General features: G+C 37.6%; 1 protein-coding gene across 3 annotated transcripts; it reads right to left on the reverse strand.

Annotated features, from left to right (window-relative positions):
• Nucleotides 1-2480: 2480 nt before the first annotated feature.
• PIK3C2A (phosphatidylinositol-4-phosphate 3-kinase catalytic subunit type 2 alpha) lies at nucleotides 2481-111539 on the reverse strand. 3 transcript variants are annotated; one of them, XM_058546049.1, is made up of 33 exons: nucleotides 111428-111539; nucleotides 82020-83159; nucleotides 68784-68887; nucleotides 60696-60853; nucleotides 58607-58727; nucleotides 57747-57858; nucleotides 56459-56538; nucleotides 56262-56325; nucleotides 43060-43203; nucleotides 41672-41720; nucleotides 41381-41591; nucleotides 39202-39324; nucleotides 37463-37630; nucleotides 31784-31895; nucleotides 31232-31377; nucleotides 29470-29658; nucleotides 28891-28984; nucleotides 28304-28398; nucleotides 27758-27938; nucleotides 24453-24557; nucleotides 23169-23261; nucleotides 21525-21654; nucleotides 16807-16943; nucleotides 13557-13726; nucleotides 12839-12995; nucleotides 12035-12144; nucleotides 9388-9595; nucleotides 8069-8193; nucleotides 6939-7056; nucleotides 6777-6849; nucleotides 6328-6437; nucleotides 6115-6240; nucleotides 2481-4386 (listed from the first exon to the last, which is right to left on the reverse strand). In XM_058546049.1, exons 2-33 carry the CDS (start codon nucleotides 83091-83093, stop codon nucleotides 4204-4206), a joined length of 5070 nt encoding a protein of 1689 aa, XP_058402032.1. In that variant the 5' UTR covers nucleotides 83094-83159; nucleotides 111428-111539; the 3' UTR covers nucleotides 2481-4203. The 3 variants fall into 3 exon arrangements, with proteins under 3 accessions (XP_058402032.1, XP_058402033.1, XP_058402034.1); XM_058546050.1 differs by lacking the exon at nucleotides 111428-111539 and adding an exon at nucleotides 83923-83946; XM_058546051.1 differs by lacking the exons at nucleotides 2481-4386; nucleotides 6115-6240; nucleotides 6328-6437; ... (2 more) ...; nucleotides 8069-8193; nucleotides 9388-9595 and adding an exon at nucleotides 10802-11100.
• Nucleotides 111540-144179: the final 32640 nt, after the last annotated feature.

Consider the following 144179-nt stretch of genomic DNA (forward strand, 5'->3'; position numbering starts at 1 on the left):
AAGCTATTTCCCCATTGATCTTGGCAGTCTTGTGAGTGTCTTTGCTGGATCATGATTCAAAGAAACAAAAATAACCAAATAGTTGTTCTAGAAATGAAAAATACAACAACCAAAATTAAAAACTCCATGGATGGGTTAAACAGTTGAAGAGAGAAGTAGTGAATTGGAAAAGAAGTCATAATAAATTATTCAGAACTGAAGAAAGTTACTGATCCATAGATTTAAGAATCCTAAATAGAAAAAAATAAAAAGCTATCTACACCTAGGCATGCCCTAGTTAACATGTCAAACAAGATTAGCCCGAAGGGTTGAAGGTGCATGATGGCTTCCTTCATGGAGTTCATTACATGGTTGTCTAATTTTGTATATGTCTGATAAAGTGTTTCAAAAGAGTAATTAAGGGTGAAGTAAAGTCATTTATTTTCTGATAGAAACTGAGTTGATCATCCCAAGAAACTGGCTCTAATTGTTGAAGCGCCTGCTCTTTCACGGTCTCTGGGCCCTTTTACATGTTATCTCTGGAGCCAGAGAACCACAGCCGCACGCACACCGGTTATCACTCCAGGAGGGAGGGGTGATAGCAGAAGAATTTACATCTCTCTCTTCTGCAGATATGTCTATAACATGGCTGTTACAATACTATAATATGTAAGTAAACTACGAAAGGCCAGAGACCATACGCATCAAAGCATTTCACTTCTATGAAATGGTGATGGGGCTCTAGCAAAGTGGCAATCCAGACCTTCGAAGAACCACACTTAGAAACCAGACACTCTCTGTAGACATTTTTAGGGGCAACTAACAGGCCAGTTCTGAAATTCAGGATTATTTGAACCTAATAAACTCCTGGGTGAGATGCAAAGAACAGCAACAGTGAGTTCATATCCAAGTTTGGAACCAAAAATCTTAATATGTTGATGAGAAAAGAAATGATGGCAGAGTTCCTTTATTCCAGAAATATTTTAATATAATCATAGTACAGTTATGAAGTCACATTCAATCCACTGAATATATTCAAGGTATTAATAAAAATATTATACATCTTTACTCACTACCTTAATATAATTAAAGTATTTGGTTCTTATAGTTGAGACTAATTGCCATATTCATTCATATTTGCACTGCTAGTCAAAAAGCATTTAAGTAAATCTATGAATTATGGTAGTGGGGGTTCAGTCCTTTTTCATCTGAAATCTAAGTATCAAAATTGAATGTTTCCTTTTTTTAAATGCCACAATACTTGAATCCTAGAAAGAACAGTCAACCAATTTAAGGCAAGGTATTGGAACTTTTATACAACTTTAATTTGAAAAGATAAAAGAATACTTTATCAATCATACATGCCTTAACATTTAGATACCTATAGATTCTTATAAAGGCAGTAATAAAAATGTCAGTGCAAGTTCTACATTGGGTTCCTCAGTAGAGAAAATAACAGGTTCTTAGAGTAAACCATTTTCAAATCCCAAAACACTGCAAGAGGAAAGAATTCTTTGGGTGCAGGACTTACATGTAGCATAATTATTTTTACTGAATAAAGATAGGTATAAAACATTGTGATTATACATAAAAATTAGTGTCTTGGCCAGTTTGTTTAAACTTTTGTTTCAAATTTACTTTAATGCAAACTTTAAAAAAACAGTTGATTAGGCCCAGCCCTGTGGCATAGCAGTTAAGTGCACGTGCTCCACTACTGGCGGCCTGGGTTCGGATCCTGGGTGCTCACCGATGCACCGCTTGTCAGGCCATGCTGTGGCAGCGTCCCATATAAAGCAGAGGAAGATGGGCACGGATGTTAGCCCAGGGCCAGTCTTCCTCAGCAAAAAAAAGAAAAAAAAAAGAAAAAAAGAAAAGAGGAGTATTGGCATGGATGTTAGCTCAGGGCTGATCTTCCTCACACACACACACACACACACACACACAAAAACAGTTGATTTAAAATCTATTGATAGTAGTAGTGCAAAGAGGTGCCTCTGTCCCTTTTTTTGGTAAGGGCTGAAGATTAGCGTTTCACAAAGAAATAAGTTATTAAAATATATGTAAAGTGTGTGTGTGTGTGTGTGTGTTTTTAATGACCGAAGAAGGCACAAAATGAATTAAATTAAGAGAAAATATTACCACTTGTTCTGAACTCTGGTTAACTGTACAGTATTAATCATAATATACACTTTTAGATAAGAATCCAGATTTCTTGTAATTGAAAAGTGACATCACATTTTCTAACTCTATTATTTGTGCTAAAAGACACTGCTGTAACAGACTGAAATAGGCAGTATACACTGAGTCCAAGTAACAATGATGTTTTACCAAGACAGTACTTTTTTTTTTTTTTTTTTACAGTGGCTAAGTGACAACTCATGGAATGGAATTAGATCTCAAAAGCTTAAGTGAAAGTATCTAGTACTTCTTCATATTTGCAAAGCTACTCACACACTTTAAGGAAATGTTAACTGTAAGTGGAAAAAGCAAATAAACGGTGGTGCTTTGATCTGCATTTTAATTAACTTATTAAATAGACAACACATTTAAACATTAAAAAAAGAAAAAGACATTAGTATATCGTACTCACGGGCTTTCCTACAAATGGACCATTAGTGTTAGGCACCAAAAATTTCAAGTTTTTTTTTTTTTTAACCTGTCACACTGATACATCCTTAACTCTTCTATTTCTGCTCCACAAGTATCACCATTTACCTTAAACATTTGCAAAGTCCATAAAAATTCTGTTCTGGGCAAGTGAATTGGAGATTGTCCTTTCTTTCTTGGTATTCTTCATTGCATATTTTGTCAGTTATCTTACAGCAACTAGATTACTACAATCTCTATTACCATTTAAAAAGTGTCTGAATTTCTCTTCTAGCCATGAGAATGAATATATGTACATATTTATCCAAACTAAACACAAAATTATGTGTGAAGTTGAATGAATAAAAATGAATCTTATTCTTAATAGTTACTGTAGAATAATTTTAGTCATGTCCCTTATGATTCTGAATTCCATTATATTAAGGAAAGTAATTCATATGAATGTACAATGTTTACATATGTAAGTAGACAGCTTTCAAAACAAACTTTGCCATAAAAGTCTACGTTAAAATTCAGTCTGGACCCTTGTCCTTGGCCTCTTGTGAAGAGTCTGCCCTACTCATGGAGTTCTTCTACCAAAGAGGAATGGGCACATGGGTGAACAATTTTCACTTGTTTAATGAGGGAGTCAAGTATAGATATATGGAGGTGAAATTACCAAATTTCAACTCACACTTGGGAGTAAATGTAGGATTATAATGGAATGATGGAATTTAGTGTGTGCTATATCGATGAATCTCCTTCAATTACTAGGCAACAAAAACATAAATCGAATGGCTGACTATTTAAATAACTAAGTCACACATCAGAAGTGGAGAAAATGATCTTTCTATGGGAAAACAGTTAGTAAGAGTACATAATTTCTTGTCTTTAGTAAGTTGAAAGTGAGTGAAAACTACCTACTAAATATTTATCAAGTCAGGAAAAAAATCAGAATGAAGTGCCATGGAAGCATATGAAGTTAAGGCACCATTATTTACAACTTCAGTGATTGGCACTTATTCTGAAAAAGGCTTTGAAGACATGAATTTAAAAAAGCAATATTATTTTCCCCTACTTCTGTAAACTACTTAGTAGTTCTTAACATAACTGTCTATTATTTGTGCTTTGCTTTTCGGCCCTGTGGATAGCAGCTGCATTTTATGGTAACATCCTGCACCTTTCCTTTCCTTTGGTGTTTGTGAACATACACAGTGGTAAAGGCTGTAAAAGGTGCAAAACAGGCAAACAAACATGCCATGTCTGTGTAAGAAATAATGTAAAACAGGTGGCTGACCTGACACAGTACCATCAGACCACACGAAAGCTATTCTGAATTACTCAAGAAAGGGTTAAATCCTTCAACTCACTCTTTCTCAGGACTTATTATATATTAAGTTTAGGGTTTATAGTATTCTATGTGACTTTAAAACGGCAATGGCTTCAACAAATTCATAAAAGTTAGTTATATGACTCTTGGTCCAACAGATGTGTTGAAATGCAACAAGTACATTTACTTTATAATTTCTGTCCAAGTATAAAAATACTATACAAAGTCCATAAGTGCATGTGTGTGCGTGCGCGCGCGTGCACAAGTCTATAACTGCTCTTGCCTCCAAAGCTCAGAAATTCACTAGCTTACAAATAGGTTGCTGCAGTCAGCTGATACCACTTAACCGTCTCTTTGCTCAAGTTGAAATCTTTCAAAGGCAGGGTTATTCCACCCAAGAAAAAATTCTCCCGCAGAGATTCTGCACTGAGTACACTTAGTTGAAGTTCTCTCTGTCTTAGGGTTTCTTTGCTATATCCACTGTACACAAGCTACAGCAAAGGCAAAAAAGAAACAGTAAGTTACAAATGATTTATTTGTTTGGTTTCTTGGGTTATTTTAAGTAAAAATATGAGTGAGATTATTAGAGTGACTACAATTACTGACATTGATCATGACACATCTGGTGGAATCTGTTTCATACTTTGGATGCACATTCTGTATTTCAGTCTTGGATTGTATTATCATTCCTCTGAGAGTCTGACATAGGAATGCACAAAGTAGAAAATTACTATTGCTAAAAACTAAAAGCATGTTTTTTCTGAGACAGAGGTATGGGTAAGGGAAGAGAAATTACATGGAAGCATGACTTAAGATGATCTAATAGCTAGGAAAAAGATAATGGAAGGAAGCAAGTTGGGATAGTATAATTATAATTATTGTACAAAAAATGAGAAATTAAATTTCCTTTTGTCTTTTTCCTGTTGGATTTTATATACCATGAAATGATAATTTCTGACTATCCAGTGCAAACTCACCAACTATAAATGCAGTTTACAGCAAATCTGAAGTGTTGAAAACTATTCTCTTTCAAACACTCACCACATTCAATACTGAGAATTTTTTTTTCAAGAAAGCCTCACTGTAACTTCTGAGAAACATCTCCTTAACCTAGTCCTTCTCACTGTTTGACTATAAGAACTAAAAAACTGACATTTCGTTTTCTTGAAAGTACAACACTAACTAGAAAAAAGCCAATATACTACTTCTTGAGAATAATACCAATTGGTCTTCACCAAACATTTTATATGTTTTTAAAGGGCTGAAAGGACATTGTACGATTTTAATACATTTATAACCTTGATGAAAATTCAGAATTATCTGCTTCCAAATCTCTACCCAGACATGTGGATGTAATGTTAATGTACACAAATAAGTTAATGTACATATAAGTGTACATTAACATTACATGTAGTTAATGTAGTGTTATATTACATTGAGTACTGTACTTAAGGTGTTATACTTAATGGTACTGTACTTATGGTGTTGGGGTGGTGTTTATCCTAAAGAAGCAGTTGACTAAGGGTTAGCAGGTTTTAATAGATTAGTAAGTTTGCAAGTGGACTATCAGTGGCTCAGCAAAGTCACAGTTCTGCTCCACACTGTTCAGCTGATGGTTTGCTTACTGCTTTCCATTAGGTGCACTCTATTTTAAGAGCGTTGCTGACAGACTACAACAAATTAGGAGGATGATTTTGAAACTACATCCTATCAAACAAAGGTAAAGGTACTGAAGATGTTTTAAAAGAATAAGCAGGAAGGGCATCTGAACTTCAATTATCTGACGGGCTGCCACACAGGAGGAGGAAGAGTAGTGCTGTGTGCTTCCAAGAGGTACAACTGAGACTTATAGGTGCAAACTACAGGGAGTGAAGATTTCAGCTCATTATAAAAATAATCTAAGAGTTGGAGCTGCCCAAAACCAACTAGATGGGCTGGAAGTATTTCAACACAGATTGACATCCCCTTTTGTAGAGGGGGTTCAAGCAATGGAAAAGGAGCTGAATAATGGCCCCTAAGATCTTTCTAAAACCTAAGGGTCTATGATTGAGGGTTTAATTCTGCACCATTTTATTAAATACCATTGGACTGCTACTGATTTGCTTTACTAGTACATTAAATAGTTCAGCAACTGATACCTAAAAAATTTAAATTTCAAGTGTTTAAAATTTAAAATCTCAAACAAATCTAAGAAATTTTTAGAAATGATTTTAACTTACCATTTCATTGAATGTGGGATTCCTAGTTTTTCGTGAAATTTTTGTTTTACGTTTGGATGTTTTGTGGGTATCTGGAAGTAGGTATGTTTTGACATATGGATTTGGGTCAGCCCCATCTTCAGTAACCTACAAAGAAAAGCATTCCCTTAACAGTAGTGCTTCCTACTAAGGTATAGGTTCCCTCTACAACCCTCATGATTCGCAACCACTCACAAGATCTTTGATGTGCATCACCATGATGAAGAGAGTGCCATTTCGGTAAGAGAGGGATAATTTCACTGCTCCTCCTATTTGGCCTGGAGTAGGACTGAAGGGACCGGCATCTGAAAATATAAATATGTTCATCTTTATTTTATCTTGCTTGCAGTGGTTCAAGCTGCAACAAAAAAATTTTACTTTAATTCCAGGACCATCACATGTAGGGGGAAGAAAAGGTAAAGAACCTAGTAGGCACTGATAAATGTTTGTTTAGTAATCACACTCCTTCAGGAAAATTAAGTTTATCCAGAAATAGACTGGCTTAGAGAAAACACCCTCCTCTCATTTTCACTGGACTACAGCCAGTAACCCCATTGTCACTCAGCCACATCCACTGAGAAGTTATAGACTTGCAGGTCAGAGGGAAGCCATGAATCATCAATAAAGAGAAAAAATAATCTCACCTGCAGACCTAGCTATTCCTTCAGCTTTCTCATCACGAAGTAAAGGGTGGAAAAAAGTACAAACCAGATCACACTAAGATAGAAGAGGAAAAAGATTTATTAATTTAAATATTATGTAGCACAAAAAATAGTATGTTATTACTTTTCAGGTAGGACAGTCACCTCTGCTACATCCGTTGAAGCACTCATCAAACTCTGTAAATAACTGTTTAACTCAATTTTTCTTTTGGCTGCTACATCTTTTATGTGTGTTCTTCCTAGAACCATCCTATTAGGAAAGCTATGAAAGAAAAACAAATGGGATTTAAAATTATTTCATCTGGAAGTATTTATAGAAATGAGTGTAATATTCACTTAGAAATACACTTTTTATATATTTAAATACAAAGTGGAGTCTTAATCTACTGTAAATTTTTGTGATTTCTCTTCAGAGTACTGGAGATGAAATAGTTCAAGTATCCATTATCCTTTTATGAACCTTGGTACAAAAGGTACTGTTTTGCTAATTTGCTATATTTATTATTTATTTTCTACCTATTTCTTCTCAAGATTAATCATTCACAAATATTTTATGCAGATCTTATCCTCCAAAATGATCATTACTCAATCAGCCATACCTATTGTAGATACCAGTAAAATCCACAAACTACATAGGGCTCATATCAAGATAATCTTAATTCTGCTTATTTTGGTGGTAGTGGAAAAATGAGACTGCAAATGGAAATAAACTCTGATACCCACTTTGCTTCCTCCTTACTTTTGAAATCTAGTCTGATAAGAATATGAGCAACTTGATACAGGAAATCTACTGGTCATTAGCTACATTAAAACTGAGCGTTTCCAAAGGGTATCAGATACAAAACTAAGCACTAAGATTTTAACAGTCTCAATGCCTCAGCTTATTATTTTTCAGAGGAGCTCAGTACGGCCATAATAGATTATTTCTGCAGTAATTTAAAAATCTGACTTTTTAAAACCAAGATTCCAAATTATTATCTTGTGTTGCTTACTGTGGTAGAGACTACAAATTTAAAGCTTCAGCTAAAATCAGAAGGCTGGAAAATCCTATATTTTAAGTTTAAGATCTTGATCATTTATTCATTCAACAAAAACTTACAGTTCCTTGTCTGTATCTGGTACTGTATTAGGTCCTTGTGATACAAAGAAAAATAAGTCACACATGGTCCATAGTATCTTACTAAGTGTTTAACACAAAGCTTTTGACCTACACTTGATGATAATGAAATTGTTTCCTATTAAAAAAAGATGAATGTACAAGGATGGGAACATACCCTGGTAACTTCCAAAGTGGAAAAATAATACTGAGCTTATTGTGAAGTTCCTGAAACTCATCAAATGTCCGGAATACAAATGATGGTTCAAGCTGTCCTTCCCTTAAAATTCGGACTACATAAATCTGAAAAGAAATCACACCCCAAACACATTAGATTTATAATAAAACCTTTCCTGACAGAAAATTTACAGCTTGACCATTATACGTAGTCCAAATGCTTTTAACTTGGTAATATATACGTCACCAATAGGAAACAGCAAATATAAAAGTCCTCATAAATATAGCACATCTAACTACATTCTAAGAGTGATCTTAACCATTGTAAGATATATAAACAAGAACGGGAAAATGCAAGTTATTTTATTTCCAGGATTAAATATAATAAATGTATTTCCCAAATTTATAAATTGAGTGCATTTCCAATGAAAATAATACATAAAAGTTCATTTAAGAGAGTGAGAAAAAAGTCAAAATTTATGGCAGCAAGGGGATGAGTGAAAACTTATCTTACTGGATGTTTAACAATTATAGAGTCACAGTACTTTAAAGAGTAAAATACTGGTGCAGAGTCAGATATATCTACAGAAGACCAGAAATAAATTCAAGGATATATATGAACTTAGTATATTTAAAGATGGCATTATAAATCATTGAGGGAAAGAACAGACTACTGAATAAAATGGTGTTAGGATAAAATACTCAATAAACATACAAAAATTTACTACTAATAAAAAATAGGTGAAAATTAAAACGGTGAAGTCGTTTTCTAAAATCTATCAATTTGTCAAAAATTTAAAGACTGACAGTACTACAAAGTATTATCCAACAAAAATATTAGCACAAAGGTGAAAAATATATTGAGGGGAGAAAAAAAGCACGCTGAAGATCCCGTTTTTGTTCAAAAACAAACTTTATTTGTGTGTGTGTTTTAAAATATTTCATCCCTGGAGAGTGGAATGACAACTTAGACTTATACTTTATATGCTTCCATATTGGTTGAATTTGCTACAATGAGCAAGCTTTACCTTTGAAATTAAGAACAAATTGAAGATAAGGAAAGAGAAAAGCAAAATAGCACCACCCTTTTAGTCCTGTCTGTGAAAGGAAGAATATCATTTGTCCCTCATGGGTTTAGAGCAAATTTACCAAGAAATAAATACCAAAGAACAATTAGGGATGCTCCAAGTACAATTATTTATTTTTGGACCATCCATGGAAGAAAGAAGTTTGAAAAGAATGAATGCTTGGAACTTTAGCAGAGTCAATGCAGGAAGAAGGAAAGGACAATAATGCACCCATGAGTCTCTACAAACTTACGTAATGTTTATCTGGGTTGTATTTCTTATGATAAGTGAAAACAGAGACTTCCTTGATTCGACCATCTTGTCTAAAGGAGTATGTTTTGGGTGAAAATGAAAGGATGGGTTCATCATTGGAAGGAAGACCAGAAAAACGCAACTGAGCAAGGTTGTGAATGAAGAAGTTAAACTTTGTGGCAATGCTTCCCAAACTTGATTCAATCAGCCTACAAAATAATCAGAAAATGTGTTAACAGTAAATGTTCATGAGAATACACGCTCAATTCTTTTAACATAATAAAAGATAAAAAACATTCATATTTCATCCATATTAACAGATTCTCACTTTGCCAAGGACCCCCTTTGTTCTATAGGACAAAAACCCATTAAAATATATCTCACCCCAACAAAAAATTTTAGCACAAGAAAGTCTCCATTCCATCCCATCCCACTGTCTCCAAGAAATGATGCTTGGATTCCTTGAGCTCTGTGGGGCCCAATACTAATTAAAAAGCTATTAGGGGGCTGGCCCGGTGGCGTAGTGGTTAAGTTCGCACACTCCACTTTGGTGGCCTGGGGTTCACAGGTTCAGATCCCAGGCGCAGACTCCTGCACTGCTCATCAAGCCATGCTGTGGCAGGCGTCCCACATATATAAAGTAGAGGAAGATGGGCATGGATGTTAGCCCAGGGCCAATCTTCCTCAGCAAAAAAGAAGAGGATTGGCAACAGATGTTAGCTCACGGCTAATCCTCCTCACCAAAAAAAAAAAAAAAAAAAAGAAAAGCTATTAGGGATAGAAGATGATTGGTATAATGCCAGAAAGATGATTCATTATTTTCTTCCCTGTAATAAATGGGGAAGGTGACAATTAAACAGGTATAGAAGGAAGCATCCAAAGTAATCCAAATTTTTAAAAAATCTCTTCTATCAAAGAGTAGAATAGTAGAATCTGGTATTAGATACCATCTTCAGATAATCATAATTTCCCTCAGTTGGAAAAAGAAGTTTTGACAGGATGGGGAGTTTGGATGGTATAAATTTGGAAGGCAGGCCTGGATAATACATTTTAGGCAAGCAAAGGAAATAAGAAGTCTCAAAAACAGGATAAAGGAATACAGAAAGAGGAAAGAGATTAAAAAAGAAAGGTCAGATAACCTCACACAAAGGTTTTTACCTTCCTCTGTACTGAATATTTGCGTCCCCCAAAATTCATATGTTGAAGCCCCAATCCCATAGAGCCTTTATGAAGTTAGTAACTATGGTTCAACAAGGCCATGAGGGTAGAGCCCCGATCCAATAGGATTAGGTCCTTATACGAAGAGACAAGAAACCACAGGCTTTCTTGCTCTATCTCCTTCCTTCATGTGGGGAAAGAGCAAAAAGTCCGTCACCTGTAACCTAGAGCCCTCACCTTAGGAAGCAAATCAGCCAGCACCTTGATCTTGGACTTCCCAGCCTCCAGAACTATGAGAAAATAAATTTGTGTGTTTAAGCCACCTCATCTCTGGTATTTTGTTATGGCAGCCCAAGCAGACTAATAAGTGCCTGCTCTATAGTTGTGCCCAGGGGAGCCAACAAATCTCTTTTAAAAAACAAAACAAAACCCATCAATACCTAAATTATCAGGATTAGTTTGGAAGGCTATACAAAAGTCAGCTTCCTTCAATTCAATTCAGCTCAGACTCTTGAGACTAGGGAAGTCCAGTCCAGTGTTTTCTACCTCTTCTCCACTGAGAGGAAGAAGGCAAGAGAAAAAGGAGAGAAAAGAACATGAGCTCACGTACCCCTCCCTAATATGGCATTATAATGAGGTGGTACCACTAGCCAGTGACCAGCCTGGTCACCAGACCTTTAGAACATATTTTCCAGGAAGATCTGCTTTTAAAGCAATAACGACAAGTTCAAATGCCAGTCACTGGTCTATGTGTTTCAAGTACTACGTCATATAATAACAATTTACTACAGCAATGTCCCAGAGTTCGCTGTTTTAAGTACCTATGCTATCCATAAAAATTGTTATGGTAGAATCCTGAAAAATCGATTAGTGTAGATATCATTTTAGGAAAAAACCTTGTATTCAGCACTGTAGAAAATATGTTTCACAGAAACAGTTCATAAATAGGATGTTTATAACTGAAATCATATACTAAATAAATCTTGAGATCACATTTTGAGATAAATAAATGTACTTATTAAAGTGCTATTGCGGGCCGGCCCAGTGGCGTAGCGGTTAAGCCGGCACACTCCACTTCGGCGGCCCAAGGTTCGTGGATTTGGATCCCAGGGGCGCATCAACGCACGGCTTGTCAAGCCTTGCCGTGATGGAGTCCCATGTAGAGTAGAGGAAGATGGGCGTGGATGTTAGCCCAGGGCCAATCTTCCTCAGCAAAGAGGATTGGCATCGGACGTTAGCTCAGGGCTAATCATCCTCACAAAATAAATAAATAAATAAATAAAGTGCTATTGCAAATCCTTTATATTTATTCAGTAAATAAACTTTTGACATAAGATAAACTTTTGACAAATCTACTATTTGTTAATCCTGTGAATCACAATTTTTTCCTGTAAATCAGTATTTTGATATACAGCATTTGTTTAAACTAAGGAAAACAAATCAAAGCTAAACTGTATGTGCCTTCTCCAATATACTTAAATATGTCTTACCTAGTAAAGAAAATTGTAGCTTCTGCATCTGTAGTTTGGGGTTGAAGTGCATCTCTAACATATTTTAAATCTTGAATACTTGTAAGTTCTGGTAACCCTGAAGGAATCATCTACAGGAAGGGGAAAAAAAGTTTGTGAGTTAAATTTTTTAAAAGTCTGTTCCCCACTCCTCCCTAAAAGGTGGCCAAGTAATCAGAACTAAAGCAAACAAAAACAATCTGAGGTTTAAGGAGTCTGTTAGTGTTTTAGGGACCTAAGTGATTCTCTTATAAATGAGAAAAATTGAGGCCAAGGAAGTCAATTGTTAGAAGTCACAAAGCCAATTTATGGACTAAAAGCTGTGAAATCCAGATCTTTTGTCTAGTCATCTGTTTCTACATCAATTTCAGTCACAATAAAAAAATCACAGTGGCTTTTTTTGTTTGTTTTTACTTTTCACTTAATATACATCCAGAAAAGTACAGAAATCTTAAGTGTACAGCTTAATGAATGTTCACAATCAGAACACATCCAGATGAAGACACCAATTATTTACCAGCATCACAGATGACCCTCTCAGGGTCCCTTTCAGTTACTAATACCCCTCATCCCCAGGGTAACTGCTCTAGTGACTTATTTTTTATATAAATGGTGTCTGGCATATTTCACATAACAGTAATTTTCAAATATTTTGGTAATAATATATCTGACATTTGAAACTACAGTAAATTTTATTCCAAAAATCACAAAGTATCCTTTTTTAGATATTGATACACAGAAGCATTAATATAAAATTAATCAAATGCTTGTAAAGAACAGAGTTACCAGTGAAAGGAGGTTAAGAAAGAGGTTTGTTTGCTTTCTTATCAAGTTGTAGGCCTGACAGCAGAGGTCCACAAACAACTGGAAACGAATGGTGGGCTTTTCACCTCCATTAATGACATATGCCATATCAGAGGTCAGCACAAAAGGAGCCCGATCTCTATGTAAAAGAAAGTACATACAAAGTATTATTTATAGAAGTTATTCAAATAGTGCTATTTCTATACATGGTTATTGAACTAAGCTATCTGAGCCAAAGCAATTTGCAACTGGGAAACTTAGTATCAGGCAGTTTTCAATTTGCATAATTTTTAAAAATTCACATTTTCAGGAAAGCCATCAGATAATCTCATTATTTAGATAGAGCTTATATATGAAATTGTTTCCAAGGTGATATTTGAGATCAAACAGTAGTGATAAACACAGAGAGAAAAATTTTGTACTCATTGCTATTATGCAAATAGAAACATTTTTAATAGGTACCACTAACTAGATAAAATAAAATAAAATACACCTTAATTCATTTCAACAAAGGTTACACACACATACTCATTCTTGTCTACTACATGGTAAAGTCATCTCTTAGGGCCTTTTTCATCCCCAGTTATGCTCAAAGGGAGCTACAAAGCAAACAGCAAGAAAAAAGGCAAGATTTGGGACGTTAATTTGTGAAATAGGAAGCACCTCTTTTCTTTAGCAACAACAGTAACAGTATTAGTACCTTTTGAAGCTACCAAACATCTGTGCGTGGCCCAAAAACTTTCCAAAGTCAATGTGAAACATGTGTCCTGTGCTTCGAAGCATTATATTGTCATTGTGACGATCACAGATGCCTAAAACATAGGTGGCTACGCAGCATCCAGCACAAGAATAGATAAAATTCTCAGAAGCCTATAATAAAGATATAAAATTATTTTAGGAAAAAAATTATTTTTAAAACAGGCAGGGTTACAAGATTACAGTAATTCATCACTCTTTGAAAACACTACTATAATCCACTTTCTCAACAATTTGTAAGCTGGGTTATGGTAACAACAGCTAGCCTTTTCGTGTCTCAAAAACAAAAACACTCTTCTAAAGGTGGTTATTGTCCCTTCTCTCTAGCTTTTGTCTTTTAACAGGCGGAGATCCCACCAGTCCCTACTTAGGGTACTTGCTGCGTTTGAACATCCTTTAGGCATCTTGTTTGTGGAACCCTGCTCCTCACAGGCTCTGCTGCTTACCACAAGAGGTAACACTGGGCCAAAGATTAATCTGATTAAAAAATATTCTTCATTTTTTTTGGCTTATAGGGAGGGCATGTGTAAAGAAAGCCAGCTTATATCTTTAAACATCCAATAATATATTTAATGTGTTGTTTTGCCCATTTGGTGACTCCCTATGTGTCATCTGCAAGTTTCTCAAAGCTGGAGAGCTTCTTTCACTTTAGTCCTGCTATCTTGGGGATTAAATTACTAACATAATATCATACAGAAGGATCCAGCAAGATCCATACAATGAATATTTTTATCTAAAGCTTCTGCATTTAGTTTATTCTCAAGATACTACATTTCTGAATGGAGAAGTCATATAGCTCTACATGTCCATGTGGTTAATTTTATTCTATAATCCCCGAGAAATCATTACTGATGATGATGATGATGATGATGATAACAGCAAATGTTTACACAGCACTTATCCCAAACCAGGCACTGCACTACTCTTTCTCCACACACACAGTACATGTGTATGCATGTATGTATACATTAACTCATTTAAAATCTCACAACAAACCAATGACATAGGTACTGTTATTATCGCCATTTTATATATGAGGGAAACTGAAACACAGAGAGGTTATTTGCCTGAGATCACATAAGTGTTAGGTGGCAGAGCCAATATTTAAACCCAGGCAATGTGACTCTACAATATTATATATCCTCCTACTTAGTAAAGCACATAAAAAAGCCAAATGCATTAAAGGCATTCAATGTATGTTATTTGACAATTGTTTTGTGTCAAATAACTTACCCAAAATCACAAAAGAGCCACCATTACTATAAACAAGTATTGACTTCTGCTACACTGCTTTCCCCAAACCACAAAGAAGTAAGAAAAGGGAGTGATCTTAAACAGTTTAAAAGACCAACAAAGGACAAAATTCTTCTACTTCATTTTCTTAGGTCAACAGATAGCATTTGAATGTATCTATCTGTAAACGTGATGCATTAATGATTTGACATAAACTGGGCAGGCAAATGACATTAAAACTCAGATCTTCTGGGAGAAAGTCAAATATCGTGTGATTTCACTCATATGTTGAAGATAAAAACAACAACAACAAACAAGCACATAGATACAGAGATTAGATTGGTGGTTACCGGAGGGGAAGCAGGGAGGAAGGAAGGCAAAAGGGCTAATAGGGCACATGTGTCGGTGATGGATGGTAATTACTCTTTGGGTGGTCAACACGATGTAGTCTATATACAGAAATCAAAATATAATGGGCCGGCCCCGTGGCTTAGAGGTTGGGTGCGCGCGCTCCACTGCTGGTGGCCCAGGTTCGGATCCCGGGTGAGCACCGACACACCGCTTCTCTGGCCACGCTGAGGCTGCGTCCCACATACAGCAACTAGAAGGATGTGCAACTATGACATACAACTATCTACTGGGGCTTTGGGGGGAAAAAAAAATAAACGTTAAAAAAAATATATATATAATGATGTACTCCTTAAATTTACATAATGTAAGAAAATAATTTAAAAAAAAAACTGGGATCTTCTTACATCACCACTGAAAGTGTTCCTGAGTCTTCCTTAGGCCAATTTAGGATCATTAGAGGCCTTACGTCCTAAGAAATTTCCCTTTCCTATTATGTAATTCAAAAGTCTACTAAAACAAAAAATTGATGCCTCCAATAATAAGAATAGCTATCAATTATAGAATTTACACTATGTAGTACTTTATATATATTCATTTAATTCTCACAAAACCTTACAGTACTATTATTTTTTACCACCATAATATATACTACAATACTATAATATGTACTATAATGTGTTATAGCAGAGGTCACTGAGGCACAGAGAGGTTAATAATCTGCACAAGGCTCTATAGCTGGTGAGTGACTTGGGACCTGAATTCAAGCCCAGAGAGTCTGGCCCATAATCTTGCTCTTAACTACCATATGATGCAGCCACTCTTATTCATTTCCGTAACTTTTCCCAAGATCTTTGTGAAATACAACTTTCTGAGTTATAAAAATACCTGTTTTGCTGGCCTCTAAACACGTTTCAAATGTTTTTTGGGTCATTTAGCATTGGTTTCAGTCAGATTCCTGCCATTAAATGCTTTCTGTTTTTATATTCTTTTCTTTAGTTGGAGAAAGATGCTGTTTTCACAACTTAGACTAAATGGCTAGTCACTAGAGCTGGAAAATGAAAGCACTTAAGACTTATGTAATATATTTTTGACAAAGTTATTTAGAATGAGTGAAGTCGGGTACCTGAGGGTTACTATAAATATTCAATAAGACTACCTTTCGACCTTATTATGAAAAGAAGTTAATCTTGTCAATTTGCTATTTTCCTGTTTAACCTGAGGGGTAACTCAAGGGTCACAAGGATTTATTAGTTTGTTTTACAGAATAAAGAGAATGCCCTCAAGGATCACCAAATAACCAGCCCCCAGCTGCCACTGACCCCAGAAGTCAGATTGGCCAGGGGCTTATCGGAGTGAAAGAAATGCGATAACCCTTTTGTTTCTCTGAAACTCCTCCTGCTACACCCCTTAGCTCTATAAAACATCCTGCCTTCTTCTCTTGTTAAGGCGGATTTGAGAGATCCCATGCTCTTGCTTTCTCATCTTGGCCAACTTGAATAAACCTTTCTCCATCTCCCAGAACAGATGTCTCAGTGTTTGGCTTACTGCGCATTGGGCATACGAACTTGAGAATTAAGAGGTTCGGTAACATAAGAAGACATGCTAATCACCTTTTCATATTCCTCTTCAGAGGGATTGTATTTCCTCAGCCACTCTGCAAGTGGTTTGTCTTTAAAGGATCCGGTCACACCATATTCCACTTGAATTTTCCGGAGGGTATCTGAGGCAGGAACTAGCTCCACCATGCCTTTAACAACAAAACATCAAGCTATGTGAAAATGTCTCCCCAAAGTAAGCCTTAAAAAATTTATAGCTTTCGGGGCCGACCCCATGGTGTGGCGGTTAAGTGTGTGCACTCCGCTGCTGGCGGCCTGGGTTCGAATCCCAGGCACGCACCGACACCATTTGTCAGGCCATGCTGTGGTGGCGTCCCATATAAAGTGGAGGAAGATGGGCACAGATGTTAGCCCAGGGCCAGTCTTCCTCAGCAAAAAGAGGAGGATTGGCATGGATGCTAGCTCAGGGCTGATATTCCTCACAAAAAAAAAAAAAAAAAAATTATAGCTTTCAATTTTTGATGTAAGACACCAGTTAGCAATTATCATTTTTAAAAAATCAAGTCTGGCAGCCCATGCTAGAAAATGTGCCCCATCAAAATTATTTTTATTTTCAGAATTTCCCAAGATATAAAGTTGAATTTGACTGTTTGAGACTCTATAGTCTGTACATCCATGTGGTACCCAGCCAGGCAATAACAATTTTAATTACAAACTAAATGATACTGACCTCACTAATAAAGTTACTCAGAAGATACATGATGTCCCATTTCAGTACAAAAAACTTCCTTTAATCATGTATTTGGGCAACATAAGTGTTTCAGAGTACATTAAGCCCTTTCAAAGGGAAGAACGGATTAAGATTGTCCTTGTGATATGCTTAAGTCTCAAATATGTGTTTTGTCTTCCTAACTGAAATGTAAATGCATGGCTGGGTAAATCTTTTTTTTTTCTCTATAACTCCGTTAAAACAAGTATCAAACAAATAAATTATGGGACATCTACACAATGGAATACAACGAGGTAGATCTCTACGTGCTTACATAGAAAGATCTCAAAAACATCTTTTTAAGGACAAAATCCAGATGGAGAACTGTACCTTTTGTTTTTAAAAGAAAGACTATTAGGTATGATGAAATATTCACAAAATATTCCTAGAAGTCTATGTAAGTGGTTATATTTCGGGAGTAAGATGCCTAGGATTGAGGATGGAGGTGTGAGAGAAAACCAAGATTTACTTTTCAATTTATTCTATTACATGTTATATGGATATGTTACTATGTGCATATATTATTTATATAATTTAAAAATTAGTTTTATATATTTAAAAAAATCAAAGAGATGCACTGGTGTCAAAATAAAAGATATAAATACAGAGACCTGCTTCCAAGAAAGGACTGGAAAAAACCAAGTCAACAAGGCTTCTAGGCCACCCCAAAAGCAAGTATGCAGGGCCAGGTTATAATCCTAGTACTCTGGGCACACATGGCAGAAGGAATTCATTTGGATCTTTTACGTTGTTTTGGTTGCATCATCTAGTTTATAGTTCACAGTGACATCCTTTTTCAATGAGTACCTGTATCTTTTTTTTGGGGGGCGGGGGGGGGTTAGGAAGATTGGCCCTGAGCCAACAGCTATCACCAATCTTCCTCTTTTTGCTTAAGGAAGATTCTCCCTGATCTAACATCTGTGCCAATCCTCCTCCATTTTTTGTATGTGGGACACCGCAACAGCATGGCTTGATGAGCACTGTCTAGGTCCATGCCCAGCACCCAAACCCGCAAACCCTGGAACCCCGAAGTGGAGCATGCAAACTTAACCACTATGCCACTGGGCTGGCCCCAGTACCTGCATCTTGATCCTATGATTATGTTTAATCAAATTTTTAACATACACACAAATTTCTAATTTCATAATCAAATATACATATGCACAAATTACTAGGTACAAAACAATGGACCAAAGGTCCATAGATAGACGAAGTACTACATCTATGTAAGACATGGTCCCTGCCCTGTGACGTTTTTAACAAGCACCTCAGTCTATAGTAATCCCTCCCTTCTCCAGATTCAGCAATTGTCTTTAATACTCACCAGACATTTACTGCATGTTTTGTATCTTCCCCACTGGATTGATTTTAAGTTCCCTTAGGGCAGAGACCATATCTTACATTGCAGTACTTTGTCTATCTTATGACCTTTGCTCCATTGTTTTGTACCCATTAATTTGTACATATGAGGTGCTGGTAAAAACTTCACAGAGGGGGCCAGCCTTGTGTAGTGGTTAAGTTTGTGTACTCCGCTTTGGCAGCCTGGGGTTCACGGGTTCAGATCCCAGGCGCGGACCTACACACCACACATCAAGCCATGCTGTGGCGGCGTCCCAGATACAAAATAGAGGAAGATGGGCACAGATGTTAGCTCAGGGCCAATCTTCCTCAGAGCAAAAAAAAAAAAAAAAAAAAAAACCCACAAAAACTTCACAGAGGATGTGGATGTGATTTCTTCATTTGAAAAATAAGGACACAGTGAGATAACACAAGTGGAAAATTTAGCACAGAGCAAGGCACAAAGTAAGCACTCAACCGTTAGTTAGAAACAACATAAAACACAAGATGAATTTGATTGTCTCCAAAGTTACATAGAATTCCCTAAGAAGGAAGAGTAAATTCAACTATATGAAATATGTGTGGTGAGAGAAAAACTAATCTAATGAAATGGTAGGCTCTCATTGACGAATCTTGCTTGATAAAACAACTTCCATCTTACAAGTTATACGAAAAACAACCAGCAAGAATTCTTAAATTGACCTGATTTCCTTTTTGAGAAAATAAAGTTTGTATATCCTAACCCGAGAAAAGAAAGTAATAAGCCTCTCATGCTGTCCTGATGGATAAAATGGAGAAATGTGGAGTGGTTGATAACATAATGAAATAGATGAGTAACCAAGTAAAATACAGTACTCCAAAATTTGGCAATCACCCAAAGGGAGCTCTCGTGCGAGATGGCACAAGGGTTTGTCCTTGGCCCTCTCTTAGTAAACATTTTTTTTCCAATGACTTAGCAGAAACTACAGAATATACGTTCTTCACATCAGTTCATGACAAACTGAGAGGTTCAATGACAGATAACAAAACTCAGATTTTAAAAAGAACTCAGAGGCTGAAAAGTAATGGATCAAATGTAAGAAGAAAGTTAATAATTAAGTTACATTTGTGTCTAAGACATAAAATGTACAAGTATAGAATGTTCAAGACGTGGTTTAGCAGGAGCTAGTATGATGGTTTTATTTGTGAATAAGCTCCACACATGTGACACTTTGCCCATTCTTCTGCATTCTACAAAATCCAGATGCCATTCTTAGAGACTATGGATCACTTGACACCTTTACAATGAGAACAATCAGATGATAAGGTAATTTAAAGTCACATATGACAAATGGCTAAAGAACATGGAACTCAGGATCTGAGGCCACGATACTGGTCATCATGAAGAAGGATTTGACTTAATTATACGATAGTCTGTGAACAGAACTAGAACTGATGGGTAGAAGACACCAGGAGTCAGTTCCCATTCAGCTGAATATAATAAAGAACTCTACAGCTATCAGAGCTATCCAGGATAGGATGGACTACCTTGAAATGCAGTGAATTCCCTTCGCTATGGGCATTTAAGCATAAATTGAATGGCAAATATTAGAAGGATAATTAGATAAGATAATCTTTCAGGTGACTTCCTAGGGTCTATGATTAGAATCTGTGAAGTACTTCTTTTTTTGTTTTGTTTTGTTTTGTGAGGAGGACCAGCCCTGAGATAACATCCAATGCCAATCCTCCTCTTTTTTGCTGAGGAAGACTGGCCCTGGGCTAACATCCATGCCCATCTTCCTCTACTTTATATGGGACGCCACCACAGCATGGCTTAACAAGCGGTGCGTTGGTGCACACCCGGGGTCCGAACTGGCGAACCCTGGGCTGCTGCAGCGGAGCACACGCACTTAACTGCTTGCGCCACCGGGCCGGCCCCTGTGAAGTAGTTCTTATTTCCAACAACCATAGGTGATCTTTCCCTCCTTTAAAATCCCATAGCACTGCCTTTGTAATTCTGTTAGAGCTTTCTTCTCATTAAAGTATTTCTAGTTACTTGTATATGTCTTTAACTGCTTCCCTCTAAAATATAGGCACTACACCTTACCAGCATTTTGCAGATAGATGGTAGAAATGCAACAAACATCTGTTGAGTAAGAATGATGATAATGGTTGCAATTTATTGAGCACCTAGTATGCAGCAGATACTGGGGTGTTTTACATTCATTATCTCCTTTAATTATCGCAATATTTCTATGAGTGTAGTACTATTATTATTCACAGTTAACTATTATTATTCGCAGTTAACATATATGAAAAAAACTTATTCAATAAACAATAAGATGAAGTCTGCTCTTAGTAGGGAAAAAACCATTATTTTATTCTGCAGAAATGAAATCAAAATTGGTTTCACTTAGATATGGCCTTACTTTTAAGTTAAAAGATAAAGACCATAAAGTCCCCATTGGGTCACTTAATGGACACCTCTGGTTACTGCAAAGCATTTATTAGGGCTACTCATTGAATTGTTTGATTGTGAGCAAATGAATCAATAAAGTAACACTAAATTAAAATAAGGAACTACTGAGATCATAGTGTACCAGCATCAGGACCCTCAGGGCAGGAACACTGTGCCCTAAGTTCATAGAAAAAAAATAAGACACCAAGACACAGCTAACAGAGTTACCTCGATCTCTGCCAGTTGAGAGACATTTGAAAATCACCATTCTCAGATCTAGTCCTTCTTTAAGCCAGATCTTGTCCATAATCTTTATCATCTGTAAAGCTAACATATCTTGCCGAAGATCTTCACCAACCTTGAAATCAAGGAAATAAAATAAAACTGTACCTTTCCAAAAGACTTAACAGATTACATACTATAAACGGGGGGTAGGGGGGAATTGCAAAAAAGAGTGAAGAATGGAGAAGAAGAAAACTGCCTTTTTATTCTTCTGCAGCATCCTAGAGAAAGTTACTTAACCTCTTGATGTCTCAATTTACTGAACTGTACACTTTAAAAGGTTGGGTTTTATGGTATGTGAATTACATTTAATTTTTTAAAAGGGCAATATGGGGGATCTTTGTGATGATCAAAATATTCCATGTTTTTTTTTTGCTGAGGAAGATTTGCCCTGAGCCAACACCTGTTGCCAATCTTCCCCTTTTTGTTTGAGGAAGATTCGCCCTGAGCTAACATCTGTGCCAATCTTCCTCTGTTTTGTATGTGGGCCCCAGCACGGCTACCGACAAGTGGTGTAGGTCGGTGCCCAGGAACCAAACCTGGGCTGCCAAAGCAGAGCATGCCAAACTTAACCACTAGGCCACAGGGCTAGTCCCAAAATATTCCATATCTTGACTGCATCAATGCCAACATCCTGATTGTGATATTGTACCACAGTTTTGCAAGATGTTTCCATTGAGGGAAACTGAGTAAAGGGTACACAGGGTCACTATATAATTTCTTACAATGGACTATGAATCTATAATTATCTTAAAATAAAGAGTATACTTAAAAAAAAAGTTAATTCTCCCAAAATGAATTAATTCTAACTGGTATCACATCAAGTTTTCATTTTCTTTTTTAAATTGGATACAATAACTTTAAAACACATAATGATGAATACATTTTTAAGACTAGCCAAGAAAATTAAGAAAAAAAAATAAAGGAGGGGATTTGCCTTAACAAATATTAAAACTCAACATATAAAATTTCCATATTCAAACAGATGGTACTGTTTTAGGAAAAGGCAAATACATCAGTAAAATAAAATAAGAGTCCAAAACCAGATCTGAGTATATGGGAACTTGCTATACATATCAAAGGTGGTTCAAGAGAAGCTATCTTTATGAACCACTACTAATCAAACTCATTGAATTAACTAACTCTCCATTCTTTCTTCAAAATATACTAATTATGATCACAACACACAGAATTTTGACTGGTAACAGATTCCTCTGTTAAGTACTCCACTCCTGCTGCTTGCCACAGATAAGTTATGTTTCCAAAAACCAGTGCCACTGCTCACGGTTTGGGGTTTTGCAATGCACAACTCTAGCGGGTACCATTCACATCACAGTCTGCGTGAAAGGCACTGCCTGGAGTTATGATGTGCTCAACCAGCATAGCCATACGCAGCAGTTCTAGCCCAGAGTTGCATTTGTTCCCAAATCTATTTGGAAACAGTTTATGTCAGTGATAATTTTTCACATAATTAATCAATTTAATTAAATATTAAATAAACAAAATTACTTTTGCAATTTTTGGAAAAAGAATTTGAGAACAGACTTTTTAAAGTACCATTTAAAAACAAAGTAACCTTATTTTTCTTACCTTAAACATGACATTAATTTCTTCTCCCATTGGATCAGCATTCACCATTGTGACTTTTAGGGGCACAGCATTAGAACTGAAGAAGGAACATGACTACAAATGCAACAAGTTACGCATTATGAAGATAACACTGGAATAAAAATGGTTTTGAGATTTTTTTTGTCCTAGGCATGTCTCCTTTCACTTGTTCCTCTGAATTATGGCAAATGAAATAACACATGTGAACTGCTTTTTGGATTATCTAGCAGATAAAACGTATATAAAAATACTTTTTGAAAACTTCAACATAGCATATACGAGTAAAATATCATCTACTACTCTCTAGGCAGGGAAACAAAACCTTAAAAATTTGAGACAGAAACAATTAAATGTTTGAGCTTTTGTAATAATTCTTCAACAGAGCACAAAATTTTATATTCTTTTATCTTTCCTCTAAATTGATGAGATCTGGAATGAGATCTCTACTTCTATTTATGGTACTATTATAATTAATAATCAGCCATGGAATCAAATAGTAACACTAAATTTAACAATTTCATTAGCAAAGATCAAATCTTATTTTAAAATGAATCTGGTTAAAAAACTAATTTAAGACAGAGACCAATTTGAGGGAAACAACAAACAAAACCCAAGGGGAAAATTCACCCCCTCAATGACATAATTATACAACTCAGGCACCCACCGTTAAATTTCAGTGAAGAGTAGCCATATGTCAACTTCAAGAAAATCAAATCTGAGACTTCTTTATGGATAGTTCTACCCTAGTCTTTCACAATCATAGACACTAATGGATGAATTAATTGGTGGCTTTTGCTGAAGTGATGTTAGAGAACAATCCACTATTGTATTACTACTAGCCCAGTTCAAAATATAATTACTCAATTTTGATGATTTCTCAACTACTTTCTGATGGCTCTAAAAAGTGCTATAAACCTGGGAAGAGTCTATCTGGCTATTCACAAGGGAAGAAAAAAAAATACCTAACTGTAACTGGGTAGTTTTATCATTGAAATCACAACATATGCCTCTCATGTAGCTATTATACCATAGTAAAAAAAATTTCAAGGTAGTAAATAATTTTACACTATTTTTTTCCCCAAGAATGGTGATTAGGTAAAAATATACTGAGATAAATATGGATCTTACAAACAGACATCCATAAATACTTACAACCAACCTATGCACATTTTATCCTCATTTGCCTTAGGTATACTTGCCCGTTTGCCTTATTTCTACCCATTATTTTGAAATGTAATATGAACTTATAAGTATTTTATGTGTCACCTTAATATTTAATTCTTTTGCCACAAGACTTGGATTGAGAGGGAGACGGCATTTATTTTTCAGAAAAAAGGACTGTACTCGTTCCATACTCCTTTGGAGGACAACCTAGGAAAAGAGATTGATACTGTAAGTACATAATGAAAATGAATACCTATTTTTAAGACAACAAAACTATGATGTGGACCCAATTTTTAAAATGCCCAATTGTCAAACGGTCAAAGTTGTTGTTAAAGAAAGCTAATTTTTACTATAAAAATGAAATTATAATGGGCAAAGGCTATAAACATAGGGGGAAAAGTACATATTGTCATATTTAACATATTAGTTAAAACTCACTAAGATTCAAAGAAATAGAAATTAAACAAAAATAAGATGCAATTTTTCACCTAACATATTAAAAATTTAAGATAACATCTAGTGCTGACAACAGGGGTGGGAAACAGATACTTTCATAACCTATTGGTAGGGAGGGAGGTACATACAGGTATAGGTTTTTTTTTTGGTAGAGCAATCTAACAGAAACTATTATAAATAAAAATGTATATAGCTCTTGAGTCAGCCATTTCACCTGCAGGAATATCCTATAAAGAAATATTTGCCAAAACCTATACACTAAAGTTTATCACAGGACTGTTTGGAAAAAGAAAAATGTGTTAACAACCTACACTGAAGTAACGGTTCATAATTTACGTTACAATACCTTGCACTATTATGTACTCATTAAGAAACATGAAGTATAACTATATTTACTGACATGAATTCTCCAAAATGAAGTAAAAAAAAAGCAATCTGAAAAAAAAAAGTGTAATTGCTGAAAGAAACTAAAGATCTAAACAAATGGAAGACATCCAGTGTTCATGAACTAACTGGAAGATTTAATATTAGTAAGACTGCAATATTTCCCAAATCGATCCAAAGATTCAATATAATTCTTATCAAAATTCCAACTGCCTTTTTGCAGAAATGGAAAGCTGACCCTAAAATTCATACAGAATTGCAAGGGACTTCTGAATAGCCAAAACTATCTTGTAAAAGAACAAAGTTGGAGGACTCATACTTCCTGATTTCAAAACTTACTACAAAGCTGCAGTAATGAAAACAGTATGGCATAAGGAAAGACATATAGATCAACAGAACAGAATCGAGAGTCCAGAAATAAATCCATATTATTTATGGTCAACTGGTTTTCAACAAGGGTGCCGAGATCATTCAATGGGAAAGAATAGTCTCTTCAACAAATGTACTGGGACAACTGGATAACCACATGTAAAAGAATGAAGTTGGACCCTTATCTCATACCATATAAAAAAAATACAAAATGGATCAAAGACTTAAATACAAAAACAACTATAAAACTCTGAGAAGAAAAAATAGGTGTACATCTTTGTGACCTTGGATTTGACAATGAATTCTTAGATCTGATATCAAAAGTATAAGCAACAAGGGGCCGGCCCGGTGGCGCAAGCGGTTAAGTGCGCGCGCTCCGCTGCGGCGGCCCGGGGTTCGCTGGTTCGGATCCCGGGCGCGCACCGACGCACTGCTTGGTAAGCCATGCTGTGGCGGCGTCCCATATAAAGTGGAGGAAGATAGGCACAGATGTTAGCCCAGGGCCGTCTTCCTCAGCAAAAAAAGAGGAGGATTGGCGGATGTTAGCTCAGGGCTGATCTCCTCACACACAAAAAAAAAAAAAAAAAAAAAAGTATAAGCAACAAAAGAAAAAATAAATTAGAATTCATAAAATCAAAAACTTTTGTGCATCAAAGGACACTATCAAGGAAATAAAAAGATAATCCTCAGAATGAGAAAGAATATTTGCAAATAGTATATGTGAGAAGGGTCTGGCATTCAGAATATATAAAGAACTCTGACAATTCAACAACAAAAAGATAAATCAATTAAAAAAGGACTTAGAAAAGAAATTTTTCCAAAGAAGATATACAAATGGCCAACCAAGACATGAAAATGTGCTCAAAATCATTAGTCATTAGGGAAATGCAAATCAAAACCACAATGAGATATCAATTCACACCCACTAAGATGACTATAACAATAAAATAAGAAAAAAACAGAAAATGACAACTGTTGGTAAGGATGTGGAGAAACTGGAACCCTCATACGTTGCTGATAGGAATATAAAATGGTGCAGCTGCTTTGGAAAACAGTTTGATGGTTCCTCAAAAAGTTAAACACAGAATTGCTCTATGACCCAGTAATTCCACTCCAAGGTAAAGTGAAAACAGGTGTTCAAACAAAAACTTATACACGAATATTCACAGCAGTATTATTCATAATAGCCAAATAGTAGAAGCAAGCCAAATGTCCATCAACTGATGAATGAATAAACAAAATGTGGTATTATTCACACAATGGAACATTATTCAGCCATAAAAAGGAATGAAGTACTTACACATGCTACAATATGGATGAACCTTGAAAACATTAGGCTAAGTAAAAGAAACCAGACACAAAAGACCACATATTGTATGACTCCATTTACATGAACTTTCCAGAATAGGCAAATCATAAAGATAGAAAGCAGATTAGTGCTTACCAGAGCCTGGGAGGAAAGGGGGATGAGGAATAAGTAGTTAGTGGGTACAGACTTTCTTTCTGGTGTGATGAAAATATTCTGGAATTAGACAGTGGGGGTGGTTGCACAACAATGTGAATGTACTAAAAGCCAATGAATTGTATACTTTAAAACGGTTAAAGTGGTGAATTTTATGTTATGTGAATTCTACCACCACCACCAACATATTATATATATATATATATATATATATGTTTCTATAAAAAATTTTTTAAAAACTCCAAAAATTTGTATATGTACATAAGTATATATATGTGTAAAGTCATATAAAATGAACAAGAAGGACATATAGCAAATTATAAACAATAGATACCTACAGGGAGAAAATGAAACTGGAAAAGTCTTAATTTTTTATTCTATAAACTTCTTCATTATTTGGATTTTTTAAACATTAGCATCAATTCATACTTTTATTACTTTTACCATTACAAAAAAGTTAAAAAGCAAAATAATGAAAAAGAAACTCAAGAGAACAATTTTGACCAGATAGGAATTAATAAGCATGGGAATTAAAAAGCACTGATTTTCTGAGTTTGGTTATGAAATCTATTCTTACAGATTTTAAATAACCTTTGAATTCATTTGCACAAAACCACAGAGGTGTAGTTAAGAGTTCTATTGAGTGTCTATCGATAAAAAATAACAACTTAACTTGTCAGCAGTGTAAAGGTCCTTTAACATCAAAATATTTATGTTCCCTCTTACGGGTACATACCTGTCTGGCTGATCCACTAGCTTGCCTTACTTTTTCTGCTACTCCTCCTAAAAGCTGTACAAGTTTTGTCTGCTTCAAAAGTTCTTCTCTGAGTCCTTTTCCTCCTACTGAGAGGAGAGCACCCAAAACATGTTCATATCGGGCACCAAACTGTGCATCATGCAGGGCATCCCTGAGGAGCCTAATACAGCAAAATATTTATGTCAGCCACTTCTGAGAACTGGATGAATGTCTCCAAAAATCAATTTAACAAGTTCAATTTTTGGTATCTAGGAATTTATTTTAAGCTATATAAGCAAGTAAAAACTCATTCACTATTATAGAGCTCTAACATGCCAAATATCTTTGCAAGAGAAGGTTTTGTTATTTTTAGTTTTATTTCTAAGGACATAAAAATTCAGCTTCCTTATAATAATGCCTTCAATAAAACATCTGCTATCCACAGTAAGTAAGTAAGTGTGAACATAGCGTTTAGACTTTCAGAGTATGTCCTCTCTATAAATACTAGGACTGGAAGTAAAGTACTTAAGAAAATTTATATCTTACCAATATAAATTGTGTGCTATCTGTATATTTCCCAATGCTCTGGACAAAAGAAAGTGCACCAATGAACTATTCAAGTAAATTTCATATTTCAAAGCCTACACATAAAGGAAAATCAGAATTACTAGTGGTCAAACTCATACTACATTGTTAGGATAAAATTATCAAAAGAGAAACTATACAAGGCAAATATTACTCTTGTTGATTAAAGATGGTATTGATAAAAATGAAACAGATGAATTAACTTGGGCTAAATTAATGAAATCAAGCAGAAAAGTATAGACCTGGGAATAACATTCATTAGCTAAGTTTAAATGGCCAGTAAAGAAAAATCAAAGAAAAGCTCAAGTCTGGTTTGTTCTGAGAATCTAAAAAGTCCGAAAATTAAAAATCCAGGTACATATATATAATAGTCAAGTGAGGCAGCTGACAATAGTGGAAAAAAATTCACACTAAATCCAAATGCAATGCACCTCAACATTCCCACACTACAAAAGTACTTTTAATCAAGAAGGGGGATCCCTTAGCAAGTTTGCTATTCATAAAACCTAGGAGGAGAGTAAGGATAAGTAATCTAGTAAAAAATTCACCTGCACAAACTGTGGAAGAAGATCTGTTAGCTCATCATCACTAATAGCCTTGATCCAGGTCACAGCTAGGGACCTCACTTCCTGATCAGCAAATCTAGAAAAATACCACAAAATCAAGATTTGACGGTGATTTTTTTCTAATGAAGCCATATTTCCTGAAAACACAATTTCAATCTATTTCTGACAAAGAATATTCAAATATCTCTTTATTCAAAAGCAATGTGTTTCTTATGTTTTTTAGGAAGAAAATCTTACTGTGCCATACAAATGCAATTTCAGAATTGTTTAGAAACCTTAAGCTTAAGAAAATTAATTTTGGCCCACATCATAAAAATATAACAAGTTATTCAAAATTTACAACCTAGCTCTCTCTTTTGGTTAGCTTTAAATGATATGACATCCCTTTTTAATAACCTCAATGCAAAAGATATCTTTGTAGAAATGTACATTTATATTTTTATATTGTATTGAATCGCTTTCATGTTAAAACAAAGGGAAGTATTCCTGCAACATAATACCTTACTGGAAAAACTGACAACAATAAAATGGAGCAAATAAATTCAGTCACAGTTGACTTACTTTGAATCAAGAAGCTCTAACGCAGTCAGTGGATGCAATGGAGGCCACTGCCGAAGTAATGAGTAAATTTTGGCAAGATTAACCCATTTCCAGTTTGGGGCACATGCTAATACTTTCGGAAGACAATTTGGGTGTTTGAAGCAGTAATAACGTTTCTCCCACAAAAAGGCTTTATCTTCTTTAGAAAGTCTGCATACATAACGATTAAATTACTTCTCAATGATATCATAATGACAGTTATAGTCTCAATGATTAAAAATACAAAGAAGAAATTTATTCATTTCAGAACAGCCAGTCTTGGAAGAATCATTAATACTAATTTGGAATGGAAAAATGCAAACACAAATACAGCAAACACCACTAATTTACACTAATTTGAGAAATAAAAAGAAATCATTCTGCCTTGATAAAAGAGTCCTAGTTATGAAAATGAAGGATAATTCAGTACAATAAAAATTTATTGAGGTCTAACCAGGTGCCAGGCACTAGGAATCAGAGTCAAATAAGCAGAACCCACCCTACGAGACAGCAAGGATTTCATCCATTTTATACCAATAAAATCAAATGTCATGCAAAAAAACAAATGCTATCACAAAATTTTAGAAGATGATTATACAGCTCAACTGAAGAATATTCAAAATAAAATGGACTTGTTTTGGAGATCCTAATTTAATCTTAATGACAAATGTTTATGTGAATGAAATATTTCACTATTTTACTACCCATCCATCTTACATATTTGTACATACACCTATAACTTCATTCTTAATAGTTACATAATACTCCATTGGATAAATGTACCATAATTTAACCCTTATTGATGAACATTCCCTATCAGTTTTACAATAATCCAAATACTGCAATGAATATTCTTGTCTCCATAAGCAAATATAATATAAAAGGGTTTTCTCTAAGATATATAACTAACTGGAAGTGGAATTGCTAGGTCACAGACTATGCACATTGTACCCTTTATAGATTTTGCCAAATTGTTCCCCAAAAGCTTTTTAGAGCTCCACCAACAGTATAATTCCCATTTTTCCTCATCAACACTTCATATGATGACACATTTTAATTTTCAACAATCTGATGTATGTGAAATGGCATCTTGTATTAATTTACATTTCCTTGATTACTGAGAGGTTAAACACCTTTTCAGATGTTTAAAAGGCATTGTAGGGGCCAGCCCCGTGGTGTAGTGGTTAAGTTTGGCACCCTTCGCTTTGGTGGCCTGGGTTTGCGGATTTGGATCCCAGGCGCAGACCCCTAACACTCGTCAGCCAGGCTGTGGCGGTGACCCACGTATAAAGTAGAGGAAGACTGGCACAGATGTTAGCTCAGGGCTAATCTTCCTCAAGGAAAAAAAAGAAGGCATTGTATTTCTTTTCCAAAGAATTACCAATTCATATTCTTTGTGTACTTTACTACTGAGTTGTCGATTTTCTATTGATATGAAAAGGTTCTTTATATAATAAGGAAATTAATCTACTGATATTTACCGTAAATATAGTTCCCAATCTGTTGTTTGCCTTTTGATCATGTAAAAAGTTTGACTTGTACAAATTGCTAAAATTTGATGCAGTCATATGGTCTATAAAAAGACTTTTTAATTATTTAAAAATAATTAAAAACAGAAATAGAAAACTTTCCATACCAAGAACATTGCTAAACCATGAATTAAATCAGGGCATTTAATAAAACCATTAACTTGAGCTTTACATTGTAAGAGATACCCAGGCAAAACAGAACCAAAGGAGCATACCCAAGTGATGAGTCTCTGTGAAGAATATCAAGAAGTTTCCCTTTTATATCATTCTCCAATGTTTCTAAGTTGTTTTGCTGTATAATGCTTCTATCAACTTGAGGAGTGGTATAAATGATATCAAATGTAGGAGAAGGAAAATCAACCTTAAAAATTTAACAGAAGTTGATCAAATTACAGCTGAACAGTCCACATATTTGCCACATTAACTTCTTTGTCTTTGAGAAAATTGATTTTTCTTAGCCATGAGGGTGACTTTCAGATTGAATATTAAATTAATGCTTCTTGTCCTTTTGTTGAAAGTGATTACCATTGTTGGTAATTATCAATAGCACATATATTGCTGGGATGGGTACAAGTGCATTTTTTTTTTTTTTTTTACTGTTTCTTAGAAACAGGAAATGGTTTATTGACATTTAAATTGAAGACAGATCCTAAGACTGAAACAAGGTAGTTAGGCTTCTTTAGTAACAACCCAAATCATGGTATACATATACTTTTTATAAAGAAATTTAAATTTAAACCTCTCCACATGTCAAGAAGTACCATTACCTGTAACACTATTCTTTCCATCACATATCCTTTTTTGGGGACTGTTCCAGGAATAGGATTTGTATGTGACGAAGTCCAAAGATATAGAAGCTTTGTTCCACATGTTAAAAACCTTCATGAATATAAACAGAATACTGTGGTTTTCATTTTAAAAACTAATTCAAAACTCACAACACACGGTAATGAATTTGAAATGTTAGTATTCAAACATTTATTAAGCATTCCCCATATAAAAAGAATATCATCTTTAAGAACATATCAGGAGTCACTCTCCATAGTGTACAGATACTTTAGGTAAATGTATTTGAAGCTGGAACAAAGGGAGGGAGAATGAAAGAATGTATCTTGGGAGGAATGGGGTTGAGAACAGAACACAAGATAGGTAAAGACCCAAAGTCACCTCTCCCCAAAACAACTTCTACAAATAGGAAGGTGAAGGATAGTCTTTGAACATCATCTACAAAGGCATACATCTCAAGGTGGTGGTTTGGATTACAGAACTACTCCCTGACTTTTACCATAAGAACAAAAACACACGCCAAAAAAACCAGTACCTACTTTGTGACAAAGCACTAATCATCTGAGATGAGAAGTTATATCTGTGCCCTAGGCTAGGGGTCAGCAAACTTTTTTCTATAAAGGGCCGGACAGCAAATATTTTGGGCTTTCTGGGCCATACAATCTCTGTCGCAGACACTCAACTCTGCTGGTATAGTGCAAAAGTAGTCATAAACAATACATAACAAATGTGTTCTAACAAAACTGTATTTACAAAAAAACAGGCAGTGGGCTGGAGTATGCTGACCCTTGCCCTACACTACCAATTTATGGCCTGCCTATGTTAAAAACATTTATCAATAAAGATAACGATATATCTTTATGCAGAAGAAATTTCTAAAAAATAACTGTATAAATAACTGTATAAATAAATGAACTACCTGTATATAAAAGCAGAAAACTATACACTTCATCAAACTTTGCTCATTTTATTCAAACAGCAAACATGCCTTCCAAAACTAGACTCCAATCTCAATGTTTTCTCTTGCAGGTTAACAGCCTTTAAATTTTTGACATATTCTATCCCATCCTTTTTAGAACCACCCTCACCTCCTACTAGATTATTTTAAGGCAAATTCCAATCTTATTATTTCATCTGTAAATACTTTTATATATCTCTAAACAATAAACACTTTTATTTTAAAAGAAGTACAATACCATTACCACTCCTAAAATAATTAACAATAATTACTTAAAATCTTTAGCTAGCTAGTCAGTATTCAAATTTCCCTAATTGTCTCATAATTTTTTTCCTTTTTTAGTTTGTTCAAATAAGAATCCAAGCAAGGTCCAACACTTGTATTTGGTTGATATGTCTTTTTAAGTATCTTTTAATTCAAGGGTCAACAAACTCCAGCCTGTCCATCTGGTTTTGTAAATAAACTTTCATTAGAACAAAGCCACACTCATTCATTTACATACCATCACTGCTTTTGCCTTTGCTTTTGCATTTGTGGCAGAGACTATATGACCTGCAAAGCCTAAACTACTTCTATCTGGTCCCCTTTACAGAAAAAGTTTGTTGACTCTTGTTTTAATATGTACATTCTTTCTCTCTTTTTTATCCCCTGCCACTTGTTGAAGAAATCAGGTCTTTTATTCTGAGAATTTTCTACATCCTGGATTTTACTGACTAGATTCCTCTGCTGTCATTCAGCATGTCCCTTTATCTCCTATATTTTCTGTAAAGTAGTGGGTAGACTGAGAGGCTGGATCTGATTCAGGTTTAGTTATCTGGCAAAAATACTGAACACTTTATAGGTAGTATTGTATACTACTTCCTATTGCATCAAATAAAGAGACACACATTGTTTGGTTTCTCTCTCTGTAATGTTAATGATGTCAGCCCTGATGTCAGTTCCCCTACAGTAAAACCAACATATATGGGTTAAACTCAAAAGCATTCATCCTCTTTCCCTGCTTCTTTAAAGTTGCTAATTACCAGTTCTTGAGGTTTGTTACAGGGAAACTGATAACCAGAAAATACCAAGAAGCTCAAGCTTCTCAGACCTCAACTCCTTGGTTTCCTGGCACCAGAATCCACCATCCACCATGGAGACAGTTACCTGAGATTCTCTTATCTAGCCATCCTCCTCCCTGCCGGCAGCATCACAAGGCCAAACGCAGGCTGATGGGAAAACGCAGACGAGCAAGGCCACAGGCTCCCCCTCCCGACAAGCAGCTACATTCCTCACAACCTTTAAAACCCCATGCCTCCCATCTTTTGAGGAGACAGAACAAATCTGAGAGCTCTTGTCTCCCGGCTGACGTCAGCGGAAATAAAAACTCTTTCCTTGCCATAAGCCTGGTGTTCTAGTTTTATTTGGCCCTCTTGTGTGGCGGGTAAAGAACCTGGGTATGTACCCGGTAACATTAAGATAATCAGTCTGTTCAAGTGCTGTCAGTCTAAACCATACATTATAAAGTTCCAGAAAAGTTAACCACTTAATGGTCTTAAGCAGGCATTGGTAATCACTACTTAAATAAATGGTTCTCGACCAAAAGTGATTTTGCCCCCAGTGGACATTTGGCAATGTCTGGAGACATTTTTGGTTGGCAACTAGGGGGTACTACTGGCATCTAGTAGGCAGAAGCCAAGGATGCTGCCAAACATCCTACAATGCACAGAACAGTCTCCCACAGCAAAGAATTACCCAGCCCAAAATATCAACAGTGCCAAGACTGAGAAATCCTGGCCTAAATCTATTATTTCAGTAGGGCTTGCAAAATTTTGATATTCTAATTCTATCATTCCTTCTACATCTATTAGCTGGAATTTTTCTATTAAAAAACTTTCTCATATCAATTACTTGGTAATCCTGAGATACAACTGTTAAAGAAAGGCAGGTTAAATGCTGGACTCTAATTATTTAAAAATGAGTTAATAACTCATTTGTTATTAACTGAAGTACCTCTAAATCATTTGGCTTCCATGACAGTGACTTCATCAGGTTGTATGCAGGTTGTACTTTAAACATACATTATTTTAAACACAATTTCAAGACCAGGATTTCTGATCACAATAGTACTACAGTACTTTAACTGAACTAAATCATTAACACTTTGTTTCTCTATATGTATTAATGTAAAATCATCTTCCCTTTTAATTTCTGAGTATTTCTTGAATGTTAAATCCTAACATTACCTAGAGTGACTACACTACTTGGCAAAGTCTTAAGCTTAAACCATCTGCTCAGAGTTTTAACAGCAGAGGGTTGGATGCAAACTATTTGTCAAACAGAAGCTGCCCTTCACCTTACTCTCTTGAATTTTCAAAGAATGTTATGTCATTCATCTAAAATGAACATCTATTGGGCCGGCACCGTGGCTTAGTGGTTAAGTGCACGCGCTCCACTGCTGGTGGCCCAGATTTGGATCCCGGTCGCGCACCGATGTACCGCTTCTCCGGCCATGCTGAGGCCGCGTCCCACATACAGCAACTAGAAGGATGTGCAACTATGACATACAACTATCTACTGGGGCTTTGGGGGAAAAAAATAAATAAATAAATAAAATTATAAAATGAACATCTATTACTAGACAACAAAAGTGGCAAAAAGCGATGGTACTTCTCTAATGAAGCAAAGACTCCCGGTGCTTTCAAGAGCAGGAAGGTTTTCAGAACTGACTTATTTAGAAAACATTAATGATAATGATGCAATTATATTTGATTTTCTCATATAACTATTCCCTGACACTAATTTATCAAAGACAATTGAAAACACAATCCCCCTCCTTCATGTGGCCAATATTCTGTTTTAGCATAGTTAATGGATTATATTGAGCAAAAAGTTCTAAATACACATCATTAATAGTCATCTCTTCAATTGCTTTTCTCTAGCCTTTGGCAGTTCAAAATTATATCATGTGTCGAATTTGAGCCCACCAAAAGATAGAGAACAAAAAATCTTATACCGCCTCCTCAAATATGGGGCAAGTGACTAAAAGAAAAAAAACATCCGAATAAATGTTATATTTAAGTATAGGGAAAAAGAATATTTCAAGAACAAAATTTCTGAAGTCAGTGTTTCAAACATCACATGATTTTAATAAACTAATGGAAAATCAAACTGTGTTTGCCATTTAAGATAAAAAAGGAAATAGAACTAGATCAGCAGAATTTTTTCATTCTTAATTTTTGATTGTTTTATTGTAGGTTAAAGAGATCAGTTATTAAATCATTTCACAAACCATCCCGTGGAACACAATGTTTCAAAAGATATATTCTAGAACAAAAAAACTGTACCATGGTATCAAATAAGTTGAGAATGGCAATATAGGATAATAGTTAAGAACATAGATCCTGGGGCAGGACTGCCTAGATTCAAATCCCAATTCCACCACTGATAGCTAAGTGCCCTCGGGCAAGTCACTTAAGTACTTTGATTTCCCGCTCTGTAAAAAGGGATAACACCACCATCTACCTTCACAAGGTTGTTGTGAGGAATGTAAGGATATGTATACAGCACTCAGACTAACACCTAGCACAGAGTAAATGCTATGTGTTTATTACAGTAATATTGTTATTAAACACACTAGGTCTCCTGACTGCAGAACTTTAGAGAAATTTGAATATGCTAATGTGCATTATCACTCTCCAAAATGTTATCATGTACTGTATGAAACACCTCAAACTTATTCAATTGATTTTTTTTCATTTAGAAAGACTCCTGGGCCGGCCCCGTGGCTTAGTGGTTAAGTGTGCGCTCTCTGCTGCTGGCGGCCCAGGTTTGGATCCCGGGCGCGCACCGACGCACCGCTTCTCCGGCCATGCTGAGGCCGTGTCCCACATACAGCAACTAGAAGGATATGCAACTATGACATACAACTATCTACTGGGGCTTTGGGGGAAAAAATAAATAAATAAAATTAAAAAAAAAACAAAAGAAAGACTCCTGATGGTCTCATGGAACATATTATTACTTAAAACATAATTAAAATAGTCATTTGAAAGGCCAGATAGGTCACACTATCCCAATGGCTATTAGTCGACACAAAGCTAAAAAAAAATTCCTTTACCCCTAAAATCCAGATAGGTCACACTATCCCAATGGCTATTAGTCGACACAAAGCTAAAAAAAAAATTCCTTTACCCCTAAGGATCAATAAGTTTTTGTACATATGTGGGACCTTTGGAGATTAAAGGCGAAGGGCCCATAGAGTTAAGAGTAGATCAGCTAGGTAGAGTCAGGTAAAGAGAAGGAAATAATGTGCAAGTGTAGACTCTCTGAAACTGGAAAAGGACGGGAAAGGAATGAGAAGGGGGAAAATGGAGTTACTTTATTACTATCAAGGAAACTTGTAAGACCATGAGTATTATGTCAATAATATAGTGCTATGTATAAATGACACTTAAAGAGTGAACTGCCTGCTGCTTTTCTCCTGGAAAAGTGAGTGGCAAACAGTTCTGTGAATATCCATATAGATAGGTTCAAACTATAGCAGAATAACTTTGGTTTCCTCTGATCTGTGTCTCTGAAATGACCTCCTTTCATCACACTGGAAAAATTGAGGCAGTTCATTATCTCATGTATGTCATTGTTCCCCACCCTGTCCTCTAGCCAATTCTGATGCTGCAGATGTGTCCATAGTAACTCACCATCACAACTCAGTAACACTTACCGTTTAAAGTCAAAAAGAGGTAAAGAAACTTTGCCCAAAGCTTCTGGCCCCTTTCTCTGCTTATTAGAATCAGGGGAACTTCCACTGCTCTGATTTAAAATTCCAAAAAGAGTAAGGTGAAGAAGAGATTCTAATGGCAATTGTGATATCTGGATGGGAAAAATGATTCTATGGGGGAAAAAGTATTAATAGAAAAAACAAATTAGATCAAATAGGAAGTGTAACCCTTTAATGAGACTACAATTTTAGGTATTTTATTTGATTTATCAAATAATCTTTAATTCTGAGTAACCTTTACTTAAGTAGCAAGCTTGGCTAACACGTACTGTAAAAATCTTAAACAAATTTCATTAAAATTTCAAATATACAACATTTCTTTCTTCAAAATTTGGTTAGTGCCTTTACTCAAGACTTGCAAAATGTCAATTTCTACGCAAAATAATAGAGGTCATTTCTATTTCTTTTAGGAAAAACTAGACGGATGTCTATGAGTATTTCTGATTTGGGACGTATGTGTGCACATTATATACACACAGACATATATGTTTAACAATGCTTTTTTTTTTTTAAGTCTGAAAAGACACATAAAGTCAACAGTGGTAACTCTGAGGAGCCATGAGATAGTAAATGTTGAAAATAAAGTAACACTTTTTATCCTATACGCATTTTTGTATTATTTGATTGCTTTCACAGACGTGTTATTTTTATTTATTTATTTATTTATTTATTTATTTTTTGAGGAAGATTAGCCCTGAGCTAACATCTGTTGCCAATCCTACTTTTTGCTGAGGAAGATTGGCCCTGGGCCAACATCCGTGCCCATCTTCCTCTACTTTATATGGGATGGCACCACAGCATGGCTTGATAAGCGGTGCGTAGGTCTGTACCCGGGATCCGAACCTGTGAACCCCGGGCCGCCGAAGCAGAGCGTGCAAACTTAATCCCTACAACACTGGGCCGGCCCCTTATTTCTGTAATTTAAAAAATAAAACATAGAAAACCATTTAATAAATGCAGAATAAAAAGTAAAAAGCTCCAAGGGCCGCCCTGGTGGCACAAGCAGTTGGGTGCGTGTGCTCCACTGCGGCAGCCCGGGGTTCGCCGGTTCAGATCCCAGGCACACACCAATGCATTGCTTGGCAAGCCACGCTGTGGCGGCATCCCATATAAAGTGGAGGAAGATGGGCACGGATGTTAGCCCAGGGCAAGTCTTCCTCAGCAAAAACAAACAAACAAAAAAGTAAAAAGCTCTGCAACTGCCTATCTGCCTAAATAATGAAAGTATTTCCTTAGTTTAAAAACAATATTTTAAAAATATTAACAGTGCAAAATACCATCTTATACATGGATTTAAGATAATTTTTAAAATCTGTTAATCAAAAACTAGGCTTCATATATACAGTGTTATAGAATAAATACTAAACTAAGCAGTGTTATGAAACATCATCTTTCTAGAATCATATGTAAATTTATATTTTTAACTCGACAAAGTCTAGGATGAATTAATGGCATGTTTCTGCAATTTAACAATACGTAGATTTGAAAGAGTATTTCAGATTTTTAAATGAGAATTTCAGTCTGCTCTATAGAATCATACCAAGAAGAGACCTTAAGATGTCAGTAAGTATTTAATGAATTTTAATTGAAAATGTAATAAAAATTAAAGCTAGCATGCACACATGGAAAAAAGTAAAGAACAGGGCATACTGAAAGAATAAAAAGCCAGAAATTTCACTTACAGTTCATCCCATTTAATAAGATAGAAGAAATTCTTATAAGTGCCAACCTTCTTTGATTGAATAGGTTTAAAAAGATCCTTTCCATTGTAAGACAGGGAACATATCAAGTAGTATTTTTCATAACTGAGAAAAGAAATAGTTTAAATTGATTTTTATTTGATAATACAAATTAGTTAACTAATACAAATATATATCATTAGCCATTCTTTCCTAAAAGTGACTGAATTATCTGAAATAATTTGGTCACCATTCATTTGAATTTTTGGAAAAACATCTGAAATTTAACCACTGCAAATTCTATAAAAACAGAAAATAGGTATAGCAAAGGGAGTACAGAAGGAAACATATATCCCCAGGTGCCAGTCTAGGGGGCCATAATGATACCAGCTGGAGAATTTATCTCAATTTCGTGCTCTAGTTTTAGATTTTGTTGAATGACACTGAATAATTATTCATTTCTAGGTAAATTTTAGGAAGAAAAAGTACAAACATTATCTTCCCTAGGTGCCATTTTCCTTTGCTAAGCCAAAGAAATAGAGTTCATCAAGCGTATTAATGGTGTATGGGCCTGACTTGCACTGAGTTAAGTCTTCCTTATCTATTAGGTGGCTTCCATCCATGGGGACAGATGCTGTTGTATTACCTCATTAGACAGCAATGATTTAGCCCCTAATTGCCACAAATACAAAGCTGGTTAGATACAGTCAGTCAATCTTGTAGGGCAGGAGTCTTTGGTTCACTAAAATTGTATTCTACTAGTATTCTAACTTACTGCTTGGCTTACACATCAACCACTTTGTTCACATATACAATCTTTAATCATTCTAAATATATTTCGAATCTAACCTCATTGGTTCACAAAATACCCCTAGCTAACTATTTGATTCCTTTTCTTAGGCTCATTCCATCTGTCCCACTTTACTTCAGCATTTTATTAATTTCATTCCCATCTTAGTTATCACTGCAGTCTTCTGTATTGTCTTCTACTGAGTATTTGTCCTCCTCATTAGTGTCCCTAAATTTATTTGTGTGTGTATGGAGTATCTGGAGGGTATTATCCCTTTATGTATTTAAAAGAATGAAATACTTTCAGACAGCAGTAGTATCCATTAAAATGCAAGTTCCAGGAGGACAGAGATTTTTTTTATGCCTTGTTTACCGCTGAATCCCTAGTACTAAGAACACTGCCCACAAATGGTACTCAGTAAATATTTATTGAATGAATTAATATACCTCTCTCAAGGCATTATATTATTTTTTATATTTATTTATTTCTTTAATCTAAAGCTCAATTTAAGCAGAATTTATGTTTGGTATCTCTTCACTAGGCTTTACCTTATTTTGCAGCATCAAGCTATTATGAAACGATTTCATTAAAAATATTCAGTTCAGGGGCCAGCCCTGTGGCGCAAGTGGTTAAGTGCGCGCACTCCACTGCGGCGGCCTGGGGTTTGCCAGTTTGGATCCCAGGTGCGCACCGACGCACCACGTGTCAAGCCATGCTGTGGCGGCGTCCCATATACAGTGGAGGAAGATGGGCACGGATGTTAGCCCAGGGCCAGTCTTCCTCAGCAAAAAGAGGAGGATTGGCACATGTTAGCTCAGGGCTGATCTTCCTCACAAAAAAAAGAAAAACAAAAAAAAAGAAAAAAAATTCAATTCAGACTTTCCAGTTTATATTAATCATTTCCAAATAAGTTGAAGTTGGCAAACTTTATGGAACTGACAAAAAAATCAAAAAGGAAAAACCCATATTAAAAATTCAATACAAGAAATATGCTCTTGCAAACTTCAAAGCCTAGCAATCAGTAAATTGTAAACTACTAAAGAAGAAAAAAAATGTGCTAAATTCTAGTCCCATTACACTCGGTTTCAAATTACCCTGGTTCTAAAGAAAAGGCAGAAAAAATAGCAGTCACAAATTGACTAATTTATTAAATTAGCATTTGTCCTTCTAAGTTTAAACATATTTTCCTGCCTTTTTTGCATGTAGGGGAGTGATATTTTTTACTGGAACAGCTTCAAACATTTCTTTAATTTTTATGAAAACCACAAAGGTATGTGGTGATTTTTCTATCATCCATTTAAATACCAAGATAACAGTAGATGGTGACATTTTACAAGATTAGAATAGCTTCTAGGTAAAACTGTAAATATTTTCTTTTAAACAGTTACTTACTTTGATACCCAGTTACTTGAAATTCCATGTGCAGCAAAAATTGTAAACTGGAGCTGTTCTGTTGTAGTCCACGCTTCCTTGATGTTCCTGTTACTTTGGGCACAGTCTGTAGGACTCCTACCAGAACTTGTATGGAGTCTGAGAAGATCATAAATTGCTGCAGTTAATTGGTCCATGCTTACCTCAACAGGATTTTCAGAATTCAGTGAGCCTACAATTAAAGAAATTGTTAATATAATTCTCTAAAAAAGCAACAATTATTGCTAAAATTTAAAGAACTTAAAGACATACCACTAGTTGAACTCTGGCTAGTGTCTCTTCCTCCAGACAGTGAAGTCACCTGTACAAACACATACAAATTAGTTAGAAAATTGCCCACGATGTAATATAAAATGTTTACCTTTAATTTCAATACATTTAATTAAATGCTATAACAAAGACACCCTTTGCAGGGGAAATGTCCCAAAAGTGTCTGCAGAATTAATTAAACCATAAAAAAGAATGCAAAAAGAAAGTGAAAACCCCAAACCAAATACACAGATGATTTTAGTATCAAGAAAATCATAGAGTAACTGAAAACCACTGCAAAATACAGAAACTCAACAAAATCTGCCTCATTAAACCAATTTAGTAATTAAGATTTGAAACTCAAAAGTGATAAATACACTAATACAATACTTTATTTTCCATTAGTTGCTCTATTATTAGCATGATAAGAATATCCTTAAAGAAACTAGAACTCTATTTAATACCATTTAGTGTCTCAAAAAAGTTCTTATAATTATTGAAACTGAGCTCCTTTTTCCTGCAAATGAATATAATGAATAGAAGCCTCAGACAACATTAGGACCAGGGTAGTTGATCACCTCCAAGTGATTTTATATATATTTTTTAAGTTCTAAAAACAAGCACATAATAAGAAAGAAAGAAAAAAAAAAAGAGACCCAAATTTCTGTATACTATACAGCTAGGCTGTCTGTGTTGGGAACGAATGGATTGAGCTATCCCTTAGATATCTGTTGAGGGGCATACCATCAATATAACTTTTCCTTCCTTTAAATTTATCAAGTCTTGTGATCAACCGTCTCTTGTCCTTCCAATCAGAGCTACGAACATCCCTATGAACAGAGTTAATTAAATCCCCATGGAAATATCATGGGGAGAGCTTTTACTAAAAGCAACAGAATGACATCAAGAGAGGGCTTCCAACCTGGTTGCTACTGAGTCAGTAAGTCACTATTACTGAGGCTTCTGGGTCTTTTCAACAGGAAGGAAGTATATACCAGAGTAGAACTTCCCCCATTGGCAATCATGGACATTTCCATTCAGAGGGAGAAATGGTAGCTATTACCATCCAGGTCCTTCAAGCTCAGTATCTACCTTAAAACTCCCAACCAACTCATTTATGCCAGAGTTCTTCTTCTACACACAAAAAATTCAGTCTGGCATCCACCTATTCAATGTCTACTCTTACAAAGCTCTTCTAGGGCAGCCCACCCATCTCCTTTTAGGAATTCCCCACCTTACCAAGTAAGTGACCAAATCAACACTCAAAAGTTAAAGTCAAAGTTAAAATGATAACATTCTGTCTAGCAGAAGCAAAAATCTCCAGTTTAAGTGATAGATACTCAAGTACATATTTTCATGTAATAAAATGCTAATTACTAAAAAATACTCACATTAGCACTTTTACTCCTTGGAAGATTAACTGCTCTCTTTAGCCTCTTTATTGATTCTGTAATGGCAAGAGTTTCTACACCATCTAAAGCACTACAGATTTTTCTTACAGCTTTAATTACTTGATCTATGGCTCGGTGCTGGTTCTTTAAAAAGAAAAAGTAAAATAAACATAAGTATGTGGAATTTAAAGAATCAATTTCAGAGATTAAGTCAGAAACTAGACATTTTAGTTGTGCCTAAGAACAGATATCCTTTACTGTTTTGTGATGAAAAAGAAAAGAAATAAGATAGCTTTTTAATTATATAGTTTACTTTAAAGTAGGAAAAAGCAGGCCCGGTTAATTTGCACCTTGCCTGACACAATTATTCATAAGCAAATGCCATTAATTTCATATCAGAATCAGAAGTCAAAGCAATAAATTACCAACAAATTACTAAATCACTAAAAAAATTGGAGTTATCTTTTTCTCATTTGGGAATAATTTCCACCTTAAAAACATCAACCCTTCTCTCGTTGTCTTGTAAAAATATGGCATCAAAAAACAAATTCTTCGGGCCAGCCCCGTGGCTTGGCAGTTAAGTGTGCGCGCTCCGCTGCTGGCAGCCCGGGTTCGGATCCCGGGCTCGCACCGACGCACCGCTTCTCCAGCCATGCTGGGGCCGCGTACAGCGACCGGAAGGATGTACAGCTATGATGTGCAACTATCTACTGGGGCTTTGGGGGAAAAAATAAATAAATAAAATTATTAAAAAAAAAACAAATTCTTCAGAGGTTGGCCATATATTAATAACACTGGGCAACAGTTATCAGGAGGGAGTCAACTTTTAAGCATCATTTGCATGTATACAACCATTTTTCTCTGATGAAAAAACTTCCTTGAGGACAGTCCCTCTGTGCTATTCAACCACAGTTTGATTTCACCATGATTCAAAAGTATACATGTACAAATATATCATAAAATCATTTACCTGAAGAGAATCATTTAAAAATCCTCCACTCCCTCATCATCATTTTTTTTTCCGTGAGGAAGATCAGCCCTGAGCTAACATCCGATGCCAATCCTCCTCTTTTTGCCGAGGAAGATCAGCCCTGGGATAACATCCGTGCCCATCTTCCTCTACTTTATATGGGACGCCACCACAGCATGGCTTGACAAGCTATGCATTGGTGCACACCTGGGATCCAACCCTGCGAAGCCCGGGCCTCCGAAGCGGAGCGTGTGTACTTAACCACTACGCCACTGGGCTGGCCCCCCTCATCATCGTTTTAAAGTACATATCTCATTAAGAAACATTCCTACATAATGAATTAATTCATCAAACATTCATGCCAAACTTATATGCCAAGTACTGTTAAGAGTGGGCTGAAACTCAGTACTGTACAACCCCTTAAAAATTTAAATTTTTCCACTCCTGAGGCTTGGCTACCATAAACCGAAAGTTACCTTCACCTTCATGCTTAAAGGAAAGCACCTCATTTTCTCAAACGCCCAATTACCCTGCAGTTTTCAGGGCCTGAAGGTCTGTTTTCTACTTCCCATTTTTGCTTGACTTATATTTCTGCTTACTTTTACTTCTTTAGCTTTATGCAAAAACCGTTCCAGTTTTGAAGCTCATGCTATTCTCCTATACTGTTCTCCATCATTTTTTATGTGCAGTTATCAATTTATTGTGTATCAGTTCCAAATCCACCCTACTTTGCTCTCCTTTGTGATACTGGAGCTAGACACTACAAACATTTCTCCTTTGCCGGCTAGCACAATGTCAGGTTTTGTCAATAGAGGGCACTGCAGGGACATTCAAAGGCAATAGCAGTATGCAGACACTTCTCACCCAAGTTCCAGTCCTCCATTTTGTAATTCCGTGTGGGAGCCCAGTGGTCCTCAAAGACCAGCTCCAGCTGTACCTTCAGGTCATGCTCTCCCAATCTGAGAGCTCTGGCATGCTTCTTTGCCATAGGCAACCTGTGTGTTCTTGTGATAGCCAGACCCTCGTCAAAGAGGCTGAATTTCAGCTAGGGGTGGGGGAGAGGCTCCACCCCAAATCCTTAGAGTTCCTTCACTATCCATTGTTCTTCAACCTAAAGTTGACAGCTGCTTTTCTGCACCTGTTACTTCTAGACCCCTTAGAGCAGGTTGGCAAACTCTTTTTTTAAAGGCTAGATAGTAAATGTTTTAGGCTTTGTGGGCCACACAGTCTCTGTCACAATTCAACTCTGCTATTAGGGCATGAAAACAGACATGGATAATATAAAAACAAATTAGCACGGCTATGTTCCAATAACACATCATTTACAAAAACAGGCAACAGGCCAGATTTGGCATGTGAGCCATAATATGCCAACTCCTGCGTTAGAGTCCTCTTTTACCCTTTGCAGTAATTAACTACATTTTATTAATTACGTTTTACTAATTCACTAAATTTCTCTGTCCAAATAACTGTTATAGTTCCTGTCTCCTGACTTGGCCCGTGACTAACTAATCTGCCTTGCCACTGACATGTAGGCATTTCCCCCACTGTATGCCATATTTTTGCTCTGGATATTTATCTGACTTTCTACCCTCTATCTTATAAGCCTCTCAGTTACATAAATGTCCATGAGGAAAATTCACAGCGTCTTCAACCCCAAAACTGTACCCTACCATTATCTTAACTACAATATCATACTCATCACAATCTCCTTTGTTTCCAGCCCTCACACTCTTATTCTGACCAAATCTGTTCTTTGAGCTCAGAGACTTCTCTGCTTCTTCTACCAGGCAGCTGAGTACTTCTAAAGAAAATTTCACAACTGTATAGATTCAACAGTCCCCAATTTCAGCAGGAACCTGCATGCCACTTAACATTCCATTTACCTGCTCTTGGTCAGCTCTCTTGCCCATTCCCCTCAGAATATGAAACCAAACCACTAAAACTTGCCACAAAACCCCTACTGCCACCCTAACTTCATTTTAGTAAAATAAATTAACATCTTATCTCTAGAAAACTAAGGCCAAGAGGAATCAAAACTTCTACAACTTCCCGACCTCCCCTAAAACCCACCTAAGAGAAATTAAAACATACATCCACACAAAGACTTATACATGAATGTTTATACTGCATTATTCATAATAACCAAAAAATATAAACAGTCAAATGTCCATTATTTGGTGACTGGATAAACAAAATGTAGTATATCCATACAATGGAAGTATTCAGCAATAAAAAAAGAAACAAAGTATGGATACATACTATAATTTATATACTACAACAGGGACAGAGCTTAAGAACAGTATGGTATTTGAAAGAAATCAGATATAAAAGATTACATAGGGTATGATTCCATTTACATGACATCTCCATTAAAAGCAAATCTATCAAGAAAGGAACAAGATCAGTAGTTGTTTGGGGCTGGGGCTGGGAAAGCGGAATGATTGCAAAGTAGCACATAGAAACTTTTGGGAGTGATGAAAATGTTCTAAAACTGGATTGTGGTGATAATTATACAAGTCTATGCATTTACTAAAAGAATCACTTAACTGTACACATCTAATAGGTAAATTTTATGGTATATAAATTATATCTCAATAAAGCTATAAAAAAATATGAGGAGTAAATATGATAGAGCCAGCCCTGGTGGTCTAGTGGTTAAGATTCGGTGCTCTCACTGCCACAGCCCAGGTTTGCTTCCTACTCAAGAAAACACGCGACCTGTCCATCGGCTGTCATACCGTGGCGGCTGCATGTTGCTGTGATGCTGAAAGCTATGTCACCAGTATTTCAAATACCAGCAGGGTCACCCATGGTGGACAGGTTTTGGTGGAGCTTCCAGACTCAGACAAAGAAGAACCTGGCCATCCAATTCTGAAAAAATTGACCACGAAAACCCTACGAACAGCAGCGGAGTATATGTCTGATATAGCGTCAGAAGATGAGAGGATGGCACAAAAAGACCAGGCAGGGTTCCGCTCTGCTGTACAAAGTGTCGCTAGGCGTCGGAATCGACTTGAAGGCACTAACAACAACGATAGAGTCACTATTCTAGATAAGATGATCAGTGAAGAGCTCTCTGAAAAGACATTTGAGCACAAATGTTAATGAACTAAAAGGGTAAACCACGCAAGTATCTGGGTTAGAGCATTAAAAGTAGAGGGAACAACAAGCACAAGGGTCCCAGCTGGGGAGCATACCTGCAGATCAACTAGAACCAAGGAAGAAAAGGGCAGGAAGCCAGATCAGAGAGGTAGTGGGTCAGAATATATAGGGCCTCGAAGCCACAATTAGGGATCTGAATTTTACTGAGATAATAAACAGAATTTGAATAAAAGACTGGCATAATTTAATTTTTTAAGGGTTTATAAATTTTATTAATCTTTTCAAAGAAGCGTCTTTTGGCTTTGATTTTCTCTTATTTTACATTTGCTTTCTGTGTTTATTTTCATTTTTTTAAATAAACTTCTTATTTTGGAGTAATTTTAGATGTACAGAAAAGTTGTAAAAATAGTACAGAGTTTCCATATAATATTAAAGGAAACTGGGTTAAGTAACCTCTTACATAACTATATTACACTTGTCAAGACACACTGGTACATTACTATTAACTTAATTGCAGGCTTGATTCAGATTTCACCAGTTTTCCACTAATGTCCTTTTCCTCTTCCAGGACACAATCCAGGACACAACATTGCATTTAGTGACATTTTTAAAAGATCATTTTGGTTGCCTGTGGAAGACAGACTGTAGAAGGACAAGAGTAAAAGCTGGGAAATCAGTAAGGAACTATCGTGACTACTGTAATTGACTAGGACTGTAGCTTTGGTAGTGACGAAAAATGGTCACATTCTGAATGTATTTTCAGCGTAGAGCTGACAAGAATTAGACTGAATATGGGATGTGAAAGATCTTTTTCTTGAGAAATCAAATGTGACTCCAAGGTTTTGGCCTAGGAAAACGGAAGAACAGAGTTGTGATTTATTAAGAAGGGGAAGACTGATGAATAGATATAAAAGGTAATATAAAAAATTCAGTTTTGTATATCAAATTTGAGATGTTAGTTAATTAGATATTCATATAAAAATGTCAAGTAACAGATATTTGAATCTGGAGTTGAGAAAAGAGGTTAAGGCTGGGGATATGAATTTCAGAGTCATCAGCATATGTAGGGTATTTAAAAATATGAGATTAGGGGCCTCCCTGGTGGCGTAGTGGTTAAGTTTGCGTGCTCTGCTTCGGCAGCCCGGGGTTCACAGGTTTGGGTCCCAGGCACGGACCGATGCACCACTTGTCAAGCCATGCTCTGGCGGCATCCCATATAAAGTAGAGACAGACAGGCACAGATGTTAGCCCCGGGCCAATCTTCCTCAGCAAAAAGAGGAGGATTGGCATCAGATGTTAGCTGAGGGCTAATCTTCCTCACAAATAAATAAATAAATAAAAATATGAGATTAAGTGAGATCACCTAGGATGGAATATATAGAGAGAAGAGGTCCTAGAACTGAGCCCTCAGGCATTCTAATGTTTAGAGATCAGGAAGATAAGGAGATCATAAAGAGGAAGCCACAAGTGAGAATGAGAATAGAGCAGACAGTAGAAGTAGGAGAACCAAGAATGTGATATCCCAGAGGCCATGTGAGTGTTTCAAGATGGAAGAAATGATAACTGTATCAAACACTATAGAAAAGTTGAGAAAAATAAAGACTAAGACCTTATTACCAGAACATGATCATGGAAGTCCTTGCTGATCTTAATAAGTGTGGTTTCATGGAAGGGCTGAGAATGAAAGCCTGACTGGAGAGGGTTCATAAGAGAATGGGAAGAGAGGAAGTGGAAGCACTAAAAACGGATTAACTTTCAGGAGTTTTGGTGCAAGGAGAACAGAGAAGTGGAGTGGTTGCTGTAGGGGAATGTGGATTTTTCATTTTATTTTAAGATGGGAGACATTCCTAGGGCTCAGTTCTCAAACTTATTTTCTCTACCTGCAATGATTTTCTTAGTGATCTCATCCAGTCTTATGGCTGCAAAATGCCATTTATATTCCGATGATTCTCAAGCTTAATATCTCCAGCCTTGACCTCCTCCATTAAATTTCAGATTCATATCCAACTGCCTACTCAACATCGTTATTTGCATGAATAATAGTCATCTGAAACATAATGTCCAAAATTAATTTCCAGATCTTCCCACCAAACCTGCTCCTCTCAGAGGACTCAGAACTGCACCTCACTAAAACACAACTCCAGATTTCCAAATGCTCAGGTAGAAAATCTTGGAGTTACGCTTAACTCTTCTCTCTATCTCTCTGTCATGCTTCACATCAAATCTATTGGTAAATCCTCCTAGCATTAACTTCAAAACATATCACAGGAGAGTGACGTCAGCGTCATGGCGGAGTGAGCTTTCCCGTAAACTCTTCCCTCAATAAGATACAACAAAAGGAACAGTTACAGACCAACAACGGAATCCTAGACAGTGAAAAGCAAGATCGGAAAGCTCCACACTGCCGCACATCTGAGGGTGGAACATGCTGGGCCCCCAGAGGAAGTGGGGAGAGGTAAGGAGAACTCCTCTCCCTCCCCATCAGATCAGTGATCCCGGTCCACGCAGCTCCCAGAAAGCGGGGAGGAGCAGCCCTCTGCGGGGAAAGCATAGCTCTTCATGCTTTCTCAGCCAGTGGGAAACTCCCACACAGAGGACTCAGAACTGCTAGGGGGTACCATCAACATCTGAGCACCCCAGAGAGTGGATAACGAGGGGCGAATGAGAAGCCCCCCACGCCAGGGACCCAGCAGGCAAAAGAGAGAGCCCCCTCGCCCCCCGCAAACCAGACCCTGCAGCTCAGCCAACCAGACCAGACCAAGAAACCGGCAGATCAAAGTGAACAGCCGCAGCAGAGCGCAGGGGGCTCAGATTACACAGCCCTTTACCCCCACACAGTGATGGCAGGTGGAAATTGCAACCAGATATTTCCAGGATGAGGAACAACAAAGCCAATACAGGAACCACAATGCAAAGATACATGAAATCACCAGACCAGAAGGAAAATGACAAGCACCCAGAAACCAACCCTGAAGACACAGAAATCCATAACCCAAACAACAGAGGTTTCAAAATAGCTATCATAAAAACACTCAACGAAATACGAGACAACACAGACAAACAATTCAATGAGATTAGGAGTTTCTTCACAAAAGAGATTGAAATCATAAAGAAAAACCAATCAGTACTGATGGAGATGAAGAACACAATGGATGAGATAAAGGAGAATCTGGAATCTTTAAAGAACAGAGCTGACAATATGGAGGAAAGAATTAGCATTATAGAGGACAGGAATACAGATATGCTCCAGATGAAAGAGGAGAGAGAACTAAGACTAAAAAGAAATGAAGAAAGTCTCCGAGAAATATCTGACTTTATTAGGAAATGTAACATAAGAATTGTAGGTATTCCTGAAGGAAAAGAGAGGGAAAGAGGAACAGAGAGCCTATTCAAGGAAATAATAGCTGAGAATTTCCCAAATCTGGGGAAGGAGCAGGAAATACCAGTAAGCAAAGCCAACAGATCACCTAAATACATCAACAGGCAAAGGCCCACTCCACGACACCTAGTGGTAGGGCTGGCCAAAGTCAATGACAAAGAAACAATATTAAGGGCAGCTACACAAAAACAAAAAATAACATACAAAGGAACTCCCATCAAGCTCTCAGCGGATTTCTCAAGAGAAACTTTACAGGCTAGGAGCGACTGGAATGATATATCCAAAATACTGAAAGACAAAAACTTTCAGCCAAGAATACTCTATCCAGCAAAAATATCCTTCAAATATGATGGAGAAATAGTAACTTTCCCAGATAAACAAAAGCTAAGGGAGTTCATAGCCACGAGACCCCCACTACAAGAAATACTCAAGAAGGCCCTCAGGCCTGAAAAAAAGAAGAGAAAGGGAATACAAAGCTTGGAGCAAGGAGAAAAATAGGTACACAAACTCAGAAAAATAGTAGATCTTTACCGGAATAGGCTAGCAACCACTTAAATACCAAAATCAAAGATCAAAGGAAGGAATTCACCAAAAATAAATTTAACCTCATCACTGCAAACACAGACCCACAACACAAGACAGAATAAGGTATAACAAGAAAGACTTAGAAGGGGAAGAGGAAAGTGATTGAACTGACTTAGTATAAGAAAATAGGAGGCCATCAGATAATGGACTATCTCATACACAAGATTTTTTATACAAACATCAAGGTAACCACTAAACAAATAATCAAAACAAAATCACATATGATAAACAAAGAGAAAACTAGAAGAGTCATAAGACAGAACAACCAAACTGAACTGGCAGTCCAAAACAAATGGGACAAGAAAGAAAGGAAATGCAAAAGAAGCAGAAAATAAGTGACAAAACAGCAACATTAAGCCTTCCTATATCAATAATTACCCTAAATGTAAATGGATTGAACTCTCCAATCAAAAGATACAGAGTGGCAGGATGGATTAAAAAGCAAGACCCAACAATATGCTGCCTCAAGGAAACACATCTGAGCTCTAAAGACAAGCACAGGCTCAGAGTGAAAGGATGGAAGACAATACTCCAAGCTAATGGCAAACAAAAGAAAGCAGGTGTTGCCATACTCATATCAGACAAAGTAGACTTCAAGATAAAACAGGTTAAGAGAGACAAAGAAGGAAAATATATAATGATAAAAGGGACACGTCACCAAGAAGACATATCACTTATAAATATATATGCACCCAACATAGGAGCACCAATGTACATAAAGCAACTATTAACAAGCCTAAAAGGAGACATTAACAACACAATAGTAGTAGGGGATCTTAATACCCCACTTACATCAATGGATAGATCATCCAGACAAAAAGTCAATAAAGAAATAGTCAACTTAAATGAAAAACTGGATGAGATGGACCTAGTAGACATATACAGAGCACTCCATCCAAAAACAGCTGACTACACATTCTTCTCAAGGGCGCATGGAACATTCACAGGGATAGACCATATGTTGGGAAACAAAGCAAGCCTCAACAAATTTAAGAAGATTGGAATCATAACAAGCATCTTTTCAGACCATAATGCTATGAAACTGGAAATGAACCACAAAAAAAAAACTGGGAAAGTGACAAAAATGTGGAGATTAAACAACATGCTACTGAACAACCAATGGATCATTGATGAAAGTAAAGGAGAAATCAAAAACTATCTGGAAACAAACGAAAATGAAAATATGCCATACCAAACCACATGGGATGCAGCAAAAGCAGTCCTGAGAGGTAAACTCATAGCGATACAAGCCCACCTTAACAAACAAGAAAATGCCCAAATAAGCAACCTTAAATTACACCTAACAGAACTAGAAAAAGAAGAACAAACAAAGCCCAAAGTCAGCAGAAGGAGAGAAATAATAACAATCAGAGCAGAAATAAATGAAATTGAGACCAAAAAAACAGTAGAAAGGATTAATGAAACAAAGAGTTGGTTCTTTGAGAAGATAAACAAAATCGACAAACCCTTAGCCAGGCTTACTAAGAAAAAAAGAGAAAAGGCTCAAGTAAATAAAATTAGAAATGAAAGAGGAGAAATTACAACAGATACCATGGAAATACAGAGGATTATAAGAGAATACTATGAGAAATTATATGCCAACAAATTGGACAATCTAGAAGAAATGGATAAATTCTTAGACTCATACAACCTCCCAAAACTGAACCAAGAAGAAATGGAGACTCTGAATAGACCAATCACAAGTAAAGAGATTGAAATAGTAATCAAAAACCTCCCAAAAAATACAAGTCCAGAACCAGATGGCTTCTCCAGTGAATTTTACCAAACATTCAAAGAATATTTAATACCCATCCTTCTCAAACTATTCCAAAAAATAGAGGAAGATGGAACACTTTCTAAATCATTCTACGAGGCCAACATCAACCTGATACCAAAGCCAGACAAAGACAACATAAAGAAAGAAAATTACAGGCCAATATCGCTGATGAACATACATGCAAAAATCCTCAACAAAATACTGGCAAACCGAATACAGCAATACATTAAAAAGATCATACACCATGATCAAGTGGGATTTATACCAGGGACGCAGGGATGGTTCAACATCCGCAAACCAATCAACGTGATACATCACATCAACAAAACAAAGAATAAAAACCACATGGTCATCTCAATAGACTCAGAGAAGGCATTTGACAAGATAAAACATCGATTTATGACAAAAACTCTCAACAAAATGGGAATAGAAGGAAAGTACCTCAACATAATAAAGGCTATTTATGACAAACCCACAGCCAACATCATACTCCACAGGGAAAGACTGAAAGCCATTCCTCTGAGAACAGGAATGAGGCAGGGCTGCCCACTCTCACCACTCTGTTCAACATAGGCCTGGAGGTTTTGGCCAGAGCAATTAGGCAAGAAAAAGGAATAAAAGGAATCCAAATAGGTAACGAAGAAGTGAAACTCTCACTATTTGCAGATGACATGATTTTATATATAGAAAACCCTAAAGAATCCATTGGAAAACTATTAGAAATAATCAACAACTACAGCAAAGTTGCAGGGTACAAAATCAACCTACAAAAATCAGTTGCATTTCTGTATGCTAATAACGAACTAACAGAAAGAGAGCTCAAAAAGATAATACCATTTACAGTTGCATCAAAAAGAATAAAATACCTAGGAATAAATCTTACCAGGAGGTGAAAGACCTATACAATGAGAACTATAAGACATTATTTAAAGAAATTGATGATGACATAAAGAAATGGAAAGATATCCCATGCACGTGGATTGGAAGAATAAACATAGTTAAAATGTCTATATTACCTAAAGCAATCTACAGATTCAATGCAATCCCAATCAGAATCCCAATGACATTCTTCACGGAAATAGAAAAAAGAATACTAAAATTCATATGGGGCAACAAAAGACCCCGAATAGCTAAAGCAATCCTAAGGAAAAAGAACAAAGCAGGAGGCATCACAATCCCTGACTTCAAAACATACTACAAAGCAATAGTAATCAAAACAGCATGGTACTGGTACAAAAACAGACACACAGATCAATGGAACAGAATTGAAAGCCCAGAAATAAAACCACACATATACGGACAGCTAATTTTCGACAAAGGAGCTAAGAACATACAATGGAGAAAGGAAAGTCTCTTCCATAAACGGTGTTGGGAAAACTGGACAGCCACATGCAAAAGAATGACAGTGGACCATCTGCTATCGCCATTCACAAAAACTAACTCAAAATGGATCAAAGACCTGAAGGTGAGACCTGAAACTATAAAACTCATAGAAGACAATATAGGCAACACACTATTTGACATTGGTCATAAAGGAATCTTTTCGGATGACATGCCTACCCAGACTAGGGAAACTAAAGAAAAAATAAACAAGTGGGACTTTATCAGATTAAAGAGCTTCTATAAGACAAACGAAACCAGAATCAAGATGAACAGACAACCCACAGCTGGGAGAGAATATTTGCAAAACATACATCTGACAAGGGGTTGATCTCCATTATATATAAAGAACTCACACAACTGAACAACAAAAAAACAAACAACCCAGTCAAAAAATGGGCAGAGGAAACGAAGAGACACTTCTCCAAAGAAGATATACAGATGGTCAATAGGCACATGAAAAGATGTTCACATCATTAATCATCAGGGAAATGCAAATAAAAACAACACTAAGATATCACCTCACACCTGTTAGAATGGCTATAATCACCTAGACAAAAAACAACAAATGTTGGAGAGGATGTGGAGAAACAGGAACCCTTATACACAGCTGGTGGGAATGCAAACTGGTGCAGCCTCTATGGAATACGGTATGGAGATTCCTCAAAGAAATAAAAATAGAGATGCCCTATGATCCAGCCATCCCACTACTGGGAATCTATCCAACGAACCTGAAATCAACAACCAAAGAGGCTTATGCACCCCTATGTTCATTGCAGCATTATTCACTATAGCCAAGAAGTTGAAGTCACCTAAGTGTCCCTCGACTGATGACTGAATCAAGAAAATGTGGTATATATATATACAATGGAATACTACTCAGCCATAAAAAAAGACAAAATCGTCCCATTTGCAACAACATGCATGGGCCTGGAGGGTATTATGTTAAGTGAAGTAAGCCAGAAAGAGAAAGACAAACACTGTATGATCTCACTCATATGTGGAATATAAACCAACACATGGACAGAGAGAACTGTACTGTAGTTACCAGGGGCAATGGGGGTAGGGGGCAGGCACAAGGGGTGAAAGGAGACATATACATGGTGATGGACAAACAAAAATGTACAACCCAAAATTTCACAATGTTAAAAACTATTAAAACATCAATTAAAAAAAAACATATCACAGAATTCAACCCCTTCTCACCACTCCTACGATAAGCACACCTTCCTTGAACCCTCAAGTTGGGAGAAGTACCCTTCTTTGATCTCCCAAAGAACCCCAATGCATACCTCTATACTACATTTTCCATACTATACTGAAATTTTGTTTAAATTCCCCATCGCTAGTTTTAAGTTCCTGATAGGCTAGGACTAGGTTATTCACTTTCATAACTCCAGCAGCAAGTATATAGCGAGCATTTGACAAAGGCTTTCCGAATTGAACTAAAGGTTCCTCTTAGTAGTAAGGCTGAATTGAAGTGAGAGTAATCACACTGACTCAAGCGTTATGTATTAAGAATTTTTAGGGCTGGCCCCGTGGCTTAGCCGTTAAGTGTGCGCGCTCCGCTACTGGCGGCCCGGGGTTCGGATCCCAGGTGCGCACCGACGCAGTGCTTCTCTGGCCATGCTGAGGCCACGTCCCACATACAGCAACTAGAAGGATGTGCAACTATGACATACAACTATCTACTGGGGCTTTGGGGAAAAAAAGGAGGAGGATTGGCAATAGATGTTAGCTCAGAGCTGGTCTTCCTCAGCAAAAAGAGGAGGATTAGCATGGATGTTAGCTCAGGGCTGATCTTTCTCACAAAAAAAAAAAAAGAATTTTTATTAATAACTTGGGTCTTATTATATATAAGAAAACAAGTCATCAAACATCAACATCAAGAATACAGTTTAAATAGTCCTTCTAAAACATTTAATCCAATGCCAATACTAGTATTTAAGAGAGAACAGAGACAAAAATTTTTAAGGCATCATGCCAAGACATGAATTAAGACTTACTTCAATTTGAAGAGCCAGTTCCACTTGGTTGTGATAAGAATCTAAAAGTTCTTCAACAGGGTGTCTGAAATAAAGAACAGGTATTGTGGCTGAAGGACACTGTACACAAAAAGGATTGTTTTTATTCACCAAAATAGAAGTATTAACATCCAAAAGCAAAGTTTGAAAACCTGCAATCAATGCTTTAGATGCCACACCTTGTCATGACTTCTTTATAAGGTTTTTCTATTTGATGCAGGTGTTTGTTTAAATCCACAGGTGTTTCATCATCTTCTGCCTAAACAAACATATATACATAAATGTTTACAAAAAAATCAAATCCATTCTTTGGTCCTCCATTGCCAAATTAAATATAGTAAGTGTATGACAAATTCTTAAAATTAAAGTGATTTTCAGAACTGAGGCTAAAATAATGTCAAAATTAAACATTATTTATGATTGACTCAGAAAAAAAGTAAATCAATATTCCAAAAAAAAATTTTGCTTTTTAAATGAAAAAACATAAATGCTTTTAGGTCTAGCTTCTGATATATAAATAGCCCCCAAAGCAAAAACCACTTCTGGTCTATATAGAGAGAATACAGCTAAAAACACTTTTAAAGATGGCTGACAGCCAAACGAAGGTGGGGTAGGGACCAGACTGCAAAGAGATCATCTCAATTTCTGCATTATTTTTTCTAATGATAATCAAGTTCCCCCTACCTTACCCCAATAAGCAAGGTACTGGTCTCTTCTACCATAAGTCCTTTACTATGCAAATATACTCAAGAACATCATTCCTTAAGAAACTGAAAAGAGAAGTTATTGACTGCTAAAATGTACTGAATTTTGTGAAATAGCTTCCACCCAATTGAAATAAATTCTAACACAGGAGCAAAACCTAAGAAAGTAAAGGAAAGAGAAAGTAAAAATGATATTTTTCCATCCAAAATTCTACCAAATGAAGAATAATTCTCTTTAGAGATTAAAATTCATCCAGTGTTTACACACAGTAATAAAAAAGGCCTAATTTCCTGCATTCTATTTTGCTTTAACCTCAAAAAAAGTACTGTATTTTTATAACAGAGAATTAGTTTTTATTTGGTGAAAAACAATGTATTTTTCTCAGTTTGGTGCAAAGGTCACTGTGGATCCTTTTTTCCCCCAAACCATATTTAGTTTTCAAAATCTTTCCTTCTTCCTCATTTCTCTTTGACTGACCCTGATGTTTTCATTCTTGTGTACAATTATTACAAATAAAACTTTTAATTCCTCCACCTTGATTTTCAAATATGCCTCCAGCTCTGAGTAGTATGCTACCCAATCCTCCATGACTGAAATTCTCCCAAGTGCTGAAAAGAATCCCGTTGAGGTTAAAGAGTTTATCATCCCCAGTCCGTCCCAGAAATCTGGGAGAATGTACAAATTGCAAATTGGCTAATTAGCAGAATTATTCAGATTCAACCAAACGACCAAATGTGATTCAGTTATAAGGTACACACTTACGGTTCGGGCCAGAGTTTGGCACATTGAGCTGAAGGTCAAAAGTTGTAGTTTAATCTCTGTGTCCCATTTTCGACAGTTTTGAATATGTTCATGACTTCCAAGGCAGTGATTACTGTTAAAATATATTAACTATTCATCAATGTTATTCTCTTCAAACTAGAAATTATAAAGGTGAATATAAAGGTAGAATATAAATTCTATCTGCATCAGAAATTGAAGAGAATGGTAAAATACAGACATAGTTTGTTAACCAAGTGTGAGCACTTAAATAGAGGAATAATTCCACATGAGAAGAGTCAAAGCAAAGAAGAAAGAAGAAGAAGACAAAGGAGGAAATAAGAAAAATAGGGACAGGGCATTTCTAGTAGCCCGAGAGAATGAAATCTATAAAATAACTAGATTAAAAGCTAGATACAACAATTACCTGGTTCAGAAAAGGATTCATATAATGATTATTTCAGGCAACTAAATGGAAATCAGAGGTGACCACTGTGTATAAATAGTGCATGCTACAAAAGGAAAATGGAGTCTATAATGATGTGTCTATTCACTCTCTGCAGAAAGAAAAAACCTATTAAATTCACTTATCCACCAATTGCCTACCACTCTTCCCATCTAAGACTATAAGCTTCTTAAGGGCAATACCACATCTTAATTATCTCTGAAATCCCTCTACTGTCTTAGACGTGATGTCTTAGACAAAGTATATCTTAACACAAGTTTACTGATCCAATGAATCAATTCAGTAGGATCCAATGTATTTTTGGATTACAAATTTAACTTGAAATTTTTCTAATTTAAGCCTTTAAAAATGAAATTTCCAAAGATGTTGCTCAGTAGTTAAATGAATATAAACTTACTTCTGCAGCACTTCCTCTTGACCACAAACTTTCAGAACATAGCTGCCAACATCTACTTGATTCAAGTCATCATGCACCCAGCAAAGGGCCTGCATTATAATGATTTCTACAGTAGAACTCACTGTAAAAGAGTTAGCCATCATTTTCATTTTGCTCATTTAACTCTAGGTATACACTTATTCAGATAGTATTTCTTATAATCTAAGATCACTATACATTGGAAATACAATGCAGGTCACATATATAATTTAAAATTCTCTAGTAGCCACATTGAAAAAAATAAAAAGAAAGAGGTAAAGCTAATTTTAATATGTTTTACTTAACCAGATATATTCAAATATCATTTCAACAGATAACCAGTGTTTAAAAATTACTAATGAGATATCTTACATTCTCTTTTCGAACTACATCTTTGAAATCCAGTGTGTATTTTCCACTTAGAGCACATCTCAATCTGTATTAGCCACATTTCAAGCGCTCAATAGCCACATGTGGCTCGTGGTTACTGTATTAGGGCAGATCTAAACTAAGACAGCCACCTCCCTATTAGAGAGTCCTCCAAAAAGGACATTTAGCAGTATCTAGCAAACAGTGATTTACACCAAATCATTAGGAAAAAGACCCATCATTTTAAATGCTTGACATTTGCCTGGTGAATTTTCCAATGAAGAATAAAAATCTAGCAAGTAGGAAGTATTGTTCAATTATCGTTCTTGACAATAGCTGGATACTAAGATTACAACACATTAAAAACTAAAGTAACTTTTTAAAGTAACCCATTTCTCTACTTAGACCTCCTAGGTTCAATTTAGAAGACAGCAATTACATCCAAACTTCATCAAAATTAACAGCTTGGCAGAAAAAGCCATAAAACTTCTATCTAATACAATGGCTACATTTCTGAATAGTCAAATGTATGGTAACATTTATCATTTGAACACACAAACCACTTCTAGCATAATATGGTTATATTTCTTAACAGAGATGTACATTATAAATGTACACATTTATAAAAAACCAAACAATAGGCATTTGAAATATTTTTTTAAAAAATTAATCAGCTCTTGATATATCAAGTTGAAATTTGATACAAATTAAAACATTTGCTATCAATGCTTACTCACGCTTATTTTAATCAAGGGGCTTTTTTTATTTTCTTCAATTTTAGTATTAATTCTTACCGTATACTTAGATTTAAACGATTCTCCCAACCAAAATTTAAAGTATATTCAAAAAGAATAACTCTTCCTTTAGAAACTAAAAGAAAATGATTGTTATAGTTGGCTAACATTTTTGTTTCAGATTTATATTTTTTAAAAGGCCTTGAAAAGTACAAAGTTACAAAGTATCCAAATATTGGACATATTCCTAGTCATAACCATTGAAGAAAAAAAAAAGGCATAATTTTTGGGCCAAAGTACTGTCGAAATATAGGACCTTACTCTACTGTTGGAATCCCATTAAAATATTATACATTGTGAAAAGCAATAAACTATGAAAGAAAATAAAAGTAGTTTTTAAAACTATAACAAAAAATTTATAGTTTTAAAACTATAACAAAACTTCCTACAGACTTTGGGGATACATCCCTAGAAAGGATACCCACATCAAGTTTGGAAGGGAGCGTTAGAACCAAAGGAGAATTATCTTCTCCTTAGAGGAGCTTAGCAAGACAACTGGAATTTCAATTTCACTGACAGCTCTTGATAAAAACAAGCATTCTTTTGCTATAAAATGAAAAAAGAAAATAAAAAATTGGACTATAATTAGTCTTTCTATCTAAGGCTTTGGGGCCCTGGCCAAGAGCCACTGATTAACCAAAGTTACTCAGGATTTTCCAGAGAAATACGTCGTTATAAAGGTAAACTATTTTCCCACTAGTCCTAACCAGAAAACTACCCACATGAATGCCAATTTTTTGAACAGGATAACTAATGAAAGTTAAGTATTTTACCACACACACAAAAAATTTTTTTAAAAGGATACCCAATGATAGAGTTGGTTTATTAAAAGAATGATAATATTAACATTTTAAACATTTTCTCCCTAATCAGAGTGAAACAAGATGGCTGGGGAACTACAAACCTACCATCACATGTAAAAGTAACTGGTAGTTGAAATCCTTCGATTTCAATGGAGACCTTCACGCTAGCATTTTCTCCACATGTGTTTCTTTGCACTGTGACTGGACTTAACAAATAGCCTGGATTTGTGCAGTGATTGGTATATGGAAAGTTGGTCTTCAATCTGTTCACAAGAAAGAAGAAATTAAATTCTTTTTTTAAAAGCTGCATTTGAGAGCCCTGAACAAGGCTTTGCATGCTTCCAGCTATTCAATTCTGAGTCTTGGTCCAATTCTAGAGCAGCTCATGAGAATTGCAATGAATGGACCCCTGTCAAAACTCCAAATACCAGCATTTGCCTTTTAAACAAAAGGAATCCAAAGAAAGATTAAGTACTGCCAGGATATCTTTGGTAACACTATCAAGAGTAAGCAAGCACACACTGGATACATGGCATTAAATGAGGTTCTCTGCTTCAGACTCTTTTGCTACACAGTATTATTACACAAAATGGTACATTTTTAATGAATCATAGATAATATAGGCGATGTAAATTGTACTAAATTGTAATTGTTGGAAAAATAAGAAGTTTGTTGTCTTTTTAAAATCTTTTTTCCTAAGGTCCTTTTTCCTAAATATTGTTTTGGGTGTTAGACAACGAAAAAAATCATAGACGATGGGTTTTTATAGTGCTATGAGGCCTTTGTTCCCTCAAAGTGATTTCTAAAACTTAGAAATCACAAGAACTGCCTGTGAAGGTATTCATGGTATTCACAGGAGTAACATAGTTTAAATACAGGAGCACGGTGTATGATAGCACTTCTGTTATGAGAAAACAAAGGAAGATTTGATGCATTCTTGAAACTTGTGGGCTTCCTTTAACTGCCTTTTTTCTGGAGGTTAGAAGGTAAGTTCCAATCCTCCCAACTGCTTTTCATAGGGCCATAAACGGAATGAATGCTGGAAGTACTGTCTTTTTGCTTCTGTAGAGATTAAAATAATCAAGTCAGAGGAATAGAATAACATAGTTGGAGTTGACAGAAAGAAAGGTTCTAAGAGGCAGGAACTGTAACAGGCTCTAGAGCCAGACTACCTGAGTTTAAATGCTGATTTTACTACTTACTAGCTGGGTGACCTTAAACAAGTTATTGAATCCCCTCGTTGCTTCAGTTTCCTCTTCTATAAACTGGGGATAAGACTACTAACTTCATAGGCTTGTTGTGAGAATTATGTGCATTAAGTTTACAAAGCACTCAGAACAGTGCCTAGTACATGGTAAGCACTATAAGAATCTTGTCAAATAAATGAATGAGAGAATGAATAAATTGGCTTCTGCATTGTGATCTTAAGTGCCACAAAGGATTCAATATTAAAAAGAAGAAATGTAATTGAAAAAAAGGCAATATAAGTAATAAACTTAAATTGATATTGGAAATGCACTTTTAGATGTAGACACTATCTTCAGATATTTGATTGCTGCCAAGCTTACCCCTCTGCAACACAATGACAAGATCTTCATAGCTTAGCCTAAAATTCTTACTGTTTCTCACATACTTGGTATTCTCTTGTTTTCTAAAATATTTCTCAAGTATGAAAGAGATGCTCACAGCAAATCATGTAATTAACTAATATATAAAATGGTAGAGAAATTTGTCTACATCCAAGCAAGCCTTCCATTTTCAGAACTCCTTAAGGATGATAAAAGTAAAATCAGAAATTCCTGATGATAGCTCAAAAAACAAGAATTTATTAGACAAAAATTCAGTGATAAAAGTTGCATTCAATGAACTTGACTTTGGGGGAAAAAACATTTCGTTTCCTTTTCTTAAATGAGTCTTTTCTTTTACACAACAATGTGAATGTACTTAGCGTCACAGAACTGTACATGTAAAAATGGTTAAAAAAGTACATTTTGTTATGTATATTTTACCACAATAAAAAAATTTTTTTTTATGTTTTTTGTTTTTTTTAATTGATGTTTTAATGGTTTCTAACATTGTGAAATTTTGGGTTGTACATTTTTGTTTGTCCATCACCACATATATGACACCCTTCACCCCTTGTGCCCATCCCCCACCCCCACTGCCCGGGTAACCACAGTCCAGTTTTCTCTGTCCATGTGTTGGTTTATATTCCACATATGAGTGAGATCATACAGTGTTTGTCTTTCTCTTTCTGGCTTATTTCACTTAACATAATACGCTCCAGGCCCATCCATGTTGTTGTAAATGGGACGATTTTGTCTTTTTTTATGGCTGAGTAGTATTCCATTGTATATATATACCACATTTTCTTAATCCAATCGTCAGTCAAGGGACACTTAGGTTGCTTCCACTTCTTGGCTATGGTGAATAATGCTGCAATGAACATAGGGGTGCATAAGCCTCTTTGGATTGTTGATTTCAGGTGTGTTGGATAGATTCCCAGTAGTGGGATGGCTGGATCATAGAGCATCTCTATTTTTAATTCTTTGAGGAATCTCCATACCGTTTTCCATAGAGGCTGCACCAATTTGCATTCCCACCAGCTGTGTATGAGGGTTCCTGTTTCTCCACATCCTCTCCAACATTTGTTGTTTTTTGTCTTGGTGATTATAGCCATTCTAACGGGCGTGAGGTGGTATCTTAGTGTTGTTTTGATTTGCATTTCCCTGATGATTAGTGATGTTGAGCATCTTTTCATGTGCCTATTGGCCATCTGTATATCTTCCTTGGAGAAGTGTCTGTTCATTTCCTCTGCCCATTTTTTGATCGGGTTATTTGTTTTTTTGTTGTTCAATTGTGTGAGTTCTTTATATATTATGGAGATCAACCCCTTGTCAGATGTATGTTTTGCAAATATTCTCTCCCAGCTGGTTGGTTGGTTGTTCATCTTGATTCTGGTTTCATTTGTCTTATAGAAGCTCTTTAATCTGATAAAGTCCCACTTGTTTATTTTTTCTTTAGTTTCCCTAGTCTGGGTAGGCATGTCATCCGAAAAGATTCCTTTAAAACCAATGTCAAATAGTGTGTTGCCTATATTTTCTTCTATGAGTTTTATAGTTTCAGGTCTCACCTTCAGGTCTTTGATCCATTTTGAGTTAATTTTTGTGAATGGCGATAGCACATGGTCCACTTTCATTCTTTTGCATGTGGCTGTCCAGTTTTCCCAACACCATTTATTGAAGAGACTTTCCTTTCTCCATTGCATGTTCTTAGCACCTTTGTCGAAAATTAGCTGTCCGTATATGTGTGGTTTTATTTCTGGGCTTTCAATTCTGTTCCATTGATCTGTGTGTCTGTTTTTGTACCAGTACCATGCTGTTTTGATTACTATTGCTTTGTAGTATGTTTTGAAGTCAGGAATTGTGATGCCTCCTGCTTTGTTCTTTTTCTTTAGGATTTCTTTAGCTATTCGGGGTCTTTTGTTGCCCCATACAAATTTTAGTATTCTTTTTTCTATTTCTGTGAAGAATGTCATTGGGATTCTGATTGGGATTGCATTGAATCTGTAGATTGCTTTAGGTAATATAGACATTTTAACTATGTTTATTCTTCCAATCCACGTGCATGGGATATCTTTCCATTTCTTTATGTCATCGTGGATTTCCCTCAATAATGTCTTGTAGTTCTCATTGTATAGGTCCTTCACCTCCTTGGTAAGATTTATTCCTAGGTATTTTATTCTTTTTGATGCAATTGTAAATGGTATTATCTTTTGAGCTCTCTTTCTGTTAGTTCATTATTAGCATATAGAAATGCAACTGATTTTTGTAGATTGATTTTGTACCCTGCAACTTTGCTGTAGTTGTTGATTGTTTCTAACAGTTTTCCAACAGATTCTTTAGGGTTTTCTATATATACAATCATGTCATCTGCAAATAGTGAGAGTTTCACTTCTTCCTTACCTATTTGGATTCCTTTTATTCCTTTTTCTTGCCTAATTGCTCTGGCCAAAACCTCCAGTACTATGTTGAACAGGAGTGGTGAGAGTGGGCAGCCCTGCCTCGTTCCTGTTCTCAGAGGAATGGCTTTCAGTCTTTCCCCGTTGAGTATGATGTTAGCTGTGGGTTTGTCATATATGGCCTTTATTATGTTGAGGTACTTTCCTTCTATTCCCATTTTATTGAGAGTTTTTATCATAAATGGATGTTGTATCTTGTCAAATGCCTTCTCTGCGTCTACTGAGATGATCATGTGGTTTTTATTCTTTGTTTTGTTGATGTGATGTATCACGTTGATTGATTTGCGGATGTTGAACCATCCCTGCGTCTCTGGTATAAATCCCACTTGATCATGGTGTATGATCTTTTTAATATATTGTTGTATTCGGTTTGCCAATATTTTGTTGAGGATTTAAAAAAAAAAATTTTAATGACTCCTTCCTGTCTCTGCTTGACACCATGGAAGATAGACAGTCCAGAAAAAAAATTCATGATTTCTTCTATTCTTATGGTTTTGTTTGCTTTATAAAAATTAGGAAAAAACTAAGATGGTAATGAACTCCTTAAAGTTGGGTTGTTTTGTTTGTAACTAAACTTTTAAACATACAAAAGCAAATTAAATTAGTAAATTGATAACTGCTGAGTAAATTATTCACTTTCAATATAATAGACCAGATAAGGTATTTTTACGGACACTTGAAACCATACATTGTAGCTTGATGGTCTTAAGTAATTACCTATAAAGAGTATTTATTTTTAACTCTAATTTTCACTTTCCCTAAAATTTCCATTTCCCTATCACCACAAAAGAAATGGCTTTATTTGTTTGTTTAAAGTTCAGGAAATTTAATATCTCTATGCATACACTCAAATCCTTAAGGTTTATTTTCCTACTGTTTGCTCAATCAAGCTAAAGCTATGTACAGACAGAGCCAAATCATGCAAAATCAGAAGGATAGAAGAAGAGATAAAAATGAGAATTTTTTAAAGGTAAAGATAAAAATGAGGGTTTTTAACTGAATTAACACCAGTTAGTGTTTATATATATAGAGTCAGCATTGTTTAGAATAAAATTAACTAAATGCAGACGTGAAGTCCTTGAAAACATACAGGGAGTCCTTGGGGTCAAGACACTACTGTTAGGATACAAATATTAGATCTGAACCATATATGAAGAAAAGAAAAAGAAGGCTATTCGGAATGACAAGTATAAAGTGTAGTTTCTCATCTTATCCTAGGAGACCACAAATGAAGTAGCAAAGACTTCTACTGGTATATAACATTCCTCTAAGAACTTTCTCTGGACCTATAACTAGTAGATACAGCAAGCTTTGTCAATCACAATCAATGTGGAAGGAAAGAAACAAGAAATAAAAACCAGAAAAATGCAGTAATAATGAAATGTCCTGAATCAAAGTATTACAGAACTTTAAACTGAAAAGACCCTTGAGATCGCGAGTCCAACTCCTTAATTTCACAGATGCAAAAAACTGGGCATAGAACAGGCACTAAATTCTAAGTCTGTTATACAGTAATCTTTAATTGTAAACAAACATCATCCTGATAGTTTTACATTAATTTCACAGCTGAATTAAAATGATTAAATGGATCATTTTAGGAGATTTCAAAAAGTAAAGAATTGGCTCTCTAAGAGTATAAATATTTGTTTTTAAAACCTACTGCAGAAATGAGCATACTGGAAAAAATAGAAAGAGTCATTAATTTCTTCAAGGGACATCTCCTGACCCCAATCTCCAAGGTCACAGGGGAACAAGAGAAGTTCCTAGAACATGGCTTCAAAACCACCTTTACTTCTTACTGCTCTGAAATATTTGCTGCACTCATACTCTACTAACGGAAATAAAATTACCGAAAAAGAAAACCTCATTCTGTCTTTAGTTCACCTGGGGTTTCATATTATATAATCCATTGTGTGTGTGTGTGTGTGTGTGTGTGTGTGTGTGTGTGTGTGTGTGTAAATAAAAATAATCATTTTAGCTTAGTGGCAAAGTTTGTGTAAATAACTCTAAGGTTCAAATGGGCAAAAAAGCAGATCACAGAGAGCCTAATTTCTCAACTTGCAAAGCTTAAAAACAATAGTCACTCAACACAGTCTAATAGAAAGCATACAGGGCTTGTTTGGGGAGAAAATTAAAGGAACTAGATGAAAACATAATAGATTATTTCCAAACTACTAAGGTAAATTATTTCCAAACTGTTAACCACACACACATAATGGTATAATGGCATAAAGGCATAAGTAACTTCTAATACATGCATTTTGCATCCTAAGTCACTTAAATGTCTCTTCTATTTTAAAAGGCTACTGAAAAATATGAGTTTTAAAAACCCAGTTAAGAGTAACCAAGAAAAAGTGGCTCAACTGATATTTTTCTTCTTTTTTTCCTCTAAGGTATTCTGAAGAAAAGAAATGCTGGTTAAAAGATAACATAAAGGAAGACAGAGTTTTAATGAAATACTACCAATAGTCTAGAAAATCTAGTTAAACATTAACAAGTCCCTTAACATTAAAATGATGGGGCCAGATGTTGAGGTCACGTCCCACAGCAACTAGAAGGATGTGCAACTATGACATACAACTATCTACTGGGGCTTTGGGGAAAAAAAAAAAAGGAGGATTGGCAATACATGTTAGCTCAGAGCCGGTCTTCCTCAGCAAAAAAGAGGAGGATTAGCATGGATGTTAGCTCAGGGCTGATCTTCCTCACAAAAAAAAAAAAAAAATGATGGGGCTGGCCCCGTGGTGTAGTGGTTGAGTTCAGCATGCTCCGCTTTGGTGGCCCAGGTTCGCAGGTTCGGATGCCAGGCGTGGACCTATATCACTTGTCAGCCATGCCGTGGCAGCAACCCACATACAAAACAGAGGAAGACTGGCACAGATGTTAGCTCAGGGCTAACCTTCCTCAAAAAGCAAGCAAAAAAAAAAAAAAAAGAGGAAGATTGGCAACAAATGTTGTTAGCTCAGAGCGAATCTTCCTCAGCAAAAATAAATAAATAAATAAAATAAAATAATGTATATACTCAAAAATGATCTGGGAACCCCAAACTCTGCTTTGCTTAAAGCAGACTACACTGGGGAAAGTACTGGATTCAGAATAAATCCCCCAGTGGTGATCTACTTTCCATTTGATAACAGATCTCATCCCCTTGGCCACAATGTTTGTTGTACAACTCTTTCTTTTCACGGGATTTTTCTATCCGGTGCTGGTTGAGAGGATTCCCTTTCCTCTCTGCTAGCAAGAAACCATTAGAACATGAAGTCTAATCTATCAATGGCTATACTCCCTGCCTTCAAAACCCTACCTGCAGTAGAAGAAAATGAAGCCAACATGCATGGAGGAAGGGCAGGGAGAGAAAAGGGAGGAAGAAAGCAAGGATAGGAAGTGGGAAAGAAGAGTACAAAGGGAGGAGGGATCAATTAGTGTGTGAATTCCTGGATCTTGCTGTCACTGAGCTCTGCCCCATCCTTCCTCTCGCTGCTATATGGGTTTGTGAACCAATACTGACCTTTCTTGATTTGAGAGTTTAAAACGGGTTTCTAGCATTTGTAACAGAAGCCCTGGCTAATACAGTGATATAATGGAAAGAAAACACACTGAACCAGAGGCAAAGAAGACCTGGCTCTGTTACTGACTGCTCGAGTAAACTCTGGTAGATAACTTCTCTTAGTCTCAGTTTCCTCATCTATAAAGATTAGACACATTTAAGATTAAAAGAACAATTTAGAAATGCATTTTTCTAACCTTCAGAAAATATATTTGCTCCTCTAATCTTGCTTGTTATAATATCATCTCTTAAATAAGTAGGGCAGTATTTTGAACACTACTATGTTTATGGCAAAATTAAGTCTCCCTAAAACAAAAATAGGCATTTTCTAAGTGTACCAAAACTTATATAGTACGTTTAAACCAAATTTTCACTGGAAGAGTATCAGAAGTCTACCGTCTGACCTCAATTTCTCCTTCTAAATACTCAGAAACCTAACAGATAAGGATACAAGTTCAACTGTAGTTTGTGTTAATGTACCAATTAACTGTCTTGAAATTTTAGCCACAGGGAGAAAATAATTAAAATTTTAGAATTATTAGCACTAAGCTGGTTTTCAAGTTAAATTTTTTAAAACAAGTATTTAATTAAAAAAATCTTTAATTTATAAAGACAAATTCCTTACTTTGAAACGGATTGACAAAAAGCTGCCACTTCCTCGTTCTGTACTTCAAATTCTTGTAGCAGAGAACTTCCTGGTGGCAAACTACTGGTCCCATTTGAGTCTTTCTGTAACCAAACAAGTGTTTTTATTTTAAAAGTAAAAAGTCCTCAAAATGTTAAGTAGCAGTATAGCACAAACACATTTTTACGAAAATATATACGAAGACATGGAGGTAAAAAAAATCATATCAGTAACAAAGTCTTCAATTATGGATTTCTATCTTTGTCAAAGTAATACCAACTAAGCCTTATTTTAAAGTTCATTGGTTTTAGTTGCTCAAAAGTAGAAATAGGCTGCACCTTGTATGGGTCAACAAGAATGGAATGTTAAAGACATTTCTATTCAAAATCTTCCTGAAATGAACACTTTAGAAAGTTAACAGTTAAAGGACTACCCTCTGTTTTAAGAAAATGAAGAGATTAAGACCATTTCGGACTCCTCCAATAAACCAGGAATTCTATATCTTCAACTTAGGACTCAAATTCCAAGAAAGCAGCTGGTTCTTTATGTAAGAAAATGAATTTCAGGAGTTAGTGGGCATTTTCTATGTTAATCAACTTATACAAACATCCTGACAGTCTTTCAAAAGTTAAGTTTACGTCTGATCAAAATTTGTGTGCAACATTTAGGGAGAGAAATTTACCACCCAAGCATAGCCAAACAGCAGAGTCCATTTAGAGATGTTTTGACTTACTACATAAAAATACTTAATTTGGCACAAATTTCAAATGTAAATTTCCTTTAAAGTTAAAATTGGAACATTTTCGGGCCGGCCCCGTGGCTTAGCGGTTAAGTGCGCGCGCTCCACTACTGGCGGCCCGGGTTCGGATCCGGGGCGCACACCGACCCACCGCTTCTCCGGCCATGCTGAGGCCGCATCCCACATACAGCAACTAGAAGGATGTGCAGCTATGACATACAACTATCTACTGGGGCTTTGGGGGAAAAATAAATAAAATTAAATTAAAAAAAAAAATTGGAACATTCTCAATTCAAAATTAAGTGAATGAGAACAGTGTATAAATTTCAAGAGTTGTAATGGATTTCAGTGACCATGGCACACGAGAAGATTTTGTCAGGAAATTAAACTGAAAATTAAGGGCAACAATTCCTTTATAATTTTCTTCTTTTAAAATGTGGCAGAGGGCCAGCCTGGTGGCTTAGCCGTTAGGTGCGCATGCTCTGCTACTTAGGCGGCCCGGGGTTCGGATCCCGGGCACGCACCGACGCACCGCTTGTCCGGTCATGCTGAGGCGGTGTCCCATATACAGCAACTAGAAGGATATGCAACTACGACATACAACTATCTACTGGGGCTTTGCGGGGGGGGGGGGGGAGGAGGAGGATTGGCAATAGATGTTAGCTCAGGGCTGGTCTCCCTCACCAAAAAAAAAAAAAAAAAATGTGGCAGAGCCCTTTCTGCTGGAATGTGACATGCAGATTTGGGGCGGGGGGGCCAATAAGCTTTGAGTTCTAAAAAATCGCAACCAAAAATAACAGAGCTCAGGGGAAAAAAGGGTTAAGAGACACTACTCAAAATCAGTGTAACTTTGTAATCAAAGCCTTCACTAAAACAATAACAAATCCTTATAAAAATATTAGCACAGTTAAATCTCCACTCAAATTTGCACCTAACATTATGGTCTTCGATCTTTTGAAGGCTTAAACAGAGCTCCTGCTTCCTCACTTGTAATATGGATTCTTGAGAGCATTTGCTTCTAGTCAAGACCAATTTCAATGAAGTTAAAAATATAATACAGGTTGTAGACTTCTTCATCCAACAAACAAAGTTCTTAATGCAAAGGGAAATGTCTTCATAGCTTTTTGTCTGCACTCACTGTTTCACGAGAGAGAGCTTACCAGTGTGGAATGTGGAACTGTTCTTGAAGCCACTCATCCAACCACAATTTTTACTAAAACAGAATACTTCCACAGGATTTCCAGTGTTTTCCTTAATATTTTCTTATATTACTAAGGCTTTCTCTTTAATTGTGAGAAAGTTTGTTCTTGATTGCTTTAAAATGTTAATATACTGGGAAAAATTATGTTTGAACTAATGCTACTTCTCCATTATACTGACATCAATCCCATATTTACCAATAACATAAGTTAATTGCGTTACAGAAACAAGCACTGTAGCAAACAGACCATACTACCCTAAAAATGGGATTTGATATTTCTAACAAATCCTCTGGTCTGACACTCCAAGTGTGTTACAATCTAATTCAATCACATTTCCCAGAACTTCCCAAATGATTCCAGTTAGCTTGAATCATATCCTGTTCCTATAAAATACAAACTGAACTATCTTGCCTCTAAATCTTTCTGTCTGTCTTCAATGTCTTCCTCTTAACCTACCCTCACAACACAAGTCAAAAATCTATTAATTTTTTAAGGCCCAACAGAATGCCACTTCATCTACAATGCCTTTTATGACTACTCAGTCTGAAGCAATTCTTGCCTTCTAGCACTTCTAAATACTCAGTCTAAACCAAACACTAGGGCCAGCCCCATGGCTTAGCGGTTAAGTGTGCGCGCTCCGCTGCTGGCGGCCGGGGTTCGGATCCCGGGCGAGCACCGACGTACCGCTTCTCCGGCCATGCTGAGGGCGCGTCCCACATACAGCAACTAGAAGGATGTGCAACTATGACATACAACTATCTACTGGAGCTTTGGGGGAAAAACAAATAAATAAATAAAATTATAAAAAAAAAAAATAAACCAAACATTACATCTTGTTTTATATTTGTCCTAATGTGAAAGCTCCTTGAAGAACCAAATTTTATTGAACTTTATATTTTTGTAGAACTTTACAACCAGTTTAGAAGGTGCTCAACCACTGGTTCAATTTGTTGAATGCTTTGCTCCTAATAGAAACAAGTTAAAATTCACTTCCATATAACCAATGAATTTGCCAAAGCAAACATAAAACATTGAAAGAATATAAGGCACTATGTAGTTCCTTCAATAATCTCCTAAAAAGAATAGCAGTAATTTTCCTTATTAATATTTGATTCTATAAAACAAGCTTTTTCTAATTATTAGTATTATTAAAAATAATATCTAAACTACGAGTACCACCTCACACCCATTAGGATGGCTACCGCTAAAAAAACAGAAAGCAACAAATGTTGGTGAAGATGTGGAGACACTGGAATCCCTGTGCACTGTTGGTAGTACTGTAAAATGGTACAGCCACGGTAGGAAACAGTACAGTGGTTCCTCAAACAATTAAAAATAGAATTACTTTTTACAGCAATTCCACTTCTGGGTATATACCCAAAAGAATTGGAAGCAGGTCTCAAAGAGGTATTTGTACACCCATGTTCACAGCAGCATTATTCACAATAGCTAAAACGTGGAAGCAACCCAAGTGTCCAACGACAGATGAATGGATAAGCAAGCAAAATGAGGAATATACATATACTAGAATATTATTCAGCCTTAAAAAGGAAGGAAATTCTGCAATATGCTACAACATGCATGAACTTTGAGGACATTATGCTCAGTGAAATAAGTCAGTCACAAAAAGACAAATACTGTATGATTACACTTATATGAGGTACTTAGAGTAGTCAAAATCATCAAGACAGAAAGTATAACAGTGGTTGCCAGGTGCTAAGGGGAAGGGAGGGGAGAATGGGGATTTGTTGTTTAGTGGGTATAGTTTCAGCTTTACAAGCTAAAATGAGTTATGGGAATGGATGGTGGTAATGGCTGCACAACAATGTGAACGTATTTAATACCACTGAACTGTACACTTAAAAATGGTTACGATGGTAAATTTTGTTATGTGTATTTTACTACAATAAAAAAATATAACTAGCAATTACTAAGCATTTATTACATGTCACTCTTTGCTTTAAGAAATTTACTGGTACGTATGTATGTTTGTATGCATTACTTATTTCTCATAAAACTCTAGTAGGTGAGTACTATTATTATCCCTATTTTACAGATAAAAAATATAAGGCACAAAGAAGTTAATTAACTCACACAAGGTCACACAGCTAATATAATCAGAGCCAGGATTTCAACTCAGGCAGTCTAGCTTCAGAGTCAAATGCTTAATCACCACGCCATTCTACCTCTCAAAAGTCTCCTAAAAAAAACTTAAAAACATATCAAGTAAAACAACCTTGTGACCTTTGCAGGAGCAATGCAATAGAAAACCTATATTTTTGCTTGACCCAATAATCATCTTTCCTTCTTTAATTGTTTTCATGTTTTACTTATTAACAGATTTTGAATCTCCTTAGTGGCATTTCTAGATCTTTTTTTTAACCAAAAAAGTTGTATTTTTTACAGTGCCTTTCATGAATTAGGTCCTTCAAGTAGGTTATAAGTTTCAGTTGACAGTGACAGAAATGGGTTATAAAAACTAATTCTCTAGTCATATATTAAGGTAACAATAGAATCTGGAAAGTTAACGCAAATGTTCTGTTCACAAGTAAAAAACAGCTGGGCTGCCAATGATTTCATCTCATATACTAACGTTAGCATTTTTTTCCTCCACTTTTTCTGGAACAAAGAAAAATTTCTTTAAAAAATTTTACTGTTTTTTCTTTAAAAAATTTAAGCTGTTCCCTTAACTCTGGCCCCCAATCTCTCCTTCCAATCCCACTCAAACAACCTAAGCATCAAATCATTTCTTTTCTCCACAGATCTTGCAAAAACTTTTATGTGGCACTCAAGGCTTCCTATTTTGTAAAGTAGTTATATGCACACACATCTCAACCCCCTCTTCTAACCCAAGTTCTTTAAGGATGAGGTTTGCAAATAATTAATATTTGTAACCCTCTTATTGTATCTTCAAATATTTTTCAATGAATGAAAGAGACAAATAATAAGAAAAAATTGCTAATAGCATTATCCAACACCTGGAGCAAAGAAAAAAGAAGTTTGTGGGGGAAGATACGGAGTTCTCTAGTAAACATTTAGGGTTTGGAAATCCATGTAGATGTTTGGTCATTATCTAGAAATATTCTATTCCAGAAACTCTATTTCAGAGCTGAAGACACAGATTTGGAGATCACCCAATTTCTGCAATTTTCTACAGGGAGCTTTCTCTCTGCTAATTGGTAATTGCTGTCAGCATCCATCAGGATCATTGAGAGCAATATCCCAGCCAAAGGGATTTTGAGTCCAAGCTCCATCAATAGGAGACAGTCTCTTTAGGAAGCTGAGGGATACACAAGGGTCTGCATGCACCCACTGGACATCAAGCTGGGACATCTCTCTCTCTCTCTCTCTCTCTATATATATATATACATATATACACACACATATAAAATTATAAGAAATTGGCTCATGTTATTATAGAAGCTGACAAGTCTCAAGATCTGCAGTTGCCAAACTGGAGACCCAAGAAAGCTAATGGTGTAGTTCCACTCTGAGTCCGGCAGGCTCAAGACCCAGGAAGAGCCAATGTTGCAGTATGAGTCCAAAGGTGGGAAAAAACCCATGTTCCAGCTCAAAGGCAGTTAGGCTGGTGGAGTTCCCTCTTATTGGCGGTCCAGTCAGCCTTTTTGTTCTATTCAGGCCTTCAACTGATGGGATGAGGCCCACCCATATTAAGGAGGGCAATCTGCCTTTACTCAGTCTACCGATTCAAATACTAATCTCACCCAGAAATGCCCTTACAGACACACCCAGATTAGTGTTTGACCAAATGTCTAAGCACTCCATGGCCCAAATTGACACATAAAATTAACCATCACAGCATCTCAACCATAGAGAGCCAAGGAGTCACATTGCTGCACGAGTCTAGACCACTAACTTTCTTTTTTTTTTTTTTTAAAGATTTTATTTATTTAATTTTTTCCCCCCAAAGCCCCAGTAGATAGTTGTGTGTCATAGCTGCACATCCTTCTAGTTGCTGTATGTGGGACGCGGCCTCAGCATGGCCAGAGAAGCAGCGCGTCGGTGCGAGCCCGGGATCCGAACCCGGGTCTCCAGCAGTGGAGCGCACTCACTTAACCACTAAGCCACGGGGCCGGCCCCGAGACCACTAACTTTCAAGAGAGATTTTTCAAGTAGATTTAACTAGGGCAACAGAAAAGAAGTTTCTAGAAAACGATGAAGTCAATTGCTGCAAATTTGAAGCAAAACAGCTGGACAGTGAATAGGATCACTAGATTGGCAATTAGTGTCCATATTACCAGAAACAAACTTCTGCAACATGATGGAAGCAAGAGCTTCCATGATGGAAGCAAATTCCTCATCAAAGAGTAAGGGTAGAAAATACTTTGGGGAGACAAGAACAAGAAAAGAGGTAAAAAAAATTAAGTTTTGAAAAAGGGAACGAATCTCTCTTCTTCCAAACCAGAAAGAAGAAGTAAATCTGAGGTGGGTAAGTGCATATAAAGGATGGCCTTGACCTCAGTATTTAAAAAAAAGATAGTGAGGTCATCTACTAAAGGAGAGGTGGAAAGGGTAGATTAAGGGTTTAAAGAAAGTGGTGAAGGTTTGAAATAACTGATAAAAACTTATCAGTACCTACTCTGTAAAGCAGTTATAAGAATATGGGAAAGCTTTACACCAACATAAGTCTAAGGTTCATGCCATATTACCCCAGAAATTAGATGAAACACAACACTTAGTTTTCAATCAATGTACTTTAAGCATTAAAATATATATGTGTTACTATTCAGAATAAAGTTGGTTACTTTCTTATTTGAATTTTTAAAAAATATTACAAAGAGACTTCAGTAAGCTATTCAAACAGTGTATTACATTCAGCTAGACAATGAAAATCACATTTTGTTCCAGTTTCCCTCTTCTTTAAAATTCATGATAGATATTCTGCCAATGGGGATATAAATGTTTACAATGTTAATACAATTAACTTTTAGAAAGAGTCAACATGCACAGAACTTTGCAAAACCATTTCTATGAAAATAATTTGATTATTTCTAAAATCTTTGAACTCTGCTCAAAGTAGCTAAATTTATATTAACTAAAAGTCTGATTTAAACTTAAAGTGCCAGAAGATAGTTTTAAGTACTATGCCTTTTCCTGGTTTTGGTCACAAAAAATTTGACCTAAAGTATTTAGATTCTTATTAACAAAACAAAAGACACTAGAAGGAAACAGGAAGTAAGCTTGCTGAGTGCAAAGAAAAATACCCTTCTGAGTTTTTACCACACAGCATAAAATTCTTACAGGAAATGAATACTTAAGTATGTAAAGTAATTATAAAGAACAGGCATTGCAATCTTATTTCCCAACAAAAAAATAGGAACCTCCAGGGAAAGTTTTTAAATAGACATGAATGGTGTGTGAAAAATTAAAAGCTCTATGCCAATGTTTGTGCCACAGACCTCCAAAGTCAGCTTATTACTAGTGTTCTGTTTACCTCCCCCTTTTTGCCTAAATCAAACCAAACTTTATCTTGTTGTACACAAAGAAAATGATGAAACCTTAGTGTTAGTAAAAGGACTTAGAACTTTTCTTTGAATATAAAAATCCTTTCACAGCATTTCTAACAAGTGTACACCATACCTCTGACTGAAGACATCCAATAACTGCATTGAAAACCTGAGAGAAACGTTTTCTCTAGCTATTAAATGGCTACTTGTGAGTTCTTTTCTCAATATTTAACTATAATACCTGCCTCCTTGAATTTTCTTCCCCAGTGGTTCTTGTTCTACTTTTTGGGACAATGGATTTTAAAATTAAGTTACTAAACTGAATTTCTCAATTCACAGAGGAAAAATATAAACAAATAGGATTTGCTTAATTGTAAGCTTTCTATAAAATGTATTTTAACTTTCAGCACCTGTTACCACTTGTCTATTAAAATCTAGCACAAAATAACATAATATATTGAAAAATTTAGAACATCACTATTTCATGTTTTTTTCACAAGAATATCATGATTTTGAGGTATTTTATTCCTTGAATTGGTTTGAGAACCTATGTCCAAAACACAAAACTTAAAAAAGAAAAAGTCCACTTCCTCTTTTACACGGCAAGTTTCCAAACTTTAAATATTATTTCTGAAAGAGATCTCAAAAATCATCTAGTCTAACCAACTTTATTTCACAGATGAAGAAACTCAGATCCAAGAGAGTGACTTATCTCCAATTAATATTCTCTTCTTCAGGCAAAATACCTCCAATCTTTTCAACAGTTCCTTAAATGACATAGCTTCTAGATCCTGAATACTGTAGTCTTCTCTTTTCGAGATACACTCTAGTTTGCCAGTGACTCATCTTAGAATATGGTGTTCAAACATAATTATTACAAGGGGGTTTAACAGAGCAGAGCATAACAGAATGATTAACAACTATACACCTCCTCAGCCATGCTGCAGTTAGACTACTTTAAGACTGAGCAGGTAGCCTAAACCACCTCAATTCAGACATTGCACCATTTAGTAAAGCTGTTGATGTAATTAATACATGGTAGTAATCTAGCTCCAATCTCTGATGGATCAGCTGATCAAGCCATGTTATTTTTGCTTACCTGGCTTTGACTCATGCCTCTCATAACCACTTTGCTTACTTTTTGATCCTTCGCCCTACACTTTAAACAAAATCTAAGAACATGTTTCTGCTAAAACTGATCTTGCCCAGAAGCCTAGTTAACTCCTAGAGTCTCAGCAACTAGCAGTTCTCTGCAACTCCCATGTGACCTGATTTCCCAGATCTTGCTAGGGGAACTTTCTATCTTAGGAAACTACCTATCCTCATTAGGCCTGCAAGACGCTTTCTGCAAGCACTCCAAATAAGAACAATACCAAGATGGTGACAAATATTAAAAATAAACAGGAAAAGATATATGCAGGGAGAAAATGAAACAGATGTACATGGGTATCACAGCCCTGCCCCCCCCCAAAGGAAAGAGTAGAGAAAACATGACTTGAACTATAAGTGATCAGTCTAAACTAAAGCAACAGGGAAAGAAAGTGGAGTTTTGCAGCAATTGATTTTAAGATTGTTTGCATTAGCAACCTATGCTAGGGGTTTTAAGTTGCAAAGCAAGTGTTTCCAGGGTACTCTATTTTTATGTTTTCCTATTCATCTTATCACCTTCCCAACTTTATAGGCTCCTGAGGTATGAAGAAAATTTAAAGTCATCTAGTCAAGATGTTCCAAATACCAGTCCAAGGGAACAGGTTGGCTGCATCAGAATCACTTAGGGAAATTTTTGAAAAAATAGTTATCTTTCCCCTGAAATTCCACACTCCTCCCTCTTCCCTCCAGTCCCATCCCCAAACACACACACAATCAGGATTAAGCAGGCCTAAACTCCTCTGCAGGACACTGTGATACAACTAAGTTTGGGAAGCTTATTATTTGACCCCATGTTTGAATATCTCCTATAACAGGGAACTTATTACTTCCAAAATAGCATGCTCTATCACTAGAGTTAAAAAAAAAAAGAAAAAAAAAAAAAAAAGGAGCCATTTAGAGTCACACGGGTTTGAATACCAGCTTTTCTTCTTACAAATAATTCTGTGGCCCTCTCCCCAACCTCTAACTCATTATTATGGAAATTTTCAGACACATACAGAAGAAGAGAGAATAATAAAGCAAAGGGCCGCGCTTGGCTGCTGGCGGCCCGGGTTTGGATCCCGGGCACGCACCGACGCACGGCTTCTTCGGCCATGCTGAGGCCGAGTCCCACATAACAGCAACTAGAAGGATGTGCAGCTATGACATATAACTATCTACTGGGGCTTTGGGGGAAAAAATAAATAAATAAAATTAAAAAATAATAATAATAATAAAGCAAAGACCCACGTATCCATCAACAGCTTCAACAATTATCAACATATGGCCAATCTTGTTTCACCTATAAGCACACTACCCCCAGCTTCTCACTCAATTTTATTAAAGCTATAACAATTTATTACATTTCATTTGTAAATTCTTCAGTATACATCTCTCAAATATGAGCTCATTTAACTAACTACAACACCATAATTACACAAAAAAAGTAATAACCCCTCAGGGGCTGGCCCAGTGGTGTAGTGGTTAAGTTTGCGCATTCCGCTTCTGTGTCCTGGGGTTTAAGGGGTTCAGATCCCGGGCATGGACCTACACACCACTCATCAAGCCATGCTGTGGCGGCATCCTGTATACAAAATAGAGGAATATGGGCACGGATGTTAGCTCAGGGCCAATCTTCCTCAGCAAAAAGAGGAAGATTGGCAACATATGTTAGCTCAGGGCCAATCTCCCTCACCAAAAAAAAAAAAAATTTAATAATTTCTCAACTGTAAAATAGGTATGGGTCACTTTGGCCTCATAGGATTCTTAGGAATTCTACTGTCTTAGTAACTATAAAAAGAATTAAGTTTGAACATCTATGGCATAGATAAAAAAGCACGGAGCTCTTAGGTTCTAAGTTCCAGACTCAGATTATTGGACAGTAAATAATTCTAGTCAGCCCAGAAACCCAACTTGTTTAAGATGATAACCACAGTTCACCTGGAATGGTAATCTCAGCTCACCTGGAATAATCTGCTTGCCTTAGTGGATAAATGACTTTCCAATGCTAGGAAGCTTAGAATTTGAGGTATAGAGATAATGAAATAAACCAAAGTCACTTATAAATATTTTATTAAATTCAAGATAATCTATGTATTGTGGCTACAATGCACACATTGTAGAGGTGTGAATGCATAAATAAAGAGCGTGATGCAAGGAGCAGGATTATTTGAAAGTAATCTGGATGCTCACTCTGGGTTGCCTGGACAATGAGGGGCTCTGTCTTCTACCAATGGGAGGGCTGAGCCTAAACTCAGCTTCCTATAGGATCAGGGACTTCCTGTTCTGTGACAGCAGAGACTGCAACTTTCCATAGCTCCTGAGATCTCCAGGGTCTAGGCAGTTGCGCTTACCAAACAACTCTTGTAAACAGCGGATATCCCTAATCCAGATTGCATGGTGTCAAACACCATGCCCTCATGCTCAATCTGTAAAAAGGAAACCCACAGTTGGGAAGGGATCTCTTTATTGGAACATTGACCCAAATGTGAATCCAGTGACCTGGCCTGAGCAGGATGGGAGGATCAGAGGAACTAGTGCCTTCCAGTTGAGGTAGAATTCACAGAACATACAAGTTTCCATTTTAATCATTTAAAAATGTACAATTCACTCGCTTTCGGTACATTCACAATGTGTGTGGCCATCACCACTATAGTAAGAAAGCTGAAACGTTCTAATTCCAGAATATTTTCACCACCCCACAAAAAAAACCCTATACCCATAAAGCTATCATTTTCCATTCCCTCCTTCCCCCTACCAACCCTACCCCGGAAAACACTAATCTGCTTTCTTTCTTTATGGATTTGGCTTTTCTGGACATACATATTGAATCAGACAACTGAATCAGACAATACGTGGTCTTTTGTGCCTGGCTTCTTTCACTTATAATGCTTTCAAGGTTCATCCACGTTATAGCATATATCAGGACTTCATTTCTTTTTATGGGTGAATAATAGTCTATTGTATAGACATACTACTTTTGTTTACCCATTCATCAGTTGATTGACATTTGGGTTGCTCCCATTTTTTAGCTATTATGAACAAAACTGCTATTAACAATCCAATTTTTAAAGTGGGCAAATGCCTTAAATAGAGATTTCTCCAAAAAAGATATACAAATGGCCAATAAGCACATGAAAAGATACTCAACATCATTAGTCATCAGAGAAATGCAAATCAAAACCATAATGAGATATCACTTCACATCCATTAGGATGGCTATAATCCAAAAAATGGAAAACCAGTGCTGACAAGGAGGTAGAGAAATTGGAACTCTCATACATTGCTGGTGGGAATGTAAAACAGTACAGCGACTATGCAAACCCATTTGGTGGTTCCTCAAAAAACTAAACAGAGAATTACTAACAATTCCACTCCTAGGTATATTCTCCCCTCCTTTTTTGGTGATTCTTGGCTTAAGGTTTCCCTTTCTCCTTTCAAATACTTTAGGAAATGATTGTTATTTTGTAAAAAAAAAAAAAAAAAACATGACAAGACGACACAGAATATTAAGAGAAAATAATCTGACATTATATCTATGATTCCAATTTAAAATGTGTAATTAACTTGTGATTTTTAAATTGCAAGGTGTTAAGAGACTATTACTAAATGTGTAAATAGTATTGAAAAGCTTAACAGAACTTAATAACATGCATTTGTTAGTGTGAGCTATAGTCAAAATACATTTGGAAAACATTGCACTAGTTAAGATTTTTCTGGATTTTGATCATGTCATCCAAAAATATCCTCATGTTTTTTCTTAAACCTTCTCAATACCTGCTTCTTTCTCCCTAAGACATCCAAAATGGCTGTAAGTCAACAATTCAACATAAATCCAACCAAATCACGCAAAATTCGCTTCTCCTTCCCTAAATGCTAGTTCATTCCCAGTGCCTAAAGAGTAGCTAGGTACTGATCTAATTAGCTGAATGCTGTAATTCACATAAGTGACAAGGAGGCTTAAACGTTCCCAGGATCCACAGATATTATGAGAGCAAAATACAAATCTGCAATGGTATACTATACTTGGAAAGGAAAAATCTAAACCCTGCCTGCTTCTCTTCCGAGGGAAGACATCCTGTCCCAGCCACCCTTAACTAATTTTTCCAGATAGTAACACTGTATGAACTCAGTAACTACATCACACAGGCTATAGTTTCATTCTTCACTTTTATAAGTGTTTAAAAAGAGTCCTTTAAATGGCTTTTCTCCCATCTCTCTGGGGTTTTCTCTCCTTCCTTCCTTTTTTTTCCTTCCTTCCTTTCTTCCATTCATTCATTCATGGTTAAAAACAACAAAACAATGTACGTGAGAGTTTCTATAATGCAGTTAAAAACAAAATGCCTTGTTTATCCTGAAAAATAAGAGATAAGGAAGAGAAAGTAGAACCATATATAATGAGAAGACATGGAGAGAGAGATAAAAATGACCTTAAATGCCTATCACTGACAGTCAGGTCCTTGATTAGAGGATTTTTAAATTTATAATCCTAGAAAAGATAATAATAGCAAGTAATTATTCAATTGGCCTAAACACATTTAATCCTTTACCACACAACCTAAGATTAGCAGCACACTTAAGAACAAAGAAAATAAGATTCAAAATGAAAAATATTTGTTTTACCCAATAAATTACGTACACAAATATGAATTCTGTGTTATACTTCTAATTTTGAGAAGTTAGTAAGAAAAGACTATACCTGAAATATTTGGTCCTGGACTTTTGTAAGCTGAGTTGTTCGAATATTTAAAGACTGGCTTCTGGTTACCGTTGCCCCAGAAAGAGATTTTCCATTCACCTTCCTTTCTAGGTGACAACTTGCTGGTGATCTCTCTTCAAGAAGAACAGCATCCCAAGGATCCCCTGCTAGCAAACCTGGAGCATTTTTCTCTTCTTCGTGGTGTAATACCTCCACATTGTCCACCTTAGGCTTACTTAGAGGATCCAAGTCTAACCAGTCGAATTTACTGATATCTTCAGACTTTGGAGATACCTGTAGATTGCTGATTGTAGCTTTTGAATTTGTTATCTCTAAATCAGTCCTTGCTTTTCCATTTTTTAAAAATTCTGATGTACTAGCTATTTTGTCAAACAGCTTTGCCATGTCAGGACTGACTACTGGATGACAGATAGGTAAGCTTCCCTGTGGATGAAAGTGTGTGGCAGGTGTCAAAGGATATGAAAAATATGGAGACTGTCCTGGAAGACTTAAATATATGGGTTCTGTGGATGGAAAAGTAGGCATTCTTGGATTGAAGCCATTTTGGAATGTAGTCTGTTTACTACTGTAAGTTGACTGATAAATAGAAGGTAAAGTGTAAGTGGAAGGCCCAGATAATCCAGGTGGCCACTGTCCTCTCTGAATAGTAGGTCTAAGATAGAGCTGTGCTGAAAACGAAGGACTCAGAACAGGAGTAACTGGCAATACAGGTGTTTTCCTAGTCTCGAAACTGTCATCCAGCAATAGTTTCTCAAGTTCAGCTTGGGTGAGCTTTTCTACATCGATATCTATTGCTCTTTTTTGGGTATCTGATTCAGGAAACACCATGAGATCATAATCCTGTTTGTTATAAACCTGTGCTTTTTGTCTGGTGCTGCTTGACAACTCAAAGCCTCTCTGATCATCAGTCACTTGTCTATCCTTTTGCAGTTTTGCTAAAGCCTCTGCTTCCATCTGTAATGCTTCTTCTTTGTCCACATCTTTTGTTCTTGTTGGTTCCAGATGTGAAGATGAACACTGCTCAAATCCGTTGTTGTTGGATATCTGAGCCATGTCCACTTAGAAGACCAAATCTTCCCCTAATCTATTTTTTTCTTGTAGCTTCCAAAATAGCAAGACCTATACATAAAAATAAACATAACACAATTAGATTTTTTAAACACAAATTTATTTTGTTTGTAACCTATCTCATATGATTTAGGATTTAAAGCCACTTACCAATACACTACTAAATAAAATAAAATGAACAGTTGGGGGAAACCTGGGTGAAGGAACACTTACAATATCCTATACACTGTTGGGTTAAGGGAGCTGTTTAGACATACGTGACTTTACCCGATTCCCCCATTCCCTGACCTAAAGCTAGCATAGTAAATGAACTCCAGAAGCTTTCACTTCAGCTGTCACAACGGTTGCTATTAACCAGTGGCACTTTCGGAAGAATTCTTGGCATGAAATGGCATAAATGCTAGTCACGTATTTTCAAGAGTTTGGACAGGGTTTACTGTTATGCAAATAGCAATTCAAAATGGTTTCAATCTTTTGCTACTTGTTAAATTGCTCAAAAGCCAATTAGCAATAAAAGTACTCATACCTAGTCAATAAAATCAAGGACTATTATTTTATCAAAATATCATATGAAAAACTGATAAAGCGTTTATAATATTCTAGAAATATTAAAAATGTATAATGTAACAATAATAAAACAAAAGTGTTAAGGCTATAAGAAGCTGTAATATTCCACTCAAAGTTTAAATTATGGCTGAACTTGTCACATAGTTTTGATCACATTTCTATTATCTGCAGTTAATTCTGATTATCTGCAGTTAAATCATAGTTATAATACTAAAACTTCTTCTTTCCAAACTGCTAAAATATTTACTCATAGACTAGAAGATAGTTTCTTATAGATCAGTTTATAAAAATTTATACTTCTCTATTTAAGATAAACACTTAATTCAGATCAAGATTACCCTGTGAAGTAAGATGACCAATTAAAGGGTTAGTTATCTACTGTGGTACAGAGGGGACATTTCCTGCTTCTAATCAATATGATCCAGGGATTAAATGAGTGTTCTGGAGTCACACACCTTGGTTTATGAAGCTGTAAGACCTTAGGCAAGTGAAAACTTTTCTACATGCCTTAGTTTCCTAACTCTGAAAATGAAAAAGTATCTATCTCCTAAATTATAAGGATTAAATGAAACAATGCAACTAAAAGTGCCTATCATTGGCCTTGAGCATAAGCATTAAATAAATGGCATCTATTATTATTCTAATCTGGTTTGAGATATACCTAGTTTGAATACTGAGAAAGCAAGAGAGCTCCTGTTACATCCTTTTTCTAGCACAGCGCTTGTCTACAGTACAAGCTGAATAAATGCTTAATGAAAGGAGGTAGGGAAACACCCAAAGTGAATTCAAATTAATGTAACACAAATGAAAATCCTAAATGTTGAGGCAATACTAAATGAAAAAATTATTATTGATGGGGACATGAAAAAAAGTGGTATTCAAGGAAAACATTTTTTGCAATTTTTTTATACCACTATAGTTAAATTTCTGTGGCATTTCAGGGAAAAGTTATTCCAAAATTTTCCCTTCTGTGGTAGACTGCAAAACTAGGCACAACGTACACTTAAAATTTGTACACTTCATTGTATGTAAATGTTTTATCAAGAAACTATAAACAAATACTGACTCTTGCTAAATATGCACAAAGTGCTTAGAGGAAAGTACTTATGTCTACAGTTTACTTTGAAATACATCAAAAAACTAAGATGAATTGATGGATAAATAGAGGGATAATGGATAAATATGTAATAAGGCAAACATAGGAAAATGTTAATACGTAATAGAATCTAGGTGGTAGATATATGGGTATTCACTTTGAAATTCTTTCAACTTGGCTGCATCACTGAAAATTTTCACAATAAAATGTTGGGAGGGGGAATGGGCACAAAGTCCTCCCATTCCAGTATATAACTCCCCCCCACCTTTGCAATGTGAGTTTATCGCTCCGCCCATAAAGAGGTGGAGTTTATTTCTCTACTGATCTGAGCTGGCTTTGTGACTTACTTTGACCAAAAGAAAGTGAAAGAAGTGACAGTGTTAGTAGTTCTAAGCCTAGGTCATAAGAGGCCTGACTGCTTCAGCTCTTCCTTTCTTGAGTGCAGCCCCTGCCATGTAAATGCTCATAGACGACGAGACAGCACAAGGAGAGAGAAGCCCAGCCAACAGTCATTACCAACTGCCAAACATGTTAGCAAAGCCACCATCTCAGACCATCCATCCACAGTCCAGATGACCACAGCCATATGAGTGACTCAAGGCAAGAAAGAACAGAAGAAACCACCCAGCCTGAATTCAAGCCAAATTGCTAACCCACAAAATCATTTTGGAATGGTTTGTGCATAGCAATAGATAACTAAAACTTTTCTTCTTACTTTTTAGAAAACAAAACTGAAGCCACTCACCTATTTAACAGCAAATTTCTGTGTTAACCTCCACAATCACCACCACCTTCCTTCACTTGTCCTCAGAGAATGAACAGTTCCCTTTTCCTTCCTAAGGCTGCCCCTCTACTTATATCCTTAATTCCACTGAATTCCCCTACTTCTTTATCAATTATTCTCTCCTTTGCATTATTAATTTCTCCTTTACTTGCTTCTGTTCCTCTGCCATTAAAATGCTCAAGTTTTCTCCAAACTGAGGGGGGAAAAAGCCTTAACATTCCCCTTTAGACTCCAGTAGCTTCCATGTTAATTTTCTCATTTCACTGCCAAACTTCTCAAATGAGTGACCTAGATAGTCCTTTCTTTATTCATTCTGCCTTGGAAAAATTCTACTTGTCCTTCAGGGCCCAATTCAAAAAAGCTGTCTGAAGCTTTTCTTAAGCAGCTCCTATCAAAATTCATCTTTTTAGCTTGACTAAAAATTTTTATCTTTAATTTTTGTAGACTTTATGCTGTTTTTGTCTGCTTGGCATCCTTTTTTCTGGTAGTAGAATCTATAACTTCCTTTCTAGAAACTACTTATCTTCCTTTTGTTCCACCTAGTTCAAATAGAGCTGGACCATCCTTACTCCCCACTCACCCCTCAAGCACACCAGGGGATCCAAATCTGGCCCATCAGAGTTAACCCCAGGACTTGTGAAACCATTTGGAAAGGAAGCTTATCATCGAAGTTGCTAAGCTGATAGGATGTAAGCCTGGCAGTGCTGTGGCCATCTTTGCCACCACTTGAGGAGATGCCGCCTGAAAATGAATCCAAGCTAGAGGTGAACAGAGCTTAGATAAATGAAATGAGATCAATTCTGGATATTACATTAAGTATCTGGACCCAACCCATGTCCAAGGCCAGTCTTTTCATTTATGTAAGCCAATAAATACCCCTCTTTGCTTAAGCCAGTTTAAAATTACTTTTGGCCATGATAACCAAAAATATCTTGACTAACACAGAATCTGTAACCTATGTCTACCCAACAGACTAGAATAAGCTTCTCAAGTACCAAGCATGCTTTGGTTTTTTTTTTCTTCCCCACAACACTTTTTTTTTTGTGAGGAAGATCAGCCCTGAGCTAACATCCATGCTAATCCTCCTCTTTTTTGCTGAGGAAGACCGGCTCTGAGCTAACATCTATTGCCAATTCTCCTCCTTTTTTTCCCCAAAGCCCCAGTAGATAGTTGTATATCATAGTTGCACATCCTTCTAGTTGTTGTATGTGGGACGCGGCCTCAGCATGCCCGGAGAAGCGGTGCGTCGGTGTGCGCCCGGGATCCGAATCCAGGCCGCTAGCAGCGGAGCACGCGCACTTAACCACTAAGCCACGGGCCGGCCCTCTTCCCCACAACACTTAAAAGCACCTTGCGTAATAAGTACAGAACTTAATTTAATGAACATGTGTTTTAAGAGGAGGGAATGAGGGCTACTGGACAGTCCTGAAGAAGGGATTTCAGATGGCACAAGAGTATGGATATATGGTGGGAGAAATGAGTCAAGCGTAATTGCCTGTTATTGAATACCACAACACACTGCCTATTTTTCACAAAATCAGATGGATTAGAACAAAATAACATTTTACAAGGAGATAAAAATACTGAACTACAATTCATCTTCCACAAGCATAATGCCAATATGTTACTTAAGTATTCTCCTGGCTACCATATTTGGTAATGATATGACATTGTTCTGAAAGAGGGATCTGGATTTTTTTATGTGAGTTTCAGATAGTTTATTTAATGGAGAACACACTTATTCCAAATATTTCAAATTAATGTTACCTCTCATTTACTAACAAAGGTGTAAAATTAATAGTTTGAAATTTATTTTAGCAGTGAATGTGGTGTTTTTTCACATCATGAATTCATTCTCTTGCTCTATCCCTAGTACCAACCCAAAGCAGTATATGCTAAAGTAAATTCTACTCTAAGTAGTCAGTAATAGTGAGCTGTCTGTTAGCAGCTATATTACCATATTTTCATTTTCCAAAAGATTATCATGCATGTATACTCAAATGGTAATAAAGGATTTAAAAGGCTGTTCAAAAGTAACCCTGTGCTTCAGCTATTTTTCTAAGGTTGCTGCATTGACATGCTCCATTAATTTTTTAAAATAAAAGTTGATTTGATGACACACATTTAGCAGGAAATAATTTCCTACATGCTAATTCAAAATGAAAACTTCAATGCTAATGTTCTCCTATTTCAAGCTGGAAAAGACAATATAACTAGTTTTTGAATGATGACTGTATACCATCCGCCAAAAATTTCCCAATATAAAGTAACCCAGTGGTGATCACCAGGCTGTAGCTACTTTAAAACTCTTCAAAAGAGGGCAATTAAACTATTCAGTTAAACTTTTAGATACCATTTGCAGACCCAAAAGAATTAATTTAAAAGTTCTTGGTTTCTTCTGTGGTATTCATTCATTTACAACTTAAATTTAAATCTCAGAAAAAAAATAAAACAAGTCAGTCCTGCTACCCATCTAAATGCTTTCTGATCCTAAAATTCAAGATACGTAAGAAAATGGAGAAATAATGATTTGAGTTCAACATTATACATATTTCTCCTCTAAAATGAAAACAAATCTCAAAGAAAAACAAATTACGGTACCTTCATGTAACTTAATATTATACCATTAAAAATAAAATTATGAAGACTGCACTAACCATGGAAAATGTTTGTTAAAATTGTAGCAAATGGGGCTGGCCCAGTGGCATAGTGGCTAAGTTCGCATGCTCCACTTCGGCGGCTGGGGGTTCATGGGTTTGGATCCTAGGCACAGACCTACGCACCGCTTATCAGGCCATGCTATGGCAGGAGTCCCACATATAAAGTAGAAGAAGATGGGGACGGATGTTAGCCCAGGGCCAATCTTCCTCAGCAAAAAGAGCAGGACTGGCAAGGGGATGTTAGCTCAGGGCTAATCTGCCTCAAGAAACGAAGGGAGGGAGGGAGGGAGGGAGGGAGGAAGGAAGGAAGGAAGAAAGGAAGGAAAGAAGAAAAATTGTAGCAAATATCTACATATCCCTATCTATACTTAGCTAGAGACATATAGATATTATACGCCAAACACTGCTTTAAGCAATGTATTAACTAATTTAATCATCTCAAATGCTATTAAGTAGCTACTATTACTATCCTTAGTATACGAATGAAGAAACTTAAGCACACAAGTTATATAATTTGCCCAAGCTCACAGCAGCTAGCAAGTGGTGAAATCAGGACTCAAATCCAGGCAGTGCTAATTCACTATACGTTTACGTTAACAGTTATTTGGAATCAGTAAGTATCTAAACATACCTTATTCACTATATATACCAACTTTCTTCTCAATCCTAGGGTTATTTCTCTCTGCGTTAATAAATTTTTTTGTTTCTATCATGTAGTAGTTAATACTGCTATTTAGTTATAACATATACCAATTTATCAGTTAATTTATTATCACCAGATGACTAGCAAATTTATAATTTCATTGAGGGCATGAATTCTTATTTTATTGATCCTCTACTCTCAAACTTCTACTGCAGTTGTTAAATCAATGCATCAATGACTAGAGAACTTAAGACACCATTCCTTTTATCAAAGAGAGGTTCAAATGCTGAAACAAAAAACAGACTAAAAGAGCTTATTTATCAGCAATTCAACTAAAACTGAAAAATCACATGGTTGAGTTTAGAATAAACAAGCGGTAGGAGAAAAGATTATCTTGAAAACTAGGAGGGAGACAACAACAGAAATCTAAAAATAGGAGAGAGAGGCTCCATCTGTGCTAAAAAGAAAAACTCCAATAGATAAGAAGATAATATTCTCTTATCTCTACTGATTCATGGAGGGAAAAAACTCATCTGACAAAAGAAACCAAATACTTTGGTATTAGGCACTATACAAATTTGTCAAAAAGATAAAATGGAAGAATGTCCAGGTGCTAGGTGAGATTAGGTTAGAGCAGTACTGCTCAAGAGACAGAGAATGCAAGCCACATATGGAATTTAAAAATTTTTATAGCTACATTAATGAAAAGAAACAGATGAAATTAATGAAAAGAAACAGATGAAATTAATTTTAATAATATACTTTATTTAATCCAATATACCCAAAATATTATATTTCAATAGGTAGTCAATATAAAAAAATATGAATGGGATATTTTATGTTTTTCTTTTTTATACTAAGGCTTCAAAATCTGGTATATATTTTATCACATTTCAACTTAGATGAGCCACATTTCAAACACTCAACAGCCAAAGGTGGCTAGCAGACAACACAAGGCTAGAATTTATGAGGAAAGGAACAAAAAGCATGGTGAACAAGCATCATTACTTTCTGGATGGTAAGGAAAAAATTATCTTCCCAAAAGTCATCCTGCCCTCAAGTCAGTTAAGTATCTCAAATTCCTATTAGTTATTTTTCAGGAGAAGAAAAATGTATTTTCAAGTCCCATTGATAACATACAGCCTTTTAACTAAGGCCTGTCGTATCATCCTTTAGAACTTTTATATTTTTAAAGTAAATAATTTCTAATTAATCTTCTATAATTAGAAAATTGTTGGGCCGGCCCCGTGGCTTGGCAGTTGGGTGCGTGCGCTCCACTGCTGGTGGCCTGGGTTCAGATCCCGGGCGTGCACCGATGCACCGCTTCTCCGGCCATGCTGAGGCCGCGTCCCACATACAGCGACTAGAAGGATGTGCAGCTATGACATACAACTATCTACTGGGGCTTTGGGGGGAAAAAAATAAAATAAAATTATAAAGAAAATTGTTGGAGCTGGTCCAGTGGCGCAGTGGTTAAGCACACATGCTCCGCTTCGGCGGCCCAGGGTTCGCAGGTTCGGAACCCCCGCCGTGCACCAATACACCGCTTGTCAAGCCATGCTGTGGCGGTGTCCCATATAAAGTAGAGGAAGATGGGCACAGATGTCAGCCCAGGGCCAATCTTCCTCAGCAAAAAGAGGAGGATTGGTATCGGATGTTAGCTCAGGACTGATCTTCCTCACAAAAAAAAAAAAAGAAAGAAAGAAAATTGTTAACATTTCATAGAGAAATATGTTCACAATCAACCACATAGGATAAATTACAAAAAGATTAAATATTTAAGTGTAAAAAAAATTTCAATCATAAAACCAAAAGAAAACATAGAATTCCTATGTAACCTCAGGATAAAGAACGCCGCCCTAATATGATTCAAAACCTAGCAGCCAGGAGAGAATATCCAAGTACATCAACATTTTAAAAAATAACTTTTGGGACCGGCCCGGTGGGATAGTGGTTAAGTTGGCACGCTCTGCTCCGGCGGCTCTGGTTTGCGGGTTCGGATCCCAGGGGCGGACATTACACCACTCATCAAGCCATGCTGTGGCGGCAACCCACACACAAAATAGAGGAAGACTGGCACAGATGTTCTCTCAGGGCCACTCTTCCTCAAGCAAAAAGAGGAAGATTGGCAACAGATGTTAGCTCAGGACGAATCTTCCTTACCAAAAAAATAATAATAATAATAATAATAACTTTTGTTTGGCAAACAAGCACCACTGAATTTATTCATTTCTTCAATAAATACTTATTGGGTGTATACTATGCACCAGGCACTGTTCTAGGTGCTGAAGAGTAAAACAGAAATAACCATTAAAAATGTCAATAAAAAAAATAAACTGGGAAAAAATATTTGCTACTCATATCACAGAGAAAGAGCTAATTTTACTAATACATAACAAAGAGCTTACAAAGAAAAACAACCCTATGGAAAAATGAATAAAGAGTTTAAATAAGCAGTTCACAAAAAACGTAAAGATGCTTACCCTTACTCATGGTGAGGCATTAGCAACTTAAAAGTTATACTAAACCTAACTGTATGTCATACTGATAACAAACACATAGAGAAAGGGAAAAAATATTTATCATACCAAAACTTGTTAGATACAAAAAACAGTGGATAAAGGAAAATTTATAGTTTTAAATGATGCTAGAAAAGTGGAGAGGTTGAAAAATTAATGTACTAAGCATCCATCTTACGAAATTAGAAAAATAACAACAAAATAAAAGTAGAAGGAAGGGAATAAAGACCAGAGAAGATACTAGTGGCATACGAAATATACAACAGAGAAGATCAACAAAGCCGAAAGGTGGTTCTTTTGAAAATACTAATAAGATATCTGGTGATGCTGATCAAGAAAAAAATAAGACAGGAATAAACAATATCAAGAATAAAAAAAGGACATCCAAGAGATGCAGCAGACATTAGAAAGATAATGAGGATATTATTAATAAGTTTAAGCAAATACATTTTATTTTATTTATTTTTGTGAGGAAGATTGGCCCTGAGCTAACATCTGCCAATCCTCTTCTTTTTGCTGAGGAAGACTGGCCCTGGGCTAACATCCATGCCCATCTTCCTCTACTTTATATGGGACACCGCCACAGCATGGCTTGACAAGTGGTGCGTCGGTGCGCACCCGGGATCCAATCCGGCAAACCCTGGGCCGCCTCAGCAGAGGGTGCGCACTTAACCGCTTGCGCCACAGGGCTGGCCCCAGCAAATACATTTTAAAATGTAGACAAATTCCTAGATAGTAGTAACCTACTAAAACTGACTCAAACAGAAATATAAAGTTGAATAATCTTATTCAAGAAATTGAATTCGTGGTTAAAGATATTTTCCTCAAAGAAAACCGCAGGGCCAGAAGGCTTCACCAGCTTCATATAAGGAAGAAACAATAACAATCTTTTACAAATCCTGCCACAGAAGAGACAAAGAAGATATGTTCCCCAAATATTTTATGAAACTACTATAATTTTGGTAACAAAACCAGGCAAGAGTAAGAAAATTACAAACCAATCTTACTCATGAATACAAAAAGTCATAAACAAAATAATAGCAAACCAAAGTTGTAAATACAAAATGCAATTTACCACATCAATAATCGAATAATTAAAACAGAAAAAGCATATGTACTTCTCAATAGATATTCTTAGCCAACTATGAACAGAAAAGAAATTCCTTATTTGACCAAAAGTATCATACTTAATGGTAAAAAAAAACCTTGAAAGCTTTCCCTTTGACTATGAACAATAACCAGAATGCCCACCACCACTTCTGTTCAACATTTTATAGACCACTAGATAGCATAGAAAGGCAAGAAAAAAGAATAAAAGCTAGGATCAAATACAAAGAAACAAAATATTATTTACAGATAAGGTAAAAAAAATCCAAAGAATATGCAGATAAAGGGCACTGGCTTGGTGGCACAGCCGTTAAGTTCACGCACTCCGCTTCAGCGGCCTGGATCCTGGGCGTGGACCTACTCACCGCTCATCAAGCCATGCTGAGGCGGCGTCCCACACAGAAGAGCTACAACTCCACAACTATGATATACAACTATGTACTGGGGCTTTGGGGAGAAAAAAAGAGAAAGAGGAAGATTGGCAACAGATGTTAGCTCAGGGCCAATCTTCCCCTCCAAAAAAAAAAAACCAAACCTGCAGATAATTAATAGAATTGTATGCCAGAGTTTAGCAAGGTTGCTGGATCTGATACAAATATACAAAAATCAATTGTATTTCTATATACCTAAAACAAATGGTTAGAAAAAGCAATTTTCAGAAAGGTAATATTTACAATCTCACACACACACACACACACACACACGAAACCCACCAACTAACTAATAATACATGTAACTAAAGGTTGTAGGGGAAATTATAAAACTTTACTGACAAATACTAGGACTATCTGAATGTAAGGAATATTATTCCACGTTTACAAATTTGAAGACTTAATTTCATAAAGATACCACCTCTCCTGAAACCATAAAGGTTCAATGCAATCCCAATCAAAATTCAAACAGACTTTAAAAGTAAAATTTGACAAGGTGATTCTAAAATTTATACGGTAACCACAAGGATCAAAATAGCCAAGATCCTCTTCAAAAAGAACAAGTTGGGAAGACTTGCTCTAACCAACATAGACTTATTATAAAGCTAACTTTACTTAAGATAGCATAGTATTTATGCAGGAAGAGATAAATCTAAAGAATAGGCTAAGAGCCCAGAAACAAACACACACCTACATAGACACCTGATTTAAGACAAAAGTGGCACATCAGAGCATGGGGAAAGAACTGTCTTTTCAATAAATAGTGCTAGAACAAATGGAGGGAAAATGAAATGGACTCCTACTTCACTCCTTAAGCAAAAATCAACTGAAAGCAAACCAAACATCTAACTGTGAAAGGAAAAATTATAAAGTTTTTAGAAATCAGAGAAGGAAGAATTTCTTAAACAAGACATAGAAAGCACTAACCATAAAGGAAAAGGTTAACAAATTTGACTATAGTAAAATCCAGAACTTTTATTCATCAAAAGACAACAGGGAGGCCTGGTGGCGCAAGCGGTTAAGTGCACACGCTCCGCTGCAGCGGCCCAGGGTTCGCCGGTTCGGATTCCAGGCACGCACTGACACACCGCTTGTCAAGCCATGCTGTGGCAGCGTCCCATATAAAGTAGAGGAAGATGGGCATGGACTAGCCCAGGGCCAGTCTTCCTCAGCAAAAAAAGAGGAGGATTGGCAGATGTTAGCTCAGGGCCCATCTTCCTCACACACACACACAAAAAAAACAAAGTGAATGATAAAAACAAGCCACAGAAAGGAAGGTATTTTTAACACATAAGCAAAAAACTCAAATCCTGGATAAATAACTCCTACAAACTAAAAAAAAAGACAATTTAAAAGAAAAATGGGCAAAGACATGAACTTAACAAAAGAGAAATCCAATGGCCAATAAATATATGAAAAAAGGCTAAATCTTATTAGTAATCAGGGAAATGCATATTAAAACCACAGTGAGATATCACCATACACATATAACGCTGGGAAAAAATTTAAAATCTTATGATACTAAGTGATATGAAAGATATGAAATGCTGAGATGAATGTAAATTGGTACACTTGTTTCAGAAAATAGGGATTATACAGGAAAGTTGAAGATACCCTTCCTCTATGGCCCAGCAATGACACTCCAGTATACCATATACCCTAGAGAAATTCATGCATATGTGCACCAAATATGTGCATAAGAACCTTCAAATAACATTCCCATACCCCCAAATAGAAAATAATCGAAATCTTCACTAATTCAAACACGGATAAACTATAATATGTTCATGGTCTGTTTCTACTCATAACACTTCTGACACCAAATGTGTGGGGGTTTTTCCACACCAACAACCAGTTCTCCTACTCTCCAGACACCAGCTGGGTGTCCTACAACTCAATTCACTAACTACGGAGAGTAAATGTCAGACTCCACAGGTTTACAGGCTCAGCCCCACAAGACTGCCCAGACTTTAGATGCCATTCGCAAGTACTGAGCTCCTCAGATTACCCACACTTCTGTTCAACTTGGGTATAAATCAAGGGTTTCCACAATACCCCCTCAGGTTTGATAATTTGCTGGAACAGTTCACAGAACACAGGAAAACAGCTTACTTAATATTACCAGTTTATTACAGAGGATATGATCCAGGAACAGCCAATGGAAGAGATGCATAGGACAGGGTTGGGGGTGGGGGAATGTGGGAAAGTTCCATGGCCTCTCGGGAAGTGCCACCTTCCCAGCACCTCAATGTGTTCACTAACCTGGAAGCTCCCCAAACCTCAAACTCCGTCACTTAGGAGTTTTTACGGAGATTTAATTAAATAGGCATGGTTGATTAAATCATTGGCCGTTGCTGATTAGTTCAATCTCCAGCTCCTCTCTCCTCCTCAGAGGTCTAGGGGTGGGACTGAAAGTTCCAAACCACTAACCACTGCCTTGGCCGTTCTGCGACCAGCCCCTATTCTGAAGCTATCTAGGGATCATCTTATTTGCATGCCAAAGACTCTTATCACTCTGGAGATTACAAGGGTTTTAGGAACTGACAGGAACTGGGGACAGAGACCAAATATTTATTATATCACAGTTAATTCAATGGAATTCTATACAGCAACACCAATGAACTAGAGCAATAAAAAAAAATGGATGAAACTTAGAAACATAATGTTAAGCAAATGGAGAAACAAAAATACATACAATGATTCCATTCGAATAAAGTTCAAAAACATGAAAACTGTATTAAGAATGCTCACCTAATGGTAAAACTGGGAAGAAAAGGAAAAGATTACCAAAAGTTAGGACAGTGGTTACTTAGGGAAGGAGGGAGAAATTTATAATCAGGGAGAAGCACATAGGGGACCTCTGGAATACCAGCAATGTTCTAGTTCCTAACCTAGCGACTGGGTAAATAAGTTTATTTTACAATTATTTGTTAAATAATCATATATGCTTTATGCACTTTTCTGCGTGTTATTTCATAATAAAAAAGAATCCACTTCCCACATATTTTAAACACCACATTTTCATATCTACGTTATACATGGTGTGTGAAAATAACAAAGAACACCTGCATTATAAACAGTATGTGGGGTTTTTTTACCCACATACAGCAAATTATGTGAACACGAGAAGTTCAACTTTTTAGCGATGCCAGAAAAATAACAGAAATGAGACAGGGCCGGGCTGGTGGCATAGTGGTTAAGTTCGAACTTCGCTCCGGTGGCCCGGGGACCACAGGTTCAGATCCTGGGTGCGGACCTGCGCACCGCTCATTAAGCCATGATGTGGCAGGCATCCCACATAAAATAGAGGAAGATGGGCACAGATGTTAGCTCAGGGCCAATCTTCCTCAGCAAAAAGAGGAGGATTGGCAACAGATATTAGCTCAGGGCTAATCCTCCTCACCAAAATTAAAAAAAATAAAAATACAAATAAGAGCTACACTGTCCCTTTCATTTGCCAATCTACAGGCTAAATTAAAGACACTGCCTTTACTCACTAAGGGATATAGGGAAAGGGTAAGACTGCAAAAGAAAACAACAAGCTATAAAATATGGTTTCTCAAATTTTTACCATCTGTGAATCACTTAATGGGCATTGCACATAAGATCAATTTATGTAAAAAATATTCAGTGCATTTTAAAATACAAGTAAACATTTAAAAATGAATAGTAAGATTGTCCTATCAGTGAGAGAGATGATTGCACATTCTTCCCATTATATGTATATCCAGTAAATTTATTTTACTCTTATTTGAATTAAATTAGAAAACGCTAATTCCATTATAGCTTGTCAGGAAGGCAGCAAGGTTTGGTGGTGGCTCTGTGAGATAGTTATAGATATGTATGGAAAATCTTACAGGCTCTACCTTCAAATATTTCTGAACCTGAGCATTTCTTCACTATATTCCTGCTACCATCCTAGACCAACCAACCATCATCTCTTGCCGGGATTACTGACATAGCCTCTCAATCTGTCTCTGCCACTCCTCCATCCCCCACCTTCAGACTATTCTCAACACAGCAGCCAGACAGTGAAAAACCTAGATCAGGGCCGGCCCCGTGGCTTAGGGGTTGAGTGCTCGGGCTCCGCTGCTGGCGGCCTGGGTTCGGATCCCAGGTGCGCACCAACGCACCGCTTCTCCGGCCATGCTGGGGCCGAGTCCCACGTACAGCGACTGGAAGAATGTGCAGCTATGACATGCAACTATCTACTGGGGCTTTGGGAGAAATAAATAAAAAAAAAAAAAAAGAAAAACCTAGATCTTCTCACCCCTCTGCTCAGAACTTTCAACAGCTCCTATCTCACTCAGAGAACAGGCAAAATCTTTACAACAGTCCAGCAGGCACTCTAAAATTTGGTCCACCTATTACTCTCTCCTATAACTCTCCTCTCTGCTACTATCACACTGGCCTCCTGGTTGTTGCCTGAATACATTATGCTTCTCACTCAGAGCCTTTGCTCTTCAGTTCGCTCTAACTGGACTGTCCTTCCCCTGGACAGCTGAACGGCTCACTCTGTCGCCTCCTTCAAGTCTTCACTGAAAAGGTGACATTTGCGTAAAGTCTTCTCCGATAACCTAGTTAAACCCGCACCTTTCTCTAACTCCACTGCCTATGCACCTTACTTATTTTCTCCTTAGCAGTTAGTAACATCCAGTATACCATATATTTTACTTATTTATTTTATTGTCAATCTTTTCCCTCTAGACTGTAAATTTCATGAAGCTGGAATTTATCTCTTGGGTTCACTCCTGTATATCCAGCATCTAGAACAGTCCTGGAACAAGCAAGCTTTCATTCAAGTATTGGTTATACAAATATATGAAATTATATCTAATATGGACCAGATTAGGAAGCAATTCTTCCCTATAGAGTGTCTTTGGTATTCTGTAAGACACTTAAGAGTACACAAAAATATCACACTCAAAATGACTATTTTAACCTAAAAGATACAACAGATTTTTAATCCACTCTTGTTGCATTCATTTTCATTTAAATTATCTGAGAGTCATCTCAAACATGCCAAATAACAAACCATTAATTTCTTTCTCTGAGGGAAGAAAATCATGTGTATGTATTCTCAGAACGGTTCTTCAGAGCCACATGGTCCTTTTTAGTCAGACCAAAACACATTACTATTTTGAAGTACTCGTGGGAAATATAGTTCATATCTGCTTGTTGATTAGAAATACTGGTCTTGGGCTCAACAGAATAATTTTGCTAGAGATGAATCTTTGAGTGTTATCTACGCAAAACTGAAGACGTGAAGTCATGAAAATAGTTTAGATTGCCCTGGGAGAATGTGTAGAGAGAAGAGAGAAAAAGAGACAAGGAGGAAATCATGAGGGCCACTAACACTTAACAAAAGTTAAGGCAACAAAAGGTCAGAGGAAAATAACAGATAGGTGTGAAGACTGGTATCAGAGACATAAGTGAATAGATTGTCCTAAGAAGGAAGTGATCAGTAGTGTCAGAAACTACAGAGAGGTGACACAAGATGAGGAGTGGAAAAAACACTCTAGATCTAAGAGCTCATTTGTGATTATTTTCAGCATAGCTTTATTGAGATACAATTATAAAATTCACCCATTTAAAGCATACAATTCAGTTATTTTTAGTATATTCAGAGTAGTGCAACAATCACCATTACCAAATTTCAGAACATTGTCATCACTCCAAAAAGAAACCCTTCACCCATCAGCAGTCACTCCTCATTTCCCCTCTTCCACGGACCCTCATTAGTGATTTTCAAAGAGGACAATTCAGAGAAGGGTGGAAAACTGAAAAAGGAATTACAAGTAACAAGCACAAATTATTCTTTAAATTCTTTGACAGTAAAGGAACTAGGAGAGATCCGTAGATGTTGGTAGGAGGTGTTTAAAATGGGAAAGGCCTTCAACATGTGGTAGGTTGAAGAGAAGGATCCAGGGGACAAAGACTGAAAGGCACAAGAGATAGGAGATAAAGACTAGCTCAGATATTGGGGATATTAGTTGAATAAGAGAGAATCAGAAGCATAGATGGAAGGGTCTGACTTGGAAAGGAAGAGACACCTTAGGAGACTGAGGTGATCATGGTAAGGAACTACTTAAGTCAACAACTGAAAATGGAGGACTGGGAAGGAGCCAATATAGAAAGCAGACTGACTTTCCACTATCTAAACTTAGGCAGAGTTTTAAATATTTCAGCATTTGCAGGCTTCGCTATCTTAAAACAAAGTTGACAATTATGTAATAGAGGAATTTTCTCTTCTTATTAGGATATACAAAGTGACAAGATACTGTCACTGTCACTGTCACCCCAAAAAACAAAAACAAGCTAAGGGGCCGGCCCAGTGGCGCGCAGCAGTTGGGTGCTCACGCTCCGCTGCAGCAGCCCAGGGTTCGCAGGTTCAGATCCCAGGCGCAGGCGAGCACCGACACATGGCTTGTCAGGCCATGCTGTGGCGGCATCTCATGTAGAACGGAGGAGGATGGGCATGGATGTTGGCCCAGGGCCAATCTTCCTCAGCAAAAGGAGGAGAATTGGCATCGGATGCTAGCTCAGGGCTAATCTTCCTTACAAAAAAAAAAAGAAAGAAAAGAAAAGAAAAACAAGCTAAATAAGTAAAAAATAATACTTTTAAGAGCCAGCCCTGACGGCCTAACGGTTCAAGTCTGGTGCACTCCCCTTCGGTGGCCTGGGTTTGGTTCCCGGGCAGGGAACCACACCTCTCATCTGTCAGTAGCCACGCTGTCGCGGCAGCTCACGTAGAAGAACTAGAAGGACTTACAACTAGAATATACAAGTACATACTAGGGCTTTGGGGAAAAAAAAAGAGACAAGAAGACTGGCAGCAGGAGGACGAATGCACTGTAGACAGAGCTAAGGAAAAACAAGTCAGACTTTTACTAGCCACAAATAGGCTAGCATGACAGATTAGAATTCTGAGGAGTGGTGGAGGTAAGGCTGAGTGGTCTAAAGTGCTGGAATAAGAATTATAAGCCCCAAGCATGGAACAAGTCTGTACCCACCCTCCAACTCTTCCCCATAGCTGTTCACTAAATGCACAGATAGCACACTGAAAGCTGGAGACAGGGCAGAAGAGCTGAAAGAGATCTCCCTTGAAGTATACGGGCCTCCCCAAAAGTGCAAGGCAGCCACCCTACAAAGGAGGGCTGGGCAGCGGAGCAGGGAGAAATTCATCTGAGGCACTCCAAACTTTCAGCTACCAATGGCTGGGGATGGGTTACGAGAGCTGAGAAAAAGTCCTCCGACGCATTTCAGGCCTTTACAGAATGTAAGACAGCTGCCCTCTAGAGGCTGGGTAAGGGCAGCAAAGCAGAGATTGCCTGAGACACGGAAAGTTAGGAGGTAAGACTAGAGAACAAAGAAACTTCCCAGCAACCTAAAAAGCCAGCAGCTAGGCTGTCAAACAAATCGCTGGAATCAAGTTAGTGCTCAGATCTCAAACCCTGCTAAAGAGAAAGTCATGATTCCGCTCTAAAGTATTTCAACCCAGTGGTGAATGGAATCCAATTAAAGCTGCAACAAAGCACAGACCCATCTCACTTACAGACTTCCTCAATTAAATGGCCTGACAGAATAAAGGGCATTCTGAAGATAAATATTAGGTAAAAAGTAAACTTCAGGCTCTATTGTTTTATCTATATTGTCTGGCAAATGATCAAAGATTATGAGACAAATAAGCATGAAAATGTGACCCATGGTCAAGGAAACAGTCAAAATAAGGAGACACAGGGGTCTGCCCCGCGGCTTAGCAGTTAAGTGCGCGCACTCCACTGCTGGCGGCCGGGGGTTCGGATCCCAGGGGCGCACCAATGCGCCGCGTGTCAAGCCATGCTGTGGTGGCGTCCCACATAAAGTAGAGGAAGATGGGCACGGATGTTAGCCCAGGACCAGTCTTCCTCAGCAAAAAGAGGAGGATTGGCATGGATGTTAGCTCAGAGATGATCTTCCTCACAAAAAAAATAAATAAATAAGCAGACACAGAGACGGCCCGAATGCTGGAATTACCAAACAGGAACTTTAAAACAATTATGAGAAAATACTAAATCATCTAGCAGAAAAGATGAACGATATGCATGAAGAGGGGGGGAATTTCAGCAGAATGATACAAATTACAAAAAAGAATCAAAAAGAAATATTAGAAAAGAAAAATCAGAAATAAAGAATTAATTAGATGGACTCAACAGCAGAAGAAAAGATTGGTAAACTTGAAGACAAGTCAACAGAAAATATCCAAACTAAAACAGAGAAAAAAAAAAGAGGGAGGAGAGGTAAAACAGCATGCCTGAGTTCTGTGAGACAATTTCAAATGGTCTAACATATATGTAATTGGAGTCCCAAGAGAGGACAGAGATAATGAAACAGAAGAAATATCTGAAGAGAAAATGGCCAAGAACTTTCTACAAGTGAAGAAAGACATCAACCAAACAAATCTAAGAAGTTCAGTGAAGCCCAAGCAGGATAAAGAATATACTAGAGAATGAACCTAATGGGGTCACAGAGTAACGTAGATTCAAAGACTACTTGAAAGAAATGGCTTCAGTTCTTACTAATACTCAAGTTAGGGTCAAATCAATCTAATATCTAGAGAGTCTGTTCCTAAAGAAATCAGGGACTTGTAGAATTTAATCCTTTTCTGCAAATTTAGATACGTTAAATGTACAGCTATATTTCTAGGTTTAGGGTATGACACAATCAAATTTTCTCATTTCAACCTAATTCAATTTTACTCTGTGATTTGTAGGAAACATTTTTTGATAAAAATTAAGAATAAGTTAAATCACCAAACTTAACCAAAATCAAAAATCTGTCAAAAAAATAATCCTAAAATCTCCATTTATCAATAAGAACTTTTTATAATTAAACTTAATATACCTCCAATGGGGAAAAAACACAGTATATTCAATTATTAGGTGTAACAACAGGAAGCCAAAGGTGTGTGTTATGCAGAGACATTCACGTGATCTGATTTACATTGTTCAAAGATCTCTATCTGCTCTGTGTAAAATACACATAAGAAAAACAAAAATGGAAACTGGGAGACCAATTAACAGATAATTGAAATAATCTAGAAAAGAACCAGCAATGACTTGAACTAGAACAACAGCAATGAAAATGTTAAATGGGGGCCGGCCCCGTGCCTTAGCGGTTAAGTGCGCGCGCTCCACTGCTGGTGGCCCGGGTTCAGATCCCGTGCACACACCGACGCACCACTTCTCCGGCCACGCTGAGGCCACGGCCCACATGCAGCGACTGGAGGGATGTGCAACTATGACATACAACAATCTGCTGGGGCTTTGGGGGGAAAAATAAATAAATAAAATCTTTAAAAAAAAAAAAAGAGGGGGGCTTAGTGGTTAAGTGAGTGCGCTCCACTGCTGGCGACCCGGGTTCGGATCCCGGGCTCGCACCGACGCGCTGCTTCTCTGGCCATGCTGAGGCCGCATCCCACATACAGCAACTAGAAGGATGTGCAGCTATGACACACAACTATCTACTGGGGCTTTGGGGGGAAAAAATAAATAAATAAAATCTTTAAAAAAAAAACTTAAAAAAAAAAAGAAAAAAGTGGTTTGATTTAAACAAGCAAATAAAAATGATAAGTTTAAACAGTAAATGAAATGGGGAGGGGAGTAGTAATGTAAGAGAGAATGATTTAGTTGAAGGGATACTATTAATAGTGCAGTCAGGGAAAAGATGAAATTGGAGCCCTAACCTGGGCGTAAGAAAAGAGTGAGTCATGGGAAAAGCTAAGGGAAGAGCCTTCCCAAGCTTCTTCACAAGTTTAAAGATGGATGAGCCTAGACTGGCTTCTGAATTCTTTAACCTCCATACCATACTTAGAATTATGCTTTGCCCAAATACTACAAGCAATTATAAAGGCCTTAATTATTCCATTTTGACAAAAAGCATTGGCTACACTATAGTCTAAAAGGCACTAGCAGTCATTATACCACCTTCAGTCCTTAGGAGCAACATTCTACACATAAGAGATTCACAACAAAGGCATTCATCCAGACCAACTTTCTATATCTGCATATGTGTATCACTGTATATATCTGGGAGGGGGACAAGGAAGAGGGAGGATACAGTCACAGCAAGAGGTTCCATTGAAAGGCATTTTACTGACAAAGTAGTTTTCAATCTAACTCACAATCCCAACAGTAATACTGCTTTGTGGAGATGATTACGGACCTTTGGACTCCTTTATGGTTCATTCATTTAACATGAATCATTAAACATACTGACATTACCCCAATTCCAATACAACAAATAACAGTAAGCTTTTGTGCTAAATGTTATGGTATATGCCTCCATTTCCAACATGGATTAAGGCAGGAAAAAAAACTGAGTTGCAACTGAGAACCCCCAAATAGGGAATAATAATAATGAAAAACTGACATGAATACTTCTGGAATTTTTCCCCAAACTCCATCGATTTCTATGGCTAAAAAAATCTTGTTTTCACATGACACCAACTGCATGAAATGCCTAGTTTTATAGAACAACAGTGATAACAAAGAGAAGAAAATGATGTAGTAGCAAGACTAGAGCTCAAATACCAGACTTCCCTCTTACTAACAGTGTAACCTTAAGCAAGCTACTTAATCTCCCTTTGTTTAAGCTTTCTCATCTGTAAACCACAGATCATGTATCACAGTGTTGTACGGGTTTAATAAAAGAATATATATAATGCCTGGTATATAAAAAGCATTAAAAAATACATGCATTACATCTGTCCAATTATTGGGACAACCATCAGTATGTTCCTACCATTAAAAAAGGCAGCTTAGGGCCGGCCCGGTGGCGTAGCAGTTAAGTGCGCATGCTCCGCTGCGGCGGCCTGGGGTTCGGATCCTGGGCGCGCACCAATGCACCGCTTGTCAAGCCATGCTGTGGCGGCGTCCCATATAAAGTAGAGGAAGATGGGCACGGATGTTAGCCCAGGGCCAGTCTTCCTCAGTAAAAAGAGGAGGATTGGCAGCTGTTAGCTTAAGGTTGATCTTCCTCACAAAAAAAAAGGCAGCTTATTGCCAATAAGCACACAAAAAAAATGCTCACCATCATTAGTCATTAGGGAAATGCAAATCAAAACCACAATGAGATATCACTTCATACCTACTAGAATGGCTATAATTAAAAAAACAGAAAATAACAACTGTTAACAAAGATGTGGAGAAATTAGAATCCTGATCCTTTGCTGATGGGAATGTAAAATGGTACAGCCGCTTTGGAAAACACTTTGGTGTTTCCTCAAAAAATTAAACACAGAATATGACCCAGCAATTCTACTCCTAGATATACACCCAAAAGAACTAAAAACAGGGATTTAGACATCTGTACAAAAATGCTCACAGCTGCATTTTTCACAATAGCTAAAAGGTAGCAACAACTCAAGTGTCCATCAATAAATGGATATACAAAATGTGGTATATTACATACAATGGAATATTATTCAGCCACAAAAGGAATAAAGTTCTGAATACATGCTACAATATGTATGAAAATATTATGCAAGGTTAAAAAATCCAGACACAAAAGGACAAATATTGCATGATTCCACTTATATGAAATATCTAGAATAGGTAAATTCATAGAGACAGAGAGTAGATTAGCAGTTACCAGGGGCTGGGAAGAGGGGGAATGGGTAGTTACCGCGTAACAAGTACAGAGTTTCCATTTGAGGGAATGAAAAATTTTGGAAACAGATAGTGGTAATCATTGCACAACACTGTAAATATAATTAATGTCACTGAATTGTACACTTAAAAATGGTTAAAATGACATTTTGTTATATATAACTTACAATAAAAGTCATTAGAAAGTCATCATCTTGACAGAAACCTTCACACAATTTCCCATCCTCAAAAAACTTAATTCTAGAGTCTTGCATTTTTGACAATTAGCAAATATAAATAGTTTACATACATAAAAAAAATAATAGGGGAAACCAGGTCCAGGGTTTATGAGAATTCTCTGTACTATCTTAACAATTTTTCTGTAATCTAAAACTGTTCTAAAAATTAGCTACTGTTGTTGTTTTTTAAAAAGGCAACTTGGGGGCCGGCCCTGTGGCGCAAGCAGTTAAGTGCGCGCGCTCCGCTGCGCCAGCCCAGGGTTCGCCGGTTCGGATCCCGGGGGCACACCAACGCACTGCTTGGCAAGCCACGCTGTGGCGGCGTCCCATATAAAGTGGAGGAAGATGGGCACGGATGTTAGCCCAGGGCCGGTCTCCCTCAGCAGAAAAAGAGGAGGATTGGAAGATGTTGGAAGATGTTAGCACCGGGCTGATCTCCTCACCAAAAAAAAAAAATAAAATAAAAATAAAAAAATAAAAAGGCAACTTACTGAATCTCAAAAGCATTATGCTAAGTGAAAGAAGCCATATTCAAAAGGCTGTATATACTGTAGATGCCAATTTATATGACATTCTGGGAAGGCAAAACTATATGAATAAAAAAAAAAAAAATCAGTTGTTGCCAGAGATTGGAGGGTGAGTAGAAGGGATTACTTACAAAGGGGCATAAGGACTCTTTTTGGAGTGATGGAAATATTCTTTATCTTAACTGTGGTGGTGGCAGTTACATGTTGTTGCTATTTCTCAGAATTTATAGAGCTGTACACCTAAAACAGACGAATTTTACTATAAGTAAATTATATCTCAATAAATCTGATTAAAAAAAAACCTAAACAGTTATAGTGCTATGTCATGCACTTCAATACAGACAGAATTCCAGTATGAATTCCATTATGAGATCTAGTCAGATGAAACCAGGCTATATTCTCTGGAGCCAAAGAGCACCTTTTCTCAACTCAGCACTGTAATCTAAAAAGCATTTACACACTAAACTAAAAAGAGCAGTCAGAACAGTTACAAGTTCATTATGAACACATATAAAGTGACAATAAATCAATTTGATTATCGCTATTCATAGCACTATGGTTTTGTTTATAGGTATAATTAGGTCTCCTTCACAGCTTAACTTTGGGGGAATAAAATACATGCTTCGGGGCCGGCCCCGTGGCTTAGCGGTTAAGTGCTCGCGCTCCACTGCTGGCGGCCTGGGTTTGGATCCTGGGCGCACACCGACGCACCGCTTCTCCAGCCATGCTGAGGCCGCGTCCCACATACAGCAACTAGAAGGATGTGCAACTATGACATACAACTATCTACTGGGGCTTTGGGGGGAAAAAAATAAATAAATAAAACCTTTAAAAAAAAAAAAAATACATGCTTCGCATAATTCCCCAAACTGCAAATAAAACATTTGAAAAAGTGTTTTCCTGTTCCCTAATTAGACATTTTCCTAAGTGTGTCTATCTCTCCCATCAACATCCATGTTCTTTCCCCACCTCACCAGAAAGTACGTACCTGCGTTGATTTCCCTCTATTGTCTCCTCTCATTTTCCCCATGCTTTTATCTTGAAAGAGGATTTTATCTTTACTTTTTTCCTCTCATTTCACAGTAGAACTTTAATACTTAATGTCCTCCTGCTTCTACTTGTATTTTCTGAAGGTAAACTGCCAATTTCTGTTCTTATAGGAAAACACTTTTTTTTAAAAAATGGCCTGTTTCAATTAGGATTTCCCATACTGTAAATTTTTAAGCAATTTTCTTTTCTTACCACTGCCCATTCTTTTCTCTTTCCATAATCAAATTCCTTATCAAATCCCTACTCACTTTACAACAGGAACCAGCATTACTCTGCTGCTAATCTATAGTCACCAATCTCTCCTTCAGCCCTCTTAACCATGTCTTCCCCACTACTCAAGCCACGAGTTCACAGCCTGTGCTAAGACTTCCTGAATCATCCAAATAATATAAAAGTTCTGAGCACTGGCCTCTAAATTCTTTATTGCAGATGTCTGTTCCCATCTCTTACTTCTCCTCTGTCCTGTCCTTATCTTTTGAAATAAGACTTGCAAATCCTTCCTTAAACTCGCACTTTATTTTCTCTTACCTAAGTTTTCCCCAAGTTGTTCCCTGTGCATTGAAATAACTCTGCCCTTAACATCTCATCACCTTCTTCATCCTACAGTAACAATTTAAGATCTAAACTCTTCACTCAAAAATCAAAAAACTTGCCTAATTGGGGCCGGCCCGGTGGCGCAAGCGGTTAAGTGCGCGCGCTCCGCTGCGGCGGCCCGGGGTTTGCTGGTTCGGATCCCGGGCGCGCACCGACGCACTGCTTGGTAAGCCATGCTGTGGCGGCGTCCCATATAAAGTGGAGGAAGATAGGCACAGATGTTAGCCCAGGGCCGTCTTCCTCAGCAAAAAAAGAGGAGGATTGGCGGATGTTAGCTCAGGGCTGATCTCCTCACAAAAAAAAAAAAAAAAAAAAAAAAATTGCCTAATTAACACTCATCAATTTTAAATGTAACTATACTATCCTTTACATCTTTTCTTTCCCATTAACAATTTTTTTTTATAACTAAAGTACTTTATGCTATATGTATACTAGTTGGCTATATGTATAGCAGTTGAAATATAAACTCCCTAAAGGCAGGAAGTATCCATTCTTTAATAGACATTCCAAATCTGGTAAGTGCTATTTATCTAAATCAAGTACCACAGGAATAGAGGCCATGAAAAGAACACTAGGCTTAGCATTTTAAGACACTGTAAGTACAAGGAATGCCTCTTATGTATTATGCTGAACAAGTCACAACCTTATGGGGCCTCATTTTCCTCTTCAAGAAAATGAGAAAAATACTTGCCCAAGAGTATTCTTCTTTCTTGCCCAAGAGTATTCTCTTACTTCACAGAGAATAACGGGGATGGGGGAAGCATTAGTTAAGCTATAATCATCAATCAATACAAATCTAAGAATATTATTTACTTTATCATTGTTAGTCATAGTTATCTTGTCTAAAATAAGCCTTTCATGGTTTTTTTTCAAACCAAACTCAACGCACAGCTAAGTAAGTGAATCAACATTGCACACCATTTGTTCATATCACTAACTTTTTGTACTATAAGACTAACAGAAAGCCACATGTTTAACAGCAGGGATGTTAATTATATAGTATCTTAATGCATTCTCAAGGTTAAAAGATAAATACTTGCTGCTAAGCCAATAATTATTACCTTCAAATCTATTAAAATCAAGACTGTTTAAAAATCCCATGCTCTTCTGCACCTAAATAGCTGAATCTAAAATTTTAAGAAATCCAAAAAATAGTTTAAAATTGTATAAATCTACTTTTTAACTGCCTAAAATGTCCATGTGCCCTCTCCCATTGTGTTTTGAATCTATCACGTTATAAAAGGTTGCAGAGAAAAGGAGAGATATGAAGCATACATAAATGCACAAAATAAAGATATCAAAAATGTGACTCCATCACAGAGACAGGGAAGACAGTTTCTTCTAGTCCCGACCATTACCCTATGAATAACCTGAAAGATATCCATTTTCAAGTTATGACCATAATTCCAATCAAAAGAGCATCATGTATGAATGCTATCAAAATAATTCTAAACTGTAATTAGTAACACATTTCTCATAGGAATTGCTTTCATTTTCAAGTTAGGAATCCACAATGGAAAAGCAGAATTTTCATACTTTAGACCTGCAGTGTCTAATATGGTAGCTACTAACCACATGCAGCTACTGAGTGCTTGAAATGTGGCCAGTCCGAAGTGAGATGTGTTGTAAGCATAAAATGCACATCAGATGTCAAAAACTCACCAAAAAAATGTTAAGTATCTTATATATGTGGCTCTCATTTAATATTTCTACTGGACGGCACCGATTTAGATGTAGTCAACCCTCGAATAAATAAATGGATGCCAGAAGTATTAAGCATCTTGCTTAATATCTCACTGCTTGGTAGTATCACAACAGGGTCTAGAACCTGATCACCTTTATCCTACCCTTATTAATAGATGGAATTCATCCTTTAAGACTCAACTAAAGTATCATCTTCCTCATCAGATGCACTCATGCCCTCTCCATCTCCCAGCCCAGGTAATCACATCCTTTTCAGTACTTCGGATCTACCACTGCCCTTATAACCACAGTGTTATGATTTGTGTGACTGTCTCTCCAGACAGAACAGAGACCTTCTTGAGGACAAGCACTGACTGTCTCATTCATTTTTTCTGTTCCTGGAACAACTACAGTGCAACTATAGGGGCCCTTGCAGGCCCCCTAAAAACAAGATCTTTCAGAGGGCTGATTTTTAGCCCTACTCAGGTACAACGAACAAATCAAATCACATATCATATGAATGCACTGCACTAAAACATTCACTTTTATCATTTACCTGCCTTAAATTCTTTTTGAAATATAGCAAATATAATAAAATGGATAATTTGTTATCAAAGCAACACAAGTTACAAAGCATTAAAAAAAGTGCTTTGCAATGCTGCTCTGAAAACTTGGGTCTGATGCTCTGATAAGAAGAACTGAGCTCTGGGGGAATTAAACACTCTCGTTAGGCATAAATTCACTTACTGATTGTGCTTACTAAGTGCAAAAACACTGTGCTAAATTATAAAAAGATTCCTGGACATGGGAACTGATGCAGCAATATTCAATTAATTGAAAACTTTAGAACCATTCATGGCAGAAGGGAGAAACAAAGAATCACATGCTTAACATACAGCTAATTACATAAAGTTATAGTTTCTAAAATTCCTAAATGCAAGCATGCCAACTTTTATATTCCATAAAACAGAAAAAGTTGTGAAACCTATAGATGAAAATATTAAAATATATTGCTTGCCAAGAAAAACTGCAAGCAATATGCATGCAAAACACAAATAGCAGGGCTGGCCCCGTGGCTTAGCGGTTAAGTGCGCGCGCTCCGCTGCTGGCAGCCCGGGTTTGGATCCCGGGCGCGCACCGACGCACCGCTTGTCCAGCCATGCTGAGGCCGCGTCCCACATACAGCAACTAGAAGGATGTGCAGCTATGACATACAACTATCTACTGGGGCTTTGGGGGAAAAATAAATAAAAAAAATTATTAAAAAAAAAAACAACACAAATAACAACAGAGATTTTCATAAGAAAAAAATTGCTGTAGAGTCTATTAATTTAGGCCAAATTACTTGTGGAAGAAGTTCTATATGTGCTTTGCACCTATATAAAATCACTTTTGAATTATGTTTGATTAAATAATAAAATCTCTCTATTCTCATTCAGTCATAACGCTTTTCAGTACTCAAAGACTGTCTTAATATTAATCAAGCAGTTACCTTCAACCATACAGACCTCAACTAACGCACTTCAGTCTAATTTGCTACCGTGAATAAGAGCACCAACCCCACCTATGGCAGAGCTGCTAAGCAGAGTTCCCTGTGGAGACTTCACCACCAGCCAAGGACAAAGGTACAAAGTCTCTCCTGGAATCAGTGCTCCTGGAATAAGCGTTCCGGGACCTCAGCACAGCCTTCTCTTTATACTGTATCTTCAACACTCTTCCAAGAATAGCTTTCTTTTTTCTGTATCTCTTCTAATCTGTGGTTTTGATGCTCCAATATATTAAACAATTTTCCCAACAGAGTTTTTCTGCCTGACCCCCACCTGGAAAGACTTTAGGTTACCTCTTTAATCTTGTTCAAAGAAGAAGGCCTCTTCCCTTCACACCAAATTCAACACCCATTGTTCAAAATAAAAATATCATTACAACCTCAACTTCTCTCAGGCTAATACAGGGAAAGAACTACCACAGGCTCTCTCTTCTACATCCTTTATCTCCAGACGTTCCTCCTCACTTTTCTCCTTCCTCATTTCCCTCCTCAACCCTTGCTCCCCCCCACAAAAAATAAATTCCACAGCTGGAGAATCTCGTTTTTAAAGCCAAACCATTTAGGGAGGAAAATAAGTATGTGCTTTTTCCTTCAATTATTTATTGTTCCGCCGTCACTCAGGAAGAGTTAAGCAAATATTTTCAATCTGACCGCCCTCCCAGAAAGATGATGCGCTAAATACACACTGAAATAACGCTGTCTTCCCGAAGCAAGTGGATTCGCGGCAAAAAGGCAAAAGGGGGAAGAGAGAAGAAAAAGGATCATTAGCCCCCAAAGCCGGAGATGGGACAAGGAGGTGAAAAAGGCGGGGGTGTGGGAGGGGGAATAATTGAGAAGTGCAACACACACACACTCTCCAGAACCTAACAATTCGACAAGAGAATAGGACCGGCCACTGCAGCTCCGGCCCAGTCCTCACAGACAAGCGGGTGGCCTCCCCTCCCCCTTTGGGACAAAACTAACTCCCAGACGACCCCCACCCCGACAAGAGGGGCCTAGTGGGGGCGCGGGCCCCTCGCACCTTCGGTGCGGCAGTCAGCAACGGCCTGGGTGGCAGCAAGGCCCGGAGGGAGGTGAGTTGAGCTGGGGCAGCGCCAAGGGTACGGGATGGAGGGTCAGAGGCGGGCACCCGCGGGACTGGGCGCCACGGCAAGGGACCCTCCCATCCCAGGATCCCCGGGGCCCCTCGCCGCCCTTGCAGAGCAGGGACCCAGGTACCGGCCCCCGCCACACCAGCGCTCCTCACCTCACGCTGCCTGAGCCTCTGCCTCCACCACAACCCGAGCCGCCACAGCCGCCACGGTCCGAGCCATTTTCCCCCCAGCCGCCTCAGCCGCCGCGGAGAGCTTCGGCGGACTCCGCGGCCAGCCAAGCACAGCACGTCACTTCCGGCCGGGGAAGCACCGCCTGCCGCGCCTAGGCTTCTTGCGGATTGGCTGGCGTAGACGGCCTACCTGAAGTAGTGGGCGGGGCTTGGGCGAGTCCCGTGAGGCTTGAGCCCGGGGAGTGGGGGCTAGGGTCTTGCTCCCAACTGGGAAATGCCGAGTGGGCTCTGGCTGTCTCTTTGTGCAGCCCCAGACCAGGGGCGGGGGGCATCCGGGACACCAGCCGGCCACCTTTCCGGCCAGGCGTCGGACCCCCGCCAACTACCCAAGTACTCTATTGTTCCCGTGCCCTCTCCAGGGACGCCGCGCTTGCCTCCATCCGGGCTGCGGCTCCCAGATTCGCTGTCTTGGCTCCGGGCCGCGCCGAGATTCGTTTGTGATTGGAAGACTGAAAGGAACAGGCAAGACATAAAATCGTTCACTGTAACCAGCATTTACCGAGTCCTCATGGTGGATCAGGTGCTGTGGGGTGTGTAATTAGTAACCCATCGCGTGGATTGTGTAAAGCGCCTTCACATCAATGTCTCATGTAATCCTCACAACAGCCAGATGAGGAAGATAGCCCAGTAATAACTCACAGCCAGACGGCTCTTTTTCTACATTACAAAATATCTTCACATACAATCTCCATAATAATATCTTCCTCATGAGAATTGAATGACATTATGCTTGTAAAGCGTTTAGCCCTTAATTGTTAGATTGAAAAATTACATAACCATGTTAAGCAGATAGGAAAATTATCCCCATTTACAGATGGCAAAGCTGAGGGCGCGAGTCAAACTCATTTCCGATTCCAATCTATAGCGTTTTAAAACAGATTGTCCCTTAAACGGTAAGAGAAAGGGGTCTGCTCCTTCCAGATGTTCACAGTCTAGTGTGGTAGACTGATTTGGACTACAATTCTCAAGTTAAAAAAAATCTTTTTTGCAATTGTAAGAAGACTGTAAGAGAAGTAGAAACTTACCTCGGACAAATAATGGGAAAGGAATCTGTCTGATTTTTTTTCTTTTTTTTTGGAGGATGTGAAGTGCATGAAGCCCTCTAATCACTGTAATAAACATGCCTATACCTCCCAGGAGATGAGGAGACTGGGTGGAGTTGCTATCCTATGGAGAAGTCTAGAAGCAACTGTATGATTATTCCTCGTGTCTGTGGCTGCCAACTCTGTCCACTCACCCTTCCTACTCCTAGCTTTCCACCAGCTCCCCCTGCCCTGCCCCCCCATACACACACTTCCAGGCAGGCTGTACACACCCTAGAAGAATGTCCCTTAGGAATCCGCTTAGTTCTACAGCATTGTTCTGCTTTATCTTCTGATCAAAGGAGGAATTTCTAGAATTGGCAGCTCTTTCACAAGATTAAAAGGGGAGGGGAAAACGATTTATCTCAGGGTTGGTTTCCTAGCTCCTGGTCCGGAACTGAGTGTGCCTTCAGAAAAGAAGGAAGAAGCTTTGAGAGAACACTGTGTCTTGAGGGAAGATTAACTGTTTAACTTTTTTGTATCTTATATTTTTCTTAAGAGACATGTTTTCCCTGGGTCCCAGCAGCAGAGAGCCCTTGCTTGAGTGAGTGCCTTGTTGCAATTCCAGCTTCATCATTTCAATACATCTCTTGAAGAACCAGAAGGGTCCCAGTAAGAAGAAGAAGAAGGAAGAGTGCTTGATGGTTCTCCAGATTCGAAAAAAGCAGCACTCACAAATTGCCAGGTGTCAAGAATCTGAACTGGTAGCCCTCCCTTAGCCTGTTTCATCTGTCACAATGGTGTGTGAAGATGCATGTGTGAACAACAGAAACTCCAAGTTCTAGGAGAAAGTGCATACTGGTGCTGCCATCATTTGGAACCAAATAGAACATAGCTAGCAGCCATTTCTCCTCTTTCCATTCTCTCACCAGCTTCAATATTAAGATTTAAAGGTAGAGAAAAGAACCGAGGAGAAGGCATTATATTTTTAAGTGTTCCAATCCTAACCTCCCACAGAGAACTTCATAGCACCACAAATATTCCCAAACTTCTTCCAGTACCAAATGAGAAATGGGCGACCTTGTTTTACCACAGGTAAAAACAGTAGCTAACATTTACAGCCGGGCCCTGTTCTTAGTGTTTTATAAGTCATTGAATCTCTCCAACAACCTTATGATAGGGTACCATTATTATATCCTCATTTTATAGCTGAGGAATTAGAGGAACAGAGAGCATAAGTAACTTGCCCAGAATCATACAGCTGCTAAGTGGTTCAGCTGGGATCCAAACCTGAGTCTGACTGTACTGCCCCCAACAGGCCAAGGAGACTTTAACAGCAATAAAGTAGCTAAAATAGGCCATTAGTAAGGAGATCTATTCCTCTCTTTCCTTTTCTAATATTGTATCCTCACCCCAGTAGGAGGACTCTGCTGGGTACTATTCCATACATCTTAAAAGCTGTGGTCTCTACCTCTTAGAGAGCATTACCTAAGGTAGATGACACCATTATAGAGAAATGACACTCAGAACATTAAATGTATTGATGATGAAAGGATATGAAGTTTTTAGAAGGAATAGGAAATGTTTGCCTTATAATTCATTCAGAAAAAAAAAGAAAAAAAAAAGTACTAAGTTCCTACTTTCAACATGTCAGGCACTATGGTCTGTGCTGGGGATACAGTAGTGAACAAGACTAGGTATCTCTGCCCTCATAGAGCTTAGAGTCCAACAGGGGAGACAAACATTAAATAGCTAATTAAACAATCATTACTTCTCGACTGTGATAAGTGCTATGCAGGAAAACTACAGGGTTCTTTGATTTAGAATGGAAGCAGAAAGGCCTTCTGTGAGGAAGTGACATTGAGCTGAGATCCAAAGGATGAGTAGAAATTGAGTGAGGATGAGGAGAAAAGCATCCCAGGCAAAGGGAACAGTGTGTGCAGACACTGTGGGAGGGAGGAGCGTGGTTCAACTGAGGAACTGAAAGGCCAATGTTGCTGTTGTCCTGGGAACGAGGGGGAAGTGGCTTTAGATGCGGTGGTGAGGCAGGCAGATCATGCCAGCCTGGAGACTGTATAAAGAATTTAGGTCTTTATCCTAAGAATGAGAAGAAGGATTTTAAGCTCTCAAATGATCCAAGTAGAATTTTAAAAAGATTTCTTAGGGCTAGGTAGAGAAGGATAAGGGAGGGGCTAGAGAGGATTTGGGCAGCCCAGTTTGGAGCTTATTGCAACAGTCTAGGGAAGTGATGATGGTGGCTTGAACTTTGCATAAGACACAGTAAATATAAAGCTGACTAAGCCAGGGTTCCTGTCTTTGGAGACAGTCAAGTAGGGGGAAAGAGTATGATGTTTAGAAACAAGTATGATGCAGTGTGCTAAGAGCATTACTAGAAATATGTCCAAGTAACTTTGGGAGCCCAGGGGAAAGAAGACAGGAGGATGGAATGTAGATTTCAAATTACCCCAACACTTAGCAACAAACATTTACTCTCTCAGTTTCTTTGGGCAGGAATCCAGGTGTGGTTTGTTTAGTGGGTACTTCTGCCACAACCTCTCATGAGGTTGTAGTCAAACTGCCTGCTGCCAGTCTCATCTAAAGGCTCAAATGGGGAGAGATCCACATCCAAGTTCACTCACATGGTTGTTGGAAGGTCTTGATCTCTTGAAACACGGCCTCTCCAGAGGACTGCTTCACAACATAGCAGCTAGCTTCCCCCACATGAGCGACCAAGAAAGAGCAAGAGAGAACAAGAGTATCCAAGAGAAAGCACCCCTGGACAGAAGCCAGTTTTTTGGTAACCTAGTCTCAGAAGTGGTGTCACATCACTCTTGCCATACTCTATTCATTAGCAGTGAGTCAGTAAGTCCCGTCCATGTTCAAGAGGAGGGGAATACACAAAGGTGGGGAATATACAAGGCTTGAATACCAGGAGGTGGAGGTCACTGGGGGCCATCCTAGAGATTGACTACTGGAGAAGGTTTCACAGAGGATGCAGCACTTGAAGTGGTTATGTTGGCGTTTTCAGGAGCATCTCAGGAGGAAGGGCATTCCAAGTAAAGAAAAGGGCATGTGTAAAGATACAGAAATATGAAAGAACTTCACGTGTTCAGAGGTCTGCTGTTGGCCATTCCATGACCAAGTGAGAGGACTTAGGGAATATCACTGATTCAATTGAGGAATCTTTGAAAAGGAGGTAAGATGTCATTGGTTGAAAGACAAATTTACTTCTTTGAACTCTAGCAATATACTTGCATCTTTGTGAAAAAAAATACGTGGAAGGATACTCATTGAAGAATCATTGTATTAGTTTGCTAGGGCTGCCATAACAAAGTACCACAAACTGAGTGGCTTAAACAATAAATTTATGTCTCACGGTTCTAGAGGCTTGAAGTCTGAGATCAAGGTGTTGGCAGGGTTGGTTCCTTCTGAGGGAAGTATCTGTTCCAGGCCTGTCTCCTTGGCTTATAGATGGCTGTTTTCTCCCTATGTCTTCATATCATCTTCCCTCCTAAGTGTTTCTGTCCAAATTCTCTCTTCTTATAAGGACTCTAGTCATATTGGATTAAGGCCCTGTTATGAGAGGTTCGGGGATTCGATCAGAGACGTAAAAGAAACTTCCTACTCCAAACAAATGGACTGAAGGTATATTTTATTATATAGAGGATAGTAAAGGCCATAGTCCGCAAACAGATCCGAGTAGGTCAAATAATAAGAGGGAAAAAACACCAGCTCGACTGGAAAGGGAAAACATCCACATCGGCTGAGATAGCAGCAGATCCGAATAGGTCATATACTAAGAGGGAAAAACATCAGATCGATCGGAAAGGGAAACACCAGATCGACTGAAGGGAAATGACACAAATCAACCGGAAAGAGAAACACCAGGTTGACCGAAAAGAGAACACATCAGATCAATTACTTCACAGTAAATCAATTACTCACAACATCCACGCCCCACTGCCGGGAAAGTCCTGTCAATTGACACGGCTGGGCAAGGATCACACATCCTGGGCAAGGTGTCCCTTCCACAGGTGGAACTCTCACCGGGTCTCAGTCTCCAGCAGTTTATATAAGCAGTTACAGAGTTTGCAGAGCAAGCATCTAGTGTTCCCATGCACAAAATGGTTATCAGTGGCGTACGTGCACTGAGCCCCTTGGCTAACGTCCCAGCCCAGTATTTGTGTACGTGCATTGTTCTCTTTGGTTATCGTCTTAGCCCGGCACAGGTGGCCAGTCCATCCCGTGCTACGACACTCCAAGAGCCTTGAAATGTTACAACTTGCAACTCTCTCTGTGGGAGAAGGGCCAGTTCCCACCATGCAGAAAGCAGCTTTTATATTTCTTTTTGTGCTGGTGGCTGTAGGTCAATGGAGCGGCCAAACATGGCTGTACTCATGTCAAGACAGGCCCACTCTCATGACCTCATTTTAACTTGATTTTCTCCATAATGACCCTATCTCCAAATAAAGTCACATTCTGAGATACTAAGGGTTAGGACTTCAACATATGAATTTTGAGAGTAACACAATTCAACCCATAATAATCAGATAGTAGGAAAAGAGTGAAAATTTCCATCAATAGGGGATAGGTTCAACAGCTTATGGTATGTCATAAAATGGGAAATGTAATAACATGCAGCTGTTAAAAAGATGTACTGATAAGGAAAAATCTCCAATATGGAACAATCTCCAATATATTCTGTTAAAGGAAAAAGCCAAGTTGCCAAATAATCTGTGGAATGGTAGTATTTATGTTTAAAAAATGGAGTGTGTTGTAATAGCATAAGATACCTCTGGAAGGATACACAAGAAATTGATAGTACAGTCATGCCTTGCTTAACGATGGGGATATGTTCTGAGAAATGCGCTGTTAGGTGATTTTATTATGTGAACACCATAGAGCGTACTTACACAAACCTAGGTGGTATAGCCTACTACACACTTAGGCTACATGGTACTAATCTTATGGGACCACCGTCATATTGGTGACCCATCACTGACAGAAACGTTGTTATGTGGCATGTGACTAGAGTGGCTATGTTTATAAAGAGGACCTGGAGGCTGGGGGTCAGCAGTAGGAGCAAGCCTTCCTTTTTACTACAGTATTTACTCCTTGTAAACAGGTTGACTTTGTTACCATGAGCAGGTACTTCTTCCAAATTTAAAAAGAAAGAAATATAGGAGACCTTCGTAATTTTGGCATGCAGTCTATTTAGACTGCACTGGGTGGTAATACACTTTGATTAGAAACCGAATGATCAAAAAAAAACAGATAAATTTGTTTGGAAGTGATATAAAACAGCTCAGGAAGTATGTGAGTTGTACAGACTCAGAGGGTCTGATGAATGATGGGATCCTGATTAGTTCTCATGTTATAAACCTGTTATAAGGTTGCAGAGGGGTGTTTAAGTTTTCGGTTCTTCAAAGACTTGTGTCCAGGGTTTTCCAGCACAGTCCTAATATTAGATGCAATTGGGTTCACTAAACATTGATCAAGATCAGCCAGGTGATGGGCTGGGTGCAAGGGAAACAAAAGTGAATACAATCTTGACCCTGCCTTTGAAGAGCTTACAGTCTAGTAAACCCAAAACAAAACAGAAAAAACACAAAAGTTACACAAATAGAAAAGGGCAGTACACTGCGGTGAAAGCTATGGTAAAACTCTGCACCAGTTGCCAACAGAAGAGCACCCAGCTCCAGTGGGGGGGCAGGGAGGGGCAAGGAAGGCTTCCCAGAAGAAGTGGCCCTGTAGAGTGGGTAGGTGTTAGGTGAAGGTGGTGAATCGTGCTTCAGGCAGAAGGAAAAGCATGAGCACAGACACAGAGGCCTCAAAATGGCTCAGCGTATTTGGAGACACATGGAATATAAATATTTCCAATGAAGGCAATTGTTTAAGTAGGTGGCTAAAATTTTTTAAATCTGTAGAGCTTTGCAAATTTTTTCACATGAATATGTTAACAGATTTTTTTAACCCATTGTCATATGATGAGTCCTGATTTTTAATTGGAAAGTGTGGTCACTGTGGCTGACAGTAATCTCTCCATTTTCTGAAATCCTAACATCTAATTACTTACTTGGTTTAGTCTTCAATTCCCCTCTATCTTAGAGTATTTTCAAATTGTTTTATAATTATAGCTTCCTTCCATCTACTGAGTTCTTACTGTTAGGCATTGTGCTCAGCATTACAGATAGTGTTTTATTTAATGCAAAACCTAAATTTTTTACCACTATTATTCTCAACTTCTCCCAGACAAGATCATAAACTCCCTGAGGGCAGAAACCAAAGTTTAGATCTATATTTTCCCTTCTCACAGCTTCCCTCCCGAGCCTCTCCCCATTTAACCCCCTCACGTGCATAACTTCCCACTTTCCCTTGACCTTACAGCTCCAGCTTCTGCCTAATTTCTCAGCTTCCTATTATAACAAAACTCAAAAGAACCGTCTACAGTTGCTGACTCTATTTTCTCACCCCACTGGGCTTTCATCCCCTCCATATACTGAAATTTCTCCTATCAAGTTACTATTGACCCACATCTTGCCAAAGTCAGGTCCATTCTCTGTCCTCATCCTTCTGGACCACTCAGCAGTTTTTGACATTAGTGATCACTCCCTTCTGGAAGTGCTTTGTTCTCTAGGCTTCCATGACGCCAGGTCCACCTTTTCTCCTTCTACCTTCCTGCTTGCTTCTTAGTCTCTTGTCGGTTCCCCTTGATCAGACCTCCAAAGGTAGGAGTGCTCCAAGACTTAGTGTTCAATTCTTTTTTCTTTGTTTATACTGGTAACCAGGTGAGCTCATCAAGTCCCATGGTTTTAAGTACTATTGCTAGGCCAATGATTCTCAAATTTATATCTCCAACCCCTGACTTCTCCCCTGAACTCTAGACTTGGGTAACTGTCTACTCGATATCTCCATTTGGATGTTTGATAGGCAACTCAAAATTAGGATAAGCACAAATTGAGAACTCTCAACTTATTACCCCACATCTGTTCCCCACTTCCCCATTCCCTCCTCACCCCCGGGATTTATCTATCTCAATATTGGGCACCATCAGCCCCGTTACATAGGCCAGAAGGTCAGGAGTCATCTTTGCTTCCTCTCATTTCCTCACATCCCACTGGCTGTACCTCTAAAATATACCCTAATGCCTAAGATGACCCTCCTTGCCATCTCACTGCTGTAATCCTGGTCCAAGCCACTGTCTAACTGGTCTCCCCATATCCAGTCTTGCCCCCCCAAGGTCATTCCCCATGCGGTAATTGGAGGGATTTTAAATAGTAAATCAGATCACCTTACCCCTGACTAAAACTCTGTGGTAGCTTCCTATTGCACTGAGAATAAACCTGGGCTTACTTATAAAGCCTTACAGTATCTGACCCCTATTTACCTCTCCTGTGTGGCTCTACCCCTTGCCCACTGTGTTCTAGCAACAGTGGCCTTCTTTCCGTTCCTAAACAGATAAGAACAAGTAAGCTCAGAAAGAGAAGATAACAACAGTAACAAACAAACACACACAGACAGAGATTGGATTGGTGGTTACCAGAAGGGAAGGAGGGTGAAAGGGGTGATTAGGCATATGTGTGTGGTGATGGATTGTAATTAGTCTTTGAGTGGTGAACGTGATATAGTCTACCCAGACATCGAAATATAATGATGTACACCTGAAATTTATATAATGTTATAACCAATGTTACGGCAATAAAAATAAATAAATAAATAAATAAATAAATAAATAAATAAATTAAATAAAATAAATAAATGTTTTTTTTAAAAAGAACAGGTAAGCTCAGTTTTGCTCTAATGACTTTGTGTTAGCTGTTCCCTTTGCCTGGAATGCTGTCCCTTTGAGTTTGGCTGGCTCTTTTTTGTCATTCAGATCTCTGCTTAAATGTCACCTCCTGAGAGAAAACTTCCTCAACCACCCAATCTAAAATAGCCACCTGGTCCTTATGTATATAACATCACTTTATTTTTTATTTATTTACTTATTTTTGTGAGGAAGATCGGCCCTGAGCTAACATCCATGCCAATCCTCCTCTTTTTGCTGAGGAAGACCAGCCCTAAGCCAACATCTATTGCCAAGCCTCCTCCTTTTTTTTTTTTTTTCCTTTTTCTCCCCGAAGCCCCAGTAGGTAGTTGTGTGTCATAGTTGCACAACCTTCTACTTGCTGTATGTGGGACGCGGCCTCAGCATGGCAGGACAAGCGGTGTGTCACTGCGCGCCCAGGATCCGAACCTGGGCCACCAGTAGCAGAGCGTGCCCACTTAACTGCTAAGCCATGGGGCTGGCCCCCCACATCACTATATTTTAATGCTCTGTGAAGCATCAATCACCTCCTGATACTTTTTAAAATTTATTTCAGTCCATTGTCTTCCACACGAGAATGTAAGCTCAATGACAGCGGGGACTTTGTCTTGTTCACAACTAATTCCTCTGCATTTATAGCAGTGCCTGGCACAGAGCAGAAACTTAATTGTTGAATGAATTTACTTCCATTTATATTTAATATCTTATCCCCCCTCAGTTAAAATGGCATAGCCAAGAATCGTCTCTTAAAGAGCTTAGAAATGAGCATGAATTATGAAAGACTACTATTATTTAAATGGAAGCCCTGCTTTGTAAACCAAGGGTGGGGAGCATTTGTACTGCCACTGAAGCATTAAAAGAGATTCAGTTGAGAGTTACTATATAAAACATAAAATTAAGCTAGAAACTTTTCAAAAAAAAAGTATCAACCATTTCCTTCGTGTGCTTTGAAAAAGGATATCAATTTTGTGCATCATAAAAGTAATATGTGTAGGCTGTGACTCACAAGAGGAGTGGCCAACTTACTCTTTTCTCTCCTCCTCTCCCCTCCCTATAAATATCTTAAAGAAACAGCTGTCACAGCACTTGAAAGAGCAGCTAACATTTTCTGAGAGCTTACTATATGCTAGACTCTAAGAGATTTAATGGATTAACTCATTTATTCCTCACAATAACCCTATGAGGAAGGAACAATTATAATTCCTATTTTACAGATATGAAGCACAGAGAAGTTAAATAACTTGCCTCGGTCACACACTTAAGTGGTGGAGCAGGGCAAGCTGACTCCAATGCCCAAGCTCTTAATCATCTACCATGCTGTCCTAGGGGATGGCATTTCAATGTGTCTGATTGTTTGTCACCACTGTAGTCCTCTTTGAGACAACAGAGGAGGGTAAGTAAGGAAAAATACGTAGGGATATGGAGGTAAGTGTCAAACCCAATGACCCACAGGTTTTTCTTTTTTGTACCATGGACTCTTTTGGCAGTCAGATGAAGTCTGTAGACTCCATTTCAGAATAATGTTTTTACATACAAAGCTAAAATACAATTGAAAGCCAATTACATTGAAATATAGTTCTCAAAATATTAAATCAGCATTTACTATAGTAACATACACACTTCTTTATTAATTTACTAAATAAGATCTAATAGTGGGTCTAGTGACTACCATAATTTCATGGTAGTATGAGCATAAATGATATTTCAAGATATTTTTAACTGCTGTAACATGACAGAAATATCTATTGGGATATCTATTGCTGACAAAGCCACAGATACTGCTAATATTACTATAACTTGTTGCCTACATTAGTAATGGAAGGAATTGCTAAATTTCTGTTAGAGGTTAGTAAAAATAAAGATTTTCTTTTTCCCATCCAAGTTCATAGGCTTCTTGAATTCTGTCCATGGATTTCTTGGGGATTACTTAGGAGGCGGGGAAGTCTACAGACTTCATGTTAATATCCCTGTCAGCCAAACCTAGGAGCAGTTTCTGGGTATATTGTAGTGACCCAGTGTATGGACAAGAAGTGGGTAGAGAAGAGGCCTAGGCAACTGACCAGGAACTCCTGAATTCAGTGGTGTGAACTGATCAATCCTTCCCACAAGCCTGTTGATTGACAGTGGAAAATTAAATGAACTGAAACTTGTTCTGTGATATCTGAGAATAATTCCTTAAGTGTATATTTAACATTTCCTGAAATGCAGTAAATTATTACACAAATTTTTAAAATTAAAGCAAATTTGGAAAAAAATGAATACAAATGGATAGGAGTCTATTTTGGCATCTTGAGGGTCTATAGCTCTGGGACCACAAACGAGAGGCAGCACCTTGGGCAGGATCAGCACACTGTGATGGCAAGCCTTCCTTGTTCTGCCACCCCCTAATCCCCAGTAACTTCAAAAGTGGTTAGCAGACAACAATATGGAGATCAGAGAAGAACAGTTTCAAAGCATGTGTGGGACAATCCAAGGTGCCCAGACATGTATTGAACCTTACAGTGATGGGGGCACAGATCAGCACAATGCAGATAGTAACATAAACATGACATCATTTGTTAGTAGAATCTGAATAGTCAGAGAAAATTTGAGTTATATGGAACCTGCATCTTTATACTACTAGGAAGGTTTGTAATAATAACAATAATAGCTAACATGAATGTTCACTATGTGTCAGGCACTGTTTGAAGCACTTTACATGCATTAACCTGCGTTACGTGCATTAATTCTTAAACTTGTAAGGTAAGAGCTATTAATATCTCCATTGTACAGTTGAGTAAATTGAGGTACAGAGAGGTAGAAGTATATTTTTGATTCGACTTAAATGCTGTATTGACTGCATACTGGCTGCTTGTAACAATAAACCTTGAAATCTCAGTGGCTTAACATAATAGAAAGTGATTTCTCCCTCGCATAAGCCGAATAAGAGGTTGGGTGTTGAGGGACCTAGACTGATGAAAAGGTCTACCATTTTCAATACATTGCATCCAAGGTCACTCTAGGGTTTCTTGTGCCAGCCTGAAGGTGAAATACATCCAGTTACACTGGCCAGAACTCACTTGCCCATACCTAACTGAAAGGGAGGTTGGGAAATGTAGCTGAACCGTGGGCCCAGAGAGACAGGAAACTGGCTTGGTAACTAGCCAGTCTCCGTCATGCCAACAGATCAGATAACTCTATTGGTTCAAGCCAAAAGCTTCCCTTTCTTTTTCAAAATATGCTCCTGAATGAACTAAAACCACTTTTAGATGAGCTTTAGTACATGGCTTTTAGAGAAAGATAATTATTTGCCTCTATGCTGATGATACGGTGTTATTACCACTCAGCAGGCTCTGACTCTTTCTATATAAGTACTGTCAGAAAGCATGACTTGAGATCAAATCTTCTTACATTCAAATACTGTGTTTGGTACCTGTTCTCCAACATTTAATTGATTTATTGCCAAAAAATTTATACAGCACATAAACTACATAGTTATCTGGAAAGTAAATTTCTTAACTAATTTGTTAATTAAGGCGTTCTCTTAACTAATAGAAGATAGAATGATCTTGAACACGTGTGTGGAAGAACTTTGGGGCCTGAATCATTATCTGTCCATTTGTTTGAGTCCAGATCTATCTTTTGAGGAAAGTCTTAGGCCCAATTCCAAATGGCTATAGGATGTCCTTCCTTTCAAGCTATCACACTCCCTGCTTCTCTGAATGTCAGTCGTACCTTCAGCTTCATTGATTGTCAAAACAACTATCAATTAGCAGCAAAGATTATTTCCATTCTAGTTTCTTGCCAGAGAAATAACTTTAAACTCTTTACTGCACATTATTCATCAAAAGCTCTGGTGAAAGTAGTATTATTTATTGAGGATTGCTTGAAGGATAAGTAATCCATCCATTTCTGTAGACATTCTAGATGTTATCCCTGATTTACAGCTGCTAGAATAAGCCGTGTAGTTGGATTGCCTGTGGTCCCTTGTAGAATGTTTTGACTGAGTTGCACTTTGGCTTTACGCATTGACGTTAGTTACAAGAGATGGCCCTAGGAATCTTGCTGTTGAATTTATTGTAGGGACGTTGTTGAGGACTTTGACCATTATATCATAGAGTGACTCATAATGAAGGAACATTTCTTTTATAGCTTAATACCAGGAAGCTATATTTTTCTTAACAACTAGTTCTTTTTTTATCATAGGAACAAGGAATTTCATAATTGTTCATATTTCCCTATTGTTTTGTTCCTGGAAGCTCAGACTCAAATATATAGCCCAGATCTAGCTATTGTTTAGAACTATATAATATGCACTTTTGTATGCCAATCCTAACTTTGACTTTAGTTTATTTTTAAATTTTATATTTAGTTTATTTTCCTTCTCCTGTTTGCCTTTACTTCTCACCTCCACCCCAATTACTTAACTCATTTATTTCCTGTTACATTGTATTTCCGCAGATTGCTTCGAATCATTTGGGGAACACGTAAACTATTTACATGTTTGAGAATGTATTTACAAGTATAGGTTTATATGTAAAGTAATGCTCAAGTATTTGGAATAACAAACAAAATATGCTGAGCTAGATGTTTGCTTAAATGCTATCATGAATATTTCTCATGAAAAGTTTTGCATTGGAATTCATGTTTTTCTTTCCATTTATTTATTTATTTATTTTTTGTGAGGAAGATCAGCCCTGAGCTAACATATGCCAATCCTCCTCTTTTTGCTGAGGAAGTCTGGCCCTGGGCTAACATCCCTGCCCATCTTCCTCCACTTTATATGGGACGCCGCCACAGCATGGCTTGACGGGGATCCGAACCCCCCGGCCGCCGCAGCGGAGTGCACGCAATTAACCGCTACACTACCAGGCCGGCCCCCGTGTTTTTCTTTCCTTATACTCCACTGCTTCTAACATTTATCCTTCAACCCATGCTGCAAACCCCTCCCATTTCTTGCTTTTTCTTAAACTCTTTCTCACCTCTTCTGCTCCTCATTGCCAAATCCTCCTCCACGGGCCTCAGAACTTGCTGCCCTCTCAGCCTCGAATGTTCTTCCATGAAGGCGCCTTCTTGACGGCTCCGTAGAGAGGATTCCTGACCCCCATTCTCTCTAAAGCTGATATTTGTCCCCTGCCCACCCCACCTCATTATTCTCCCTCACAGCACCCTGCTTTTTTCCTCATAGCACCGCCTTCTATCTTCGTTTTATTAATTCACTTGCTGGTTATCTGTCTCCTCCACTGGAGGTTGAACTCATGAAGGAAAGTACTGTATCGTTTGCTTCATTTAGGTCTTAAGATGAATGAAGACATGGTCTAGCCCAAGGACTGTAGAAAATCTCTTCTGACTCTTCTATACCCTAAGGATAGTTCCCTTTTCTGAACTCCTAAATTTACTCCTGTCTGACCACAATCACTCACCACATTCAAATGCTTTGATTCCTCTTTGTTTCATGTTTCAGGAAGGATTTCCTCAATCACATTGTGAGTTTTTAATTATTGGGCTAATGGATTAGAGGAACACTGAAGGTACAGCCAGTAGTATCTGGATTTCAGCAAGGGATTTAAGCAGTCTAGGGATATTCATGAGGGCAGTGATAACAGAAGGTCAAGAAAGGTAGAAAGGGAGCTTACATTTAGTGAGAACTGCTTAGATCAGGCAAGACAAGAACCAGCGAATGCAAGTGATAGGGAGGCGGATTTCAGCTCACTTCTTTAACAATGAGGGTAAACCAAAAATAGAATGAATCTCCTTGGAAGAGTCGTTCACTCAACAAATTGTATTGAGTACATTTCATTTGCCAGGCATAGTCCTGGATACCAGGGACGGAGCATGAACAAGACCTGGTCCTTGTTCTCATGGTATTGACAGGCTAGTGGAGGCTGGGAGGAATCCATATCAGAAAATATCCTATCAGGCTGGGGAGTCAGGGATTCCAGCCCTGAGCAGAAGCCAGATTCAGAGGTAGAAAAAGGAAGCGAGTGAGCATTTGTCGAGGGCTTACTGTAAATCAGACACCATTTGACACACCATACACAGTCTGCATGTTCCCTTAAGACCCGCAGATCCTTGAGAGGATGAACAGTGTAGTGCTCTTGGGTTCCCCAGGGCCCTGAGTGTTGCTGTACACATAGGAGACATTCAGTACTCAACTAAGTAGTGATAGCATTCAAATGCTTCAGTGGTAATGAGAAGCTAGTAGCGTGCTTATACCCATAACACAGGTGGTAAAATAAAAATTATTAATAACACAAAAAACAAGCTAAATTATTTGCCAGAGGCCACTTTCTGCAGTTGTTGTCATAGCTGGATTTATACTCAGGACTTCTTGGCCTGTAGTCCAGGAATTAAGATTTCAAAGCCACGCCTCTCCCTCCAAATACATGAGGTAACTGTAATTGTTATGTAGCCAGTCATTATAGGAATGCTGGAATGTCATAGCTACAACTATGCCATCTATAATGAAACCTTGATGAAAGCTCTAGATACTATTATAAATATGCTACGAGTTTTTTTCCCTCTATATTTACATACATGAATTGATTTTTAAAACAGCATTTTACTTTAGATCCAGCAGGGGGAGCCAGATCCGTGTTGATTAAAGTCAAAAAAAAACCAAAAAACAAAAAACAACCCCCAAACCAAAAAAACTCACTAAAAAATGCCTTCTAATTTCCAAAGTATTCTATTTCTACCCTCCTTTAGTGTCCCTGAACAGCTCATTCTTTCCTCTCTATCTGAGACTTTAGGGCACAAGAATGAAGTTGAAGCATGTCACAATAGAAAACTTTCACTTTTTGAGTTCCTTTAAAGGCACAAAACATCAGTATTCCATTTACCCATTTATCCAGACAAGTATGAATTGTTGCCTACCCTGCCTGCTGGTGTGGAGCAGGAGAGGAGACAGCTAGAGTAGGAAAGGGTCAGACTAGAGACTAGAGCTAATTGGAGAGAGTAGCCACCTTCAGGGAGGAAGAGATCTTTGAATTGGATCTTCAAGGACAGTTAGCATTCCTCAGTCAGTCGTGGTTGAATTAGCATTCCAGACTGTGGGAGTAATATGAGCAAATAACAGATGCAGAGTATTTGTAGAATTATAGATGGGAGAGGAATATGGTTGAGGGTAGATAAGGTAATTCTGGAGAAGTAACCTAAGTGGGGTTTATTTCAACAATGTTGGATAATAGCTAAGAGTAATAACTAATATTTGTGTGAAACAAATAGATATCTTATATTTGACAAACACTAATATAGCACTTAATATGTTCCCAATGCAGTTGTAAGCACTTTACAAGTATTAACTAATTTAATCCTCACACAATCTGATTATTATCCCCATTTATAAATGAAGAAAGTGAGGAAAAGTGAGGCTGAATAACTTGCCCAAAGTCACACAGCTTGAGAGTGGTGCCAGCCTTTGAGGCCCGGCAGTCTGGCTCCAGAGTCTCTGCTACTGATCTAAATATTTGACCTGCATTCTCTCTTTTAATTCTCACAACAATTCTCTGAAGTTGGTGCTATCATTATACCCATTTTATAGATGAGGAAAGAAACATAAGCTTAAGTAATTTGCCTAAGGTTGCACAACTAGTAAGTGATGGAGAAAGGTTTAAACCCAAGCAGTCTGACACCAGGGCCCATGTTTTTGTGGTTGGTTGGTTTGCTTGTTGCTGTTTTAAAAAATTTTTGATATACATTCAAAATGGTTCAAAATTCAAAAGGTCTAAAAGATTATACAAAGAGAAGTCTCTTTCCATATCTGTTAACAGCTACCCAGTTCTCTCCCTGAAAACCAATGCTATTGGTTTCTTACGTACCCTTCTATATGCAAACAAAAAAATATATATATTATTTCCCCGTACTATCACACAAACTGTGTATACTATACACATTGTTCTGCATTTGCTTTAAACCTAATGATATATCTTCTGAGTAGCTGCAGAGTATTTCTGTGTATGGATGTACTATATTCTGTTTAACCAGTCCTTTACTATTGGGTGGTTTCCAATCTTTTGCTGTTGTAAACAATGAATGGTAATGTATAAAGACTCTTGTGTATATGCCATTTCCCACAGGTGTGGGCCTATCTGCAGGATAAATTCCTAGAATGTATCTGCTGGTCAAAGATATCTCAATCTGGATTTTGATAGAAGTTGTCAAATTGCTCTCTGTAGAGGCAGTACCGATATGCACACCTTCCTGCAGTGTAAGTCTGTTTCCCCACTCCTTCACCATCACAGTGTAAGTGAAAAGATGTTATCTCAGTGCAGGTTTACTTTGCTTTTCTCTTATTATGAGTGAGATTGGGCATCATTCCATGTGTTTAAGAATCATTTAGCATCTCTTTTTTTTGTGGACGGTTTGATCACAATCTTTGTCCATTTTTCTATTGGTTTGTTAAAGTATATAAGTATATGTATTCCAGCTCCTGGCCAAAAACCTATGTGTGATTTTTCAGGCCCAACTGTAGGCAACTACGAAGGCTTTCCTTGGCAGGCCTCACAGGGGAATGCTGCCTCCACTAGACTTGATGCACAGGCAGTGCACTGCAGTCTCTGAAGGGAGTTTTAGTTAAGGACTCAGGCCCCACTGGCCAGCCATGCTCTTAAGCATAATGCATTTCTAGACCAGGAGCCTTCATTCAGAGGTCCCTTTATCTAGGACTTTCCTCAGGGCCCCTTATTGGTGGGGCAAAGGGGAGAGAGAAACCCTGAAGACACTTTTCTTCCCTCTGACTCAGTACTCAGTACTTTTCCACTCCTAGCCCTCCTTTAAACCCCCCCACCCACCCAGCCGCCACATCTGTGCTGATCCACCTGACTTGTGATGTTCCCTGGGGGAAAATGCAACAGGAAGGAGTCAGAACTTTTTCTGGTTTTAGCCTCTTGCTTAAACTATCACAATAAGTGATTAAAGGCTTGACTTTCCTCCATTTCTGGCTTGTTGCCTGAACATCTGGCAGCTCAGCTCTCTTCTGCACAGCTGAGCCCTTGACTATCTATGAATATATCAACACACACACACAATGAAAATGAGAAGAGAAAGCGGAGAGTTGGGATGACTAACCTCAGGACTCAGGGGGTTCCCAGGACTTGGGACTTAGACTGGTACAACTGAGTTTGCTGAGTACTATCTCAGTTTTAAAACTGAATCACAACCTGAGAACTCCTTCAGTCCTGGGGCAAACTGGAACAGTTAGTCACTGTATGTGAGACTAGACACTTGTAGTGAACACATCAACCCTTGACCTCTGACATCCAGTGGGAATATGAAAAGGAGACTCAGAAAACTTGTATAAAGCAAAAAAGTGTGATTGAAAAATCTGTATAAACAATGGGCTATGGGAATTCAGGAGGAGTTGGGGGTGGGGATTGCAAAGAAAAGTTATTAAAGCAGAAAATGTCAACTAGAAAGGTATTAAATTGAAAGACAAGGAGTACTAAGATATATATGCTTCAAAAATAGACAAATCCATTCTATGTTGACTGGAAAAAATATCATAGACATTCAGGATGCTTACCTCATAAAGTAACTGGCTTACCGTTTGACAGCTAATGAAAAACACACCATGATGTGCATCTTAGTGAAGAAAATGTGTATAAAGCTGGCATAGAGCTTGGTACCCCATAGACACTCAAACCATGCTCTTCCTGACTCAATCCAGTTCTCTTCCTGAGGTTGGCTCTTGAATTAAAAGGTAGTTTCAGTGTCCACACAGTGCCTGGCACATAGTCAGTGCTCGATTCACCTTTGTTCAATGAATATTGAATGTATACGTCAAATAATTTGGCATTGATTTTAGCCTGATGCCAAGCCAGTTTCTAGGGATTAGTGCCACTGCTCCAATTCGTGCTTAAGGATGACCAGAACTACCTCCTTTTATATTCTAAATGTTGTCATTTATATTCTAAATGTCAGATGTTGTAAGCCATAGTCATCACTTCATCTTAAAAGGAGAAATATATTACATTCTCTTGGGCTATGTAGTTTTATCATTTCATGATGTCTTAAGATGTGCAGTTGTAGGGGCGCCTGGTGGCTTAGCGGTTAAGTGCGCGCGCTCTGCTACTGGCGGCCCGGGTTCGGATCCCGGGCACGCACCAACGCACTGCTTCTCCGGCCATGCTGAGGCGGCATCCCACATACAGCAACTAGAGGGATGTGCAACTATGACATACAACTATCTACTGGGGCTTTGGAGAGAATAAAAGGAAGAGGATTGGCAATAGATGTTAGCTCAGGGCCAGTCTTCCTCAGCAAAAAGAGGAGGATTGGCATGGATGTTAGCTCAGGGCTGATCTTCCTCACAAAAAAAAAAAAAAGATGTGCAGTTGTATTGCAGAACTCAGTCAAGGATTATTATACTCCACAAGAGAGTATAATAGCAGACCATGTGTTATAATCATACACAGTTTGAATTCCAACTACTTTGGTTAACTAAAAAAACTTTTTTAAATTGTGGTAAAATACAGATAACATGAAATTTACCATCTTAACCATTTTTAAGTGTACAGTTCAGTACAACATTCACATTGTTGTGCAACCAATCTCCAAGACTCTTTTCTTCTTGTAAAACTGAAATTCCCATACCCATTATACAACAACTCGTCATTCCATCTTCCCCTCAGCCCCTGGCAACCACCCTTTTACTTTCTGTCTCTGTGAATTTGATTACTCTAGGTACCTCATATAAGTGGAATCACCCAGTGTTTGTCTTATTTCACTTAGTATATTGTCCTCAAGATTCATCCATGTTGTAGCATGTGTCAGAATTTCTTTCCTTTTTAAGGCTGTATAATATTCGGTTGTATGTATATACCGCATTTTGTTTATCCATTCATCTACTGATGGACACTTGGGTTGCTTCCACCATTTGGTTATTGTGAATAATGCTGCTTTGAACATGGGTATATGAATATCTCTTTGAGACCTTGCTTTCAATTATTTTGGGTATATACCCAGAAGTGGAATTGCTGGATGCTATGGTAATTCTATTTTTAACTTTTTTGAAGAATTGCCACACTGTTTTCCATAGAGGCTGCACCATTTTACATTCCTACGAACAGTACACAAGGGTTCCAATTTCTCCACATCCTTGCCAACACTTGTTATTTTCTAGTTTTGTTTTTGTTTATTATATAGTAGCCATCCTAATGGGTAGGAGGTAGTAGCTCATTGTGGTTAATTTTTTTTTTATTAAACAGTTTTATTTATTTATTTTTGTGAGGAAGATCAGCCCTGAGCTAACATACATGTTAATCCTCCTCTTTTTGCTGAGGAAGACCGGCTCTGAGCTAACATTTATCACCAATCCTCCTCCTTTTTTTTCCCCCAAAGCCCCAGTAGATAGTTGTATGTCATAGTTGCACATCCTTCTAGTTGCTGTATGTGGGACCCGGCCTCAGCATGGCCGGAGAAGCGGTGCCTCAGTGTGTGCCTGGGATCCGAACCCGGGCCGCCAGTAGCGGAGCAAGCGCACTTAACCGCTAAGCCACGGGGCCGGCCCTACCTGAGTTCTTATGAAGGTGAGTTCTAGTTTCTGTTTCTTTAGTATTTTTAATTAATTAATTAATTAATTAATTAATTAATTAATTTTTCCCCCAAAGCCCCAGTAGATAGTTGTATGTCATAGCTGCATATCCTTCTAGTTGCTGTATGTGGGACTCGGCCTCAGCATGGCGGGAGAAGCAGTGCGTGGGTGTGCGCCCAGGATCTGAACCCGGGCCGCCAGTAGCGGAGCGTGCGCACTTAACCGCTAAGCCACGGGCTGGCCCCTGTTTCTTTAGTATTATACTCACTCCTCCACAGCACAGCTCCTTGAGGGTGCTATTGTCCGGGGCTCTAAGAGTTACATAAGGATAATGAGAACAGATGAAGAAACATCAAGAGGAAAATATACAGTGTGCTCAATACAAAAAAGTTGGAAAATTACAAAAATGTGGAAAGAGTGAGGGACAATAATCCTAACCTTCTCATATTCCCACAACCAAAGACAACCCCTATAAACATTTTTGTCTATTTCCTTCTCATCTTTTTTTTTAAGCCTAGACTTTTAGTTATTTGTTGTTGTGACCATATTGTATAATCAATTTTATGTCCTGCATATGTAATAAAAACGTTATATAAGTGTTTTTCTAGGGGCTTATAAATTATTCAGAAACATCATTTTTTAGAATGGCTGCATAATAGCCCATCTAGTTGAAGTACTATAATTAATAGATCTTCTATTGTTGCATCTTTAGGTTGTTACCAATTTTCCATCATTATAGATAATGTTTCGGTAAATATTTTGTCATAAAACCTTTTGCATATTTGGGATTCTTTCCTTCAGATAGATCTTTTACTAAGTCAAAGGATATGAACATTTTTAAGGCTGAAAGAAGATTTTTTTTCTTGATGATTTTTCTTCAAGCATGTATATTTAGAGATTGAAACTCATACCTAAATGATCCTGATGCATTTCACACTCTTGACTGGCTATATTTGAATGCAGCTAGGATTAAAGGATTAGATTGCTAGCCATCCAGATTTAATTGTGTACAGTTCAGTACAGAAGGAGGAAAAACGAAAGTCTTAGAAGATGCCCAAGGCAAAATGGTTCAGAAATGCTACAGTTAGGATCAAATACATGTTTATCAGTCCTCACAGCTCAGAAGTGCCCTGTCCGCTGGCCCATCAAAAGACAACAGCCTATCTCTGGGCTTGTCTTTATAGTCTCCCTTCCTCCTTCTTCTCTCATCCCTCTTCTTTTCTTTCCTTCCTTCCTTCCTTCCTTCCTTCCTTCCTCCCTCCCTCTCTCCCTCCATTCCTCCATCCCTCCATCCCTCCATCCCTCTCTTCTTGCCTTCCTTCCTTCCTTCAACAGCACATTATTAGAACAGCACATCATGGAATTCTAATAGCTATAGGACCTGGAGAGTGTGCTAAGATGTTATTAATCAGAATACTGTCCATGTTGCACACCTAAAATGAATGCAATGTTATATGTCAATTATATCTCAATAGAACTGGAAGAGAAAAAAGAATTCTGATTCCATAATTTCTCTGAGTTTTAAATTCCTCACCTTTCAGGATGCACTGCCAGCTGCAACAAAGGGCTGGACTTCTTGTTATGTAATAAATTTTCCCTCCTGGTTGCCCCCCACAAAGTTAATAGTACATCTCTTTAACAGTAAGCTTCCTGAGGGTGGCAACTAGTTTTTTCATCTTTGTTTTCTCAACATAGAGCATCTTTATTTTCCCAACAGTGTAGGCACTCAATAAATGGAGTATCATACAACAGGAAGAAATCTAACAGACTCACATAAAACAGGATTTGTTTTTATATCCTAGACCGGGAGAAACAACTGATCTGATCTAGGCAGTCTATCTGTGTGGAGACAGACCATTTATTGAGCTTGCACTATATCCATGTACCATGTTAGACCCTTTACAAACATTGTCTCATTTAATTCTTATAATAACCCTACAGGTATTATTTGCATCCTCAGTTTACAATTGAGTAGCTGAAGTGTAAGAGGTCAAGCTACTTGTGTGAAAATACACAGTAAGAGGCACAGATGGAACTGGAGAAAGCAAAAGTCTGCCGTGCCATTTTCAAGTGGGCAAGTGGAATCGGGGGTGGGGAGACAGACACAGATAAAGCTAGCTGCAAAGTTAGCAAGGACCCACTGCAGCTATAAAGTATCATAATGATCTCCTTCTTTGAGTGACTACTGCTTTCTTACTCACTGAAAAATCTTGTTTTCTAAAATCGTAGAGTATCAGAACCTTTGTTGTTTGAAATTATATCAGGAAAAAGACAACACCCTACTTTTGCCTAGAGGTTCTAAGTCACTTTGATACAGAGAGGCTGCCTTGATTTCCAACCTAGGCGAGAGTTTCAGATAAGTTCTGGACACAACGTTCCAAATCTATCTTAACTTTGTAATATCCAAGGAAACAGGACCCTTGGTTCATTAGCAGTCCACACCTGACATTAACCCATTTACAAATAGCTCTATTTCACTTGGAACCTAGTCAAAACACTGCTCCCCTCAACTGCACCTAAAATTCTGCCCTTTCCCCAAATCCTTTAGTGTGCAGTCTCCCTCATATGACTCCATACTACCTCATAGTAAGGAGTCAATTAACCTGACTTTGTAATCTCTATGCTTGTCCCTGGTGGTCTTAGGCTGACTGGGCTAGAATAGGTTTGAATCTAGGTTTGCCTATAGCAGAGTCCAATGTGCAAATGCCAGGCTAAACTGGAAGTTATCTAACCTTTATTTCGTATATCTTGTCAATGCCCTTCAGGGGCAAAGACCACCAGGAACACTCCTGTAGTTGAACAAGTTTGGATTACCTCATGGCAGCAGGAAAGAACATATACCATGGGGAACTGCAGGGCATCTCAGTAAAAGGGTGTTAGAAAGGACTCATTCGGACTTGAGCTTTGGTTGGGTGATTTTGAGGCGGGTACAAAGAAGAAGGGGTTCACTCTGATTGGGTGCTGTTAGAAAGTGGGGACAATTCTGTCACTGAGTATTTCAATAAATCTTATCCACAGGAAGGACAGACTACAGCAAGGCTAAATCTGTAATTGGTAAAGCTGCATCAGTCTCATTAACCGGGATAGAAGGATGTGTGGTACTTTATGGCTTGGACAAAGTTCATGTTTTGTCTGTGTTCAGACGTGATCTTGTTTTTGTCTTGATCCATCATGGTCACAGAGTGGCCTTATCTGTTGTTGATGTTCCGTGAAATTGTTCGTGTTCAACAGGAGAACGTCAAGACACAGCTGTGAGTGCCAGGCCAGCTCATAGCAACTCCAAGGCCCAGCAGCTGGTAGTTCCAGGCCAGTTCCTGACGTCAGAGGATGCTTTTTTTCTTTCTCAATGTTACCTACGTATATGTATGAATGTATGTGTGCATATGCATACATGCATCTCTCTATTAAAATCATTTAAGATTCCAAGTCTAAAATTCAAACAAAAGCAAAGCGATATTTGGGATGTTTTCCATTTAACTAGGAGTGGCATATATATTTATGTCTTGAGCATTGGCTATATTTTGTTTTGTTGTGGGCGTGTGCTTATATATTTACTTTGTTGAATATGTAGTACATTCAAGTGGTTTAAAAATTTTTTTTAAGTGTACAGAGAAAAGTCTCTCTGTGCCTCAGCTGTTCAATTCTCACACTCTCCCAATAGGTAACTACTATCATTAGTTTCTTTGTATCTTTCCAGAGATATTCTTTTTTTGTGTGTGTGTGTGAGGAAGATTAGCCCTGAGCTAAAATCCGTTGCCAATCCTCCTCTTTTTGTTGAGGAAGATTGGCCCTGGGCTAACACCCGTGCCTATCTTCCTCTACTTTATATGGGATGCTGCCACAGAGTGGCTTGACAAGCAATGTGTCAGTCCACGCCCAGGATCCAAACCTGTGAACTCCGGGCTGCTGAAGCGGAGTGTGAGAACTTAACCACACTGCCACCAGACAGGCCCCCAGAGATATTCTTTATATAGATAATACATAGGAATGCGAATATATTCTCCTTCTTGTCTTTCTTTTTTAAACTTAAAGCGAACAAATAAACATGCAGTTTTGCATCTCGCTTTTCTATTAATACATCTAGAAGATCTTTCCATATCAGTACATACAGAGCTTCCTCATTCCCAGGGCTCTTTTGTTTGAACTGTAAGTTATTTAATGATGTACATTTTATCTGTGTTCAATCTTTTGCTACCACAAAAATCATTGCAATGAATACCTTTGTATATCGATCATTTCACATACAGGGGAGCACATCCTTAGAGTGAGTTCCCCAAAATGAAATTGTTGTACCAAAGGGTACATACGTTAGTAATTGAGAGATGTTGCCAAACGGTCCTCCACCGGAGTGTAGAAATTGACAGTCTTATCAGTGGAGTAAGCAAGTGTCTGTTTTCCCACAGCCTCACCAATAGTATGTTATCAAACTTTCCATTTTTAGCTAATCAGATGGTGGAAGATAATATTACGGTGTATCTAATTTGTATGTCTGTTATTATGAATCAGGATGAGTCTTGTTTTGAATAGACTTATTTTTCAGAGCAGTTTTAGGTTCACAGCAAAATTGAGCAGAAGATACAGAAAGTTCTCATATACCCCCTGCCCCCATACACGCAGAGCCTCCTCCGCTATCAAAAATCCAGCACCAAAGTGGTACATTTGTTACAACTGATGAACCTACATTGACACATCATTATCACCCAAAGTCCATAGTTAGATTAGAATTCACTCTTGGCGTTGTACATTGTTTGGGTTTGGACAAATTTGCGATGTCATGTACCTACCATTATAGTATCATATAGAGTAGTTTCACTGCCCTAAAAATTCTCTGTGCTCTGCCAATTCATCCCTCTGCCCCCCAGCACCTGATAACCACTGATCTTTTTACTCTCTCCATAGTTTTGCCTTTTACAGAATGTCATATAGTTGGAATCATACAGCATGTGGCCTTTTCAGATTGGCTTTTTTCACTTAGTGATATGTATTTAAGAATCCACCATGTCTTTTCACGGCTTGATAGCTCATTTCTTTTTAGTGCTGAATAATATTCCATTGTCTGGATGTATCACAGTTTATTTATCCACTCACCTACTGAAGGACTTCTTGGTTGCTTCCAAGTTTTGGCAATTATGAATAAAGCTGCTATAAACATGTGTGTGCAGGTTTTTGTATGGACATAAGATTTCAACTCATTTTGATAAATACCAAGGAGAGCAATTGCTAGATTGTATGGTAAGAGTATGTTTAGTTTGGTAAGAAGCTGCCAAACTGTCTTCCAAAAAAGTGGCTGTAACATTTTGTATTCCCTCCACAATAAATGAGAGTTCCTATTGCTCCACATTCTCATCAGCTTTTGGTGTTTGTTATCAGTGTTTTGGATTTTGGCCATTCTAATAGGTGTGTAGTGGTATCTTGTTGATGTTACAATTTCCAATTCCCTAATGCCATATGATGTTGAGTATCTTTTCATATGTTCATTTGCCATCTGTAAATCTTCTTTGGTAAGGTGCCTGTCAGGTCTTCTGCTCATTTTTTAATTGGGTTGTTTGTTTTCTTATTGTTGAGTTTTAAGAGTTCTTTGTATATTGTGGATGACAGTCCTATATCAGATAAGTCTTTTGCAAATATTTTCTCCCAGTCTGTGGCTTGTCTTCTCATTCTCTTGAAAAATGAGTCTTTTTTTCACATGAGGAGCCATTCTAGTTCTTTTCTATGAACTGTCTGTTCAAACCTCTTGATGGGCTGCATTTTTGAGTCATTTGATTGTTAGATTAGAGCAGAAATTACATCTTTCTAGAGTCATCCATGTCTCCACTCACAAATCCCTCCAAACTGGAGTCTCAGATAAGCATGTCCTTTTGTATTTATGATGCCTGGGAAGCTAATTCTGAATGAAATGAAATCTAGTGGTAAAACTGTCTTCTGCAAATTCCTAATTTTTAGGCCAATAATGTTTGCTGGCAATAACCACTTACATTTTACTAGCACTTAACCAGTAGAGAGCAAACTTTTGGCCTTTAGTGTCATGTTGGACCCCGTTCACACCAGCTCAAGAGAGCCAGCTGTTCACTTTTCAGGAATTTTGTGAGCCAGTTGTTAAACAATGCCACTATTAAAAATTAACTTATATAAACACAATTAAATTACATTAAGAATAAAGGCAAAAAACATGATCAAAACTTATCACTTCCTTATTTTGCTACATTTACTATTATCTATATTCTCGAGGTTATTTACATCTACTGTGTCTGTAGGGTGGAAATCCTATATAACAGTGTGCAGTAACTGCACATCTCTTCCCAGTTCTGCACTCAGTGACATTGCAATATTGGCCATGGTAGGAGTATTCATCCCTGCAAATACTACAAATCAGGCCTTTTCTCTCTCCCCCTCCCAGAGAGCCAGTTGTTAACCACGAACTAGTGCTGCATTCATTGCTGATGTGTTAGCTAGGCAGCAGACCAAACATGTCACTTACTCAAAAGGAGTTTAGAGTGTTCAGTCAATCTGGCTCCAAATCTGCCAAAGTTTGTTAATTTAGAGAAAATGCAACTGAAACTGAAGCAAATTCCTTTCTTCAAAACTGACTTTGAAGCAACAGTGGTGGCTATGCATCTTAAAGTCACTGAACTCAGCAGTGTGCAAATCAATTAACAGATTTCAAAGGACTTGCTATTTCACAGCTTGTGCCATCATGGTTTCCATCTCCCTGCTTAGATTTCTTCTGCAGCTTTGGTGGGAGAGTGTGTCAGAGGCGATCACAGAAGTGCTGGGGCTGAGAGCCTCAGCACTCTAAGATTCAGGCAACTCCCCAGGGAACCTCCTGCCTCTCCACTATTCCAGTCTGCCTGGAGTTCTGACTCAAGCAAGTTTGCTAAGAAAGACTCCTACAATACAGTGAACTTTCTTCATTTTCTTTTTTCACATTCAAATCTCAAGTGACTACCCTTTGATTGTTTTTCTGAAATATGCAGTCCCCTGTCCTCCCCCTTTAAAAAAATCTTTCATCCTGATGCACTCCTATTTGATTAATTTATAATTTATCATATTTTGTATCCCAATGAGTTCAAGCCTTCCTTTGTTTTTTTCTTTTGTGTTGAAAAAAACAAGGTAATATTTGAGATAATATTAAAGAAAAAAAATGTGAATGAATGAAAAATAACTACCTCAGATTTTAACCTCCATCTCCATAAAGCTGTTATACTCTTGGACATTTCTTTCACTCTCTTTCTGCCAGTATTTGTCCACATGCATAATTTTATTTATAGACTTGAAGTAATGCTATATATTCATTTTCACAGTCTGTTCTTTTTATATAACTTTATATCATAAGTCTTTTCCTTGTGTTAAAGTATAATTTTCAAAGACTTCACAGATGACTTTTGTGCAAATATGTTGTGGTGCAGACTCCACGACGGTCTCAATGATTCCTGCCTCCCACTGGTCGTGTCCTTGTATAATCCCCTCTGAGCAGGGCTGCTCTTATTGACTGGCTTCTAAGTGTCATGGAGGAAAAAGTTTTCCTCCACTCTCTTACAGTTGGTGATACGGAGCCTACGAATTAAACTGACAAAAGAGAAATTAACAGGAGAAAAGACAATTTTTAAATTTCCATACATATGCAGGAGCACACAGAAAAAATGTGACTCAAAGGGGCAGTTAGAATTTGGGACTTATATATGATCTTAATAGGGAAAGAGGAGATGGAGAAAGTGCACTTACAGGAAAACAAATGACTTAGGAAAGACAAACGGGTCCTAAGGAGAATAGATGGGAGATAGAATTGCTTTGTGACAATGTCTGTTTAGGCGACCTCTTATCCTTGTGTTGACACTTCTCTCTGGTGATAAGGGTCGTCTTCACTGGTTAAGAAACTCCTTGGAAAGAAGATTTATGACAGTTGAGTTCTTTTGGGAGGCTCTGCTTTTAGGCAGATAAGGGGAGTTCAGGGGGAAAAGCCTCTTCCAGTTCTCAAATGCCTCATTCTCAAATGCCTCAGCTCAAAATAATTTTTATGCTGGACCCCTTCATAAGGAATAGAATATGGCAGACATGATGATGTTACATCTGTATGAGGTTATAAAAAGACTGTGACTGTCACATGATGTGTTCCCTTTCTCTCTCTTGAATTGCTCACTTCTGGGAGAAGCCAGCTGCCATGTCATGAGACAGCCCTGTGAAGAGGCCCATGGTAGTGGTTTAGAAACAGATCTTCTGGGACCTGTCAACAGCCACATGAGTGAGCTTGGAAACAGATCCTTCCTCAGTTAAGCCTTGGGAAGGCTGCAGCCTTCTAAGAGACCCTGACCCAGAACCCCCCAGCTAAGCTACTTGTGGGTTCCTGGCTTACAGAATTGTGACAAAATAAATGTTTGCTGTTTTAGCCACTAAGTTTTGGGGTTATTTGTTATGAAGCAATAGATAACTAATACAGGTCCTAAGGATTTTATTCAGCTAGTTAATTAACAAAGGAATCATTAGCATATTAAGACCAATTCAAATGAGAATTTGAAGAATAGATAAATAGAGAAAGAAAGACAGGCAATTAGGAATGCTGAAATAAATTTGCTAAGACACGCAAATCTGATTAATATCTTACAGGACAATAAAATGTAATGTTTCAGGTCATCTTTTTGCAGAACGGAAATTAATTATATTTTTATCAGACAAAATTCACATGTGTTTCTGTGGACAAGAATCTTTTGCATTGCCATATGTTTGCTACAATTTAACTTCCCGAAGAACTGTAAAATAGCATAGTTAGGAGAGGATTATTTTGTTTCTCCAACTCTTAGGACAGATACTTTTAAATGGTGGGCAAAAGGAATAAAAGGAAAAAAATGAACAAATTTGAGATAATGTAGAGGAGGCATTTAGGATGATGCCTAATGTCTTTGGGACACAAAAAATGGTAGCTATTATTGGCTATTACTCAAATGCTTATCAGGTGAGAAGCAATGTTGCATGGGCTCTGGTGGCCATCTAACGTTTCAATCCTGGCTTTGGTACTTATTAGCTGCATGACCTTAGGTGAGTTGCTTAGATTCTGTGTCACATTTTGTTCGTCTCTACAGTGGGGATAATAACAATAGTGAATTCATGCAACTATTGTGATAATTAAATGAGATAATGTATGTAAAGTGTTCTGAATGGCATCTGGCACATAGTAAATGCTTGGTCACTATTATTCCAGAATAAAGCACTTTCACATATATTTTATAATATTCACAAAGACCCATTAGGGTTTTTCTTTTCATTCTTTTAATTGAAAAATTTCAAACATATACTAAAGTAGAGAGAATAATGTAATCTCTGAGTACCCATCACCCAGCTTCAACAATTATCAACACGTGGCCAGTCTTGTTTCAACTATATACTCACCCACTTTCCCCCTACACTCGGATTATTTTGAAGCAAACCCCAGCCATCATATCATTTCATTCAGTAGGTATCTCTAAAAGATTAAGTCTTTTAAGAGTTTATTAACCTCTTTTAATAGGTAGCTTAACTGAGGCTCAGTGAAGTTAAGTATCATTCCCAATGTGACCCAGCTGGTAAGAGTACTAACCAAAATTCAAATACAAGACTGACTTCCATTACATTGCCATTTACTAACTGATAGAAATATCCACGATCTGAAGGTTAGGCATGAAAACTCTAAATTTCAATAATAAATCTTAGCATTGTAAAACTTTAAAGGAAATCAGAATAGAATAAAAGTATAAGCATTCAACATTGAGCAGCAATAGACCATAGATTAAGTTCCTTTGGATTTATTTTTTCTGTGGTTGAAAGGATTTATCTTGATCTTGAAGCCTTTCAAGCGTGAAGTGTGAAAGCAGGGTATCAGTTGTTCAGATTTTGTGCATGGTGAATAACTGAGCAAGTGGGTTTTCTCCAGCTTCCAGCACTAAAATAAATACCTCAGCACTTGCTTGTAGTTTGTCATACTTTCAAAAGGAAATACTATATTCCTAGCAATGTGATTATTTAAAAGGAAGAGTATGCAGGCAGAAACGGCAGGTAGGAAATTAAAATTACAGTGCCCAACACCATAAGAGCTTTCAACAAGTGTTAATTGATGATGAAAATGATAGTAGTCATAATGATGAGGTTGACACATGACATATGAACCACACGAAGGAGCAGGAAAACAAGTCAGTCATATGTCTGTAAATAACAGCTTGCAAAGCAGCTTTGGAGCTTGCCTGAAGAAAAGGCTGAAGAGGTGGTATGCATATCGCAGGACCTAAAGCCACAGGCTTTGGAGCCAGCAAGAACTGATCCCCTACTACTAGATGTGTGACCTTGAACACATTACTTAACATCTCTGAGCCTCAGTTTCTGCATTTGTAAAATGAGGATAATAGTATCTATTGCACAGTGTTGTCATGAGGATTAAATCAGATCATGTGACTGACTTATGATTATCAAAATTATTTGGGAGTTACCAGATGTCCCCCAAGCTTGAGAAAATGGAGGAAGTAAGATTGCTTCTCAGAAGCAGAGGAAGGAGACTGAAGGGTTCTTAGGCTGGCAATAATGTATCTAGAGAAAGACTGGAACATTTAGGAGGGAGAGTAAACATCCCAGGTTCACCTGGTAACCTGATGAAGATCTAGCCTCCTGGGTTAAGTTTGCCAATGGAGAGAAATGAGCAAGGATTCAGCCTTCAAGTGTGTTAAGTCCTGTGGCAGTGATGTCTTTGGATGACCGGATTAGCATTTGGCTCCTGTGTATTTTGGGTAGCCTGAGGCCTTTCACAGGAAAGGACAGATCAAGCCAGACTTACCTTAGACAGTGTGGGAACAAATCACCTAGAGGTCCTATTTAAATGCAGATTTGGATTCCTTAGGTCTGGGGTGGGGCCTGAGATGTTCCCAGGTGACGCTGATTCTGCTGGTCCCTAGACCACACTTTGACTGACAAAGCGGCATCAACACACTACCACTTCCAGTTACACCTCTACTTTCAACAAGGATTCATCAGTAACATTTATCATCCTCTCTCTCTTTAGGGGGTCATAGTTTCCAATTCAGAACCTAATGCTTGCTGCCCAAGCACTCTACATCTAGGGGCTGGAGCAAGACTTTGACTTGTTTCCTTCGTTTTGTTCCTTATACCTAGACAGAGGTCAGGATGGGGCAATAATTGTTGTTTAAATCTCCCTCTTTCTAATCCAGGGCCAGTCCAGCAAGGGCAGTGGCTCAACAGTTGCTTTAGCCAGGTATCCTGTCTGAGGTAGACTGAGGCTGAAAAAGAGAAAAGGGTGTTGAACACAGGTCCTAGGGGAAGCCCAAAAGCAAAGCAAGGGAAGCTAAAGCAAAACTGGCTGGGTAAGTGCGAAGAGAACCGGGGAGGGTAGTGAAGAGATGGTGCTGATTGCTTCCGAGTTGGGAGACCTCAGCTTATCTGGTAGACTCTGAGCTGGTGGTTAGCATGATGGTACCATCACTCCTGTTACAGGTAAGGCTAAATTTGAATCAGAGCCCACTTACAAGCCATATTCAGACTTGAGTTTGCTGAAATAAGGGACAAGCACTGCAGAGCTTTTGAGGGTATTTTATTTCCGAGAAGTCTGATTTGCTCATCTGAGAACTGAGAGAAATAAATTAAAATAAATGGATTATATAAAACTTAATTATAGGCAAGATTAAAATTCATCTATAATCTTTAGATGAATCTTGTTATACAAGAATAAAGTACAACATGTCAGAGGAAAATTAATTATCACTTTGTTAATTATCAAAAACCTTCAAGTCTTGAAAACTTGTCCCTGTGGTTTTTCTCTCATAAGGGAAATCCTGTTATAATTCTTAAACCCAAATAAAGGCACTTTAATATCCCCTTTTCTTCTGCATGCTAAGTGTCTTATTGAATTATAAAATTGGAAAATTTTCATCTTTCAGAAAGTTTTACTTAATTTTTTCACACCCCACAAATAATGTTTAAAGCTGTTCAAAGTTTTAATTATTACAACCAACAACATAAGATACAAGCTTGTAATCTCTTGAAGTAAATCATAACAAATGCAAGGACTTTATTTCTTTCAAAGGGAACTGTCTAAATAAAGGAAGAAAATTGTATTAAACTAAGCATAAGATTGTTTGCTGCCACGTCATAACGTAGTTGTGTAGTAGGCACAGAATGGCTTGGGGTCTGGCAAACAACAGAACACAGTCCATCATCGCATAGTTTTGACTTTGATCTCAGCTAGATGTCTAACTTTGGTAAGCCACTTTATCACTATTAGCCTCATTTTCTCCTCTGTAAAGAAGGATGTAGTTGGCATCCAGTCCCAACATTCCATTGATTCACTAGAAGTCTCCTTTT

Source organism: Diceros bicornis, chromosome 7, assembly GCF_020826845.1.
Source record: "Diceros bicornis minor isolate mBicDic1 chromosome 7, mDicBic1.mat.cur, whole genome shotgun sequence".
Classification (NCBI taxonomy): domain Eukaryota; kingdom Metazoa; phylum Chordata; class Mammalia; order Perissodactyla; family Rhinocerotidae; genus Diceros; species Diceros bicornis.

Excerpts from the sequence above, each read along its gene's own strand:
- PIK3C2A (XM_058546049.1), bottom strand. The coding sequence starts at position 83,093 with ATGGCTCAGATATCCAACAACAACGGATTTGAGCAGTGTTCATCTTCA. Across the intron at positions 43,204-56,261 it reads AACTGGCTCTTCAAATTGAA|AACCAGCACCGAGCCATAGA; the intron begins GTAAGTCTTAAT and ends TTCTTTTTAAAG. Across the intron at positions 9,596-12,034 it reads GCTACAATTTTCTTTACTAG|GCTGATTGAATCAAGTTTGG; the intron begins GTAAGACATATT and ends ATTATTTTGTAG.